Source organism: Podarcis tiliguerta (assembly GCF_965153285.1).
Source record: "Podarcis tiliguerta genome assembly, chromosome: 9".
NCBI classification, from domain to species: Eukaryota; Metazoa; Chordata; class Lepidosauria; order Squamata; family Lacertidae; genus Podarcis; species Podarcis tiliguerta.
The window spans coordinates 28,038,200-28,161,187 of NC_139542.1; the positions used below are offsets into that span (position 1 = coordinate 28,038,200).

Genomic DNA, 122,988 nt, shown 5'->3' on the forward strand with positions numbered 1-122,988 from the left:
GTTGACAAGCTTCTCTGCATTCCTTCTGAAGGATCGGGTTTATATTGGGGTGGGGTGTTGTTGGAGGACCAGAGAGCTGCATTGGCCAAGGGTGCCCATTGTTGTTGTTGTTGTTGTTGTTGTTGTTGTTGTTGTTGAGTCGTTTAGTCGTGTCTGACTCTTCATGACCCCATGGACCAGAGCACGCCAGGCACTTCTGTCTTCCACTGCCTCCCGCAGTTTGGTCAAACTCATGCTGGTAGCTTCGAGAACACTATCCAACCATCTCGTCCTCTGTCGTCCCCTTCTCCTTGTGCCCTCCATCTTTCTCAACATCAGGGTCTTTTCCAGGGAGTCTTCTCTTCTCATGAGGTGGCCAAAGTACTGGAGCCTCAGCTTCATGATCTGTCCTTCCAGTGAGCACTCAGGGTTAATTTCCTTAAGAATGGATCCTTCATGGATCATTGCCTTGCCATGGCGAAGGGGCTTGAATAACTCAGAGAAGCTATGAACTATGCCGAGCAGGGCACCCAAGATTAACAGATCATAGTGGAGAGTTTTGACCAAACGTGATCCACCTGGAGGAGGAACCGGCAAGCCACTCCAGTATCCCTGCCAAGAAAACTCCATGGACAAAGACAACAGGCATATAAGGGTGCCTATTAGCCTTTGCTTAATACCTTATGGCTGTTTCTGGACAGGGAGAGTCTGGCCATAGCACCCCCAGGCACTGGTGACCTTGAAACTGGACTACTGTAATGCACTCTATGTGGAGCTTCCTTTGAAGTTGGTCCAGAAATTTCAGCTGATGCAAAATTCAGTCACTACGTTGTTGAGTGGTGCAACTTATCACAAGCACGCCATCTCTTTGCTGAAACCGCTGCACTGACTGCCCATAGGATAAGAGACTGCATGTAGTATCTTATCAAGAGGTCCATTCTGCACAAGACAGGAATCAAGGTTTTCTTGTTGTAGCACCTACCCTTTGGAATTCCCTCCTGTTAAAATATCAGAAGGCAATGTCTCTGCTCCCTTTTCAGCACCTACTGAAGACCTTCCCCTTGCAGCAAGTTTTCTAAGTAGAGATTTTTCTTAATCTGCATCTGTAATAGAATTGTTTTTAGGTGTTTCAACTGTTTTATTGCTTGTGTGTTTGCCAGCCTCGGCTCCTTTGGGAGGAAGGATGGGGTATATAGTTAAATAATAATTTTTTAAAAAGGAATATGAACAAAACAACTTGGGATGAAGTTACCTGAGGGAGCACTTTCCCCCATACTAAGCTACCCACTCATTCAGATTTCAAAGAAGGCTGCCCTCATTTTCCCATAGCTTGCTGAAATTCATTTTGCAGAAACCAAGAAAAGGGCATTTTCTGTGCAGCAACCAGCCTTTGGAATCATCTCCCCTCTGAAACAAGGCAAGTGCCAAACTTGATGCGTTTTTTGCTCCCCTTTTCACCCAAGCATTTTTGCCAATTATTCTGACTTACTGTGGATGTTGCATTTACTGGTTTCAATGTATTAATTTTTATTTAGAATGCATTTATATTGTTGTGAACCAGCCAGGATTTTTATTATTATGATGTCAAAATGATGCTTGTATAGTTAATGATCTTGTAGAGTTGTTTGCTGAGATGCTTACATTGATTTGAATTGCTTTGAACGCTCTAGAATGCTGCACAAGTGGTCAATATCATTCTTGACATTTGATTCTACATACAGGTTGCAATCCTATACACACTTACTTGGGAGTAAGTCACAATAAACTCAGCTGGGCTGAGGACAGATGTGCACAGAATTGATTTGTTAGTCAAAGAGAGGCAATATATTACTTCAAATAATTTTGTGGGTGTGGAGTGTCATTTTCTTCACCACAACTCTCTTTCCACAACCCCTAAAGCTAGTGATAATATATTATTGCTTTTAATTTCATTGCAGTTCCTGCTTCCCAGTCACAGGCGTTGTCAAACACTTGTCACTTTGCACTAAGGCAGCAGAAAGCATTCAAAGCACATCTTGAATCCAATCAGCTTTCGCTGTTGAAAGGTTCTGCACACATGGACACAGGATATTTATACAGGTGCAAATTTTACAAATGTGCTGCTTCCTCACCCAGAAGGAAGCCATTAGGGTTCAGAAGGAGGAGGCCAGACTTACTCTTGCACACATAAGTGGGTTTTTTTAAAAAAAAAAAAAAAAGAGAGAGAGGGGGTGACATAATCCAGTCATAGCTGAGCACCTTGAAGATACAGTGATTTCAGTGGTAAAGTTAAGTGCATCAATGGGACAATGTTTAACTTTTGCTAGCTTCTTTAGGGATAGCTATGTAGTATTTTACAACAAAATTATAATCTGTAGCCTAGAAAAGTTGTTTTCTTGCTCTGTGGAATACAGAATAAATTTGGACCTTGTATTAGAACAGATGACACACACACACACACACACACACACTGCTTTTAATAGGAAAAGCAGAAATGCTATTTTCTGTCTCATTTCTTACTTCTTTTACAAAATACATGAGGTTTTTGTACTCAAATATTGCAAATGCATGACAAATTATGACTCCAGTAAAGTCAGCGGCTGATGTTCTATGAAGCTGAAGGTGTTGTCTGTTTACCTAACTATTCAATGTGTGGGTTCTTGCTAATAGTCTGTTTGTAGCCCCACCTCCCCCATCCCGGTCAAAACATATGTGGGCATTTCATACTTTTGGGATAGACATTCTTAAAGCTTTCAGACCGTCACTGTTTTCTCAGGGAAGACATTTATATTCAAGATCTATTTCTGCTTTACATATTTTTTTCTGTTTATCTAACCAAGTATGTCTGGATGTTTAAGTAAACAGAATGTTAGGGATTTGTCAGTTCTGGAAAATTAAAAAAAGACTTTATATTTTCAAGCAGGACATTTTGCTATGGAACAAACAGGTCTGGTAGGCCTCTGAAACACTTAAGCCCATTTAAATTTAATTCCATGATGTGAGATTAGCTGCTGCTTACAGCCACTGATCCAGTTATATCCTGCCTTTTTGGTGGTATTTGCATGTGTGTTAAATGCCACAAAAATATAGTGTGTCTATTCTATAAATGCAAAATTATTACATGAAACAGACTTTCAATGTTTATGAATGCATAGACTGGAAAAAGTTGCTCAGACACTTGATCTAATTTTCAGAAATGAAAATGATGTAATAATAATATTAGTTGTAAACACATTAAAAAAAAATAATAACCATAGAACCATTGCTAGTGAGTGATATTGGTTTGGGGGGGAAAGGAAAACATGTGCAGCATATAGATATGAAGCCATGGATGGTACGAAATCCCCTCCAGGAAGCTAGTGGAGCCAATATCCCAGGAATTCCTTTTGAAGCTAGGAATGTTCAATAATACCCTTTTGTCTGGGGGCTTATAGCTCTAAATATCTCAGATTTAACTTAAGCAAAGAATAAAGATCACCCCTGCTAAAGGAACTCTTTCCATGTGATTTGGAAAGTGATGTCTGCCGTTTTGCCCACTATCCCTCCACAAAGGATGGGTGGAACAATGATGGCAGCCAATATGTCTGAGATTGGAAGAGCTAATGAATATGTGGAATGTGTCGTTCCCCTTTTGTGCCATGTTAGATGGGCTCATCCAGTTGTTGTTGTTGTTATTTTATTATTACATTTTATTATTATTATTATTATTATTATTATTATTATTATCATTATTATTAATACTCCGCCCATAAGGCTGGGTTTGCCCAGCCACTCTGGGCGACTCCCAACAGATTAAAAACAGAATAAAACACCAGATAGTAAAAACTTCCCTAAGCAAAGGTTCTTCTCTCAGATAGTTGCATTCTGCAATAGGGCACAGTTTGAGCGGGCCTCCATGCTACTAGCATAAAGTTCATTTCAGTTCTGCATTTTGCTTTACCAACCCCCATTGATTCTTACCAAGTGAGCAGTGCTGTCACAATAGTCCCTTTTTACCCTTTAATATGGGTGCATCTGGACAAATGCTTAAGGGCTGTGACATTTGCACTCCACATATGGCCAAATATCTCAATGGAAAAGAGATCACAAGGCTGCAAAGGTCAGTAAGGTGCTTGCCAGTAAATACCTATCATGGTAACTCGCACTGTTATCCAACTGACTCCCAAATTGCTCTCCTTGACGCTCCCTCCAGTTCAGCCCATGGTAAAAATTCCCACAATTTGGCAGTAATGCAGCAAAGCAGTAACAAGGACAGCAGCCATTCCTCAACAGCGAGGCCAAGTGGGAGGGTCGTGTTGTCTGTACAGCCCAGGACCTCCATACACCCTGCCCAGGCTTGCACTCATTGCATTGCTGCTATTGCAGTGGCTAGTAGTGATGTATGGAAGTGAGAGCTGGACCATAAAGAAGGCTGATCGTCGAAGAATTGATGCTTTTGAATTATGGTGCTGGAGGAGACTCTTGAGAGTCCCATGGACTGCAAGAAGATCAAACCTATCCATTCTGAAGGAAATCAGCCCTGAGTGCTCACTGGAAGGACAGATCGTGAAGCTGAGGCTCCAATACTTTGGCCAGCTCATGAGAAGAGAAGACTCCTTGGAAAAGACCCTGTTGTTGGGAAAGGAGAAGGGGACGACAGAGGACGAGATGGTTGGATAGTGTTCTCGAAGCTACCAGCATGAGTTTGACTAAACTGCGGGAGGCAGTGGAAGACAGGAGTGCCTGGCGTGCTCTGGTCCATGGGGTCATGAAGAGTCGGACACGACTAAATGACTAAACAACAACAACAAAGACGTCACCCCCAGAAGTGCACTCCATTGCCACTCAAGGCCGATGGATGCCAACAGCAACAGACACCCATTTTAATTTTTCATACTTAACTCCTGCCATTCAATTCAGCTAAAGAATTCCCATTTCAGTTACTGTTTTCATGCTCTTCTGTTTATTTTACCGATAGCCCACCTTCTATTAATTGACACCTTGCGTACCCGGCATCACTTATACGAGTGATTCCATGAACTTGACCCGGTTATTCAGGAGTTCCAGAGGATTAGTAACATTTGCGTTACATTTCTTTGAACTTCCTTTGAATAAAGGATGGACTGCTAAACAGGAGTTAGTATTCTAGTAAAAGTAATGAAAAAGGTGGGCCAGGGATCTGCAAAAGTCATGTGAAACCAGATGGCAGCCTTCTGTTACAACAGGGAATTGCTGATGATAATGCCCAGGGCTCGGATCACTTTGGTATGCATTCATCTTGATTGTCTTATTCATTTCCAGTTGCTAAAGTGGCTTCGAATTCAATTATTGTTACCTCATTCTGACAGATCACAGAATAAAGCAGTTATGGTATTCTTCTGTATCAGCTTCTAAAACACACAGGAAGAGTCTGCATTTGAGTAACCATCTGATGGAATCATAGAATTGTATAGTTGGAAGAAACACCAAACTACAACTAATCCAGAATGCAGCAGCTAGACAGGTGACTGGGAGTGGCCGCCAGGACCACATAACACTGGTCCTGAAAGACCTGTACCAGTATATTTCCGAGCACAATTCAAAGTATTGGTGCTGACATTTAAAGCCCTTAATGGACTCGGCCCAGTAACCTGAAGGAGCGTCTCCACCCCCATCGTTCAGCCCGGACACTGAGGTGCTACTATGCTACTAGCATAAAGTTCATTTCAGTTCTGCATTTTGCTTTACCAACCCCCATTGATTCTTACCAGGTGAGCAGTGCTGTCGCAATAGTCCCTTCTTACCCTTTAATATGGGTGCATCTGGACAAATGCTTAAGGGCTGTGACATTTGCACTCCACATATGGCTAAATATCTCAATGGAAAAGAGATCACAAGGCTGCAAAGGTACAGAACCAGGCAGAGGGCCTTCTCAGTAGTTCCGCCCACCCTGTGGAACACCCAACCTTCAGATGTCAAGGAAATAAACAACTATCTGACATTTAGTAGACATCTGAAGGCAGCCCTGTTTAGGGAAGTTTTTAATATTTGATGTTTTATTGTGCTTTTAATATTCTGCTGGGAGCCACCCAGAGTGGCTGAGGAAACCCAACCAGATGGGCAGGGTATAAATAATAAGTGATTATTATTCCTGACAGTAAGAGCCAAGGAGTGTGGTGGAGTCTCCTTCTTTGGAGGTCTTTAAGCAGAGGCTTGACAACCAAATGTCAGGAGTGCTCTGATGGTGTTTCCTGCTTGGCAAGGGGTTGGACTCGATGGCCCTTGTGGTCTCTTCCAACTCTATGATTCTATGATTCTATGATTATGATTATGATTATACAAAGGTCATCTAAAGCACCCCACCTCCAAAGCTCTTGGACCTGACATGGTATGCCTGGGACAAAAAGGTGAATTATTCATTTCCAACAACAATTAGTTTGAGAAATATGCGTTTGAGAAATATGAGCTCTCTTCCCCTACTCTAAACAGATACAAATGACATTCAAGATTCATGCTGTATTTTAGGAGCCTACTGAATCAAAGAGAAGTATGGCCAAATTGCTTTGCACTATAAATGCACATTTTTTTTTTAAAAAAAAAGTATGCATAAATTGTGTGTTAACACAGAACACTTGAGTCTCATAAGGCTGTTTTTTTTCCTGCTGTTTCACAACATGATGGGCACTTGCAGACCAGCAAGTGCTGAGGTTTCATATCATGCAAATTATTGTCTGAATTGCATTTCAATCCAACATGATTGTTTTATTTAAAAAAAAATAAAAAAGAACCCCATTCACATACATTGTTCAAAGAGCCGCTGAGCGCATAGCTCATGTGAATTCTCATGAGCAAATAACACATCCAGTTCAGATAACGAACACAAAAAGATCCCTGCTGGATCACATCCACTGCACCCATCCAGTCCAGTGTCGTGTTTTCTGCAGTGGCCAATGAGATGCTTCTGAGAAGCCCACAGGCTCTTAATCCTTACTGTGGTTGCTCCCAGAAGCTGCTATCCATAGATATACTGCCTCTGAAACCAGGCCTAGTCACTGCATACCATTAAAAAGGGCCCTTTCAATGGACTGTTCAGCAGTTAGCATGACAAGGTGGTAGGATGGTACTTGCCAATTCCGCACAGTTAATTCAGCGGTATGTTTTTCACTGTCACTGCCCTCTAATATGGTACAGTTGGAAATCAATTAAGCAAGGCAGCTATTCGCCACTAACATGCCAACGGATAGATTTTCCTCGGATACAGGAGATCCAGATTGCATCTCAAGAGGCACATTCATTACTGTCACTTGTTTGTCAGCAGTCTCCTATGATAAATGGGCAAGATCCTCCACATTTGGATACATCTTACATCACACACAGCCCTGTTTCTTCCATCTGTTTTCATTGGTGCTGCAGACCAAACTGTTCCACTTCGTGTACCTTGTCAGGCGGCGGCGGGGGCTTTATTAACATGCTTCTGCATGAGCTCCAGTTAGAACAATACCGAAACCTTTCAGACTACCTAAGCGTGATGAAAATGAAGATGTAAAAAGAAGCAGCTGAAAGGATGATTGAGTGGAAATGCAATATGAGACACACAAGGAGGTAAGTGAAGTGAAGTGTGATGCAGTTACGGAAAAGACCCTTTGCTCTTATGACTCATCCATTGAGAAAGTCTGTCACACTGTCTTTCTGCACAGTGACCACATGCTTCGTCCTCAGTGGGCCAGGCAGTGAAAAGAGATTAAGGAAGCACTGGGAAACTCTAGGATTTTGACCTTCTGCAAGGCATTTTGAAGAACATGAATTTACCACAATTATGCCTAAATCATTGAGAAATGTGGAACATGAGCAGCATGCCCATTTCCTATCATATTTGAGGATAGGCTGACAACTGGGCAAAGGCCTTTGATAACCACCAAGCCACTACACTCCCTGCTGGCTACCACATCCTGGTTCCAAATGCCACCACGATTCATCTGCTGCTTGGTTTGGCTTCACATTTTGCAGCCTGAGACAAAGGACAAGATCATGGTCCCCGTCAGTATCATGTACAGAGGTGGACTGGACAGGCAGCAAGTCTTAGTTCAATGCTGGTGATGGGATAGCATCCTCCAGCACACCTGAAGCAGCAAGGCCAGATTAGGCGGCCCAAAAGAGGCCATGTGGCGGAATAGCCAGCTGTACCTGAATTATCAGTCTTTTGAAACAATTGCCTCACTTTTATAGGGCAGGCCCTGCGTGGCTATTGTGCAGATTTACACACTGCAGTGCTGGACAACAGGAAGCACATTATCCCAGGCACAATCTCAACCATCAATAGAATATAAACCAATTCTGGAAGCCTGGTTTATATTTTTCTGTAGTCAAGATTGAGAGAGCCTTCCAATGAACCATGTAGAAAATAGCAAGACAGAACAAAGTGTTCTATCAGGAATATACTACATCACCAAAACAATCACAGACTTATTTTCAGCAAAGACTTCTTGAATGATGAATTGGTAAGAGAACGTTTTCTAATTAGGAAAATGAAGAATGATTTAAGTACTTTTGTAAATCATCCTGGTAGATGAACATAAAACATAATGAAATCATTCCTTTTTCGCCCCAGATGGGTACCCTAAAAGATGCAGCCTCAGAAATAAAATGCATTCATGATGGGCAAGGGATCTATTCTTATGTATGTAAAAAAAGCCAAGGCTATGTAATGTGTATATATTTTCTAACTTCTTGAATGGAGCTTGAGCTGTGCTTATCAATTTAGTCACAAAATCAACAACAGCTGTGGATTCACCTACAGCAAATCAGAAAGAGAATATATAAACCGAAGGAGCCATCTGTGATGCATTTTTTTTTTTTTTTTTTTGCTTCAGGGGGAAAGTATATTTTTGTGGTTCTGGTTTTTCTCAAAATGTTATCAAGGAGGGATAGTGGGTGGAGAAAGATCAGCCAAGGCCAGCTGCATTATCTAGCTTTGCTTTTTTCAATAAGCAAAGTCTGTTACCACAACCATTTGGAGCAAACACAGGAGCTCCACAAGTCCAGCCTGGCCCTGTTCTGAACTGGTTTTGGAAAGACATGTCTGACTACAGAGGTTCCTCCTTCTTTTTCACAGAAAGCTTTTGAACCGCAACAGCCAATTTGATGGAGAACGAAATGGCGTCCTTGTAGTCCTAAAGGTAGACTTAATATATCCTCTCCTGCCTTAATGATCACCTAGTTCAAAACAACAAAAAAAGGAAGTAAATACATATTGCAGGCCTTGACTTGAGTGTCCATGGAAAAGACTGAAAGGAATAATGAAAGCTATTACACGAACTCACATATAAAAACAAAGGAGTTGAAAATGCATTATCAGGCCTTGTTGAAATCATCTCCATTTCCAGAGAGAGGAAAAAGAAGAGGAATGTGAACTCTCCTTTTTTCATTGCCGTGCAATGCAGGTGAGGTGCCGCTTCAAACACATCTTTGCCTTGGTCTCTCAGCTAACTTTCACACCTCAGGCCACCACAAGCTGGTTTTGCTTGACCCTTGACTCAGGCTTCACAATGAAATTCAGAAGGTCCTTTGAGGGCAATGTGCTTTCAAACTGCTGCCATATCCTGACTGAGGTGGTGCAGTAGATCCCTTTTTTAATTTCTTGCAGAGGAGGAGAATAATGTTGCTAGCCTCTGGTAGTCGTGACATTCACTAACATGAATCAGTTTTAAAGGAAAATGAGAAGAATGATCACAAGACCCAGTTTCCCTGCGGAGCTCTCCACTGGCCATTAAGCTCCAAGATATAAAAGGGCAGGAATTTTCATCACATTCCTTCCCACCACTGAAGGAGTTATTGACAGGAGAAAGAGTGCCTACACTGCACTCCTCCTTGGTTCCTCTTTCTAAAAACAGTCCATTTTAGAGCCAGCTACCTGTCAAATCTCCAGCCAGCCTCACTTAGATTCGCTTTCACTGAGCTGCATTTTCAAGCTATGCCTTTCGCCATCTTAGATGGGTACCATACAAAGACAGACTCTGTGTATGTGGGCAACTGCAAGTGGAAGACATCTTGCACTATTTGCTATATTGCCCACTATACATTGGACCCAGGAGGCAATTTCTCACCTGACCATCCGTACAGGAAATATGTCTCTCCCCGGCAGAGAAGGCCCTATGGCTTCTTAGTGATGTAAATGCTTCAGTGACTCATAAAGTCACCCTTTTTGCTTTGGCGGCCAAAAAGATCAGAAAGAAAACCCTGGACAATATAGCAGTGAACTGCAAGGGAGACACAGAGATCTAAATAGAGACCATTATTTGTGGCACTACACCCCTTTTGCTTCCATTTATTTTTGAGTCAGATTTGTCATGGCCAATGGCTAGTTCAATAAAGTTATTGGGATTGGATTAGACTGATTGGGGGAATCCAGGTTCAGTACAAGTGGTTGGAGAACAACCTGACCATGCATTCAGAGATATTAAAAGGGCAACACTCGTTGGACTATGCATGGTTCTGAACCCAAAGAAAGGTTCCAGGTTCAATCCCTGGAAATCTTGCTGAAACCATGGAGAGGTGGCTAATACTGAGCTAAATGGGACAGTGGTTTGACTTGGAATATTGGCAAATTCCTATGTTAAGATGCAGAAGGACTGCCAGAACAAGATGATTACTGGACATGAAAGATGATCCATTCCACAAAATCCCTGCTTCATATGTATATTGATATTATGATCACTAATGGATTGAGGCTTCTTTATTCTCATATGTTATATTTACAATTTGTGGCATGCATGAGACACAGAAAACAAAGGTAAAAACTCCCAACCCTGACACCTGAATGTATCACTCCACTTATGGTTACTGCAACTTTTAAATTATTCTGTTCCCAAACAGATATATTTCAGGCTGCAATATTTGTCTGTTCAGTTTATTGGAAAAATAGAACTGAGAGAGTTAAAAGTGATCAAGGTCCACAGTAACCTGTTAATCCTGACAGAATGCTGCTACAGTACCTGCTTCAAATTTTCCTCCAGTTGTGTTTGAACAGCTGTTTAAACTGGAAATGAGATTGTGGATTTGAAAACACACAGCCTCTTTCCTCAGAGAAGAAAAACAATCCCATTATTCAAGAACCTTCTTTGAGGAAAGTCCACAGTCTCTGCCTACTGATTTTTGATCTTTGGATTTTTGCAAATAGTGCAGACATATTTCCACTGTTCAGAATCCAAAGGGAATTTATAGCTCCCTTTCTCTCAGTATATAACTATAGTGTGGTATCCAATGTTAGTCAGACTCAGAGCAAACCCTGTGAAATCAATAGACTTAAATTACCTGTCTGTCAATTTCATTGGGGCTCCTGTATGACTAATTTGGAATATCACCCACAGATATGTCAATGTCACATGAACAAACTGAGCACCGTTTATTTAGTTAGTTCTTTCCACAGTGGACTCGTTTCTTAATTTTATTCAGTTCTTTCCTGAATGAACACTTTCCCTTTTGTACCACTCGAGTACTTGCGGGCAGCACGTAAGAAAGACAGCACTCCAAGCTGTAGCAGGGCCCTGCCACATAATAAAATACAGTTTTCTTTGAATAAAAATGTGAAGCCTCTGCACTTAAGCATTCATTGGTTTGCCTTATGAAGCAAGGCCTTCTCTCACACAGTGCTGCTCTTTCCAGCATCCATTTGACAGTTGTGATGCTTGCTTGGTGGCACCTACTCAAGTCTCTTCAGCATCAGGAAACAGTGTTATTTTCCCAGGCCCTAACTCAGTGGCAGAACCCATCCTTTTGCACACAGAAGAACTCAGGTTCATCTTCATGTAGGGTTGGGGAAAGAACCCTGTTTGAAATCCTGCTGATATTCTCCCAGCCAGTGCAGATAAAACCTGCATTAGATGGGCCAATAGTCTGTGACTTCTATAAGACACCTTCCTAAATGTTGGCTGGGGTGAGTTTTTATCTTGTGGTTTTAGCTTATCTGTTTCAAATCTTGCTGTTTCTAATCCTACTATTTACTGCTTTTGATTTTATGTTACTAATTGCTTTATCATGTGTTGTTGGCTGCCCTGAAAGCAATTCTTACTGGCAGGATATTTTTAAAAAGAAAAGAAATGAATGAAAGAATGCATAAAATATCATGTTACCAATTATCCCATTAACTGTGCTGGACCAATGCTCTTGTAAAGGAATCAATTAAAGTGGGAAGTTATCCCGTTGCTGCTACAAAATTGTTATATGGCAAGCCTTCATGTACCCAAGAGATTATATTCAGTGTTAAGTTTGTAAAGAAGCTGTAGTTGTGTTTAAAATTATGAAAGATTTGGAGTACAAAAGTACGCAGTCTCCCATGGATGCAGTCCTATGAAGGAAGGATTCTCATCAGCACGTCTGCCCACACTGACAGGTGCTGCTTTCGGGCATTGTTGGTGTGATCATGGCACATTTTTCAGCTGCCTTGTTTGCACGAAACATTGCAGAGGCACAGTGACTGTAAACATGATCACAGCTGGTGATGTACTTCTTCCTCGATCATGGTTATAACCACAGAGCTACTTAAAGCGTTTTGGAGAACTGGTCCTCAAAGGGACAAAAGAAACAGTGTGTCCTATGTTCCATAGATATGCCCCCCTTTAAAAATGCTTCATTTCAGTTCAGGCAAACCTAGTCTTTTGCCTGGCTTCTTTCAGCTGCAGTCTCTGGTGTGGCCTCAGAACTTCACACACTATAAATCTCTTTGAAAGGAAATATGCATCAAAGCAGTTCACTCAGTTGTCTCTCCATGTTAGCCATTTCCCCAAACATTAAATGCATCCAGGTTTTCACTTTGCCTCCTTCCTCTCCCCCATACTGTTGGTGCCTTGCTGATCTCAGGGTAGCTAATCTCATGCCAGAGCCAGATCACGAGGCACAGGAATGTAGTCTCACCTACTTCAGATAGAATCTGTGGTGGGAACTGGGAGTATCTGGGCTTCGCTCTATCTCTGTCATTCTAGGTGGCTGTTCCCTTTCTGTGTTCTTTTGTCGCTGAAGGGTGATGATAAGAGTTCATGTCATGCAAAGTCTCTGAGCTCACTTTTTTGTAACCTGAGACATAACCAAGGGTTAACCATCACCTCAGTTGCCTGAAAGATGAATGTCACATGAGCAGAACTAACAAGAAACAGGGAAAGTGACACTTAATGTGTCACTTAACACTCAATACTGCATTAACTACTGAGTTGTAAGACAGTGGGGGAGAAAGAGAGAAAAGTGCCCTTGTTTGCTTCTCCTACATTTGAAATTAAAAGACCAAGTAAAAAGGGAGCATTTTGATTTGCAATAAATTCTAATTCATGAAGGTGACCTTCTCATGGCAGAAAGTGGGAAAAACTTTGACTATGCCAAAGGCATCCTTGCCTTAAACCACATCTGGGAGCATACCTTCAACCTCCAGCATCATTTAATGAAATAGAGAGGACAATAAAGGAACATCAAACCAGACTCTGCCACAAATTCAATGATAACAGGTTAGAACTTAATGAGAGAGGCCCGGCCACCACCTAAGCCAAAATGTGTAAGTTGTCCTATGAGTATTTGCAGGGTTGTTAATTTATGGTAAACCAGAATTTCCCTTTGGAACTGGCCATCTCTAGGGTATTAGAAAGGTTCCTCCCGAATACTGCCTCTATGGAAGAGTGGCCAGCCTTGGAATAATCAGTGCAGGGGTAGTCAAGGGGTAGTGGTGTCCTTCTATCTGGCCCAGCCAACATGGCTAATGGTCATGGATGATAGGAGTTATAGTCCACAATATCTAGAGAGCATCACATTGGCTACCATTGGTTTAGTGAAAAATTATCAAAGAAAACCCCACTGAAGGACTTTGTGTTCTTTTTCTTTCAGAGTCTATGAGTTGTACTACCTCCAGTATCAAGAAGCTGCATGCCTCTGAGCACCAGTCAGAAGATTGCTATGGTCCTCAGGTCCTGCTGGTGGTCTTTCCCACCAGCATACGGTTGATCATTATGAGAATGTGATGCTGAACTAAATGGACATAGCATCTTTCTTATTTTCTTAAATAAACTTTTTTAAAGCATTTGTCAATTACACTTTCAATTAGTGATGCATCCTCTTTGTGGAATGTCAGGATTGTGTGTATGTGTTTGTTTCTTGTGATTTTTATTTCCACGTTTACAACACACACACGTTTTACTGTAAGAGCGACTTATGCAGTATACAATATACAATCTCTTCCTTTCTCTGGCTTTCTGTCTGAATAGTCCATTTGGTTGTGTTCATTGTACAGCCGCAGAACTGATACTTCAGGCTTCATGGAGCTCCATGGCTTTGCACTAGCAAAACTGATTGGACTATTCTTGACACAGCCATATGCTTGAGTGAGTGATAACTGCTAAATACAAATGACATGATTCAATAAAGTCAGTTACTATAAGCCTTTTAAACTAGAAATCCCATGTGTGCCTGTCAGTGCAATTGACAGCTGAAAGTTCGTTTATGAAGATCTCAAACTAGACTTGACAGAACAATGAATCTCAAATTACATCTACACAGAAGCAGCAACTTGTAAAATATGTCTGACCTACCTTACAGTAGTCTATATCACTTACAGAAGGGACACAAAAAATACCTCCTGATGGTGTCTGTGACAGCTCAAAAAATATTTTGTAGCCTATTTGTTGGTGAACAAGCAGCAAACTCCAAAGAGGATGCTGTAGTCTAGACAAAACTGTTGAAAAAATATCAACCTAGAACCAAATTTATTAAAAAACTTTTGTTTCCTACAAAGATGACACCTTGGTGCATTATTTGCTTCCTTGAACATTAACTGGCTTATCCAAGTAAGAGAATTTACAGGCTTTCCATTAATAATTATGACAAACTACTCGCTGAAAAAGTAATGTAGTTAGCAAATTATTCATAACCCAGTCTTGGTCTTTATAATAATAATATTAAAAAAAAGAATATGAATGACAGATTCATTGCACAAGCCTAACTCTAAACTCCACAGAATTCCATGGGGTAAAAATTCTTCCTAGCAATTTAATTACATGTTCCTTGACTTAATCAGATGTTGAATACCATTCTGAGATTTTGTTTCCTCTGGCACTGGCATTTACAAATATTGCATTAGTGCTAACGTAGCATTTCAACAAAAATTACTCACATTGCTTGCTTTTGATTTGCCTTCCACAATAGCAACCCAAAGTAATAAACCATGCTGAAGCAGTTGAGACAGCATGTCCCCAGATCTCATTCTCCACAGCACAGTGGCACTTGAAAAATATTCTAGTATTTCAATATCAGTTCTGAATTTAATCAAAACGTTATAAACTAGAATAAACTTTCCTTGCAAGAGCCATGCTGGTTTAACAGAATTGAAGTCAATTTACCGGGTTAATAAAAATCTAGCCACTATTATAATATTACTAAAGCGTAATAAAGTGCTGCACAGACTTAGCAATCTCTCAGTTACCAGTACAGGGACTTGCTTTATTGTCCTAGGGTGACATTTGCTGAGGTCCCAATGCTTTCTATGGAACCTAATCATGGGTATTTATGAGGTGGATGAAGGTAATTCAAAGCACCATCCTCAATATGTAAAATTTCAAACTAGACTGTGAGAATGTCTGAGGAATGAGATACAGTGAGTTTATACTATTATTTCAGAGAACTCACTGATTGTTTCCTTAGAGAAAGCAACTGTTTCCCCATATCCTGGCAACAAAACATTTACACCCTGTGCAGTGCAAAGCTAAGCATGTCTACTGGAACAGCAGACTGGAATTTACACCCAGTAAGTGTGCTTTGGATTGCAGTTTTAGTTAACTATCTACTTCACCACATGATAGAGCATTTAGAAAGAACTCTTACCTATAACAGAATGGCGATGGCTTTGGGTGACAATTTGCCCTTCTAAAATGGTCTTATAAATCCACCTGCAGTATGTAAACTTATGTTGATTCTAGCCTCATGTAGTTTAGGGTACCCTTTTTCTTTTTTGTCTGAACAGAAATACAAGACACCATGAAAAAAGTGATTATGTGAACACATTAGAGTTTTGTGTGTGTGTCTTGTGTTCACTAATCAGGTGAGAAGTCTGGAGTTTATACTCCTACAAAGGAAACACTAGACACTCTTTCGTGCAAGCCAAAATTAGCTGTCAGTTTCTCCATGGACATTTTCCATGTGTACTTTGAGGTAGTCGTTTCTTGTAAACTTTTTGTGGCATAGCTGGCATTCCGCCATGGGGCGATTGGGATTGTGAGTCAGTTTGTGCCGGATCAGCATTTTCTTCAGGCTGAACGACAAGTCACAAACCTAAAGCAATGATAAAAAGACAAAAAGGAAACCAGTGGATTGTTGATGATTCAGAAGAATATTTCATAAGTAGACATTTGGGCACCCAACATTATGCACAACCCAGATTAAGCAATAGGGTAACATTATCCCCCATTTCCGAACCAGGGATATGCTGGTTAATTAATCTTTTATCTAATCATATAAGAAGGCTTTAGTTGTATCTCTGGATTGCACCACTGTAGAGCTGCCTCCTTTTTTCCCTGGAGAACACAGCAAGGTTGTGTGGCTTTATGAGATCACACAGTTTGGATATAAAGAAGGTAACCACTCCTTCACTATTTTACTGCTCATCCTCTCTAACGTTAAGCAAGTGACTATCTCTCATCCTCAACTAGTGAGAAAACTAGTACAGTAATGCATGTCTCATCACTCCACAAGCCAGCAACCAAGGGTGGACCAATAGCAACCACAGAATAAGACCAAGCCAGCCATAGTTGTCTCTACTGTCTTTACTGAAACACTTAAAAACTTGGTAAGTTGCTCATCTGTGTTCACTAAGAGAAGAACAGGAAGTGGAAGTCACTTCCACTAGGCTTGACAACATTTGAACTAGCCCTGAAGTTGTCCTTTGAAAAGTATTTGATCTTCAGCATGAGCAGATGGTCATATTTACCTCCATGCTGCTGATTTCTGTATCTCAAACCTCGGATAAAGAGAGAGAACAAGGCTAGACTGTTATTTTTCTGGACAGTTGGTAGCAATATCTGTACTTCCTGCTCCCTCCCAAAGTAATTTTCTGGTCTAAGGGTTTAATTTAACAATAATATAACTACTTGTGCTAATGAACTGCATGAGAAGTAAAAGGCTGATGTTTGAACAGTGTCTCCCTACTAGGGAGTTAAGCAGTGTTCTATCTTCCCAAGGATATATAGTATTATTCATTGTGCAAGCAAAAACAATACAATGACATACTGAATGAGAAAACATACAAAGCATCCTGACTGCTGAGTCTTTCTCTGTAAGACCAATGATTAATGAACTGCTTTCCATAACCCTTTGGAAACAGTACCAGCATACTTCTGTCAAAGTATAAGAATGCTGCATCAGCATCATTTACAGGTATAATTTTAAGGAGTGCCATTTAAACCCTGGAAGAAAAGAGTATTTGCCCTAAAAGGAATTTGTCTCAGAAACTCTTATTCTTTCCTCACTATGTTCAATGACAGGCACTGTCCAATGATCAGTTCTGCTCCAAACGGGCCTTTTTTTAGGAGATTACGAGTTTGAATATGGAGGCTTAATGCATTCCTAGTTATCAGAAGACCTAAGGATAAGTGCAATGCAATCAGATGATCATTACCCACATCTAGGAAAAGCAGTTGTGTGCAACCTCTACAGTGCACCATTAAATTAAACAACCACAGACCCAAGTATTCCCTGTGACCAGAGTGGAATTTTCAAAATGGCTAGGGCTTTCTCTCTTTAATAGGTGTCAAGGGCTGGGGAAGAACAAGCAACGACACAAATCCTCTATCTCCTAATGCTTAACACACTACTGCAAAGGGCCGGAGAAGGCAAGGCACTATTGCAGCTCCATACTGTAATGGCTCCTTCTGCCATGCAAATGGCAGTAGCCATATTAGTCTTTTGCAGCAAAAACAAGACTTAAGACTTTCAGGTAAATTCATACTTTCAACTATGAATTTGGTAGCTCTGCTTGGAACAAACTAGTTTTAATGACGGCAAGGAGATGGAGGATCCAGTGCACTATGAATCGTCTCTATGGAAATGAGGGCGATCACCATAGAATCATGGAATTGGGACCCAGTGGTCACCCAGTCCAGTTGGCTGCAATGGGTGTGGATCTTGTGGCTCTCCAGGTGTTGCTGGACTACAGCTCCCATTATCTGTGATCCTTTGCCTTAACAGCTAATGGCAGTTAAAGGCCAACAACATCTGGAGGGACAGATGTTACCACCCTGGTTTATAGCATGCAGTAGACTTTATGGTCCCATACCCTTTAGCAAAATCAGTTCCTTTATATATATATATATATATATTGGATCCTATTTTTGTCTTTTGGTGGCGTCTTGTACAAATGTTGGTAGTGTGATATAATGTAATTCTCTTAAGTGTGCATGTGGGATGTTTGTGTGGATGCAGCTTGCCATTAATGTACAGGCATGTAAATAGATGTGCATGAATGCTAAGGCAGCATGCAGCGCACAGCCAAACATTTTACAGACTGCAGCAGCTGTACTGTATTTTGAACTGCTGATAAAGATATAATTAAAACAAAACACAAGTTAAACAAAAGGACAGGCACTGTCTTGGCTCCTAAATCAGTGAAGGGCAGGCAATTTCAGAGTAAACAAATACAGCTGGGTGACTAGAGCCTTCAGCAATGTGTGATAATAGGCTCAGGCAGTGATCCTTACTATGGAGTACACGGGAAATGACATGTCCCTATTTTCACCTGGGACATGTTGAAGGGCCTGCAATCTCTGCCTTCCCTGTGTTATTATAACATGGTCAAATGGAATCATGTGGACCACTGGACCACACTGATTAAATACTGACTGTGACTTTTGCACACTTAAATGGCAAGTATAAAATGCCTCTTTTACCAAAATCATGAAACCTCTAACAGATGTAGATGCTGCAAATAAACACATTTAACCCAGTAAGTACTACCGATGACCACATTTGCATGAATGTATATGTTTATGCAGCATCATAGACACATCGTTCATCTTTCTGGAAATAAATTCTAGGAATATCATCTTCAGCAGATGTGCTGTGTCAAATTCTGCTACCAGTAAGTAGTTCTTAATGAGTCTCAATCATACAAGTGATGACAGTTTAACAATGGCACATTATCTTTGCAAAATGAGAAGAATAAACTGCTTACAGATGCACACTTAATACCTATCCCTCGCTGAGCAGTAAATTCTTCTTGATATGCTATAACTGTAACATTTCAAAAGCCTGCAAATAAATAAAGAAGTGTGCACTGCCAAGGTTAAAACAAAACAAAGAAACAGTACAAAGAGTTTGCAAAGTGATAGCTGCAATGCATGAAGAAAATTATAAGATGGGTTGCCTCAAACAGGAAAGGTGAGTCATGCAAAATACAACTTTTCTGTGACATTCTGAAAAGCTGAAGTTTGAAAGCAGTTTTTTTATTAGCTGAGATGCTGTTCTAGATTCTAGAATCTAGCATCAAAAGCTGAAAGTAAAGGCTTTTGAAACACGCTGAGAAAGAATTTAATGTAGCTAATTTAATGTTAAATGTATTTAAATGTCTAGTGTGAGAATTTAAATGGGCAGTTTAAGTATATGTATGCTAAATGCTGGACAGAACAAGGAAGCATCTCAGTATGAGAAATGTACGCTTAGAGTTGAATTGCACATTCAGAAATATTACATGGTGTAGCCTTTCCTTGCACTGTACCAGTTCAGACAGCAAGCTGAGGATCATATGTTTGACTGATCATCCTCCCTATGCAAAAATCTTTTGTGAAGGGAAAGGCTTCTAGCCTTCTGCCAGGTGTGTCAGCTTCCCCCAGTTTTGAAATATGTCATACTTAGAAGTGGCTCATTGGCTGGAGCAGAGACGCCATACTACATTCCCAGTAGATAGACTGCTATTGCTATTGCTTCTCAGGAAGGAGGGGGCAAGGCAGCAGTGTAAATGCAACAGCAAAATCAAAGTTTGACCTCCCTGCCATCTCCTCTCTCTAAGTAAGCAACCCACCTGCCAGGAAGCTAGTGCAATGGCTCTGCCTAGGGCCGGCCCAAGACATTTTGTCACCTGAAGCAAACAGTTCCCCACGTCCACCAGGGAAGAAGGGTTAAGTTTAGATCTACATCAGGAACAAGGGGGTGGGATAAAGATCTACATTAGACACAAGGGTGGGGGGAGACCAGCAGGGCCCCCTACTCCCCAAGAGGCTGCTATAGAGGTGGCATTGGGGTTGAGGGGTACCAAGGAGACTGCAGATCCAGTCTCCAAGGAGCACGTCACAGCTGTCGCTGCTACCACAGCAGCGGCAGCAGGCAATGCATTCCTTGGAGGCTGGATCTGCTGCCCCTGTGGATCTCGCTGCCTGAAATTGTTGCTTCACCTTGCTTCATGGATGGGCCAGCCCTGTCTCCCTATATAGCATGGAAACTGGAAGAAGAAGAAGAAGAAGAAGAAGAAGAAGAGGAGTTTGGACTTGATATTCCACCTTTCACTCCCCTTAAGGAGTCTCAAAGCAGCTAACAATCTCCTTTCCCTTCCTCCCCCACAACAAACACTCTGTGAGGTGAGTGGGGCTGAGAGACTTCAGAGAAGTGTGACTGGCCCAAGGTCACCCAGCAGCTGCATGTGGAGGAGCGGAGATGCGAACCCGGTTCACCAGATTATGAGCCCACTGCTCTTAACCACTACACCACGCTGGCTCTACACCACGTTGGAAGGGTAAGAGGAGCAGAAAAAGATTTTTTTAATGCTTCTTGCTGTCCAAGAAGCATATTTAAAAATCTGGTGGAAGAAGGATACAGAGGCACCCCAATGGAGAGATGAAACACACATACACAATGTGGTGATGTCACCGAAAACAGCAACCCTGGGTGAATTCTACTGAAACACCTAACACGGAGTAATACCTAGAATTACCTCATAGATTGCTGCTATCGTATCTACATGCCCCATAGGACATTCTTGGCAGCTATGCCAAGATGTGGAAATGTTCCATGTGTGGCAGTAATAGATTATCCTGCCTCTAAGGCATGTTGTATGCTACAGCAGCTGGTGTAAGCAGAAAATTCATCACGGGAATGCCTTTTTCAGTGGCATCCCTGTGGGCAGTGCAAGGTCTGTTATATTACCAAAGGGGCTGGTGCACATTTTGATTCTTAAAGCACTATAAATGCAGCCTATGCATGTCGAGTCCTTTAAGAATCAAATATTTTCAAGCAAAAAGCTAGTATTTGCTCAGTCATACGCACAACCTTTATTTGAACAAACCTATTTTTATACCTGTTTGGTGTTTTTTTTAAAAAAAAACCTGCCAGTATTCAACAAAGTTTTGCTCAGAGTTGTCTCATTGAAATTAATGAACATGTCTAGGTTAGGTCTGTTAATTTCAATTGGTCTTCTCTGAGTAAAAAATTATGAAATACTATCCATCAGATGTCAGTTCTTACAGCCTGTTAAATACAACAGTGGTACTGTTCAGGCTTTTGAAAACTTATTGCAAACCGAACAAAATATGGAACAACTATTGAAATTTCAATGAGATCTTCATCCATGCCCCTGCCAACTTTTATTATGCATTTAGTTGGTGATATTTTTTATGATCTGCTTTGCAAATAGTCTAATAAAAACCTGCAATTCAGGTCCATGATCATAAAGCATATTACAGTTAAACATACAATATTTCTAGCTAACATTAGGGTTATACACACACAGGACACTTTTCTTGCTACTGCTGTTTTGTGCAATCTTATACATGTCTGCACAGAACTACGTCCTGCTAGGTTCAATGGCTTTTATTTGTAGATAAGTATGTACAGGACACAAACGTTGCAATGGCTCAAGTCAGCCTTCATGCCAAATCATGATCTTTGCAGACCATAGTTCAGAATCCACACCAGGAACTGAGCTTCCAGACCTAGGGTTGTATTCCAAATCAGTCATACTCAGAGCAGACCCACTGAAATTAAAGAACATGGCTACCTAAGGTTCATTAATTTGAATGTGTTTGAGTAAACTTTGGTGTTCCTCTGTTTCAGTTATGATCTATTCATAAATTCAGTACCATCTGCATGGTGCAACAACCTTTTAAGGCACAGCAATGGCCCTAGCAGTGGTTTGTCCATGATGAATTGAGGCTGTGGTTTGCAAACCAGCTTTGGTTCAAACATAATGCCAACGCCTGGTTTGGCTTTGCAAATCATGGTTTTGCATTATTCTGAACGCAAACAATATTTTAATCTGTGTAGACATTATAGAAGCTAGTATGAAAAGGGGAGAAAACAAAACAAAAAACAAAGCACACACAGTCTCCACACACTGCATTTGGATGAGAATGGAAAAAAGCAGAGTGGGAAAGAATTGCCCCTACATTTAATTCTCATTATAGAAGGAAAGGAATATTTACATTTTAAAAGGGTCTTTTTCCTAATGCACAGGAGTCTTGGTGCTTTGTTACTGCAGAATTCTCCTGAGGCACATAAAAGTGTTTTACTGCAATAAGCGAAACTTGAGCTCATTTAAATCTTTGTCACTAAAGGCATTTCTCAATGCTAATTGCTGAATTAATATTAACAACAGAAACGCCTCATGTTACCCATGGTGTCTGTTTCTCACAGAATTATGCTAGTTGCTAGAGTTCAGTGAACCTTTCAGATTCTCTTACAAATCAGTGGAAATAGAAAAAAGTTGTTAATAATCTCACTGGGCCTCCAAAAGTTAAATCTCTGAATGTGGAATGAGAACATGTCCAGATAATGGCAAAAAAGATGGTGAGGGACCTGGAGACTGTGAGGATAAGTTGAAGGAGGTAGGTGCGCCTTGCATGGAGAAGAGACAATTAAGAGGTCACCTGATAACTATCTTCAGGTATTTGGTTGACACTTAGCAGATGGAGCAAATTTGCTCACCCGAGGCTTGAGCTGCTTGTCAGTGAGGTCACCCAATGTCTTGGCCAGAAGCCAGTGGTCAGTATGTTGGCATGTGATCCAAAGTAGTAGGTCCAAGTCAGCATTGTTCAACCTTGGGTCCCCAGATGTTCCTAGTCTACAGCTCACATCATCCCCAACCAACTTAGCCAATGGTCAAGGGTGATGTGAGTTGTAGTCCAACAACATGTGGGGACTCAAAGTTGAAGACCACTGGTCCAAATAACAAGAAAGGGGATTTCAACTAAAGTTAGGAAGCACTTCTTGAAATTACAAGCTATTTGATGGTATGAGCTGGATCAGACTGCCTAGGAAGCTGGGGGACTCTCCTTTAGTGGCAGAGACTGATGGCCAACTATCAGAAATGCCTTAACAGCAGATTTCATACATCTACAAAGGGTTGAACTACGTGACTTTGAGGCCTTTCCCAACTCATATGATTCTGGGGATTGAGCAGATATATGATGTCCCTGGTGAGCATGCAAGTACACAAATACTTCAGTTTGTGAGGTCCGTATTGCTTACCCTGTGGATAGCAAGTTGTTGAAAGATAAATGATTGCACTATACAGTAGATGGAGAAGAGACTTCAGCAGTAATGTGTAATAGTAGGTGGGTAAATGATGCACTGGCCATGATCCTTACAGTGCAATACTATGCATTTTCACTCAGAAGTAAGTCCCATTATGTTCAATGAGATTTACTCCCAGCCAGTTGTGCATAGGATTTCAGCCACAATGTGAAAGTGGAGATGTCGGCAGTACACAAAAGCATGCCTACGAAATGCTTGAGAGTATGCAGTCTGTCCCTGTTCTAAGTTCTCCTTGCTCATCTGAGCATGAAATCCTTGTCAAGAAAGGTTGTTTTCTGCTGCTCCAGAGAAGCGGACACGGAGCAATGGATCCAAACTACAAGAAAGAAGATTCCACCTAAACATTAGGAAGAACTTCCTGACAGTAAGAGCTGTTCGACAGTGGAATTTGCTGCCAAGGAGTGTGGTGGAGTCTCCTTCTTTGGAGGTCTTTAAGCAGAGGCTTGACAACCATATGTCAGGAGTGCTCTGATGGTGTTTCCTGCTTGGCAGGGGGTTGGACTCGATGGCCCTTGTGGTCTCTTCCAACTCTACGATTCTGTGAAAGCATGTGATCAAATGATCTAGGCAGGATCTTGAATAAAACTGGCATGCAGGCAGATATCCTTTCTAGCCAAAATTCTAGATAAAACTCATATTAACACAAATGAAATTTATTACAGATAAAAAAGGAATGTCGTCTCCTTCTCAGACTGGTACAGGTACTGCTCCTTCCTATGTGTTTAGGCATCTTTTAAAAGTACCATCTTTTGTGACGCTAGATATCACCATTAGATTAAGAACCTAGTAGAATTAAACTCCAGAGAATGGTACTTTAACAATTCCTTATCCCTTTAGTCAATTACTCAAAGAGAAAAAAGGAATGACCAAAAATGTAAAGCCACTATCCTAATTTTTTGATGCTAACATTTCTAATGAACCCAAGCATTTTTACTAGATATTTTAAGAGCCATGAACTTGGCATTAATTTTCTCTAGCTGACATCACTTCCCTAACCAGAAGGAAACAGGGTCAAACAAAAAAAGATGTGGTCTCAGAAACATTTCCCTAAATAGACATTATAGATGTGTGCATGGAGTCCGCACATGTAATTATGGACACTAACATTAGGAAAAATTGCTATGGGGAAAATGACACAGACATTGCAAGCAGTTTGGAAACTAAAGCTTGCAATCCTACTTACTTAAAGGACCAAACTGGACATTATGAGAAATTCATGACTGTATTTCAGGTATTTGTGTGTTTTTAAATATAATTAAAGAGCAACGTCAACAAGAGGGAGATCAGACACCAATGTCAGCTTCTAATGGCAGTGGGAATACCAGCTTCAGGGGTGGCAATTTTCAATTTTCAACAGAGCCTTAGTGTGGGATGAAAGAGTTAGGATGCCAGGTTGAGAAGACCTCAAGGTTGGTACCACTGTGGTGGAAAGGTAAACTGTGTTTCTGTACGCTCTGGGTTTCCATCACAGTGTTTCATTGCATCAGAAGTGGTTTAGTTATGCTGGCCACATGACCCGGAAAGCTGTCTGTAGACAAACACCGGCTCCCTCGACCTGACAGCAAGATGAGTGCCACAACCCCATAATCCACCTGTGACGGGACTTAACCATCCAGGGGTCCTTTACCTTTACCTAGGTTGGTATTTAAATGTTTAAAAAGCCGTATGCATTTATGCATCTCATATATCATCTATTTTGTTATTTACTCGCGTGTAAGCTCTATACAACACAATGTTGCTTATTTTGCATACATTTGCCTAGGAGTAAGTCCCACAGAACTCAATGGAATTTCTTGTTAATGGATAGGGTTATGCTGTTAATATGTCTTGCAGTGCAATAAAATAAATTATAATCCTAGACCAGTTAACCACCAAGTCTAAACTGTCAAAAGAGCAGACACTCTAAACAAAACAGAGGAATTGCTATCGTGCAAAAACAATTCTTAAATGATGTCGGTAGAGCATGAGGGCTGTGAGTTGAAGCCCCACGATGGGCAAAAGATTCCTGCTTTGCCGAAATGATCCTTTTAGTCCCTTCCAACTCGATGATTCTATGGACACCATACAATCAGTAAACATACTAGGATGTCTTTAGCAAAGCAAACAACATAAAGCAAAAAAGCAACAATAATAACATTGTCTGAGTGAAATTTCACTAGTTACTCAATCTTTAATTAATCAAAGATTGAGAAAGACCGACAACCTTGTATGCAAATGTTTCTTGAACATACATTTACTCAGAAGTAAGTCCCATTCAGTTGGACTTACTCACAGGTAAGTGTGCAGCAGCAGTAGGTGGGAAGTACAGGCAGAAAAGTGTTGCTCACCTGGCTTCCCAACACTGAGCCTTACTGCCAATTACCGAGGAAAGAGGCATGAGGTGGGTGGGGTGGCAGGTGCCCTCAGCTCCCACACCTTGCCCCTTCCCCGATCTGAAGCTGGAAGTGGCCCTTGGCCTTGGGAAGCCAGGTGAGAAATGCCTCCCTACCTGGGCCACCCCACTGACCGCTGCTGTTGGCGTGGGTACAGTTGCACCCTTTGGGGTTCATCTTTGGATTAAACACAAATAGATCAAAAGGAAACCCAACTCACGTCACACTGGAAAGGCTTCTCCCCTGTGTGGGTTCTCATGTGCTCATCTAGGCCTCGTTTCTGACTGAAGGCTTTGTTGCACTCAGAGCACTGGTAAGGCTTTTCCTGTAGCACAGTGAGCAAGAGAAGGAATTAAAGTGACTCAGTGCAGAGAGCAGGCTGTTAACAGGACAGCATTCCATACTGGATGGCGAGGGCTTTGTATTAGTTTCACGGGACAAAGTTCAGTGAGTCTTTATAGCTGGTGGGAAAGCTCTAGACTTGTACTGCACCGGAAGCCTGGCCATGCCCTCTCTCAATATATCATTTGTTTATCAAACTACGAAATCTATACAATCCAGTGTAACTGTTCCTACAATTATTGTACATCATCATGATCGAGACAAAATTACAAATGCAAAATCACACCTAAAAACAATTCCATCCAGCTATTTAGCTATTGTAACAACTTCAAGGAAACCTGTTAAGTTCCATGTCTCCATCTTCAACTTTCCTCCTTGCCTAAATTTTAAATTATGTCCACTTCATACCATTTCAGTAAAATCCAACAGGTACAGTACAACGCTACACTAACTATAAATTGAGTTCAATGGAGCTTACTCTAGGATAAGTAGGTATATGATTGCAGCCCTTATCTCTCACTCCTTCCATTTGGTGGCTATCTACATTTTTGTAACGAAAATTTACTGAATACCCCCTCAAAATAATTCAGCAGCAATAGGAGCTGTCTTCCACTTTAACAATTAGGAATCTTTCTCTGTCTTTCATAACCAGTGTTTTTCATGGAAGTGGGTGTGTTTGTTTTTCCATAACTTTTAATATGAATAACTAAAAAGCACAATGTCTCAGAAAGCTTGATTTACAACCTATTTTCAAAAGAAACATTTTGATTGAAGCCATTTTTAATTCTGTCAACCATAATACCAATGACCACAAGTGCTAGGGTTTTCCAGAATCACACAATTAAAAGTAGTTATCTGTGCATACTATATGGAAAGAAATTGTGGGAAGTCTAGACACTGAAAGTTTGAGAGGCTGTGGACACGTTCTTCAGTTTAACTGATAATGCTGGGCAGAGATTCCTGTCAAGAACGCCTCCCATCCCCACACATCACCTATATAAATAATATTAATATTTCTACAGTACTTCAGTGTTAGTTTTAAACTTGCCAAATGCATGATGAAATTACCATTCTGAATAAGAACTCCTCAATGTAGTCTCAACATATTCCTGATGATGGAGCTCTTTTGTGTAAGATTTTCCTTTCAGAGAAATGTTTATCCACTTTTGTGGCTTCTTGATATTTATTTTACTTTGGGTAACCAGCATTTTAAAAAATACATCAGAATAGGTCTATTTCCTAGCAAACAAGATATTTAGAAAAGAATCTTGCGGGTCCTGTCTTCAGGCTTTTGCGTCAATAGGATTTTTTCCTCTCCCTGACTACAGATTGAGTAAATACTCCACAGACAGGCCCCTGTAATTTTTACAGAAGTATATGTCTCAGGCATATGAAAAACAGGCATCACCAACATAGCCTTAATTTGTTTTGTATTGTAGTTAATGCAAACCACATTTGGTGTAAGCCCTCTGAAAATCCATTTTATTATCTGCATGTGCTGCTCAGTAAAAAGCTCAAAATAAAGTGTAGCAAGCAGTTCCATATCTGAGATGCAAAGAAATGCAGATAGTATACAGAACAATCACAGCTATGGGATTACCGACCATGCCTCACAAATGTTTTGTTTATCATTTGCCTGCACTGTGATTTGAAGATGCTGTCTCGTCCACTCTGGGTGAATGGCTCACTCCAACTCTGAAAGTGACTCATAAGAAGAGGACATTTGAAGGAGGAAACCCTTATGAAAGAAAACCTCTGAGAAGAAAACACTCCATTCCAAGAAAACAATTATCTGGGCTGAGGCCATCGGGAGCAAGCATTTTCATTGTCTTGTTTTCTGAGTTTAATGTACTTAAACCTATTTCTGTCAGAGACGCTGCTTCAGCTGCAGTAGCTGGCAACTTCACTGCTAGCAGGGCAGACAGACAGAGTGGCCACAAAGGAAAAGGGACCTATCACAGTGTAATGAGATTTTTTTTTCTAGTGCCACTCAACTCATCCAGAAAGTTGAGAGGACCAAAAATCTACCTGGCTTCTCTCCAGATATCTTTCTAATGTAACCTCAGCCCAACCCATAGCTACGATTTATGAAATAAGGCTGCCCCCTAAGTCTTCCACAACCTAGTATGAAATAAGCTTGTCATTTCTTTACTCTTTCCTATATAGGGCTGGTTCACACATCTCTCAGTGAACGTAGCATTTTGTTGTTAGATAGGGATGGAATATGGATCAAGGAAATAGTGAAGAAAGAAAGACTGGTGGCAAGATAATTTTTGCAACCTAAAGTTTTAATATATGACCAAGAGATGTGTTTTCAATGTGTTGGTTCACATAAAAGAGACAGGTTATAGAGTTTCCTTTATTACATATGCTTTGATTTATGACTGGCATATTTTATATTTACTAAGCTACTTAGCGACAGCGACAATGATCCATACCCACAACCCATTTTTATATTCCTGTCATCAATAAACGCAAACACATGACATTCTTTTACTTTGGTGAGTGGAAGTAGTTGCTTCTATAATCTGATAGATGCTCCATAAACAGTTGGAATTTACAGTCCTAGCAGCCATTCAGTGCCTGTGAAATCCGTTTTTTATTATCTTCCAGATGACCTTCTGTTTGTTGACAGTTAAGCCATCCCTCCCTTTCTTTTTCTGTGCTTTTAGATCTTTTCATCTTTCTTTTAATGTCTTCAGTGTCCCCATTGTCCTTCCTAATGGCATTAATTCTCTTCCCAAATTGTTGCTATAGTTTTTATCTTTATGTTTTGTATAGATTTACTAGTGTGGAGAACGTGCCAGGCGACATCTTTTTCCACATTGTTAATGTTCTCTTGGTGCTTGAAGTATCAGTTACTTGTAATAGAAACTTTGAGGGTTGTTATTATTTACAGTCCTTGCTTTTGTTTAGTGGAACATTTTCTTTAGAAGAGGAAAGGTTTGCAGAAATAAAAGTTGCTTCTTTGGGCTTACTCCAATATGGCTAAAATGTTCACACAGGCATACAGTACCATCCTCTCAAGAGATCATACCAGCACCTCAGAATGCACAAGTTTGTTTGTAAGTATCCCCACATGAAAATCTTCCTGCATCCAGAAAAGTAAGGTAAAGTTTTCACAAACGAAGTGGTAAACCTCTATCTGGTCTGTACCAGTTCTGAATGTAGATTGCAGATGGCTGTTATGATTGAATATTATAAGATACCACATAGAAAATCAGGTGTCTAGCATAGCTTTAGCCTTTAAGGAATAAGTCCTCAATTGTGGTAGGCAATGGCACTGTCCAGACACAGGAAAATCAGAAGCCACTTTCCAATATGGATACCAACCCTAGAGTATAACATTTTGCAACCTAAACTCTCAAAGCCAGCACTTCTTATTAAATGAAGGAACAACTGGCTTATAATAATGCACACACACTCCAAACACAAATGCTTTCATACTTCTATGAAATTCTTACAACCCTCTTTGGTCTGGAAACCGACTATGGACTTCATGAAATGAGGCAGAGTAGGAAAAATCCTTCCCCTTAGATTGCAATTTAAAGAAATTATTTGTGAAACAGTTGTGGTAGCAGACTACTGTTCCAAAGCCATAATGTAGTCTTTAAAAAAAAGTAAAGAAAAATGGGGAAAAGTTATTTTATTGCTAGTCATGGTGAATCTCCCACTCCATAAACCACATAGCCCTTCAGAAATCCTGGTGATGTCAAGCTGTAGGCAAGGACCTTGAAGACTGCCAACCAGATCCATTGCTTTTCAGTTTTCCATAGAAGCATAACAGTAAACTGTAAATTTTTTGTGTGGAACTACAATAGATTTGTGAGAAAATAAACCTGAAATCTTAATGAACACTAGGATTTATTGGAAATTGGTTCAGACAGGAGGTGCCTAGAGATATTTTGTTCCAATCGCAGCAGCAAACTTTTAAAATTCATTTACCTCTACTGGAAAATCTGATGATTAGTCATCTTCAGTAGAGAGAAACCTCTAACCTATAAAGCTAGATTCCAAAAATATGTCAAATACAAACCCACAGCAGTAGTAAAAGCCATGGCTGCAGTCTAGTACACAGGTAAGCTTCTTAAATTCTACTGATTTCAAAGGAAGTATAGAATACATAATTATGCTGGATTGTGGCCAATGTCTTTAAGTCAACAAGGGACTGGAAGATTTTCTCTGAACATGCCAAAGGGTAACAGGAATTATGTATCTTTTATGTATTAATAAGCCTGTGATTACAAATGAATAAAAGTTTATTTTCAGACTAGCTCCCTTTGAAAGTAAAAAAGAGGAGTTCAGGAGCACTACTTTGCTTCTTTTCTTCAAATGCTGAGAATTTTAATCTGGAAAGCATGTCTCTAAGCATTAAAATAAAAGGCAGATTTAAAACTTTTCATTGGAGCAATAAAACGGATGTTCAATTAGTAATAAATCATAATCTTGTTTAAATCTCCAGACTTAAAAGCGGGGGAAATGAACACCCCAGTTCCTTAGACTTCATGTGCTCCAACTAAAACTGGTGTGGTATGCTAATATAGTGAACATTTCAAAATAATTTACAATTCTTTAGTGTGTCCATGTATGAAAAATGTGCATATATTTCTTGGGCTTTAAAAGGAAAAAAAAAAAAAAGATGCTCAGAATCCCGTCCTTTATAGGTCTCATGGTACAACAAACTATGGCTTGCTGGGACTGCACAAATATGGTAGCCCCAGAGAAGAGCTTGCCCTCACTTTGCTCTTCTCCAGTCACAGCAGCTAAAGCAAGGTTTGGCTTAGCATCTTATGCAAAGCCAGGATCAACTACGTATATCTTGTGCTAAAACATGTCAAACAGTCATCTTTTCACTCAGAAACTCAAAGAGCAGGCTCCATGTTGGGTTCTTGCTTGGTGTGAAGTGAAGCTGGTTTATTTGCCTCACTGAAAACTCTTTGCAAGCTCCTATTATTTTGCAGTGAAAGATCCATAAACTGGCAAGAAGTTACATAAAATCTCAGTGGATTATAAACAAGAAAGACTTTCAGATTTCAGAAAGAGAGTGTGTAAGCAACATGAGGGGACTAAACTTGGAGGGTTCAAACAGACTTTCTGTCTCCGCTTTCTGTATTTACAAATCACACTTAGCATGGCTGCAAGGATTTCCAATAGTGTTGTTTGTCACAGGCAATGAGGTACGTGACATTTCATCTTCTTATCTGACCATCAGTCATGATGTCTCAAACTTATTTCTGTTTTCTGTTTTAGAAACAAGGGTATTTGGATTAAATACGAAGGTTTGTTATGCAACAAAAAGTTTGCCACACCACCCTTTACCACGAAATACGTAATCATACAACGCAGATAGAAAAACGACTTTGCGATTCCACAAAATCTGATAAGGATTCTGACAGTCAAGTTGAAAAGTTTTATGAATATGTATGTTGCTGCAATGTTTCCTTTTGAAATTTGCCTTTTTATTGGAGAAAAGATTCCCTACTACACAATATATTTTTATTTCCATGGTCCACTTTAGGTTGTCAAACAAACAGCTATGACACAAGGTAACAGAGCCATACTTACCCTTGTGTGGGTGCGAATGTGCATTTTCAACCCATCATTCTTGCTGAAAGCTTTGTCACAGTAAGGACACTGGTATGGCCGCTCACCTGAAAATAAGGTAAACATCAGATTTTTAAAAGAATTATTACTATTACTTATATCACCCTTTTCTGATTCTGAGTTCAAAACAGCACAGACAGGATTTTCAGATGATATTCCTCAAGGCAGGGTTTACCAATGTTCTCCTATCCGGGCAATGGCCAGATCCAGACATGCTTCACATCAGAAATGGTGCTGTACTGTGTGCCTTCAAACCATGACCAGAGTCTAAAAAAAATGTGGCCCAGGAAAAAGAACGTACTGTCTTGGAAGATCAAAGAAGCACAGCATGTATGTCTGTCAAAGGCATATTTCTGTGGTCAAATGTTAATGTTCACTTCATACAAATGAGGGCCTCGTTCCCAGTAGGCTACAGATTGCATGGGAAAGATCCACACAATTGGCACAGTCCACATGGTTATAATAGACACACACACACAGCCCTGCAATGTGCAACTGTGCCACACTGAAACTATTCCCATGACACTGTCTCTGTGTGTGAAGGGGGCCAGAAAGGGCCGGGGCATTGATGCTTTAAAGTGACTGCGCACTTAAGAACAAAAGAACACTAAGTTCTGCATCAAGCAGGGCAACATCAAAGTACAGCTGTTTGATGTTGTCTTAACAAGATATGAATATGACAATCCACCCCCCACCCCCATATTGCTGGTGACAACAGTGCTGACTGCGGGGTGGGACATCTATAACGGTCACTTTATGGCTATTTTTATGGATAGTCATTAATTGTATTCAAAAGTACAGTATGTTTTCCTGACCTCACAGCTGTTCATCATTAGAGGCATCTGGGTGTCACCATCCAATTTAATTACCTCAACCCATTCTATTCATGTATCTTATTTAACTAAAAGCAGATCGGCTGGATTGCTCCTGCTGTGACTCTTGCTGCATAACTTCTAGTTAGATGCCTTCAGTGGGTCGTAGCCTACTGTATTCCCCCTCCTCGCAAAAATCAGGGCTATCATGCAAAACAAACAACGAAATGCAAAACATACAATATACCATTTCACTTTCATGCATGGCTGATAATATTACAGAACTTTCATCCCACGTTTTCAAAAGCAAAAGGAAGTTGTATAATGCTGTGATGCGACTGTTCTTTAAAAAGTTCATAAAAAGGAGTTACCCTGATTACACCACAACTGATCCCCTAGATTTTCAGCGCCACACATTTAACTGATTTTGGCAGCCACTGGGTTTCAGAAATAAAACTGTCTTGGCTGCCCTGCTGTATAATCCATGTTTGGCATATGGCAATGTTGAATCCTCTCTATTCACTGGAACGTTTGGGTGGATGTCAGTCCCTCTGATCATGGTATTCTTGTCTAGAATGACCATGCTTCATTATTTCCCCTCATACTATGGCAGCGTTACTAAACCTTTAGTCTGATTTCCAGAATCTTTGAACCAGGCCTCAGCCATTTTAAGATGTGAAGCCACATCACGAACACTTTACACCCACACCATACATTTGAAGCAGTGTGATACCACTTTATGGGTCTTAGTAGATTAGCCATGTATGCTTTAACACTGTTAGGAATAAAGTCACCAGAAGACCCAAGGGTGGGGGAACAGTAGTGTACTTGTAAAATGTGATTGCCTCTCTCTTTTCCTACTATCCCATCACCCTGCCTTAGCTCATTAACTCTGAATAAAAGGATTTGAGCAAAATTTTTTAAACAAAGCCTGAAAGCTGTCCCATGCGCTCCGATTTACCCATTTCACATCTGTTTGAAACGTGACACTATCTCTTGTGACCCTTGATGTCACTAATCCATGCTGTCATCCTTTGGACACTGCAGGAGCTGTTGGGACTCAAACATTTAATTAATCCAGTTGACATTTTAATGTTCTGAGGCTTTTTGCATTTCAAGGGGAAAGTTTGGAAAGATTCATAAGCAGATGACTGCTGACAGGCCAGTGCTGAGATTCCCCCCACCCCCTTCATTCTTTGTTTACAGAGAAGAGATTTGCTTTAATGGGGTGGCTTTAGGGCTGATAGGAACACTGTTCTCAATGTCCTTTGTAACCTTAGCATTTGTAGCTCTTGAAGAATATGCCTTGGATCTCGACTCACATGAGGGGGAACCATCTCAACCAACAACCCACTGCACTGCAGTCCCCTTACACAACATCCTCCCAACCCCCAAATTCTGAGGGGCTGCAGGGGAAAAATGAAGGTGAGAATTCCCCATTCAATGAATGCGCAAGTTAGGATTCAAGCAACTCAGTAGATGCTGGTAGAAGGCGACACTGGCATCTGATAACAAAACGTTATTCCTGCTTTGACCTGCCTTGGATCATCCATCATATAGATGTGTCCTCATTCTTTTGTTGCTTAGCTCAGGATCCCATACAACAGACAATTTTAGCTCTTACAGCTAAATCATAGCCCTCAGGATTAATTAGTGGATTAATGAAATGCTGCTATGACTAACGGAAGTGGTGTTTGTGTGTATGTATCAACTGCAAGTCTTTGTGGGGGTTTTTCTGGACACTGCTACATGTTGGTCAGCTTGGTAACAATCTTAATTCCTGCCGCAGCTGCGCTGAAATGAAATTCATCCTCCCAAGCAGCAATTAGCATTAGGGTCCCATTTTACACCAATGATAACTTCTTTTTTTTACTACACCAGGGAGCAAATTTTACAGAGACAGAAGTTGGGGAGAGGAGACTTAAACCTCCACTTTGCATGAGCTATGATATTTATAACCACCCCCGGCCCCCTGGTGACCAGTATTTAAGTTTAAAAAACAGGCAGACAATGTGATTGCTCAGTCATGCAATTTATGAAGTACACAGAGATGCTTCAGAATAAGAATCTGTTGTGGTAGCACAGGATACAACAACCGCAGCCATAGGAATGCACAATGCTGACAATAAGAGCTGGAGATTTTTGAAAAAAATGTTGGTTCCAGTTATTTTCAGTTTTCATAAGCAAAAGTTAACATTATTTCACAGTTGTTGAATATTTCTGCAGCTTACTTTGTTATGGTTTGACAAAGGAGCTTTACAAAGAGCTGAAAATATTCCCTCATATTTCAATCCCTATGTGTAAGTAAGTACCATTAATTTCAGTGCTTTCAAAGCACTTTGAAATTACATTCTTAGGCCCATTTAAAATATTACTTTCAAGGTGCATAAACAATTCATTTAATTTTTAAAAAACTGGATTTTTAAAATTCCAGTTGTAACAATGGTCTGTTGTTGGGGTTTTTAAACTAGGTTTTTAATTAAATCTCAGTACTAACAAATTAAAAATTACACTTATATTGGTTTATAAAAAATGAATCATCAGCACCCATCAGATTATCTTAAAATCTGTTTAACCATTTTATTTTATTTTTTTAAAAAATACACATCATGGGAATAAATATCTAACAGGGCAATCCTATTAGACCCACATCACACTGACCAATGGCCAGGGCCGATTCAAGCTGCAATTCAATAACACCAGGAGGGCACCATGTTGGCTAATCCAGACATACAGGATCAATCATTGATGTGTTTGTATTTTTCACAAACCAAAATACGTTGTGAAATAAGTAATAAACCAAAATTAACAAAAGTAGGTTTTGCAATGCCTATGAGCTGCCTCTAGTTAGCCATGGCTTTTCCACTTCTGTATATTTCTCAAAGCATTGTGTGTGAATGAACCCTTAGTGATCCTGAATGTACCTGTTTACATATAGGGAGTGGGAAAGAATTATGCAACTCCTGAACAGAGTGTGAAAATTCAAACTTTGTTGTATAGCCCGAAATGGAGATTTGGTCTAACTCAGTTTTATGCAGTTACATAAGAATAGGTTGTTTTCAACATGAAGCTGTTTTGCATGCAATGGTAAAGTTAGCCATGGCTTAGCATTATGACCACAAACTGCAGCAAGCTTTGGACTCATGTGTTCCCTGCCCATCCTTCAGCGCAGCCACAAGGTGTTCAGAAACATCCAATCCCACTTCAGATCAACCACAGTTTAGCATTATGTCCAGCCTCCCAATGGTGCCTAAGCTTAGCTATCTTAAAACTATTGTTTGAAGTTGGCTTGTTTCAACAAACTATAAGGAAGGTTCATCACAGTTTGCCGGGTTCAGATGGCACTCTAAAATGGAAACAAAGGCTTCTAGATCTTCATGGCTGTGCCAGAGAAAGAGAGGTGAGAAGGAAGCACGTGAACTCTTGTAAAACTGGTGGTGAGTCTGATATAGCGCATTGTGTTAAAACAGATTTTCTTTATCGGACTCAAACAGATTGGGTTTCAGCAGACTTCTTTTTATTTCATCACTCCCATACTACATCCTTGCTGATAAAAAGAGAAATCCAGAATATTCATCCTGAATTCTGACTGTTTTATTTAATTATATCCTAAATCAGATAACAGGAGAAAGAGAAGCATCAGCAATCCAGCACTACAATACCAAACCGGGACCACAGTCTATCTGCAAAATCAAGGTAATTCTCCTGGGCAGGAGGTCATGGGAGGTGAAGGAGACGGGGCCATCTGGATCACACATTCAACACCCCCTGCCAGGTGATCAATAGAGCAGTCCAGAAAGGAAGCTGTAAGAGAGCTTTTCTAATCAGAGATAGTGTGGGGTGACGACAGCAGGCAATAACAAGTATGAATGGACAAAAGGTTAAGGTAACGGGGAACAGCATAAGTTTGTTAGATACTTAGAGAATGCTGTACAAAAGTATTCGTTTACACTTTTAGCTAATTTAGAAAAATCTACTGCTCTTGCTGCAATCACTGAAAAATTTACTTTGTCTAATTGCATAGGATAGGTGTTTATTTTATTTTATTCTTGTCAGGAGAGAGAGAAAATAAACACTACACAAAGCTTTTCACTGAAGACAATAGCCGAGTTCTCAGTGGCAAGTAAACCAATAGAAATCTGTACCAGTAAACATACCAGCACTACACACGCACGACTCACTGGCCTGTGCTTTCAAGAAATTTATAATACAGTACAACCCAGCTATCCAAACAGACCAAGAAACATCAAAAATAGGGTGATGTTTTTCTAAGCACACATAGGATATGAGAGATGCACTTTGTTGACGGATAGCCAAGTGATTGAAATAAGTGAGGTTAGGAAAAGGGCTTTTGGGTTATTTCATTATGTAAACCTTTTGTTTATAAAATGTTCAGTGAGGAAACGAAACCAGAACATTCAAATAATGCTCAAATTTTGCAAACCAAATAGATATAAATAATCCAAATCAGGTCCAGCTCAATATTAAGCTTGAAATATATTCTGACTCAGAAAACTGGGTTTGGGGAGAGCTTTCATGAATTTGCGAAGTACTGGCAGTTAGATGTCTTAAAAAGAAACATCAGATGGTAGTATAACACTGAAATCTTGAATTATAGCAACAAACAAACATAATGAATTCAGCTGTGATACAATCCTGGTTCCATCTATGTATGGTTACTGTAATAGAAACAGCATTACATACTTAGGATGTCTTCAGGAAATAAATAAACTTGAAAAAGCCACTTAAGTATATTTATTTGGAAATAAATCACACTTGCTTTAGTAATACCTTCCCCCTTAGGACTCCAATTTATATTTTGAGGTACAATAAAAAAAAAAGTTTAAGTTACATTTGATCCAATTGATTTCAATGGAATTAAGCATGTTTTCTTTGTTGGATTTGATGGCCCTTGGGTTTTTAGTGGGATGGAATCAGTATTTCTGACCACCCCCTCTTAAAAAAAACACGAAGGAAGGAAGGAAGATTAAAATCTCTGACCTCTGTGAACCCAGTGCTGGTTCTTTTTCCAGCTCCTCACAATATTCAACCTATTGGGTGTTGTAATTCATTTGATCTAAAGAAGTCACTAGCAATCTAGCCAAGCATCCTTTGAAAGAATGTGACTCTCTCATCCACTAGTAGCAAACCAACAGGAGGCTGACATCTGCCTGAGACTTTACAGGTACTTTTGAAGATTTAACTGTCGCGGGGAGATAAAATAGACAATGATGTACAACCCCAAAGTGCTAGGAATGCAGAACTCTTTAACTTTGTGGCTTATTAGAATGAAAGTATTTTTATAGACAACAGATTCTTTCTTTTAAAAGGAAAGAAAAATCACCCAAGTGATTTGTTATAAAGAGAGGCTGCAGTAAGATCAAGGAAATTTACTATGTGGCAGTGTCCAAGATGAAGGATACTTTAGGGACTTTAGGGAAGCCAGAAAAAAAGAAGAAGAAATGAGAATATTTATTATTGCTATCATTATTTATTTATTAGATTTCTTGCCTGCCCATCACAGTGAAGTTCTAGGGCAGGTTACAATTTTAAAATACCATATTAAAATCAGTTTAGAACAAATTACAGTCAAATACCACAGTAAAGAAGTGCGCCTTAAGCATACTACAGAAACTGAATGATGACGGGGCCAGACAAACCTCTGTGGAAAGGCAAATCCACAGCTTAGGCGCTGCCAGAGACAACAACTTCTTCTGGAACACCAGTCCCCAAACTTCTGAAGGTGATGGCACATCAAGAGAGCCGACTCTGCTGGAACTCCAGCTACTAATCTGATTCCTGCATTTCAGAATAGTTTCTGAATCTTGTTCAAGGGCAGTTTCCATGTAGAGTGCATTGCAGTAATCTAGTCTGTGAGTTACTAGAGTTGCTAAGACATCTCTGCTCAAAAGAGGCCAAACCAGCCGGTGAAGGAAACAGGCACTCCTAGGCACTGAGACCATCTGAGTCCCCAATGGCAATGTTGCATCTCTTCTCCTGGGGTCGGTGTCAGAAAAATAAAACACGTTTTTATTTCAGTAGGATAATTTTACCCCTTCAAAATTTTGGTAAAGTCAATAAGGATTCAGGATGGGAAGGAAATTTACCACAGTATTGCCTATTCTGACAGGTGCTAGCTTTCCAAAAGTCTTGGGGACTGGCCTTTCCACCCCTTATTATACAATTCAGGACAGTCAGGAATCTGCTGCAGACTACAGTCACATGTATTGTGAGTGATAAGGCAAGAAATAACATACCAATGCTATGTGAACTTCACTGGCTGAGTATTTACTACTGGGCTCCATTGAACACATTAATTCTAAGGGCTCAAATACTTGACGGAGAACCTCTCCACTTATCTGCCCTGCAGTCCACAGGGGAAGCCCATCTCATGGTTCCTTCTGCCAACATTTCTTGTAAGATAGGGCCTTCTTGGTGGTGACCCCCTTGTCTGTGGAACTTGTTCACTATGGAGATAAGGATGCCACACTCACATATGCATGTCAGCTTATGATACATCTGCTGACACAAGTCTTTGGGCAAGGTTAGTGAATTAGCATGGCTATTTGCAGTGCTGCTACTTAATTGCTTTGTCCAGTGCTGCCCCAGTATGCTGATTGTATCAGTGGAATTTAAACATAGTTGTTAATTTGATATTTTCCTATGTTTGATGTTTTCCTTTGTTTTTATTGGGTAAAGCACTCTGGGATTTTTTGGTGAAGACTGGTATTTAAATTGAATTTATAAATAATAATCATAATTATCAGTGCAAGATACCAGTATATACTGTAAGGAGGTTAATTACTGTATTTTTTGCTCTATAAGACTCACTTTTTCCCTCCTAAAAAGTAAGGGGAAATGTGTGTGCGTCTTATGGGGTGAATGCAGGCTGCACACCTATCCCAGAAGCCAGAACAGCAAGAGGGATTGCTGCTTTCACTGCACAGCGATCCCTCTTGCTGTTCTGGCTTCTGAGATTCAGAATATTTTTTTCTTGTTTTCCTCCTCCAAAAACTAGGTGCGTCTTGTGGTCTGGTGCGTCTTATAGAGCGAAAAATACGGTAGCCAATATGCAAAGTACATATCTAAGGTAGCAAAGGTAGCTGAGTTTTGAAGAGTCCAATCTCAAGTTTGTTCATCAGAAAAAGAGGAGATTTCAGACTTCTTCAGTCATAACCCCTTGCAGATTATCTTGGGTCATTCACAATTCACTTTGTTTCTCTATGAGAAACAATCTCTACCTAACCAGGATAACAACTCTGTTATTGTTTACACAACTACTTATCAGAAAGGTGAGTCAAGGGTTCTTTCTGGGGGGGGGGTTGCTTTCTTCACTTTGAACTCAATTAACTTGCCTCTGGGATAGACCCTGAATTGTGCAAACAACTCTAGGATTAAAGTGTGTTGGGGAGTAACTGCTTATAAGAACCCCCTCTTGTAAAAAAGACCTATGCTAGAAATAATAAAATATTAAATTTCACTTTCCTTACTAAAGCACATTAAACATAAGGATTGTTTGGAAATATATGAATTAAGGTCTTCCTAATACATCAGTGTTCCTTCATTTCTACTGCTGAATCCAGCTCAAGCCTCTTCAAAGCTATCCATGACCTTGTCCTCCCTTATATCTATGCTCTTATATCTCAGTGCATCACTGTTCATTAAAGGTAAAGGGACCCCTGACCATTAGGTCCAGTCGTGACCGACTCTGGGGTTGCGGCGCTCAACTCGCTTTATTGGCTGAGGGAGCCGGCGTACAGCTTCCGGGTCATGTGGCCAGCATGACTAAGCCGCTTCTGGCGAACCAGAGCAGCGCACGGAAACGCCGTTTACCTTCCCACTGGAGCGTTACCTATTTATCTACTTGCACTTTGACGTGCTTTTGAACTGCTAGGTTGGCAGGAGCAGGGACCGAGCAACGGGAGCTCACCCCGTCATGGGGATTCGAACCGCCGATCTTCTGATTGGCAAGTCCTAGGCTCTGTAGTTTAACCCACAGCGCCACCTGCATCTCAAGACATGGTTATTACTCTAATAATAATAATAATAATAATAATTTTATTTATACTCCACCCGTCTGGCTGGGTTTCCCCAGCCACTCTGGGTGGCTCACAGCATATATTGAAACATAATCAAACATTGAAAACTTCCCTAAACAGGGCTGCCTTCAGATGTCTTCCAAAAGTAAGATAGTTGTTTATTTCCTTGACATCTGAAGGGAGGGCACCACTACCAAGAAGGCCCTCTGCCTGGTTCTCTAGCTCCACTGCTGAAAGATTCAGGCCATTTGCCACATGCTGAAACATTTAGGCTGGTTCATTGGAGTTATGCCTTTGACAGGAATCCTAAGGAACAGTTACAATATCTAGGAAGCCAATCTGCTGTTCACGGTAACAAAGAGAGGTGATACAGAATGTAATATTCTGCAACCATTTTGATGGCAATTAGTTTACTGATGTGTTCCTTTAAGCCAGGCCTGCTTTAGTTGGGACCCATGAAGTGGAACACAATATGCCACCTCTGTCCTGCTGTGGGCTTGACAGCCCTCATTTTTGCAATCCCAAGGAAAAAAATACATTTAACTGAGCTGCAGTTGGGTTGACATATGTGAATGGAGGGATCTGTTTGGCTTAATGGGTCACACGTTGTGTATGTCTGCTTTAAGGTCACAGCCTTCTCCTACTCTGCAAATTAATACTGGGCCAAACCAAATCCAAATCCAAACTCTAAACCACTCTATAATGAGCAAACCTGAAGATAGCTGTGTGGTGGCCTGGGGACAAAATGGATGTTAGCCCCTTTTACAAAACCACAACTTAATCCTTCATGTGTTTACCGAGAATTAAGTTCAAGTGTGTTCAGTGGAGCTTACTCTCTGGTAAACAAGCATAGGATTGCAGCCTCAGCTGCATATGGATCTCATCAGGATATGTTTGCAAAAGTCATGGTGCAGTGAGAGATGTATTCTATGTGAATTCCCTAATGTAAAAAATGCTCTGCCCACGGAAAATTACAATGCCAGAGTAAAGGATCCTAACCAAACCTTCTCCCTAATGTTTCAATTTTATGTGTGCAGATTCTATGATAAGCATGCAAACATGCAATCGTCTACCTTTATTCTGAATATAAACAGAATACATTTTCTAAAAGCTTCTACTAGATTTTATGTCCTTGCACAAGGCTTGCCCCTTTAGCAACGACCAAGGGTGTAGGACCAAGCCTGTTGATCAGACCAAAGGCCCTCATAGTCCAGCATTCTTTTTGCACAGTGGTCAATCACAGATTTACTTTCAAACCTGAAAGTTTAATAAAAAGCTAAACGTATAAGCAGATCACATTGCTGCACATCGAGCAAGGAAGAGCCTTCCAGAGAACCGAAACTGTAGACAAATTAGAATTCCAAGTGAAATGGTGGAGGAGGATGGGAGAAACAGAGATATTTGTGGAATGCCATCTAACCACACATCAAATAATAGAGGTTGAGGAAAATGTGAACATGCTTAGTTTTCCTGCCTTGCAGAGAGTGTGTGCTAATCTCTGAGAAGAACATGGTTGTCATTAGTAACAAGATTTACTAGACCAGTACATGCTGACAAATGACCATGAATTCTTGGGGCTATGTTATGGACATTTCCCAATCACACTCAGATCTAGTGTCTGTCCCCCAATATGGATGGGCAGAATTTGCTTGTCTATTGTCCTCCAAGATCAAATTTTCTTAAATTTCTTTACGGTGACGGCTTTCAAGGGTTATATTGTAAATGTTGCACAGGCAGACACCCAGTTGTTGACAGGATGGTGCAGACTGCAAAGCATTGCTAGCCGGCTTCCTACCACAAAGCATCATCAAGAGGAGAGGAACATCAGATTGGCTCCACTGCTGTGCCCACTTTGAGCTTCCCACAACTGAACCCTCCCCCCTCTCAATAATTGGCAGCAATGTTTGGCTCTGGGAAAGCAGGTGAGAAACACTGCTCTGCCCCATCCCTCACTGCACACAAGTAGAAAAGGTTAACAACAGGAGGACAAGATTAAAGCACAACACCCATATGTTTGGTGCAATGCTCAAGTCTTGGGACTGTCAACAAATAATTCGCTGCACTTTATTCTGGAGATATGAAACTTAATCCTACATCAGTCATGGCATTTTTAAAGGTCTAAATTAGGTATTAAGAAATAGGAAGATGCTACTGCCCTGATGGATCATACGGGGGTCCACCATATAGTACAATGTTACTAGCTTCCTATACCGCAAATGTGTTAATGTGCAGCTACATACAGAGGGTCAGATAATATCCTCTTCCAAAACTCTTGTCCCAGGATTATTCGCCTGCATCACAGTGACCAGCAAACAAGGATTCTGTGACCATCTGCTGAGTCCTTACCCTCTAGTTAGGAACTACAATTTCAGCCCTTTCCAAGAAGTAGATTCTGTTTCAGCTACACAATCTAAATTTTCATTGGAATAATCAGTATTCAGCCCTGGTTACAGTCAGAATTACAAACAGGACCAAACAAGTAAACAGCTTTAATCTTAACAGGTGGCCGTGAGAGATGGAAGTGATTAAGACTTATCAAACATATTAGGAAGCCAAGTGATTAAGTGCACATGTTCTGTCATCTTCCTGCAAGCCAAATTTGTTTATGCAAAACCGAACAGAATGTCATAAGAAGACTATTTGTTAACAAGCGCTTTGCATGTCAAACACCAATCCTCACCCTTTTAAGTTGGAAACCAAACATCACAAAAACACTCAGCAGCTTGCCAATTACTCGAATACGTAGTCTGTGGTAAACAGAATGCTCTAGGGCATCCACTTTGTTTTCAAAATTTGTGTCTTCGATGTACTGTCAGATCTATAGATAAGTAGAACTACTTCATATTAGGTGACAAAGACACGTACAGCCAGTTGTAAGAACATGATGGCACTGAGGGATTGCCAGCAAAATCTACAAGTAGGGAACTGGAGCTGGGACCAGTCCAGTGTGTGGCAGCAGTGAAAAAGGCAAATTTCATGTTAGGGATCGTTAGGAAGGGAGCTGAAAGGCAAACTGCAAATATCAAAATGCCACCATACAAATCTATTGTGCAATCACATTTGGAATACTATATACAGTTCTGGTCACCTCACCTAAAGAAAAGGATATTGTGGAGTTGGAGAAAGATCAGAAAAGGACAACCAAAATGTTCAAGGGTATGAAGCAACTCCCTTATGAGAAAAAGTTACAACAATTGGGGCATTTTAGTTTAGAGAAAAGACAAATAAGAGGAGGCCCATATAAAATGATGCACAGTATGGAGAAAGTGGACAGATAAAAGTTTTTATCCCTCATGTTATTTTTTGTGACTAAATTTTTTTTTTACAATACTGTATTTTAATGTTGTATTTTAATTGTTGTAAACCCCCCCCCCCCCCGGGACCTTAGGAGGAAGGGCAAGTAAATAATAATAATAATAATAATAATAATAATAATAATGACCTTGAGGAACTATTTTTACTGATCATTTTAATATTTCTTGTAAACCACTTAGAAGTATTGTAAGAATCAAGCAGTATATAACGGTTGTTAAACAAATACATTCTTTTGTATGCCACGAATCTTCCAACTTTTAGCTACATTGGATGTCCACTCAGTAATTCATCATTTCCTTGAAGAGTTACAAATTCAACCAGGCAGTGGGACTTCTCGGTAGTGGCGCCCACCCTGTGGAATGCCTTCCCATCAGAGGTCAAGGAAATAAACAACTATCTGACTTTTAGAAGACATCTGAAGGCAGCCCTGTTCAGGGAAGTATTTAAAGTCTGATGTTTTATCACTTTATCATCATCATCAGTTCTGTTTGGAGCCACATAATAACAACAACAGCAGCAGAAGCAGCAGCACAGACTAGGACAGAAGTTCTCCAGAATTTTGAGATTTTAAAGTATCTATGAATGTTAGTGCAACATCAACGTGCATCAGTATGTGTAATATGGTGTTGTTTTCCAACCACACGTGTCACAGTGTCATGCATCACAACATGTACCTTGCTTACTACAGCTGAGTGACATAAAGTCACTGCAGGCTGCAACACAAGCAGAAGAAGAGGCAGCAGCATCAACATGCATAATGCAGGTCTAAAACAGAAAGGCCCATGTAGCTGTTCCTTGCGAAGAACTTTTACACAGGAAAAAAAAGCTTTTGCCTGACATTCAAGAGAAACAGTGGCCAAAAGTCAACTAGCTAAATCAGAAATGAGCACCCAACCATGAGTGAGACAGATACGTTGAACAAGGGAATAAACGACATAGATGTTTCTTAAAGCAAGGTTGGTGTTCAAATGTGAACTTTTAAACTGATTGGTTCCTTTGGCAAAGAGTAACTAAAGGGTTAAAGTAAAATTCTAGGAGCACATGCACTGCAAACTGTATTGTGAAAATATTAAAGTATGGTGAGTAGAAGTTAGGGTTCTCTATAACGATTATCCTATTAGATTTCATTTTTTAAGCAACTAATTCCAAATTTCAGCACCAGTGATTTTTACAGGGGAGTTATGGCAACTGTCCTTCAATACAAATAGGCAAATCTACACTATGAAATGGTGCAATTCAAGTGCCTAGGAAATCTTATTCGTTTCTTACAAAGTAATATTGTACCTGTATGACTTCGAATATGTACTCTCAGTGTTCCATTGCTTGCAAACTTCTGTCCACAGTATGGACAGATTTTCTCTTTTTCGCCCGTGTGAGTCTACCGGGAAGAAGAGGGAAGGAGGGAAAAGAGAAAGAGTTAACATAGCTGTGAAAGAAAACGTAAATTAATAATGTTTATTATTCTTATTGCTCCAAGAGTCTAATTTCTTCAGCTTCCATTACATATCACACTATAATATCAAACTCACGTTTTAAGAGTTTAATAATGGTTACACTTTAAGATTACAATTACTCTTTAGGACAACACCACAAAATGCCTGAATGAATACTGCTACTCATTGCAAAACAAACCAGGTTATCTAACTTAACTACAGGCCAAATTTGTTTTTTATTTCTCAAATGGTTTGGCTCATAAAAATTCAATTAATCTTTATTGGTTCTTGAAACTGCTTGCGGCTGAAGAAAAAGGTCCTTGTTACTTCCCTATTTGCACTACAGCTTTTATAGCAAAGACTGGCTTGATTTCTTAATGATAACCTTAAGTTCACTTAAAACTTCTGTTTGTGTCCAGTTCCACTAATGCTATTGTTCAATAAAATTGTTAAAGAGACTTTGGCCCACAAAACACTTTTACTATAGCTGGAAAAGAAGATTTTGAGCATTACAAAAACTATTGTGAGAAAGATGAGTACTTGAAAGATTCATTGCGACTAGATAGTAATGAGAAAGTACATTTTTTACACAACTTTGACTGTAGTTTATGTTCATTGCAAAGGGACTTAATCCAGCAGTCTTGTTTAAAAGAACATTTTGGAATTTTAGTGAATATGAGATGGAATGCTGGACCTAGCCACAGTAAAATACAATGGGAATAATTCTGGCAAGGACATTTAAGTTGATTGATTTAAATAGGAAACTTAAGGTTTTTGGATGACACCAAAATATAGCTTGCCCAGGTGACACCATAGAATCATAGAATTGTATAGCTGGAAGGCACTGTGAGGGTCATCTAATCCAACTCTCTGCAATTCAGGAATCTTTTTGCCCAATGTGAGGCTTGAACCCACGACCCTGAGATTAAAAGTCTCATGTTCTACCAACTCAGTTATATATTTAAGACTCCAACAGCCACTGCCAGTGAAATAAAGTGGTGAGAAGTAAAAGAGGCCACCACTGCTGGGTGACAACTGTGAGGGGAGGAGAGCAACACCACACTTTCGGGATCCCTTTAAAACTCAAAACAGCTTAGGTCCAATCTACTGTATGAATTGCCTCCTCCCTTACTACCCTGCCCACTCCTATAGATCAGAAGGACATCGCAACCTAGGGTGGAAACTCAGCTGTCTGGAACAAGAGCAAAGGCCTTCTCAGTGACTGCACTCAGATTATGGCACACTCCTGCCCCACAAACTAGATTTGGCACCTTTTTATTTGGATAGAGTCTGAAGGGCTGATTATAAAAGCTCTAATAAATAGAAATCAAAGCCAAGGACATCACAGTGCAGACAGTGGGTGCTTCTGGCCACTCAAATGGGTGCTGTCTTGCAAAGTTCAGGCAGACTGCGTTTGTTCGAATGCAGAATTTTCCAGTTCAGTCACTTCCAGTTCTTTCCACGGTAAGGACCAATGAAGAAGAATGAGAGGGCAAAAACTCAACATATATTCCTGATCTCTCCATGGATACAACTGTAAGAAGAAATATCCTCTGAACGAAGGTTTAGGCTTCTGCCTACTAGTTCAGGATTTTATTTTATTTTAAAAATCAATATAGTTAACTTTTTTCCATTACAAAACTGTTAAGAGTTTAATCAAAACCATAAGTCTACCTGCCAGTTAGGTAAGGTTACAGAGGATATGACCTTCTAGAGACTTCTTTTAATCCGAATAAATCCTGCCACTAACTCCTGCATCCCTAGTGGATAAACAATGTCAATATTTACTCTGTTCATCGAAAGTCAGGATTTACAGAGTGAGGTGGAGAGAGTGTTGACTTAGCTCATCTTATCAAATGCAACAGCACAAAACAATAATGAAATCAAAGTGAAGGCAAATACAAACCCGTCAATACTTCAAACTCAAGACCACAGCCTTGGCCTTAAGAGGGCATACAACGTGCAATGGCTTAACAAAGAAGGGAAGAGTTTAGCATTTTCCCCAAGAAGCTATGTACTTTGAGTCATTGGGCTTTTTCAATAGCTGTCAGCAGGTATACAAAGGCAATGGAAGAAGAAATGTTGAAAGAATGATTTATTCCAGCCTTTCATACCCTTCTGGGTATTTGTCTACATCCACATTTGCAATGTTTCCCAAACCAATCAATTAAAATAATACAAGTTCTTGCATAGATTTCTCTCTGAAGCTAATGAACAATCCTATTGTTATCAGAATAAGGAATGAGAGTGAGATATGAGAAAAAAATTGTAGTAAGTCGCAGTCAAAGGAATAAAGATTATTGGGGAGTCTTAAAACAGCTCCACTGATTCATAAATAAGATTGGATCACACCAATAAGCTTGGAGGTCTTCATTGCTTGCTTTTGAAAACTGTGTTTACAGCTACCTTGATTCTAATATTTGCATATGCTATCACTTTTCATAAGTATTTATTACTCTGTTGGTATGGACAATCCGCAGCTGAAAATATTTACCTTAAAATAAATTCCATTATCTGTATATTCAAAGGTAAGCATAGTACACACTGAATGAATTTAACCTATTACAATGACCTCAGTTTTTACAAGCTACGGGTTATACTTACTTTTTTATGACTCTTAAGCACAGACGGTGTCACAAAGGCTTTGTCACACAAATCACATTTGTATTTCTTATGGCCATCATGAACTACTTGTATGTGAACGTTCAATGTGTCCTTCCTTTTGAAGGTTGCATCACAGTGATCACACTTAAAGGTTCTTTCACCTTGCAGAGGGAGAAAAGGAATAAAGCTATGTTAGTAGTAGACTTAGCTTAACTTCCACTATCATACTAAGGGGTGCTTATAAAACTACTGTTTTTAAAAGTATCCTAACTTCATGTGGCATACAGTCATAGCTTGGTTTTTGAACACCTTGTGACTAAACGTTTTGGCTCCCGAGCATCACAAACCCAGAAGTGAGTGTTTCGATTTATGAACTTTTTTTGGAAGCCGAATGTCCAATGTGCCTTCCGCAGCTTCCGGTTGAGTGCAGGAAACTCCTGCAGCCAATCAGAAGTTGAACCTTGGTTTTTGAATGTTTTCAGAAGTCAAACAGACTTCCTGAATGGATTCCATTTGAGAACCAAGTTACTACTGTATAATCCTCCTGCTACAGTTCCTTGAGAGATGTCCAAAAAAGCACATTTTTCAGGCATCCATTTTAGAAATCTACACTCAGTGTGCATTCCAGGTGTATCTTGGAGGTATTTTCCTATTCTACAAATTACTCAAGTGAAGACAAATTTGCACATTTCTCAGCAATGAAAAAGTTAAGGTGGCTTGCAGCTAAAATAGAAACAGCTAAAAACATAGAGAGGAAGTGTTGGTCATCGCTATTTATATATTTGGGCCTGCTTGACCATTCTGAAACCACTGAAAAATGTAAACTCACAAAAACTAATGCAAGCTGCAGACAGCCACATACTATTGTGAATACAACAAAACATAAAATGCAAGCAGATATACTAATTTTATTGTATTGCATGGTATTTTAAAAATATATTGTTATTAAAGATTTCTTAGTTTACAAAAATACGTGCATTGTCTCTTTTTTCAAGTTGTGTTTTCTACAGATCAGTTTATTGTACTGAATAATATTGTGTTGGTTTTGTTTTATTGACAGTTGGGCATTAGACATTTCATTTTTTTAATAGAGAAACGAAGGCTATAAAATGTTGAAGTGAATGAATATTGGACCGGGGTAGTGTTTGGCATTTTACAGGATTTTGCTTACTCTATACAAGGTCAGCCTAGTAAACAAGAATCATTCAATACCTTCAGAAACTTGTTACAAGCACAATTATGCTGTACAAACATGGCACATTTTCTTCATTTCTGTACACGTCACCTTTGAGTCTCAAAGGATTATCTAAGAATCTCAGGTCTTCTATGAGTCATACAAAAGATACACAAACAAAATCTCAACTGGCATGCATGGGCACCAGAGGAACAACGATCAAGATGATCAGGCATCAAGGAGATTTAAAAAATGCCTAATGGATTTCAAGGTGGGGAAACAGATTTTGAAGTCTATAGGGAATTCTTTGACTTTCGCAGCCACAAATTTAGTTTCCTTTGAATTGCTTCCTAGTAGTAGCAGTGAGGAAAGGTACTGAAATGTTTTTGTTTGTTGAACAGACCCCCAAATTCACATGGGATACTGCAGTACTCTAGTTGTTTTTATATATGCTGTAAGCCTCCCAGAGTGGCTGGGGAAACCCAGCCAGATGGGCAGGGTATGAATTATTATTATTATTATTATTATTATTATTATTATTATTACTATTATTAGCTAAAGCTTGCCGTGTAACACAGGCATGTGGAGAGCAGCATCACATACAAAATGTATCAGGTTACAATAATACTACTTATCATTTATATAATGTGTTTAAGTGTTCACAATGCTTTATGTATCAGGTTCTAATCCTTCCCGCAATTCTTTAAGGCAGATCATCTGAGGCTACCATTCCTGAAGACCTAACTTGTGACTAAGGCAACCAAGTTCAGGACACAGATAATATTTGAATCATGAGGTAAATTTCTGCATAAGGACTTTAATTCTTCCGCAATGACTTCACCTTATATATCACCCTCAAATATCCACAAATACAATTATATTCCCCTTCATGTGTGCTAACATAGGAGCACAGGAAGCTGCCTTATCCCAAGCCATACCATTTGTTAAGTTGTGGGTGAACATATCAGACGACACAGCGATTCTTCAAACAGCTCTTGTTTATTCAGAGGCCAGAACAGAACTGAACTGAAGGGTTCAGTCAGCCTGTTTATATAGAGCTCCAGTACAACGTTACTGTAACAACTTTCTAAAACCATCCAATCACTGAACGTCACTTTCGATCCCTTATTTGCATAACTATCTACAGTATCCCCCTGCTGGCCCAGGGTGAGAACTTCAGTACATAACACCATTGGTCCATCTAGCTCAGTATTTTCCACTCTGACTGCCAGCAGCTCTCTGGGGTTTCAGACAGGAGCTTTTCTTGCCCTACCTGGAGATTCCAGGGATCAAACCATCTGACCTATGCCCCTTCCCTATGCTAATCACAGGCAGCACAGAATTGGAATATACATCACACTCTCTGTAGAGATCCACATTCCTAGGGTGAATGTCCTAGGCTGCATGTGTATCATTTACCACCATTCACCACACAAATGATGGTCATTAGGAGTTTACCGACCATTGCCTGCCAATGACATATCTTGAAAAAAAGGGAAGCTCATTACAAAATGGGCAGGATTTACTGGTGAATGGTACTAAGCGGTAAGGTCAGGAGGGGAAGGATACTCACCACGGGAGTTTTATACTAGAGAGACAAAGTGTGCTGTACAAATTTGGCTATTCCTGGGTAAGGAGTAGATGGAAGAGCTGAGAAAACAGGCACGTCAATTTTGAGCACTGAATCAGGATTAGATCTTCTGAAGAACTCATTCGTATTGCTCACATTGACAGAAGGACTCACCACCCAGGGATGTTTGTTAAATAATAAACACATTTGTCTTTCTGTAGCTCTCAGCCTAATGGTATATTAAAGATCGTTTTTCTATTGAATCAAACAGACAAAGACTCCGTTCCCTGCCAAAGATACAATGCATCACTAGTTTATTGATAAACTACATGCCACTTTGCTAGTCATGGTTAGAGTTTTAAAATCAGCTATCTAATTTTCCCTCACCATTCCTCCCCCCTCTGTGTGTGTGCATTTAGTGAAAAGACTCTGATACTAACCTACACCAGACAGTCTTCTAAACTAACAGTGCACTTACTTTCACAGATTACAAGACAGCAGTGATATGTGGGAACTTCTTGATCTTCTATATTAGCACTTACTGTTATGTATTAGAAGGTGTCTCTGCAGAGAGAATGGCGTTCGGAACAGTGCTTTGCATTCCTCACATTGAAATGGTCTCTCCTCAGAATGGGTCTGTAGATGAAAGACAACATATTTAAAGGGGAAAGGCTCAGAGAGATCAATTGGAAGTCATTACAATAATTGTGGCTAACCTTGCTGGCTGAGTTCAGAAGAGATATTGCCTCGGTTCACCAAAAAAGCAACAAAGGCTTAAAACCACATGCTCCTGTGACGGAGAAGCTTATGTTTGGGTGGTGTCAAGCAGATGAGCACCAAACAGAGAAATGTACATATAAACGTGGCCATAGAGATAAAAACCGCACTCAAGATTTTTGTGTGTGGTTCAGATGCCCAACATAAAAGAATGACATTTCTCCGCTTAATTGCAACCTACTTTTCTGCCAGCTGCTTAGCTCTATTTTCTGAAGCTTAAGAATGAAGTTAGAACTCAAATCCCGTCTCTCAGTTCAACCTTGTTTATTATTTTGAAACTGAGATCAGTAGTATCGAAATTTTGGTGAGTAGATTTTGTTGTGGCCGCATTTGAAGTGCTTTGTGGCTGAAATAAGCTTCAAATCATAAATAAAACATAAAGCCTGAAAGGACACCCCCACCCCCCTCATACATCTTGGATTTCTTCCTGCAAAATGTATAATACACTGGAATAATCAGGTTGTTAAGATATTTCTGTGTTTTTAATTTTCTCTCATTTACAGATACATGAAAGAGGTTTGTTGTTGTTTAATGCCCTTGGGTAGATCTAGAACTGTACAGTACTTACTTTAACCAAAAGTCACTAGATTTCTGTTAACTGGGAGGACAGTGAAAATTGTTTCATTATAGTTCAGAGTGCATTGCTACTACACAAATTTATATTCAAAAGCAGTATTTTGCTTAAGGTAAAAATGAACACGCAACACAAATTCTATGTATCCACACAGAGGGCAGGGTGGGAGAGATGCAAAATTCCATTAAATGTAAAATGCAAAATTATTTAAAGGCATTGCTCGTGACTTAGACCTGTACCAGAACCTGTAAGGACTGCATTACACCAAAGTTTTGTAGTCAGCTTTCACCGATATCCTCCCAGGGATTTCTGAAGTTGACCAAGGTTAACATACAGCTCAAGCAAGAACTTCTTGCCCTACTAGAATAAGCTGCTTTCCCTCATGTTTGCCTCACTTACACATTTACCCAATCAACAAGCTTTTCCAGACATAATTTATTATAAAAAATATGAAGCCAAAACACCACCTGCAGTTCTGAAATTCTTCGAAAAATGAAGTAGTTTTGTAGTATCACAGAGTTCCTTCAGAAAAATTCAGCTACATAAAAATGAATGGGTTGTATCTATTGGATAGGGACACGGGTGGCGCTGTGGGTAAAACCTCAGCGCCTAGGACTTGCAGATCGCATGGTCGGCGGTTCGAATCCCTGTGGCGGCGTGCGCTCCTGTCATTCGGTCCCAGCATCTGCCAACCTAGCAGTTCGAAAGCACCTCCGGGTGCAAGTAGATAAATTGGGACCGCTTACCAGCGGGAAGGTAAACGGAGTTCCGTGTGCTGCGCTGGCTCGCCAGATGCAGCTTGTCACACTGGCCACGTGACCCGGAAGTGTCTGCAGACAGCGCTGGCCCTTGGCCTCTTTGAGTGAGATGGGCACACAACCCTAGAGTCTGGCAAGACTGGCCCGAACGGGCAGGGGTACCTTTACCTTTTACCTATCTATTGGATAGAAGGGGTCTTTCAATTTCTGAAAGTGAAGGCCTAATAATGGAATGGGGATAGACAATTTTCACCTATTTCCTCTTCCCCTGCTGCACCCTGCAATACTTCTTACACTGGCTAGAGAGTCCCCAATCCTCCAGAACAGAATTTAAGGGAACTTGGGAGCTGCAGGATGAAGAGATAAGTGGTGAAAATTGCCTCCCTTGCTTTCTGCTCCGTAACTGGAAGAGGCCCATTGGATACAACCCAATGAAAAGGCCACCAGTGAATTGAATAAGCATGAGTTGTGCCCTGGGTTTGTTGCTGTTATTATGTTTACACTTGTGTATCTGGATATATCTACTTTATTTATTTATTAAAAATATATATACCTGGCTTTTATTTATAAAATAAACTCAAATCAGCTCACAAAAAACAGCAGTTCAAAATTAATAAATTCAGTTCCATACAATAACACCAAGAGAAATATAAAACAATTCAGCGCTGAAACAGGGAGACAAAGCTCTAAGCCACATTAAAAGCTTGATAATTTTCTTTAAGTCTTAGGAAGGCACCTAAAGCTTAAGAGAGAGGAAGCCAACTGAACTTCCTCTCTAGGAAGAGGAGGCCCGCAATGCAGATGCTGCAACAAAAAAAGGCACTGCTTGGCTGTCTTTTATGCTTCTGAAACTGGTGAGACACAGGGCCTCCAGTACGGAGCACAGTCGACAGACAGCATTACATGGGACAAGACAGCCCTTCAAATATCCTGCCCCCAAACCATTTAAGTCTTTGTAGGTTAGGACCGGGACTTTGCATTGTGTTCAGAAACCAACTGGAAACAATTGCAAATGAATCCAAAGTAGTTTTGCACCCCAGGAAGATTTTCCAGGCTCTGCAGAGCAAGGCACACATAGAGCACATCACTGTAATCTGGATTGTATATGACTATAGTGGTACCTCGGATTACAAACACCTCAGGTTACAAACACTTCGGGTTACAGACTCCACTAACCCAGGTTAAGAACTTTGGTCCAGGATGAGAACAGAAATTGCGTGTCAGCGGCACGGCATCAGCGGGAGGCCCCATTAGTTAAACTGGTACCTCAGGTTAAGAACAGTTTCAGGTTAAGAACTGACCTCTGGAATGAATTAAGTTTGTAACCAGAGGTAATACAGATTAAAACATGGAGCTAAACTATCCCAATAAGTATCTCTTAAATAAAAGAAGTTTAACATTGCTTCTGGACTTTGACAAACTTTAAGGAGGAGGATATTTCATAGCTAGAGAACAGCCACTAGAAACATTATGTGCCTTGCTGCTCTCACTTAATGCACTAAGAACACCTTCAAAGAGAAGCCCCTGGCAGATCATAGGAATTGTGATCGATAATAGATTGCTACTGTAGAACAAGGCATGGAAACAGAGAACAGAGCATCTTTCACATATAATGCACCATCTGCCCATAGGTTTTGCTGCCTTTCCCCCATTACAGATATGCATTCTAGACTAGCTGCAGAAGGACAGAAAGGAAAGGCAGAGTGGGATTTTCTGCTCAAGTGCATCTGGAACTACTTCCCACACCATTTTCCCACCCTGAGCTCCTTTGGGAGGAAGGTCAGGATATAAATTTTAAAAATAAAACAAGTTAAAAACCACAACATTGTTCTTCACTTTGCATTCACCCCCACCCTCTGCAAACAGTTCTGGAAAATGCTCAGGGGGGAAGGGGGACTTGAGCTGCTTTAGGTTTTCCCAAGAGAGCTCAGGCAAATGAGTGAAGCGTGGCCTCAACAGTCTTCCATCTCCTTCTCAAGCTTTCATTGTGAACGGGAACGTTGAAACCAGCAGTGGGAGACAGAAGAAACCTTTCCTTTCCCCCTTTTAACCAAAAACAGCATGCCTTCTGCATGTACAGCAGCATAATTTCCTGCTGAGAAGCATAGGATTTGTTTTCTCAGCCTCTTCACAATAATCAGGAGGCAGAAGAAACTAAAATGACCATGCTCCCCTGTTGTCGTTTTCTGATAATCTATGGCAGGTGATGTGAAAATTCTTCATCCGGAAAAATCATTGAGCCATATTTTCAAAGTTGTTCCTCCATTGCATAGAACAAAATATTGTGTTATCAGTTAACACCACTTTTTTTAAATGGATGTGGCCTACACAAAAGGCTGGATGCTTTTCTCCAAAGTCCACATCCTTGTTAGGGCTATTGGTGTGGCTCTTTAACAGCAGTTGCTACAGAAAAGCCAAATCAAGTCTGGACATAAAGAGACTGAACTACCTTCTCACCTCAACAGGTGGTTCCTCCAGAACAGGGTTGAGACATTTGGTTGATACTTTGCTGTGGGAAAGCTTGCATGGCTGCTGACTGTGCTGTACCTGTTCTGTGGATAAATAGAAGGCTTCAGTCTCTAGGGCTGTTAATCTGGCACCATGCATGAGTGAAAAATCCCCCGCCCTCATTTAAAAACACACTTGGGGCTTGCTTAGGTGATCAGCTATCTGGCTTTTTGAACATCTTAAATAGATTTACCTTCTGATTTCTTTTAATCTGATCAGAGGCTAAATCAAACTGAGAGCATAGAAAGTACCCCCAGATAATCAGAAGTATTTGGACTTGCCTTGCCTCTTGTGCAAAGAATAAAGTGGGGAAACTGTAGACCTTGAACCTGAAAGTATGACTATATCACTCTGGGATTTATTTCCTGCATGAAGAATGGTTAATTCAGCTGTATCAACTCTGCTTTCCTTGTATGGTATCCAGATGCAAAAGAGGGCAGGACTCCTACACCTTTGGAAAAATGAATTTCAGCATGTGTAGTTTGCACTCTAGACCTGCTGAAATTCCCTCTCCTATGCCACTATTAAAAGGTGCAGGAATCTTGTCTTCATTGGCATCTGGTCGCACTATTCCTAGATCATGTAAACAAGCCCTTAGGTTTCATTCAGAAGAGCTGCAGAGTTTCTCTTGCTTTGCCACTTAACAGCCCTTTATCGGCTTTTCTAAACCACTATCCTGAACACCAAAACCACTGTCACTCCCTTACAAGAATTATCAGGCCAATTTTAAATGTTACAGACTCCCAAAAGCATTGTGAGTAGCATTTAAAAGCTTGTCATTCCTTCCATTTACCAAAATGTGCAGTGTTTTCACACCAGTAGCAGCAATGCACACCCCAAGCAATTGCTGGCCCTTGTACAAATCTGAGCCAATATATAGTGTAAGAGGCTTTTAAATGTTATGCCTAGCATACAAAGCATGAGGATAAACACTTTTTAATCAGCCTTCGCATGGGAGCTATAATGTTTCAATTGGCTCTCAGATAACTACATGCAGAACTTTGTTGACTGTGCTCACACTTGAAGGAACTATATTTATCAAGAGTTTTGACTAATTTTTCTTCCTAACACAAGCCCACATGAGTGAAATCATGTAGAATTTCCAAAGCCCTTTGCAGTGCTGATCAACTGCTGTTTGAAGACACATATTTTCTAGGTTATAAGTGAAGCAGCTTGTTCTACAACAGTGGAAGACCGAACAGTTCCTCATAGTAGAGTAGACCAGTAGACAGAGTACATAGTAATAAATGTAAAGATGGTTGAACTGCATACATTTGGTCACTCTTTTGGAAGCTATGCAGAGTTTGGAACATCAATAGAATTAGAGGCTCAGTACAGCAATTCATTTAGTAGGAAATGGTTTTATTAATTTACATTTCTAAGTGGTGTTTATTTTCTTTCAGATTTTATCAGCTTCATGTAATTTCTATTCTATTTTTGCTCCTTTTCAATTACTTTCAACATTATAAATATGCAATAACAAGGGATGTAAAAAAAATGCACCCAGTATTACAAATGCAAATGATTCTCATTCTGTACCTCCTTCTTGATTGCTGTTAATGACAATATTGATCCTGCCAGCTCTTGGGCAGATCAAGGGGAGATCTCCAGACTATGACCTCTTTCTAGCTCTTCTTGCCCAGAGTGAAGATGCCATATCAGAGGATGGGAAATCATCAGAGGTCTCTTATACAGCCCAACCATGCTTCCACAATTCTTAGGGAATCAAATATGCAAACTATCCTGAAGTATTCTAGTCATATTCTGTACTAAACCAATTCAACATACATAGTGATATAAAGCAGCTCTCAAAGAAATAAAAAGAATTTATTATGCCCAAGCACACACATAGTCCTCCTCCTCTTCCTCCACTACCCAAATATTACAAATGAGTAGCATGTTACATGTGAGGAAACATGATCCATGAAACCATTGTGAAGATCTCAAACATCTTCTAAAGCCTATCTGTAATGTGAAGCTGTGGCCTGATATATTAGAAAACCCTGAAAGGTATATACAGGTAGCCTTTAGATCCAGTTTCTTAAAGAGATTCTCCTCTCCCTCATCAGGTAGAGGCACCCAGTCTCATTAGGGGTGTCTCAGATAACTGACCTCTCTGCATGCAGCAGGGTTTTTAAGTTGTTTTGATTGGGAGTAGTTGCCAAGAATGCATATGTTTTTATTAGACACTCTGCTTATGCATGTGGAGCGCTCAATAAAGCACTTCTTTTTATGGCAAATCTGTAGGGACACTGTGCTTTCCTCTCCGCCTTGCATCCCCATGCCCCCTTTACCCAGGGTCTGCTAATGTCTCCACAGTTACTAGTTAAACATAAAAGGCATCAGCCAGGGTGGTGGGGCAATGGATCAGGAAAGCAGAGCTGGAAACATTTATTGTACAAACCTAGCTTGTTATCCTACGCCACAAAACAGTGCAACGCACATGCCTCCCCGCCTGTTATTGTCGCAAAAACCCTGTGGGGTAGGATTAGGCTGAGAGAGTGTGGCTGACCGAGTCACTTATAAAGCAATCCAAATGATAGGAAGCCAGGGCAATTTTTTCCCCAAACTTGGTTCAGGAGTGGGGCTACTACCAGCTGTGTCAGCTTAAACCACCCTTGACTTACACCAACCCTTCTGCTCAAGTAAATTCTATTGGCTTAATAGGTCACATGACTGAGCTAAACTAAGTTTGGAGTGGGGTAAGTCACTCCCCAGAATCCTCCTTTTATGGGATTTACCCAGGATTGGATGAGCCCTGAGCCCAGGATGTAAACAAAAGAACATAGTCAGCCAAATATAAATGTTCGGGAAACCATTTTTAATGTGACTGGTTTGTGTAATTTTCTGGTTTTGTGCAAATCTGAAGGAGCAAAATTAAGAAATGTCTTAAGGCTACACTTCGTTCAGGAGCGTGCCAGAAATAGCTACAAGAATGTACATAAAAGGAAATGAAAGCACGAGGGAAGTAGTGGTCATGCAAAGGGGAAGAGAAGAAAGTGGTGATTCACCTCTCCGAAAGAACTGCAACACATAGTCTGTGACCCGAGTGAAGCGGTTTGAGGGCAAATTTCCCCCAGTTCATTAGATTATCCCTGTATGGCTAAAACCACATTTACAAGGGGAGAGCATCAGGGTTGGTGTTGTTGGAAGGTAGTGTCATGTAGATTGTGCAAATTAAATAGGAATGTTAACCGCTGCAGACACACAGTAAACTTCATTGTAGACAAGCCCTGCACTATACAAAGTGAAATAATGAAAGTGTGTACAACCAAGGTGCTATTGTTAGCCATTTTATAATCTGAGGTGATAAGAACCATTGCAGTGCAAGTGTTTTATATGCTACACATGGATAACTGGGCCACCTCAAAATGAAATCAACTCCTTGTTGCGAAAAGACTATGTTAAACCACATCAGTTACAGCACTGGGTAAACTTGGAAAATAGTCAAACACACACTTCGAGTCAGCCAAGTTTGTTCTGATGCTCCAGCACACCACCAGATTATGTATCCATAAAAAAATTATCCATAGGCGTCAAGGCAACCTCTGCCCAAAGCATATAATAAAACCCTCCCAGAGGGCACAATCCCCATGTCCTGTTTTTCATTAAATATTCTTAAGAGAAATGGTTCTAATACCAATTCAGTGCAAAGACCACAAGATTATCATGGATTTATATTTGACGGTATCAAATTTGAAAAACATGTTTTTTGTTATAGGAGTTGGATTTTGCTCTTCTGACCAAGCCATGCCTGTTGCAGACGAATAATAAAGCACCAAAGTTGGTGCTTTGATATGATTTGTTAGATGTGTTTTGGAATTTTTGGTAACTACTGGATCAAATCAGGCTTGCGGATCAGGAGATGTCTGCTACTAAGCAGGCCTTTGATATGGTTCATCTAGCCCAGTATTCTGCATATTCTGAATGGCACTGCTTCTCCAAAGTCACCAAAGGAGCTCTTTCCCAATTCAGCTAACCTGAGCACAGGAGCTGAACTGTGTATGCTCTATCACTAAGCTATGGCTTTCCCTTCTTAAAACCACACAGAAACAGAGCTTCATTTGACTAGGTCTTATCTCTAATACACAGTTCTGTTAACTATACAAATATTTTTATTTGTAGAACTCACTAACAAGGTCCAAAACATGTTGGCCACTAAACTACACTTTTGCTTCCTGCATTTCCCTCCCATTTATCCCCCCAAAGCAGGTGCCCTCCAAATGTGAAAGGACTGCAGTTCCCATCATCCCTGACTATTGGGAGTAGTGGTCTAAAACATCTAAAGGTTGGAGAAGGCTGCTATAATATAACCTGTTTCCTGGGAGAAGCACAGGAACAGGCAGCATATGTTTGAACAGGTTCAACAGATTTTTATAATGTCTTTACTGTATTCCCATTTCTGTTTTGTAACATTTTATGACACCTTGTAAGCCACTCTATAGAGACTTTGCTAAAAATGGTCAGTAGTGTATACATTTCCTAAATCAGATAAATAAAACAAATGTGCACAATTACTCCAGTTAAATCCATAAATTAAAGAGAAGATTTCCAGATAAACTTGTTTATATGACTCAGAACCAGTCCCTGATATTTTACAAATGAAGCACTACTCAGAGTAGCACAAAATGCATACAAAAAGAGATTACAAGTGGGTACCTCAGATGTAGATTTCCCTGAGGTAGTGTCAACCCTTCACCTAGACAGTACCATTTCAAATGGCAGGTGGGGGTTCACATGACAGAATGCTCTTCCATAACCCCCCCCCCAAACAAAACCTGCATAGAGAAAGCTAGAGAAAGCTAGACATGAGGGGGGGGGGAGGAGTATTGTTGCCCAGCCCTTGAAATGCTATTTCTCTATACTTAGTGATTTGTTATTGTTATGAAGGAAGGTTCAAACATGGGAGCCTCCACATATAGACTGAAATACAAGAGCCCAGGGACCGGTTTACTACACTCTGTGAAGTAGACTTGAGAGCAAAAATAGAATTACAGTACTGGCGTCCATTCATATTCCTTTAACCACACAGAGAGACATAGGCTAATACTTCATTCATCTTTAAAGGGAGGGGTGGGGTCTGCTTTTTGCAACAAAAGTTGTACATAGGTGAGATGAGATAAACTTGTCTGCTTCCCAGCTGACCTAGTTGCAATATGTTGCTTCAGAAACTTTTCTCCACAACTCAGCTCACTTTTGGTGGTGGAGCCAGACTGTGAGAAAAGTGTATGAAGTCAGTCTGTTTTGGACCACAGTCACAAACAGCTCATGAACCGCATGAACCCTAACTGCTACAGCTCACTGGTATATTTAATTGTACATAGCCATAGCCAATATAATTAGCAGGTATTTTCATATCAGTTGCTGTGTCTCAGGCACTAGCGTGGATAGCTTCTTACTACAGAATTATTATCGCCAAATGCTAAAAATTTGAAAACTTGTAATCTTTCAGTTCTGAGCTTAAAACTAAGAACTTTAGTAAACTTAGAGAAAATGAATGAATTACAGTTCCTTTTCACTTGCCATCTGGTTTCTGAGCTTCCAGCCCAAATTGCTATCATGTTTCCCAGTCTTATCTTTGAAACCATAAGGGTTTAAAAGAGAAAAAAGAAAGCTGAGATTCACGAGCTTCTGTAACAGCCACTGTAGCTCATTTAGTGTAGTTTATGCCAATTTTTACTTGCTGTTTTAATGACGTGGAACAATTGAAGGGTTTTGAGGGAGCACTGCTTGCTCTTTTAAAGCTTCACCCCTTAAAACTGTACAAATAGGGCTGAAAACTCTCTGAGCCTGTCTATAGCTCAGAGGAAGAATTTCCAGTTCTTGGAGGCAACTTAGCTTTCCACCTTTTACCCTAAACTACAGCTGCAGAATTAACTATGCAGAATATACACATTTGCTTAATCTGTATAATTCATGCAAATTGAGTCAACTATTCTTATTGGTAACCATGATTCAGGTCTTTATCTTTTTTAGCACTGAATAGTCTCAGACTTGTTCATTCAGACCGATGGTCTGCCATAGGAATGGGCAGGAAGGGGGTCTCAATCCCTTGGTGAACCACAAGCCAATGTGCCAGGGGCCATCTTGTGTCTTCTGTTTGCAGCAGTGCTTGCAAACATAGAAGCCAGCTCCTAGGAGACGAGGGGGCTTTTGCCCCCCAGTAAAATATCTGAGGTGTGGTGTGTGCGCACCGCATCATGTGATCGATTGTGCAGGGTGGGGCTTATCTTGGCCCCCTCAATATCTTATTCACATTGACACCCCTGCTTGCAAATGTAGGACTTGATTTATCTTGCTTTGAATCAAGCTAGGCACTTCTTAAGCAAACATGCATATTCTTGATCACACCACGAAGACCAGTGATACCCAGCTTTGAAAAAAGCACACTGTGGGGCCAGGAGTATTCAAGCAAGATAGAAAGAAAAGCATACCATGCAAACTGAAGCAAGTCCATCCCTGATCTACTAGGTCCAATATTGTTAATGAGCTTCAAATCCAGGGGTTCAGAGACTGAGGCTGGGGCCCATCCCAGCTCTGCTGCTTGAGCTTTCCAAAATGGAAATGCCATAATTCAATCTTCACATCTCATACATAAAAATACACCAATGTGGACATATTTCCATGACTCTCAAAGCAATTTCAAGGGCAAGGTCCACACTAGGTTTTCAATATTTATTGAATGAATAATGCTTCAGGGCACAGAGATTACTGGGGGGGGGGCATGTTTTCCCCCTCCTTTCTCTCTCCCTCTCTTTTTAATTTAAAGTTGACTACTCAGAATAGCTTTCAGTCACTTTGCTCTCAATGGGAGCCAGTTTGTAAGTTGTATTTTTAAAAGGTCATTACATATGTAAGCTATGGTCCTGATATGCAAGCTCTTGTGTCTTTCAACGGGCTCATGCATCCTGTCTGCCTTAGAAAGAACAGTCATCGTTGTTTCACCCTGTTAGAAGCATTCTGGTTATTATTATTACTTTCATATGATTTATGGCTGAAAACACAAAAGATGGTGCAAAGATCCGGTGCCAGATTCCCAGATGGCATATAACATGAGCCAAACTGTGAAAAATGTGTAAGTATTGGTATATCTATTTCATCAAAGTGTTGGCGCAAGGGGCGGGTGGAGGGAAGGAGCAGTAGGGTTTCAAAGACTAAGCAGGAAACCAGCCAGATAATTTTTTACAGTCTTGCAATTCTGAAGCAGCAGCAGCAGTCAAGGGTGCAGCCGTGCCATTGAAAACGTAACCCAGGGTCAAAAGTAATGACAGGCATTATCAAAATTAGGGCAGGCAGATTGGAGCTTAAATCACACAGCCAGGAGTCGTTTAGTGGAGCCTGAATGTGAGGTCCCTCTGTACTTTGGGGGCAGAGTTTTCTTCTGTTGCTGAAATCATGTCTAACTGAAATGTCGTCAGTGCAAACTTTAATGGCTCTCCTGATAATGTCTGCCACAAAAAGAAAAAATGACTGCAACATCACGATAGATAGATACAGTTAAGAAGTTACTCTTTTAAAAAATAAATTCCTAAAGGAACAAAATCAAAACAAGTATGCAATCAGTTGAACTAGTTTGGACTGATTAGAAAGAAAGAAACAATCACAAAGGACCCGTATATGATCTAGATATCTAGGCTATCGCAAAGGAACGCTAGCTAATATATTTTGCAAGATTTGAAGCTCATGTTTCTAAGCATGCCAAAGCGCACTGATCCATCACTAAAATGAGCAACAGCTGCAAATCTAAGCCTGGCAGAGCTGTAAACAACAACAGCAGAGTGTTTTTTTGTTTTTGTTTTTGTTTTTACCTTCTTGTGATTCTTGTAAACATTTCTGTGGGCAAATCCCTTTCCACAAAGCTTGCATTTATAGGGTTTATCTTCACTGTGTATTATTTTGTGTGCAGTCACTTGATCAAGTCGTTTGAAGGACTTATTGCAAACCTCGCAGGTGTAGGGGCGTTTTTCTGCAGAAAATGAGTGGGGGGGACATTTAATCTCCTGTTTATATAGGGGTAGAAGATGAAAGGCAGAGACAGCCATCTCGTTGGAGAGATTTCTGCAATGAAGTCAACCCAATTAAGATTAAACCAATTAGAAAGACATCTAATGCCCTTTATGTTACACAGTTAAGTCGCTTCGTAAAAGATGAGCCATGGCGCATCTCGAGAAATTGGCACGTTCTTTGCAACAATCATGGCTAAAACTAAACTCTGATTAATTAGCTTAAATCAAAAGAGAATGACTTCAAAGAGGCAAAGCCTGTTGCCAGACTACAAATGTGAAAGAGGGCATGACAGTTTAAATGTTTTAAAACTTAATTAACAATATACATAGCAGATTCGTTTTTAAAACAACCAGAGTTGGTGTGTATATGCTTTTGTGTTTCAGTTGCTATATGAAGCCTAGCACTACAATGTAGAATATTCTAATCCAGAATCTCAAAACTCAGCTAAATGCCCCTGAGATACAGTCCTTTTTGTTTGCTTGTTTAAACAAATGCACTTCAAGCATGCAATGAAATGGAGATAGCAGCTAAACATCAACCCTTTTAGCAATGTTGAAACCCTGTTTTAAAGCATTTAGGAAGGGAACAAAAATTCAGGTTTTGATTGCACCTTTTTCCAATTATTGAGTGAAAGATGTGGAAATGCCAGAGCTTAATGAACAGAAATAAGTGGCAGAGTCCAATCAGACAAAACAGTGTTTCTTGCAAATTCTACATGGCTTCTCCTCTGCCAGTTCCATCATTGATAAAGGGTGCCTGCTCAGGCTATTGCCTAAAGGTTTATATGGTCTGCTTTAGAAACAATGGAAGAATCTTGTTGATACCTAGAGACCAATAGATAATTTAAATACCTCCCCATTTATTTCAGCCCAAGGAAACGTCCCGGAAAAAAGCCATTTCCTCAAGCCATCTCTGCATCGCTTACATTATTTCTACCATACAATGAGCCTACTAAATATTTTTTTTAATAACTATTCAATCAAGTTTCAAGGCAAATATCATGATGCAAGTGTGTCCAAGAAGAAGAAAAAAGATATGTGGAAGCAGGAGCCTATATAATAAACTTGGGGTTTTCTAAAAGGAAATGCTCAACCTATTAATTGTAAAGTATTAGTATTATATGCGTTAGCTGAAACCCTCAAACCAATTAAATCAGTCCTTTTAGCTAAATCATTTTTAGGCTGCCAAAACTCCAAACACACTTACAATAGAAGCAAGTGTAACAAGCAAGTGTTCAGAGCTGCAGTATATACCTTATTCATGTGATCAGCCATCTAAAATCAGGGATGAATAAACTGAACCTCTCCAGATGTTGGGGCCACAAATCCCATTATTCCTGACCTGAAGGGCAGTGGAATCCAACAACATCTGAAGGGCCACAGACTTCCCTCCACTTAAATTGACAAAACTAGGTTATGGAACCAACTACCAAAGAGCCTCATTATTAGGTCTTACCTGTTTGTTAATGCAAAGCCCAATACAACAACAAAAATCTATACAATAGCAATTCAAGGTATTATGTGAAGCTTGATTTAATAAAAAAGGAAAAAGGTTTTTACCTGAGTGAGTAATCATATGGCGTTTTAGCTGGTTAGCTGAAATAAATTTCTTGTCACATTCCTGACACTCAAAGATCTCATGAACCTGCAATATGAGTATTTAATGATAATTAAGTATGTGTCTTACACAAGATCACACATCTTAAGCTAATAAAAGAACATCTCAAATAGACTGTAATTATTCCTTAGCTCGGAGCTATGCTAATGCTCATGGATGTACTTCCTTCCTTAACTCCTTCGCTTAACAACCACATTTCCAAAATTAAAAAGTTCATTGCAGTGAACAAAAATTACCTCACAGTCCACAATCATAACCCACTCTTAAAAAAATTAAAAATCAACATTTCTAGGACTACTGTAGAATATGTGTTCACCCCCCCCCCCCAAAAAAAAATAATTCTCTCAGAATAGGCAATTTTTATACATAACCTTTTTTCTTCTAGCATAAAGCCTGAAAATACAGAGAACATTTCAATAATGTGCACTGACTTCTAAGAAGAATATAATTATAGTCTAACGTACTTATAAACACTAGTCATACATACCAGAGAGTAAGCCCTATTGAATACAGTGGCAGTCATTTATTAGTAAACTTGCATAAGAAATGCACTGGAAATCATTCTCTTGGCTACTATCATAGTTTCCAAAGTAGCAATGATTTTAAAATTGTAAATATAACTCTATATTACCGTCCTTTGAGTACCAAGCTTCTGGACAAAGATGTCTGGGGAGAAAAAACACTAATTGTCCGAATTGCTTGAGCCTAACCAAGGTCTGAAATGAACATATTTCTTCATTTTTTAAAAGTGACAGTTTCAGAAATCTTCATTTGTCTTATTAAAAAGGACAAAAAATAATTTGCCAAACTTTCCAAAGGTGAACTTGACATAGATTAACTTTGCATGATAACCAACTAGGCGGTAACCACAGTATGGATTTAGCACCTTAGTTCCAATCATTTCAGTGGGGGTACTATAAGTATGACTAAATTCAAAACTAGATGATATATTTGACCTCTTTCTCTACATTTGCTTTTGTTCTCTGCTTTCCAAGAAACCTGTAATTCCAAATGTTGCTGCAGAAATAATTTTTATGTGGCTTTGATACTTCTATGAAAAGCTTTTTTTCCATTTAATTATTTGTTCCAGATAGACCTTTGTGGAACTTGAAACCCATCAAATGCCCAATGTTTATATAATCAAGAGTCTGCTCCAAATTCCCACCTCCGTGTTAGGACTGGGATCAGAAGGAAAGTTACAGCACCATAAATTTTGCATGGTGTCATAATCTGGGTACAGCATCATGCCTAGATAGAGGATTCTCTTTAATTTCTCAAAATTGTAGGCCTGTACATTATGAGAATGAGCTACAGCAAAATCCAGATGTGCATTGTCCCCCTCCTCCTCTGGGTGCAGCTACAGTGATAAATTCAGATATTTTTGCTTCCATTTTAGATTAACCAATACTTGTTGTAATATCCAAACCCAAACTGGTTAATCTTAACTATGTTATCCAGAGTTAGGATTTGGACATAATAGGAAACTGAGGGTTATCTAAAGTGGATGTGGAAATTTCTAATCTCCTCAAAGAGGAAAATAGAACACAAAACATTAATTATGTTTAAATATTTTGCTGTTTACTGACCTGGGCTCTGTTGGGAGGAATAATGGGGTACAAATTTAACCAGGGAACTGCAAAAGGTGCCCAGAGCATCAGGGTTCAGGTCCTCTTTCCTATGTACTTTTTTATTGTTGAGGTAAACTTCCCCCTTGCTCTTTAGGCAAAGGAGGCAGACACATTAAAAGCTGCTGCCATCACACCTGGTTTGTCCTTTAATCTACTGGTTTGGTGAGTAGAAAGGTGTCTTTTGCCCTTCAAAAAACCCCAAACCAAAAAAACCTTATGTGTGCAGCAGCAACCAAAGAACAGTTGGAAGAAAATCAAGAGGAAAGAATAATTACAGAACAAGTAACACTCTCTGAAATACTTGCATAGCAATGTTTAGGGATACCCCTCAGATTGGGTAATTCCTGACAGACTTTGACTTACAGTCCATAAATCTGCCTGATTGTTTTTCCTTAGAACTCAACTAATACTATAAGCCCCTAAAGAGATTCACTAATCCAAGCAATGTGATCTGACCTTTCAAACTTTTAAGACAATTCGAAATAGCTGGCTAGTTCTAGGCTTTATGCAGGAATTAACTTCACAAATATATGTCTGTGAAAGAGATTTCTCATTCTGTATCACTACCCTCCCAAAACTGTTCCTGTATTTGGATCAGTTTTTTGCCTTTGAAGGTAGCTATTAAACAAACTGCTTAGAGATAATATTAAAAAATGTGAAGGGCAGGTAAATTAGTATACAGGTAAACTAGAATCTGCGCGGGAAACAAAAGAATCCTCATAGGTCTGAATTTTAAGGGATGTTTTCAGTTGGCATTTTGTTTTCAAGTCACAGGAACCCATTAATACAGTGGTACCTTGGGTTACATACGCTTCAGGTTACATACGCTTCAGGTTACATACGCTTCAGGTTACACACACCGCTAACCCAGAAATAGTGCTTCAGGTTAAGAACTTTGCTTCAGGATAAGAACAGAAATCGGGCTCTGGCGGCGCAGTGGCAGCAGGAGGCCCCATTAGCTAAAGTGGTGCTTCAGGTTAAGAATAGTTTCAGGCTAAGAACGGACCTCCGGAACGAATTAAGTACTTAACCCAAGGTACCACTGTAGGGCACATGCTTGGTATAACCAAAGTCCTAAACCAATTAAAAGGATCCTGGTCAGGAGGGCTGGCACAACTGTGCCTGAGACCTTGCTAGTCTAAGTAGATCATATTGCAGGGCTGGGGAACCTTTGGAGCTTCAGATATTGTTGGACTCTCAATTCCCATCAGTCCCAGCCAATACCAGGGATAATGTGTGCTGTAGTCCAACAACATTTGGAGAGTTAAAGGTTACCCAAGACTGTAGCATTGGCTAGATCAGACTACAACTCCCATCATCTCCAGCCAGTTTAGCCAATGGTTAGGCAAAATGTGAGTTGTAATCTAACATCAGGGATCCAAGGTTGAAAAAGACTGGGCTAGATGGTCCAATGATAAGGCCGATCTTTGTTTCATATGCCTAAGATCACTAAATTTTATAATAACTTAGAGTATTGACCCTTGTTTGCCACTATGTCGTACTTGATCTTCAGCCAGTCAGATCAACAGGCCTAAAGGCCTATCCAGACTGCCACACCTTTCACAGGTACATCTGAATTAGCATGAACCAAATGTGGTTAAACTGTAACGGATACCACCACCCCAAATAACAAGCTGGTTGTCAAAGGCAGCTGCCACAAAATAAAGTGGAATTTCTGTATGCTGATGCAGACCTGCATTTAGGTAATAATAATAATAATAATAATAGTAATAGTAATAATAGTAATAGTAATAATAATTTATTTATACCCGGCCCATCTGGCTGGGAGGGCATCTGGTGGGAGGGTGTTCCACAGGGCGGGTGCCACTACCGAAAAGGCCCTCTGTCTGGTTCCTTGTAACTTGGCTTCTCGCAGTGAGGGAACCGCCAGAAGGCCCTCGGGCAGAACGATGGAGGTGGAGACGCTTCTTCAGATATACTGGACCGAGGCCATTTAGGGCTTTAAAGGTCAGCACCAACACTTTGAATTGTGCTCGGAAACATACTGGGTGCCAACGTAGGTCTTTCAAGACCGGTGTTATGTGGTCTCGGTGGCCGCTCCCAGTCACCAGTCTAGCTGCCACATTCTGGATTAGCTGTAGTTTCCGAGTCACCTTCAAATGTAGCCCCACATAGAGCGCATTGCAGTAGTCCAAGCAGGAGATAACTAGAGCATGCACCACTCTGGTGAGGCAGTCCACAGGCAGATAGGGTCTCAGCCTGCATATCAGATGGAGCTGGTAGACAGCCGCCCTGGACACAGAATTAACCTGTGCCTCCATGGACAGCTGTGAGTCCAAAATGACTCCCAGGCTGTCCACCTGGTCCTTCAGGGCACAGTTACCCCATTCAGGACCAGGGAGTCCTCCACACCCGCCTGCCTCCTGTCCCCCCAAAACAGTACTTCTGTCTTGTCAGGATTCAACCTCAACCTCAAAGGTGAACTTGTTCAGACATACAGTCTGTATTTGGCATGATTCTCCCAGCAACAAATGCTTACAGTGATGGAACCCTATGTGGCCATCAGTGCAGCTGGTTCACCACATAATCTCAATGCCATAGCTTTAAGTAGAACTTAATTGTACATCTCAAAGGAATGATTTTCCAGTTTATGGCTTTTTGTACAGCTTTCTGGGATATTTGTAAAATAAAGAGGGAAACACAACCAGCTTTCTTCTTATAAGACCAATCTTAAACCAGGTTTTACGAGCAATGAGCTCCTACTCCCGATGTGATACTTAGCTAGACACAAAGTAAAAAATCTTCAACATTTCTTTCTGAAGACTGTCTGCAGCTAAAAGGTCAGAAGAAGATTAATGCAAACAATATATTTTTAAAGAGTTTTTAAAAGAAAATCTACAGAAGATTTTCATCTCCCTTTCCAGTATCGCACTATAATAAATGCAGCCTAAATAATAGAATCTGTCTTCCCAGCTGTGCCTTATTTGCCACATAAACCTCAAAACTCTCACTAAAGCTATTTTTACGTAAATAAAAGATACCCAAAATCTCCCCTGCCCCCCCCCAAAACCCTTTATATGGTACTAGCATACAGTGGCATGGAGGCAACATTGCTGAGTTGTAGAGAGACTGGTTATTTATGCTGCTGCTGGGATTCTTATAAGAGGTCCTATAACTTGGTGTTGCTGCAAAACAAGATATAAAGTCTGGCAATCAATAACACTGGCAAAGAATAAGGGCAGGCAGCAGTAGAAACCTGACAAAAACCCGAGCAAACTGAAGTGAAATTCAGGCAGGTTTATTAATGCAGTTAAAGGGTGCTTATTAATGCAATTAAAATGCCCTATGAATTCTCAGCAAATGTCTTTGTGTCTTCAGTGTCCTGAAGTTGCAACAACTGCAAGTTCTTCTACACATAAAAGGATGCCCCCCAAAATGTGATTTAGTTTAAGTCAACTGAAAATAGTGTAGATGCACTTTTCGAATAGAAAATAATTATACAGTATAAGTGCAGAATTTGGTATTAGACAGAAAAGTTGGGAACGTCACTTTTCATTTTAAAAATCTGTTTCTAACAATTAAGAGTACCTGATTAGCTTGCAAATGTGTGGCTGATACCTAGAAAAATCTCAAAATGCCAGAGGTATTTTGAACAAGATTTGCAGGATCAGGGCTATTGTGTCCCCTCAATCTGTCACAAGCAGAAGCAAAGTGCATTTTGCATACCAGGCAAACAGATATCTATTTGCAGAGATACCTCTTTGCTTTGTTTCCATAATTTGTAAAGGTTAGAACAGTAAGCTTTTATTTTATTTTATTTTATTTTAAATCCTGATTATTTTTGTTGCATGCTACTTGCTGCTTTGACTCTTAGCATTAATAGCCTTTAGCAGTACGAACAATATGCAGTGGGCTTCTGTTAAAAGAAATTAATTCCTTATGTGGATTTGCCAGTTATCCAATTATTCTTTTAGGGTGTTTTAAGTTTAATGGATTCAGAATATATTCAGTGTTCTACATGGAATTTGACTGAAAAGTGAAAACATAACAGAAAGATAAAGTCCTGATCACAGCAAACGAAAGAAAAGAAGAGAAACAAAAGATCATTTTCTTTTCATTTACTGTGTGGTTGTGAAAATAAAAATCTCAGGATCTAAGCAGACTACTGTCTTTGTGAACATGAGAAAAACGATAGTCTGAATTTCAGCAGCTCTCTAGCGACCCTACTCTATGGCCTTCTACCTCGGCAGAGTCACAACCTGCTGGGGGTCAGCCTTCATTTTACTGACCTTTCGATGCTCTTGAAGATTTGTTGCTGAAGAACACCTCTTATTGCACACTGAGCACATCAGCCTCTTCCTAGAGTTTCCTAAGCCAGAAACAAAAATACCACCAACAGCTTTAATAAAGAAGTACAAAGGAAGAGGCCAAATGTTTTCACTGCCTGTGCCATTTTTCACAGGCCATTTGATGGACACAAGAATTTTACACTTTTACCCCACCTCAAATGTATTACGTTACAGGACAGCTCTGTGGGTGCCCTACAGAAGTTTTTGCCTGTGGAATGTAGCTCCAAGAAAGTTTTGGCTGCTTAAAAAATAAATAAATAAATAAAGCAATCCAATTATATTATATCACCTAATATAATCAATGAGAACATATCCATTTATTAGCCTCCAGTTCAGAATGCAACAAGAGTTTAGTTATCAGTTACTGATTATTTTATAAAAATGCTGTGTTTACAATAAGCAATTATGAGGAATAAATCCATAGTTTAGCTTTCACCAATCTTGTGCCCTCCAAATGTTTTAGAGTAGACTACATCTCCCAAGGCATCCATAGTCCATAGTTTACAATGATTTTGTCCCATAGGCTTAAATGAGTCTCAGTGAATTCAGGCAAAGCTGTGGAAGAGTTGAAACAGCGTCCAGAGTCAGTAATACACTGGGTGAGGGACAATAAACTGAAGATCGTTTCAGACTTCAGACAGTGGTACTGTGGTTCTTGCAGGCATTTCCACAGAAGAGGAATAAAAATGTACTGTGCTTTCTCTACCCCTGCTCCCAATAATGTTTATTTTAAAGTTATGTTTTTATTATAACTTTTTTTGTATTGGATCATATTGTTATTAGGTGTGTGATCTTTGCTGTCTATTTCGTTGTTTCTTCAGCTTGCAAACTGCCTTGTTTATAGTAATATGGAAAGGAGGCATACATACTAAGAGTGAAATGAAATGGAAAATGTTTCCTTGCCAACCTCTTTCCAGAAACTCCCTCAGCTCTCGGCATCGTACCTTTGCCACCAGAGGTGGCAGAAGACATACCAGCTTGACCTAAGTTCAGTCAAGAAAAAGAGGTGACCTCTTTAATCAAAGTTACACCCTGGAACAGATGTGTCCTACAGGGGTATTTCAGCTTTCAACAAGTTTCAGACCAGCACTGGAGCAACACTCTGGATTATCCGCTTCATTTATGGTAGGCAGCCATATCATATATATTTTTTGCCACATTTACACCATTTAAATAAGTGTCATACCACTTGAAACAGTCATGGCTTCCCATAGAATCCTGTTAATTGTAGTTAGTTAGGGATGCTGAGAGTTGTTAGGAGACCCCTGTTTCCTTCTGAAAGCTATAACAACAACAACTACTACAACAGCAACAGCAACAAATAATAATAATAATAATAATAATAATAATAATAATAATAATAATAATAATAATAATAATATATTATTTCTACCCCGCCCATCTGGGTGGCTTTCAACAGAACATTAAAAACAAAATAAAACTTCGAACATTAAAAACTTCCCTAAACAGGGCTGCCTTCAGATGTCTTCTAAAAGTCAGATAGTTGTTTATTTCCTTGACATCTTATGGAAGGGCATTCCACAGGGCTGGTGCCACTACCAAGAAGGCCCTCTGCAATTACCAGAGTCCCCTGGGATGAGGGTCTAACTATTAAGCCACTCTGAGAACTGTATGTCTGTCAGGGAGGTAGGTAGGTGTCTCTTAACAACTCTCAGCACCCTTGATGAACTGCTGTTCTTTGGATTTTTTGGGAGAAGCCATGAATGTTTAAAGTGGTATGATACCCCTTTAAACATGTAGAGCAGATGGGGTCTCAGTCTTGCCTCCAGCTCCAACAGTGCTACTGTCTCAGGTTCTGGTGCTAAACTACCATTTGTGACATTGTTGTATTTTCTCCCTGCCAAGTTCTACAAGCCAAGTAAGGGCTAGTGGCTTCTTTTGGAGGTTCAGACATGCGCAGGAAACAAGGTTTCCAATTCCATTAGTTTCTGGAAGTTTACACGTATCTCTTAGATTTTCCTGTCAGAAATAAATTGAAAGCACACGAAAGCCTCTTCTGATTTGAATCTGTAATACATGTTTTCCTCTGCCCTTTAACATAATTAACTAATACCAAGAAAAGTTTCCACTCATCCCAATTATGCTTCAGGCTAATCTGTGAGCCACTGCCAACATTACATGTCTGTTCTATGTCTTAAAAGCAAAACGGTGGCCAAAATTGTGCATCTTTACAATGCTGGAAAAGTCAAATGTGCAAGTTTCCTTATGAAACTTTTTTAAAACTCCCTCAAAAATCCACAGTAAGAAGAAAACCAATTAATTGTTTGTGTTACCCTTAGCACAACTTGAGCTAAGATCCAGTAGGAGGAGTGCTAAGACTTGATTAGTCTTCAAGGGTTGTTTAGAAATAATAATAGAAACAACTGTGAAAACATTGATCTAGAATTTTTGAACAATAATGCGCTTCCCTCATACATGCATATAATACCCAGGCTTCCAACACCCTTTCAGGTACAGAAGGAAAGACAGCCTGTGGTTTATTTTAGCTAGTCTTACTGGTGTCCAATACCAGTGGAAGATGATTTTGAGGGAGGCTTCCTCTAGGCATGCAGATACCGTATTTAAAGAGTGACTTTGCCAGACAGTGTCCCACCTGTGAGCCTCTTATTTTTAGTCTTAATTCTGCCTGCCACATCTGCTTTAAACTTCCATAATTTCCCATACTATGGTCCAATATTACACTACAGATTAGGGAGGCTGCCCCTTTCAAGTCATAGTTTGATTTAAAGCATGGAGACTCAAATGTAGTGAAGGATCATTAGCCCTCCCCTGTGCACTCCAGGTAGCGTGCAAAAGTGTAACCTTGTAATGCTCTGAACCATGTCTGTCCAACAATTTCAAAACAGAAGCACTTAAGGATATCCAGTTTCACCTAGTCCAGCACTCTGTCTTCAACAATAACTAACCAGTTGTTCTTAGGAAGCCCACAATGATTGTCAGAGGGGTTTTGGGGGGGGGAGGTGAATGGTCATCTGTGAACCTGGCCAGTCAGTGACTCACAGGCTACAGGCTCACCTGGCAGCAGTGGCTGGATCTGTGAAAACTGCCCATCATGTTAAAATTCCCACACCCAGTCACTGCCACTCAGGTAAGCCCAGCACACAACCAGGGGAATAGCAGGAAGAACCAAACTGGCATGGACATCAGTTCTGGTCATCCTGCGATGATGCAGCTACCCAAGAACATGAGAAGAGCCCTGCTAGATCAGGCCAAAGGTCCATCTTTGGCCAACAGCCTGTTCTCACAGTGGCCAATCAGATGCCCATGGAAAGCCCACAAACAGGATCTAAATGCAACAGCGCACTCCCCAATTGAAAATCATAGCCTACTGCCTTTGAGAAGGGTACTCTGGGCTGACACCAGCCCAGATGATAGCGATAAAACATGTGCTTCTCTTTCTTTCCACAAACTGGTACTCAAGTGTCCTCCTTCTGAACATGGAGCTCTCATTCTCTTCCTCTGAACACTTTGGTTTTCCCAGTTAATAGCCACAGATAGGCCGACATTTTCTGGAATCCAGATTCAGCTCAGGAAACTTCAACACTGGAAAGTGATTCCCTAAACACTGGCGATTTCAACTTTTTATGCTTACCAGTGTGCACATTTTCCTTGTGTTTTTTCAGAGCATCCTTGCTCTTGAACCTCTTCCCGCAGCTGTCAGCCTTGCATACGAACCTGGCATCACCTCGGCATGCTTCTTTGTGTTGCTCGTAGCTGATGTTGGAGAGTTGGGAGAGTGGGGAAAAAATAATACATCAAGAAATAAGATACTTCCCCCCTCTCCAAAAAGAATCAGCCTCTCAGCAGGCATTTTGAGTGCGCTTAACACATGCTGCGCAGAAGACTTCTGGGGTCACTTCATGCATAACCTACTGCAGGTAGGCATGAAAGCATTTCTCGTCTTGCACAGTTAGGGTTCAGAAAACAACTAAGGAACTTGAAAAGCAAGCAAGCATGCAAAAGGGAGGTCAGCAGCAGGATGAGAGCAGTCCAGTAATTCTGACATGGAACCTCAATTCTGAGCTGAAGGATGTGTTGCAAACAGAACACTGAAAACTTCTCGAACGATCTCCCGGGTTGACATTCTCTGTGCACTGGAGAACACTGTCAGGAAAGACAAAAGGAAATACATGCATTTGCTTAAATTGTGTGGGCATTTGATGCCATCCACATTTATGCTATGTTGGTTTGTTTTCCAAAATAAAACAGAAGGCAAACATTCCAAGGTCAATTAGATTTCAGGGATTGACTGGCTTCCCACACATCCTGGGATATTTGTTCAAGGGGGAGTCTGTTCTTAAACCGAATCCATTCTTAAACCGAAGCGCGCTTTCCTTAATGAGGTCTCCCACCGCCGGTGCCCTTCCAACATTCAGTTTCATTTGTAGACCAAGGTAAAGTTCGCAAACCAGAACGCTACTTCCGGTTTTGCAGAGTTTATAAACTGAACTGTTTATAAACAGGACTGTTCTTAAACCGAGGTACCACTGTATATGAATTATTGAAGGAAATTAAGAGTATTATGACAAGTCACTTAATTTGTGGTTTAGCCATCTTAATACAACAATGTATGCTATTTAAATTGAGTACATTGGTACCCCGGGTTACAGACGCTTCAGGTTACAGACTCTGCTAACCCAGAAATAGTACCTTGGGTTAAGAACTTTGCTCCAGGATGAGAACAGAAATTGCGCGGCGGTGGCAGCAGTGGCAGTGGGCGGCCCCATTAGCTAAAGTGGTACCTCAGGTTATGCACAGTTTCAGGTTAGGAACGGACCTCCAGAACGAATAAAGTTCTTAACCCAAGGTACCACTGTAATTTTATTTAGAAAGTTTATAGTTAAATTATATATATACTTTTTGTTATTGTTTTTAACTTACTAGGTGTCTTGAAGGGGAGACCACGATCACAACACAAATCAACAATCAAGTTTTAATCTAGTCTCAGCAAAATCTATTTTGGACTACAACTCCCATCAGCCCAGTCAAAACAAAAATAAAGTTTTTTGGGTGGCTTCCATATTTTCAAGGCTGCAGAACGCAGTAGTATTTTTCTGTGGTATTCTGACAAAATAAAATGCCTGTGAAGAAGGAAAACTATTTCTGAAACATGTTGGGATTAACAGCTACAACATAAACCTTTGAAAACCCTTCAGTCTTTTACTCTTCAACAAATGTTAACGCATCCAGAACAACTGATTCACAATGGATCTCTATAGATCCACTGCATTCCAGTGATCTACTTACATATACATTGTTTATAATACACACCAATATACAGAAAACTTCTAAAATTCCTGCTTTGGTGGGTAACCATGCCCATTTTATTTAAACGGTTGCCTTTTACAAAGATTGTGTCTCAGAATGCAAATAAATGGGGGAGAAAATGTTCCATTTCTGCTGGAAAGAGGAACTGTGTGTTGTACGCCCTGTATAATTTCCAGAGGTCTGCTGCTGCTCCAATGTACAATATTTACTTAAGAAATTTTCCTCTGCACTTCAAACACATTCCCAGGGTTGCTTTTTCAAAAACAAAATACACAATTAAAATATGGAATATTTTCACATGCTGAATCCCCTGAAGAGAAACAAAATGTATCTCTCTCTACATATATTGATGTCAAACTTAATAACCTCTCACAAATTGTCTACCTATAGCTGCTTCATGTATACCTTTAAAACATAATATCTTTTCTCATTTTAATATGTTACAAATAGGCTGCAAGTTTGATCTTCTGGTTATGTGGTTTTATTTGCTATTAATTCAATTTTAAATGTTCTCTTCTGTTTTCATAGAATTGGAGGGACTGTGAAGGTCATCTAGTCCAACCCCCTGCAATGCAGGAATCCTTTGTTCAATGTGAGACTCGAACCCACAACTTTGATATTAAGAGTCTCATCCTCTACCAACTGAGCTATCAAGCTTTGGTCATATGCGATTTCTAGGTACAATAAATATTATGTGACATCATGGGGTTAGTTTCCTTTTTTTCATTTTGGGGAGAAATAATTACAGCTGAAACTTATCTGAGGTGCCAATTCTTACGAGTCCTTATGAGTGTTCATAACTTATTTGGGCTTATAAAATTTAGCACAATCAATGTGCTGTGCTTTCAGTGGAGTTGTCTTGATTCCACGCTGCATTCAAAGAAGTTGTGGAGCTAAGTCTACAGCACCCACAATATTAGAGAACATTGGAAGGAAAGGTGAAGGTGAACTAGCAGTGGAGTTTGTGGTGGGACACAGATGCTCTCCCAAAACTTGGACTGAACCGTACAGGGGTCCTTTACCTTTACTGGCTTTACTGTTCTTACCTGGACCAGGTCTTCAAGAGTCAAGGTGGTGGCAAGGTTGGGACTGTATAGAGACACCGGCGGGGCCACCACTCTCTAGTTGGTGAACCCAACTTTGCAGTCTCTCTGTCCCATCCCATCTGCCTCCAGGTAAGCAGCAGTGATGTCATCGTCAGGAAGATGGCTCCACCCAACCCATACAGAACCCATACATTCATAGCTATGATGATGTTCCCCAAGCTTGTTGCATTATCCAAAATCAGGCATAGGCAAACTCCGGCCCTCCAGATGTTTGGGACTACAATTCCCATCATCCCTGACCCTGGTCCTGTTAGCTAGGGGTGATGGGAATTGTAGTCCCAAACATCTGGAGGGCCGGAGTTTGCCTATGACTGTCCAAGATGTTCAGCGAAAACAGCCAACATGAGCTGTGGTACTTGGAAGGAATGCTTGGAGACTAACATGAAAGCCTACCCAGAAGAAAACCTCTCCTGCAAACCTTCTGTTTCATAGACAACACAGGACAAACCCAGGTTTCTCCCTGAGGAAACCTTCAGCAGGAGGTCAAAGCCAATCCTGACTTCTCTGAGAAGTGTACCTGCTGCAGTGCATCTGTCTGCACACAACTTCAGTCATATTCCAGGTATAAGATGTTTTCAGTGTGCGTTCAAAAATGTACATTTTAAAGTAGTCTAAAAATGTTTGCTAACTTTGCAATTCACCCATCCCTAAAGAAGAGAAATTCAAGTTAATGATCTGAGTGACACGGAATCATAGTTTATGATGTTTTAGACTTACTGCCTCTGCAGAGCTTGCTTAACTGGGAATTTCTTCCCACAATTCCTGCATTTGAATTCCTTTTCCTCACTGGGTTTTTGATGCAACGTCTGAAGGTGTTCAGCTAGGATTTCCTGGCTGGCAAAACTGGATTCACAGTTAGGGCAGGCATGGTCCTCTTTGCAACTAAAAGAATCTGCACGGCAAAGAAGAAAAATTCAGAAAAATCATTTCCTGCGTATAACATGTTTGGAAGATTATATTCTAAGAAAATGCTCTAATAAAGGAGGATCCACAATATTTTCTAAGCTGTGGTGAGTTCACATTAACGCAGAAAGAAACATGATTAATTCAGCTGACATCTGAAAACAGCAAAGAAATCTAATTACCATATTTTTCGCCCTATAGGACGCACGTTTTCCCCTCCAAAAATGAAGGGGAAATGTGTGTGCGTCCTATGGGGCGAATGCAGGCTTCGCGGACCTCTCCGCAAGCAGCGGGAGAGTTGCCTGCATGCTGAAGCCTGCGCGCGCTGAGCTCAGCGTGTCCAGGCTTCGCGGACCTCTCCGCAAGCAGTGGGAGCGCTCCCGCTGCTGGCGGAGAGTTGCCTGCATGCTGAAGCCTGCGCGCGCTGAGCTCAGCGTGTCCAGGCTTCGCGGACCTCTCCGTAAGCAGCGGGAGCGCTCCCGCTGCTGGCGGAGAGTTGCCTGCATGCTGAAGCCTGCGCGCGCTGAGCTCAGCGTGTCCAGGCTTCGCGGACCTCTCCGCCAGCAGCGGGAGCGCTCCCGCTGCTGGGGGAGAGTTGCCTGCATGCTGAAGCCTGCGCGCGCTGAGCTCAGCGTGTCCAGGCTTCGCGGACCTCTCTGTAAGCAGCAGGAGCGCTCCCGCTGCTGGCGGAGAGTTGCCTGCATGCTGAAGCCTGCGCGCGCTGAGCTCAGCGTGTCCAGGCTTCGCGGACCTCTCAGCAAGCAGCGGGAGCCAGCACTGGGCTCCCACGGCTTACAGAGAGCTGCCTGTTTGGGGGCTGGGGTCGGGGGAAGCTCGGGCTTCCCCAACCCCGCGCCTGGGGGGGGGGGAAATAATTTTTTCCCTTTATTTCCCCCCCAAAAAACTAGGTGCGCCTTATGGGACGGTGCGTCCTATAGGGCGAAAAATACGGTATGTTTGTTCATTTCTGTGCAACTTCTTTTTCTGCATCGCTTTGTCTTGGTGTAACCCTCTAGCATACATTGCTATAATAATTCTGCAGACAGTTGGAAAGAGAACTGGTGCTCTTTATATTATAAAGGGCTGTAAGTTTCCATTTCCTAAGTGGCAACTCTTTTGAGAAGACTGCTGTGTTGCTGAGGTGACTGAGATGAGGCAATGTTCCTTCCAGCCAACAGAAAGATCAACTTTCAAGGAAGAGTTTTGTGGTGACACCACCTAGAAGAAAGAACTTGGGGGGGAGGGATGGTGCTCTGTTTTATTATAACATTTATGTAAATTCTATGCCTTCTGTAAGGTCCTTATTTATGTACTGCTTTTTGATTTTTTTTAGAGTTTTATGTTATTTCATTGAACAAAGATAAGTCTTTTGCTGTGAGTGCCTTCTAAGAAGCTTAAGAAAGCACCTTAAATATATATATTTTAAAACTGAAATAATCTTATAAAAGAGTCACATAGAGAGGTGTAATTTTTTTCAGTAATGTTTAAGAATAGAATCCTGTTTCGTAGTTACTGAGGCAGAAAGGTATGAAGTCTGAAGTAGTCTTGAAAGCTTGCAAAGGTTGCAATTTGTAAACTGTTCAGAAAACTGAAATCACCAAAATCCTCAACTATACAGAAAAGGTGCCTCTCATTTTCTTAAATTAAGAAAAGACTGTGTGCTTTTAAACAAATGTGCATCATTTCCATTCAGCTTAGTTTCATCCATACCTTTCTCACTAGTTTGTTGCAATTCCTTATGGCTGCTGTTACCATTGTTGCTGATGATGCTGTCATCTTCTTCCTGGTTAGTAATGACTTCCTCCTCTTCTTCCTCTACTTCTTCCATGTCGCTGTCAAGGTAACCAATCAGCAACTCTGTATCTGTTTCAATATCCTCAACAGCTAAGTAGAAAATATTTTCTCCTTCCTATTGGGGAAAGCAAGCGATTGGACAGTCCCTTTAGGAAAGCACACAGCTAAATTAATTTTTAAAAAGCATCAAGAAATACAAGTTAAGTTTCTGAGTGGATACAATAACAAGTAATTTTTGTCAGATACAAGGTGGAATTCATAGTAGTGTTAAGCAGGGTATGCATGAGCTGAACAAGGTGCTCTCGTGCAATAGGACTTTCTCCCTTCTCCTTCCTCTGTGCACCCCCCAGTGGCGTAGCGTGGGTTGTCAGCACCCGGGGCAAGGCAAGTAATTTGCCCCCCCCCCCCCGCTGCACTGTCCCTCCCCCCAGATAGTCCCTCGCTCTCTCTCCGCACCGCACCGCACCGCACGCCTGGCACCCCCCCCCCCCACAGTGGGCGGCGACCCGGCGGCTCGGATCGGATTCGCACAGCCAGCACTGCAGTGAGAGAGAATGAGTGAGCCAGGTAGGGGCAGAGAGCTGCAAGTGCGAGTGTGGCCCCCCCAGATGGTGCGCCTGGTGCGGCCGGCATCCCCTGCACCCCCCACGCTACGTCACTGGCACCCCCACAAGCCCTAAACCCATTCTGGGGGTTTCCCCAGCGCCCTACAGCAGATTTGGGGGGCATACAGGTGGAAGAGAGAGGGGGAAATCCCACTGCACGACTAGAGCTCATTCTGATCAGCCAGCTTACTTGAATCTCATCCATTGTTTTGAAAATAATATATTGCTCTAAAGTTCCAGCAGGAACAACATAGTCTTGTTGCACTTTTTAAAAAGTTTATGCCATTGTAAACCTGTTAGTCTTTAAGGTACCACAAGGCTGACTTTTCCTGTCAGACACAATTGAGCTTGTTATTTATTTATTTACTATTTGCAAACTTATAAACCAATTCACAATCAAAGGTTCCAGAGCAGTGTATGATAGAAGGAAAAGGAAGATAAAATACCAAAAAAACAACAACCCTGTAGACTGAATGAACTAGCAGCAATAAAACCATTTCTGCAATTCAATTGTACAATTAATAGTCCATAAAATGTCTGAGTCATATTTTAGGAAAAGCCTTCTTAAACAAAAATGCCTTCAACTGCTGCCTAAATATCAGAATACTAGTTGCGTGCCTAATTTCAGTTGGTAACTGATTTCCAGACGGCTGGAATCATGTATCCTGCAGAAGTCCACCTACTAATTTTGCATGCTTTTGAAGACATAAAGATGTTTGTTTTGCAGTATATCAAGCTCAGCACCAGCACCCTAGGCAGCTAGCAGGTCCCTTGGGATGTCAGGACACAGTCTGCAAGCCACCCACGGACATTTTCCAGGATGCCATGGAGTTGTACTATGGAACTCTGAGAGCTTACAATGCCAGTTCCCAGTCTTCCATGGACTACTCCTGCTGCTTCCAACACTGTGGTCAGGTATTCCCAATAGGACCTATATCTACATAAGAGGAAGTCCATGAGAGGACACTTTGCCCAGGGTCCTCTCAAAACATGGAGCCAGTGCTCCGTCTCTATAGCTTTATTGGAATTTGCAAGCCTCTTGCTTCTGCCCACCTCTCATTTCCATGGGCCTGCTTTCATATGGTTCAGTCAGTGGTTTTATGGTAATGCAGACTTGGGCAACAGTTATCAGATGAGCAAAGTGCTTTGGGTTCTTCCAAAGGAAACAAAAGGAGAATCACATTTACCTAGCAAATGCTGCCAAGTGCTGTCGTAAATCATAATTCTTATCTGATCAACATCCAGTAAAGTTAATTGAGCCTTGCTTATGGTGTACATAGCCGTATATTTTATGACAAGCTTTGCGAGGCTACAGCAAGATAATGATTTTTAATTTGCAATATGCTAAGATTCATTGAAACTGCCAACAGGGGCTATCTTACTTCTAAAGCTTAGATAGGTCTGTAATGGATTAAAATGACTTATTTATGAAATGGAAAAGTCAATTTAATTTGAAAAACTTGTCAAAAGCAACAGTGTTCAAGGACCAGACACATTTTTTGCTCTTACATCAGTGATGGAATGGGGAGAAGAAAATTAATTACATATTTTCTTCAAGATGTGTATTTCACAGTGGAGTTCAGATAGCTATCAGGATATCTTGCCTTCATCAAAGAGTTACTTTTTCCTCTTATAGCACTGTTGCATGTTCCAGGGAATTTTAATTTACCACAATAAAAACTTAAAATAAATCAAGTTATAAGACATTCCCCCCCCCTCCTAATGTAAAAAGATTTGGCTCTTACTTTTTCTTGTTTCAAGGAAACATATGTCCAGGCACACAAAGGCCCTGATACACAAAGGCTAAGTCATGATTTGTTTTAACAAATCGTTAGTTAACCACAAGTTGTCCCATAGACAATCATACAAACCATGGCTAGTTTCTGCAAAGCTGGACTTGTTTTCCAGCTGCTCTTGAGTCAAAACATTTGCAGTTTGTTGAGTATTTGCGGTTGGGAGCTCAAGCAAACCATGGTTAAGGAAGCAGGCTAGAGTGTATGGTAACACCAAACCACACTCAAACCAAACCAAGGCTCCTAAGACTATGACTTCATTTATAAAACCAAACACTGCTTCAGTTACAATCTTTGTATCAAATCCATACCTCTGTTGTTAGAAGCATGAGGGGAAGGACAGAAGGCAACAAAAATCCAGAAGGGGGACATGAGTTGATAAAAGTTTGAGAGAGAGTCATTTCTAAGATTACCAAGATTACCAAGACAGTGGCGTCGCAAGGGGGCCGGGGGGCGGTTCACCCCGGGTGCCATGACTAGAGGGGTGACAAGAAGGCACCCCATGGGGTTCTCACCCCGCCGAAGCCGCATTCGTGGCTGCAGCTGCAAGCAGAGGATTCTGCCACTGCCCATACAGCATTCGAGCAGTGCTGGCAGCAAACCGCTACGTACAAGGCATGTGCTGTGTCACATGCATGCGCTGTTCATAGCAACGCTGCACCTGTGCTGTACATAGCGGTTTGCTGCCAGCACTGCTCGAATGCTGTATGGGCAGTGGCAGAATCCTGTACATAGCGGTACAGCCTGAGCGCCATACGGACGGTGGTGTGATTCCACTCCACCGTCTGTATGGCACTGGGGCGGCTCCAGCAACAAACCACTATGTACAACACATGTGCGGTGTCACACACATGCACTGTACGTAGTGATGCCACACACGCGCTGTCAGGGATGTGTCTGCTGCCTAGCTAGTTAGGAGATAACCTTCCAGGCATCTAGCCACTTCTGTCTGGTAGATTTATGACTGCAAAATCCGAGCCCTTGCAGCACCTCCGTGTTGCTCAGTCAGTTGACGCTTCTAAATTTTTCTGACGTGACTTTCTGGACCAGCATGCCCAGTGAGACAGGGAACACCTCTTATCATCTCTCTTCCGGGAATAGCTAGTTCCAGGAACAGACTGGCCACTCCCAATTTCCGTCTCCGATTCAGAGGACTGGCTGGAAAAGTGCTGTTTGGGCTCTCGGTAAGTGTTTCCATGCTCCCCCCCCCCCCGTCTCTGTCTGCTTCCCTTTCCCTGACACGCGCCCTACGTAGTGACACCATGCATGCGTCATACGTAGTGGCACAACGTATGCACAGCCGGTGGTTTGCCCCGCCCCGGGTGTCGGTTTTAGCCTTCGTTCACCCCATACCAAGATTCTAAGACTGCTGCTGAAGGTTTATGCTCAAATACGTGTGCTCAGCTACCATTTTAATTTCCCATAATGACCCTACATTATTAGAAATTTAAATGGTGGCTCAGAGCAATGTGTCCAACATTACTACTGCCAGGACTGCCATGTCAACAAACAACTTGGAACCAGGATATCTATGGGACCATCTCTCCTACTGTATCTCTGTCCAGCAGATGGGTGTGCTTAGCTTGTAGTATAAATTGGGCTTTTACTCCTGTAGCTCCAGTTCTCAGACTAGCCACTCAAAATCAGACAGATGCCTGGCAAAATGATGTTTAGGTGCCCACTGAAGGTTTATGGTGGTTCAAATTTTACAACCGATGAAATTGTTTTGCTTTTTAGATTTAGATGAGTGGTTTTATCATTTTTTGAGTTTGTTGAACTTATTGTTTTTGGAACCTGTGCTTGTTTGTTTTAGTCTTCTTTGATGGTTTTATACTTTGATGTGGTCTGTATATTTGAATGATGGTGGTGATATAGGACAACCACTGATATAGGAAGTGCAGTCTGCCGTGGGTCCCCTAAAACAAGGAGATGGTCCTGCTTTCTTACAAAAGTCAAACACTATGTATTTGGGTATTAACTTTTTGTTAACATAATTGCTTATGGGCAGCACAAGAAATGAACAGAAAACCTCAAACTTGCCTTATGATAAGTAAATATTGCAATACGTAAATATATAAAATCACAAGCAGGATCATAAGCAGAAGAGGACTATTATGCTCATGTCCCACTTATGGGCTTGCCATAGTCATGTGTTTGGCCAATGTGAGAACAGAATCCTGGACCAGATAGGGCTTTGGTTTGAGCCAGCAAGACTCTCCTTGTCTTCTTATAATAAGATGCATTTGTCTTGGATTTCTTTGTGGCTTACCTCCTCTCCCAAATTCCCGCCTGCCTTTTAGGCTGAGAGGCAGACCAGTTGTGCCATATTTATTACAGTGTTGACTGATTCTCAAATACTAATCTTCCATTATTACATTTGTTAAGTATGACTTTAAACCACTCTACTGCATCACAGTAAATACCTCTTTTCCCATTAACCTTTGCCATTTCATTATTCCAGTTTGCTGAGCTTGTCCAGACCACCAGAATGTCTGGTGGCTAATGAACAGAGTGCTTGAATAGAAAGGGTTGGCTGTGATCCTGTTTATAAAGAGTTTTGACATTAACAGCTAAGGGGCCTTCGCCATACAGTAGTCACCAGCAGACACCATTGTTAAAAAAAAGTATAAAAATGTAATTGGCAAACACAGGAGCAAATGCAGGCCTTTTTATTCAACCAGGTTACTCAAAATGGGATTAAGGTACAGGAAAGCAAGCAGAAAACACATTTAGCTTTGAGAGGCATTGTGAATTTTATATGTTCATTGATCAGTTGAATGACAGGAGAAAAGACTGAAGGTTTATTGTTGCTGTCACACTGATTACAACTTCCAACAAAAGGCCAATGACTTCATAGCTATATGTCATACATGGCCTTACAAGTCCTCATTCAATCTGGCAGTATTCCAAAAAGTTTGATTAACCATTTCCTTCCACTGGGGGAGGCGTCAAAAAGTATATCATGCATCTGAAAACAGGGTGGGAGTGGGGAGATAGTTGATGCTCCCTACAACTCTTAGCATTCTCATCTGCTTAACAAAGCATACTCACTCAACTGACTTCAGATTCTAAATAGTTTTTACAGTTCTTTAGAATTTCCATAGCTCAGGCACAGCATACAAAGCTAATCTGCTTGAATATGGATGTATGATTAGCCACTATTTTTAATTTCTTATATCCAGTGCTTTTTTTCTTAAAAAATGATTAGAGGTGCTCTCATTTTGACTCAAGAAAATCACCATTTTATAGTTGAAATCGGGAAGAATAAATACAGTAAATGGACAAAAGTACAAAGATTCACAAAATGTTTAGGGGTATGTGTACCCCTGCATACCCCCAGAAAAAAGCACTGCTTGTATCTATAAGGCATGATTTTGGGATATTTGTAAAATTATTCTTGCCTAGCTTTTACTCTAATTTCATAGACTCCAATCTAAAGGCAGAATCAAGTCAAAGCTAAAGCTTTATTTAAATAAATAAATGAGCACTCCTTTACGGAGATTAAGGATAATGAGCGGTTACCAAATTTACCTGGATAGCAGCCAGGTTCTTCTGTTCCTGGGATGGTGCTTCATGTACAAAGCGGAGCCAGTTGGAATGCCTTGGACTGCTGGCATCCAGCACATAAAGCACCTCACCTTTGTTCCCACGCACCTGCAATGGCAAGAACCGTTGAGCAAAACTAAAACTTTGCAGAACAATTAAAATATTCCACTGTAAATCACCAGGGTTCACCCTCCTAGCCTATCTTACTCTGCCTGGCAGAAGAAGCAAATCGGTCACTTTCCCAGGAATCCACCATGTCTCACATCCTTGGCCCATGTACCTCCATCAGCAAGTGGCCCTTCTCTTTTGCTAACTCTCTTCAAATTGACAGCCTTCTTTTCTCAGGGCTCATATTCATTAATGAGTAAGCTCCATCCTATGTCAAATAGCCCCACTGGATAACCAACAACCTTCACTAATTCAGACAGCACAAAAGGTTAACTATAGAATTCAAGCATCTTATACAGTCCACACGAGGAAAAAACACAGGTGAAAACGTGTGCTATAAGTTACCTACGGAAGGGCTTGCTTCCCACACTTCTGGTTTTGTCAAAAGCACAAAACTAAATAGTTTCCAAATCCCACTTCCGAACCCATACCTGCTCCCATTTTATCTTGGTCTACAGCAGGCATAGGGAAACCTGACCACCCCCTGGTGTCAGACTACAACTCCCACAGGCACAAGTCTGATTATTGTCAGTTTCTAGTGAGGTGGAGATGGGCTTTTTTTTCACTGGTAGCACCAGTACAGTATTATGGAATGAACTGCTCTGGGCTGGCATTATGCTGGTTGCAACTGATGGGAGCTGGCTTCCCATAACATCTAGAGGGCCTCTGGTTCCCCATCTGTGGTCTACTTTAATAAATGACTTCTTTAGCTGAGCTGCCAAGTCCAATAAAAATATATAAACTAGTGACTCTCACTGCTGGATTATTTATTTATATTTGTCACCTCATAATAAAGGCTATGTGATAATAAGCTAAATACGAACAACTCTGGAGTAGAAGAATAATACAAATTCACACCAAAACCTGAACAAAAGAGTAAAACAAGGCCAGGAGCTACAACTGCATTGAAAAGATTAAAAACCAACCAACCACTGTCAAACAGTAGAAAAAATACTAAAAATTATGATCAACAATATTCAAAGAATTTTTAAAAATGTTATTAAAAGGCCTTCAAAAAATAATGGATTCACTGGAGATAATAATTGCAATGGGCTACCCGAAGAAATGTTCTGGACAAAATTATTTAAGATATTCTAAAGCCCCTGGCAATCTGCCCAGATACAGCTATAGGTTGGGAAAAGGTAAACACATCTGTGCTCTCCTTAGCACTTTCAACTCCAACCATTCTTCCTCATTTGCCTTTCAAAACCCACATTTGTACTGCTCCTCATCACATGTGGTTGCAGCATTTTCCCAATTCCTTTAAGAAAATGTTTTCATATTACGAAACAGTAATGGACCCTCTTCCAGGGTCTCTGAAGAGGGAAGGTCGTGCTTTAATAATATTAACCAAAGCAGTCTATTCAATACTTCATATATATTTTCCTTTTCCTTCTTTTAACTTGAGCCTCTAAGACCTTGGACCTGGAAAATAAAAGAACAAACTAGCAAAATGTTCACCGTTGTGCCAAAAGGGACTGTAACTGACCATTGTTCCTGAGTGATATTATAATATACTTCTTTAGCATTGTGTACTCACATTGGACAGAAACAGGAAAATGCTGGGGAGAAAATATTATTCCGTTGAAACCACACTTTTCAAAAGGTTAGGTGGATCTCTTCCAAAAGGAATGAGAAACTATTAGGAAAAGCACTGGTTCCAGATTTCAAGGGCAAGATTCAACCCATCACCCAAAATTCTTATGCACTTAATTGCTAACATGAGAGGTCTGATCTACTCATGCTAGCAACACAATGGAGGTCACATTCTCCATCCCCATAAAGCAACAGGTTGAATCTTAAGGTGATATAGTAGTTTAACATCCTGGTAATATGTGGCTTAATTTTCTACAACACCTGGGTACCCACAGCTTCTGGAAGTAATACATTAAAAACCATTGGTTCATGTAAGCCATCATGACTAGTAGCCATTGAGGGTCTTGTTTTCAAATACATATGGTTATCTACCTCTTCCACAATATTACCGTATTTTTCACTCCATAAGGCGCACCGAACCATAAGGCACACCTAGTTTTTAGAGGGGGAAATCAAGAAAAAAAATCTTTCCACAAGGAGGGAGAAGGGACTGACTGGCTGCGTCAGTCCCTTCTCCCTCCTGAGGAAAAGCCCCCAAGAGCTGTGCGGAGCTTGTGTGCGGCTCTTGGGGGCTTTTCCTGCCTGCCTCCCCCCTGCATTCGCTCCATAAGACGCACACACATTTCCCCTTACTTTTTAGGAGGGGAAAAGTGTGTCTTATGGAGCGAAAAATACAGTATTCTCACAACAATCCTGAGAGGTTTGTCAGACTAAGAGTGTGACAGTCCCAGGGTCATCCAGTAAGCTTCATTGCTGGATGAGGATTTTAACCTGAGTGTCTCAGGTCCTAGTCTGACACGATACCCACTGCACCATACAAGCTTTTTTGTCTTAGTTACCCTCGGGAAGGGACATCCTACTTCCTCACTGACAGACACAGGTAGCCTTATTATGACAAAGCTTAGCAAAAGCCACATGAGAGTGCGTATTCTTCACACTGTTCTTATTTTCTTTATTTAACAGCTCCCGAGGTTCTGCAAAACAATATAAAAGTCTCTGCAATTTACTACTCTTTTTCCAAGGAGAGATTTTGTTCCCCAAAGAGACAGAGATGTGAATATAAGTTGTTTTTGAAGATAACAGGATTTGTATGTGCCTCTGAAAAAACAAAATCTGCTCCAAAAAGTTATATTTATATGCATTTGACTTTGTTTGGGACAGACAAGCAAGGCCAGTGTTAATTCTCGCATGAATATGGATGAAATTAAAGCTATCGTGTTTCAAACAGCCTGACATTTCCACAATAGCACAAGTTTATGCTGTGTTTTCAACATGAAAGGGTTGAAAGCCTGAATGGACCACTGCCGTACACAAAACCGTACATTAAAATAAGCAGACAAGTAATGCTGTCAGGAAAATTGGAGCTTTCCTTTTGGACAATACTATGGCTGCAATCATGTACACAGTTAGATTGTTTAAAAGTATATTGACCTCAGTGGAATTTAGAAAACCTAACTATGTGAGTTTTGTGCAATTGGGCTTACTCCAAGGTAAATGGGTATAGGATTGAAGCCTTTAATCACTTATACAGTGGTGGGGAAAAACACCAAAATCAGTCATGATTTCTAGCCATTTGCAGTTGATATGAACATTATTTCTATTCTTAGCTAAAGGGAGTTTTGCTATTTTGTCTGTTGATTCCCATTAAACAGACAGAAGTCACATCCACACTTTACATTTCAAGCACCATTATACCACTTTAAACAGTCATGGTTTCCCCACAGTGAATTCTGGAAACTGTAATTTGTTAAGGGCACTCACAGATAGTTGTTAGGAGACCCAGAGTTAGTTCACTGGAAAGAGGACCAGTTCTGAAACCACTCTGAAAACTGTAACTCTGTGAGGTGCAACAGATTGTTTAATTTGGAAAAAGACAGTAATTGGGGAACTAACAACTCCTTTGAACCCACTTTACCATAAACTGGGAGTCAAGAGATTACAACTTTCAAGAACTGGGGGCCATTGGTTTGTATACAGCAGTGAAATGCAGATTCAAAGACCTTCAGTGAATACTACCCACCAATGTGAAATGGTAGCCTTGATACAAGCCAATAATGCAAGCTGGTTAAGAAACCAAAACCAAAAAAAAGCACTCTGGGGAAGGCTATTGGTGAATGGCAAAAAAAAAAAAAAAAAAAAGTAGAAAGCTCATGTTGGCAAATGTGGCTCAGGCAACTTGCTAAATGACTCTCTCAAGTTTGAAATGAAATCATGTTGTGTTTGGCCAAAAGGATTAAGCAGCGGGATGTATTCTGCTGCACTACATGAGCATGGCTGTGAGCTGAAGTCAAATACTTTACAGCCAGTGAGGGGAAAATGTCAGCACAGCAATGATAACAAACAGATGGCTTCTGCTACAGCACTCAGTAAACACATTGCTTGCAATTTTGGAGGCCATTTGGTGGATTGTTATTAAATAAGAAAGGCAAGAAACTACATTCCCATATAAACAGCAAGGGCGGGGGGATATTCCGTGACTCCTCTAATTTAATTTTGAAACAGAACACATGAGACCTGGTATGGGATGCTCTTAGAAGCTAAATGTTAGCCTTGCATTGATCTTGAAGCTGCTGGGTTAGAGCAATTTGCCGTTCAGGACTCTATCTAATGGAGTGCAGCCCTTCTAAGGGCAAGTTGCATCTATCTTTTTGAAATCTGCCAATGCCATTCCCTCAAAAGGGGCACTGATGCCTGCAATTTGCTTCCAATTCTGGCAGAAAATTTAAAAGATGAAGACTTTTCTACAGTCGATTGAACTAACAAACTATAGTTTGGTTTTATAAAGTTTGGCTTGCTTTCCAGCTGCTCTTGCCTTGTAACTTTGCAACTTGATGTGCATCTGGAGTGCAATGGCCAAACAAACCATGGTTAAGAGTACTGGGTTTACGTGTAACATCAGGCCATAGTTAAAACAAATCAAGGTTCATAAACCAACAACAAACCATGGCTTCAAATTGTGGTTTGCTGGCAATAAACAAACCCTAATTAAGTTGATTCAGATGAGCAAACAAACTATGGTTTAATAAAACATGGTTTAGCGTTAGGTGCGAACCAGGCCAGTGCTTTGGATACTTTATCCATAGACTATAGAAAGGAATATATAGAGATTACCAGTAATTGCTGTTTATTATTCATGGACCTTCAGTCCTCTGCAGAATATTGTAGGTGATGGCAAATATTTTTAATGGTATTTTAGGAACCTTATCCAGAGAGGTAAAGCCCAATAAATGTTCTGCCAAGCCCAGTGTTGGTTTGCATTAGTCATGTGGTCTTTAGTGAAGTGACTTCAATGAGATAACTTCAGAGCAAGTGGTCTGTGGCTTACAGATAAAATGTTTGCATACCCTACTACTTCATGCCATGGTTCTTAATTTGGCAACTGAATTGAGGATACTGTTATTTGTTTCAACCCTCAGAAGCCCATCAGCTGAGGGTGTACTGATGCCTAATTTCATCAAAAGCAGACAGCTGCAAGAGCATTGCAGGCAGAGCAATGATGTCACTTGATTACAAATACTGCCACTCTATGAGCACAAAATATTTCATTTAGGAACTGTTTTTACAAAGCAAAACAGCAAACCACCCAGCAGGGCTCCCTTAAGACGCCCTCCAAGAATACTAGTCTCATCGGAGATCAAGCAATAGCTCTGTCATATATAAGACCACACATCCACAGGATATGGGCCGCAATCCCAAATGCACTGAGCATCCCCAAAGCCTTAATGAAATCAACAGAGCTTTGAAGGTCCAAGCATACTAAGAGCTATAGTCAGCCTCAACAAAGGCTCAGAAGGGCTCAGTCTAAGATCTGAACTGCGTGTTTATAAAAAGCACTTGATGCAGCCCTCCTAGCACTGTATGATTTCATAATATGAAGAGGGGAAAGACATGCTGGAATGCTGCAGCACATCCAGATCTCCCTGCTTACCAAAGTGTCAAGGAGAAAAATCCCAGCCTAGCCTTCTACCTGATATCCTATTTTTCAATGAGCAGAATTTTATTTGTTTACATGAATGAGTATGCACTTTTGATGCCTGACAGTGCTAGGCATGGATACTAGGGGTGTGCGTAGGGTACTTGTAGCCAAAAATGGAAGTCATCGGAGATCCCAACAGTTATGGTTTGGCAGGCTAAACTTTTTGAATATACAGAATTAGCGAAAATGACATATAAAATTCGACACCAAAAAGGGGCAAAGTTTGTAGAAGAATGGGGTAAATTTGTAACATATATAGGAATCAACTGTAGAAGTTTAAGAACTACAGCAGGGTTAACATAACTCTTGTGACGTGTATAGAAAAGTAGAAGGAACTGTAAGAGAAGATGTATATTAAGAAAACCGCAACTGGGAAGGAAGGAAGTCGAGGCGTGATTCTACGCAATGTAAATAAGATGACAGTAAGAATGATTGTAAAGATTGTTTTATTTTGGGGTTTTTTTTTGGAAAAAGTCAATAAAAAGCATTAAAATAAAATAAAAAGATACTAGGGGTGTGTGTAGCCCAAATTGTGAGGCAAATCATAGTGATTTGAGGAGTCTTTCACGTTACCACATTGCGCCATTAACAGGTAATGCCAAGGGAGATCAGGCAGCGCCCAGTCCTCGGAATAGTTTAGTTTCCTCAGTTTTTCCATAGCGTGAAATATATTACCCCCCCCCCATCCCGCCACCCCACACAGACTGGCTTTTTGAGAAATGAAACACAGGGCTCTTCCACACTTCTGCTTTTCTGGTGCCTCCAAAGCACAGGTCTGAGCGGTTTTCTGCTTGTCCCCTGTTTTCTAGAGCAGTTTTGTCTTTCCCCTGTTGTTTTCCCCTGGAAAACCCATTTTTAAAAAATGTTTGATATTTTACTATGTTTTTATATATGCTGTAAGCCACCCAGAGTGACTGGAGGAACCCAGACATGGGGTGGGGTAATAATAATAATAATAATAATTTTATTATTTATTTTATAAACTGAAACAAATGTTAATCCAGAGAAAACCTGACTGATACTTGCTCAGATTCAGCAGTAAACAGCAGGATTTCCCAGGGGAAAGTGGCAGGGCCAGTGGAAGTTTGGAAGATCCCTGAGTTGATAGAAAAAACACCCAGAATTCAACTGGAAAGAGGTGGAAAGGAGAGTGGAGAGGTGGGATGATCTTTTGATTTGACTGAGAGGTCTAGCATTTAAATTGGTCACTTATTTTCCAGCTGCACTCCAATCACAGTGATTTGGGGGGCACAATAACCCTCCTCCCAATGGATCGTCCTTGTCCTCCAGGTCTGGTTATCACCCACTAACAATTACAAAACATAGGGCTTTCTCATTTCCTCATGGAGGGTACTTACAGGAAGGGGGCCTGGTGACAAATATTTTCCATATTTTTTAAATAACAAAAGTAAAAATAATCTGTCTGAATGTGGGCAGGTTTCTTACAATTGCCCCCTGCCCAAAAAAGCCACCCCACTAAATGATGGGTGGGAACTATATTAGGAGTCTTTCAGATTCTATGTAACCTACGAAGAATATTTCCTCATAAACTGGAATGATCTTAACTCTGTTTTGAGGGTGCAGCAATGTGGTTAATACTGCTACTACTAATAATAGACAATATATGAGCTCCAGCAAAACAGTCACTAACTTGAAGCGGCCTTCCTAATTTCTTGAATGGCTATCTATGTAAACCTGGACAGCTGCTTTTTACTTTACGTGTCCCTAGCCACAGGCGTGCAACTCAAGGCCACTTCACAGCATGATTCATAATGCACAACAACACTTGTATTCAGATCAGCGTCTGTAAATGTAAACTGCTTGGGTTCAAACATTCAGGAAGTCATAAAATGTGGTATGCAGGAATCTGTGCAAGGTTCCAAAAATAGGTCAAAGAGGGGGAAAGCTAAGAAAAAGTGTCAAAGAACCATATAAAACCTGATTTTATGGTTTGCTGTTAGAACATCTACGTGTCACTGAAACACTGTCACACTCTCAAACAAAATAATATTAAACCATTTACAGCATTTAGAAGATTATTGTGCTTCTAGGTCACTTTAATTAGACAAAAAGAATCTTTGTTCTTCATAATGAACAGGGGAGCCAACTTGGGTCCCAGGTGCCCAGTGCACATGACATCATGATGTCACGTTGCAGCATGATGTCATGGCGTCACATTGCGGTGTGATGTCATGATGTCTCTCACCCTCCCCAGCCTCGGAACCTGACTTCCAGTGGTAATGGAAGTCAGGATCCAATACCTTACAAGACCTCAGAAGTTGCACTGGGCAGCACCCACAACAATTTTTTGTGGATGCTCAGGCACCCAGATCCCTCTATAGTTGGTGCCCCTAGTAATGAATATATTTAAACAAGCACCACTGCTAAAATGGCATTTATTAAAGGAAAACTACACCCAAAGTGGATCGCTTCTTATAAGAGCACGCTTAAAATTTAAAAGCAGCCATGCCACCATTATTTAAAATACAGGCATTTATAAACTAGATAAAACAGCAGAAATGCTATCCATTCAAGAATAGACCTGTAATATATGGCCCTAACTAAGAAAAAGTAGTCTGGGTTGGTTTTAAATTGGAAGAGTTGTGACCATTCATGCCTTTGTAGAGGTCTATAATTCCCTAGGTTTCTCTATGTATCTCTCTCCCTCTCTCTCCCTCCCTCTCAACTACATTTTGTCAGTCTTGGTTTTGTCACAAGTAGTAGTGCCCTTTGCGTGCTCACTGGAACGACAGATCCTGAAGCTGAGACTCCAATACTTTGGCCGCCTCATGAGAAGAGAAGACTCCCTGGAAAAGACCCTGATGTTGGGAAAGATGGAGGGCACAAGGAGAAGGGGACGACAGAGGACAAGATGGTTGGATAGTGTTCTCGAAGCTACCAGCATGAGTTTGACTAAACTGCGGGAGGCAGTGGAAGACAGGAGTGCCTGGCGTGCTCTGGTCCATGGGGTCATGAAGAGTCGGACACGACTAAACAACAACAAGTAGTGCCCTTGTAGCGCCTTTGTAGCTGCTACTGCTGCTCTGCATCTTTCCACCCTGGTTGAACACAGTGTATTGTATAGCATCCGCACCAATGAGTTGCCCTACTCCCAACCTCACATCACTGGCAATAGGTGGTGGGGCAGAAGGGCACATGGTGTGGAGACCTCATACACTGAATGCAAGTAAATGTGATTGGGAACAGGAGGAAGAGATACAAAGATGATACAAAGAAGAAACAGTTTTGTATCCCATCACATCTAGTTAGACTAACAAACAATAGTAATTCTAGCCCTGGGTCACATCCACACAGTACATTTAAAGCACATCGCTTCCTTCATAGAATCATGGGAACTGTATTCCCATGCAAGGAATTGTATTCTGCATGCTAGGTATTGTATCTACATTTGGCTCCCAGTACGTTTCCGAGTACTGAGCCTTGGTCCAGTATACCTGAAGGAGTGTCTCCACCCCCATTGTTCAGCCCGGACACTGAGGTCCAGTTCCAAGGGCCTTCTGGTGGTTCCCTCACTGCGAGAAGTGAAGCTACAGGCAGAGGGCCTTCTCGGTAGTGGCGCCGCCCTGTGGAACGCCCTCCCATCAGATGTCAAGGAAACAAACAACTATCTGACTTTTAGAAGACATCTGAAGGCAGCCCAGTTTAGGGAAGTTTTTAATGTCTGGTGTTTTATCATGTTTTTAATATTCTGTTGGAAGCCACCCAGAGAGGCTGGGGAAACCCAGACAGATGGGCAGGGTATAAACAAACAAACAAACAAACAAACAAACAAACTACAGTTCCCAAGATTCTTGGGGCAGGGGAACCATGTGCTTCAAATGTACCATGTGGATGTGACTTCTTTGTTTTTGCAAAACAATGTACCAACTGAGTCCCTAGAGCCCCAGGAGCCAAGCCATTCCTGCAGTCCTCACCTCCCACATCAGTCTGCAGTCTGTGTCTTCATCCAGCTCCTGAGGCATTCGCTTCTCTCCTGCAAAGGGTCCAAATTTTTCGCCCTAAGGAGTGGAAACACAAGCAAAGCAAAGCCATCAGACCCTTCCTCCTGTTCTAGGAAAATGTATTGCTATGTTCAGTTTCACAACTTCATTGGGGTCAGCTACATATTATTACAGAAATGTGTGACTGCACCACTGTTTCTTTAAATTACTTACATGGGGTTCAGGTTTAGAGGATTCATGTCTGAACAAAGATGTGGGGAAAGGGGTTTATACCCTTCCCCCAGCACCCATCCCCAATGGAAATGAATCCTAGCACCCCACCAAAAAGCTGCTTTATTCCCCAGTGGTAAAAGCCTTCCAGCACAAATGGTATGTCCAGATGTTTTTTGAATCAGAAAATCAGAACTGGCGAGAAAGGTTAACTTCCCATACCCTATTTGAAAAAAATAAAACAAGATATGGGGGACAGGTACCCTGAATCTCTGAAGAGGGCTAATGGTTTTATCCAACTAAGGTTTACTTAAATTAATGAACATGACTACGTCTGGTCCATTACTCTGAGTAAAACTTCTTGAATATCATGCAAACTCCTTTTAACAACTGTATTTTTTTAACTGCTTAATGATACAAATTAGCAGCCTAATAAGGATATGAGAAGGGACACGGATGGCTCTGTGGGTTAAACCACAGAGCCCAGGACTTGCCGATCAGAAGGTTGGGGGTTCGAATCCCCGCGACAGGGTGAGCTCCCGTTGCGCGGTCCCTGCTCCTGCCAACCTAGCAGTTCGAAAGCACATCAAAGTGCAAGTAGATAAATAGGTACCACTCCAGCGGGAAGGTAAACGGCGTTTCCGTGCGCTGCTCTGGTTCACCAGAAGCGGCTTAGTCAATCTGGCCACATGACCCGGAAGCTGTACGCCGGCTCCCTTGGCCAATAAAGTGAGATGAGCGCCGCAACCCCAGAGTTGGTCACGACTGGACCTAATGGGCAGGGGTCCCTTTACCTTTAAGGATATAAGAAGAGTTGGATCAGACCAAAAGTCAATCTAGTCCAAACTTCTCTGTTCACAGTGACCAAACAGATGCCTTTGGGTAGCCTGCACGCAGGACATGAGCACAGCAGCACTCTCTCCCACTCATGATCTCCAACAACTGGTATTCAGTGGCAAACTGTCTCTCATTCCAAAGGTTCTATATCACTATCATGACTAGTAGCCATTGATAGACTTATCATCATTGGTGAATGTGCCTAATCCCCATTTTAAAAAGTCCAGGTGGGTGGCTATCACCACATCTTGAGGGATCAAACTCCACGGCTTCAGAAGTTAATTGTGTGAAGAAGTGTTTCCTTTATCTGTCTCGAATCTTCCACCTTTTAGGTTTATTTTATTTTTATTTACTTTTTTATATAGCAATCGATTGTAAAATACCGTATTTTTCGCTCTATAAGACGTACCTTTCCCCTCCTAAAAAGTAAGGGGAAATGTGTGTGCATCTTATGGAGCGAATGCAGGCTGCACAGCTTTCGCTGAAGCCAGAAGAGCAAGAGGGATCGGTGCGCATCGATCCCTCTTGCTCTCCTGGCTTCGCTTCGCTGGAGAGCCACAGCGCAGCTTTCCCTCTCTGCGCTGCACCCCTTCAGCGAAGCGGGAGGAGAAATGGAAGGGGCTCCATTTCTCCTCCCGCTTTGCTGGAGAGGCGCTGAGCAGAGAGGGAGAGAATTTTTTTTTTCTTGTTCTCCTCCTCTAAAACTAGGTGTGTCTTGTGGTCAGGTGTGTCTTATAGAGCGAAAAATACGGTAACAACAGCAACAACCTCAAAGCAGTTTACAAAAGGATAAAACAAGAAAATCAAGGGAGAGGGGGAATTACAAAACTTTAAAACATCCAAAAATTTAAAATACTAAAATTAATTGAAATCCACATCCGCTTTATTGGATATTCCCTGGTTCTAGTATTATGAGAAGGATAAAAACCTCTCACCCCCCCCCCAAAAAAAATTACTTGCCTTTTTTCTAAAACTTAAAATGCCCCAGATTTTGTAACATTTCCTCATGGGGGAATTGCTCCAACCCCTGGATCCTAGTGGTTACTCTCCCCCACCCCCTAAATGTGGAGAATTGGCTCATAAAGGTCACACATGTGATACTCTGCCATGGCAATAGGAATGCTGTCAAAGACAGTAGACTTTACCCACCCGGGAAGAATGGCAGATGAAGTTGATGGATTATATGGAACTGGCGGAAATGACTGGCAGAATCCGAGACCAGGGAGAAGAGTTGGTGGAAGAAAACTGGAAAAAGTTTAAAGATTATTTACAGAAATGCTGTAAAGTTAAAGAATGTTAGAAAAATGTTGGAATGAAGTTATATGGCTTTAGTAGAAATGTTATAAGGAATTAAGTATAGATAGATTAATAGAATATTAAAGGGGGGGAATAAGGATAGAATGTGTTAAGATAATTATAGGATAGAAAATAGAGGAAGATGGAAAGGAATTGCTGAAACAGTTAACAGAAGTGGAATACAAAAAGGGAGGTGTGAGGAGGTCGTTGAAATAAGTGAATGAAAGAAAGGATATTGAAATTGTTTGAGGTGTTTTAAATTGTTTTTGTTTGGTTTTGTTGGGTTAATGTGTTAGTGTTGTGTGATGTCTTTGTATTGTATTGTATTCTTTTTTTATCTTGTTTTCTGCTGTGGTTTTTTTTTCTTTTTTTGTGTAGTGTTTGAATTACTGGAAAAGTAATAAATATTATTTTTTTTTAAAAAAGGAATGCTGTCAAAGAGACCCAACCTTCAGGAAAGTAGCCTGTCAGTTTTGTTCAGTGTAAGGTAAAGTAAAGGTAAAGGTACCCCTGCCCGTTCGGGCCAGTCTTGCCAGACTCTAGGGTTGTGTGCTCATCTCACTCTAGAGGCCAGGAGCCAGCGCTGTCCACAGACACTTCCGGGTCACGTGGTGAGCATGACTAAGCGGCATCTGGCGAGCCAGCGCAGCACACGGAAAGCCGTTTACCTTCCCGCTAGTAAGCGGTCCCTATTTATCTACTTGCACTTAAGGGTGCTTTCGAACTGCTAGGTTGGCAGGTGCTGGGACTGAACGACGGGAGCACACCCCACCGCGGGGATTCGAACCACCGACCATGCGATCGGCAAGTCCTAGGCGCTGAGGTTTTACCCACAGCGCCACCCGCGTCCCTGCTTTGTTCAGTGTACATTCTGTCAATTACAGGGGTCCGGGGGTGGGGAGAAAAGACGATGTCGTCTGCTGTGCTACCTGATAAACTGCAAATATGGTACTCACACATGACCCACTAAGTCAATCATCTATCCTATTATTTACCATAATGTGGACGTGGGTGATGCTGTGGGTTAAACCACAGAGCCTAGGACTTGCTGATCAGAAGGTTGGCAGTTCGAATCCCCGCAACAGGGGATTGTTTGGTCCCAGCTCCTGCCAACCTAGCAGTTCGAAAGCACAAAGTGCAAGTAGATAAATAAGTACCGCTCCAGTGGGAGGGTAAACGACGTTTCTGTGCGCTGCTCTTGTTCGCCAGAAGTGGCTTAGTCATACTGGCCACATGACCTGGAAGCTGTACGCCAGCTCCCTCGGCCAATAAAGCGAGATGAGCGCCGCAACCCCAGAGTCGGCCATGACTGGACCAAACGGTCAGGGATCCCTTTACCTTTAAACTGCTTAGCTGCTTATTTGTTTGTTTATAGGAACAAGGGAAGTTGTTTTATACGAAGTCCATTGGTGAATCTTATTTCGCATTCTCCACACTGACTGGCAGCATCTTTCTGGCTCTACTTGGACATACCTACAACTGAACCTGGGTCCACGCAAAGCAGGTGATCTATACGGAGCTACAGCCCAGAAAGCATAAACCAGGAACCAGAGGAGCAATTACAGTAAGAAAGGACAATAACAGTTTGCTACAATTTGGCAAGCTTTGGCTACCTAAGCTACCTCAAGAGAGCGGCTTTTGTTTATTATCCTTCCCTTTGCCACTGAGGTGAAGGACTGAAATACACAGGCTCTTCCTTTGAAACCGAAGACTGTCACGGATTTGCAAGATGCAAATTGAATCCCTGCCCCCAGGCAAATCTATTTTGGATGCGAATCGGATTTGAGCTCACAGTTCCTTCTTTTATGTGGCTGTTGTCGAACTGATGAGGATTCTGACTGCGCCGAGGAGAGCTCAGTCGAACAACAATGGGCGCAGGAGGCGCTGCGAAAAGGATAGATTAAAAAGCAAAAGTTTTGAGGCCATTTATGTAATAATTTCCACAAGTTGCCAGACGGAAGTGAACTAAAGAGTGTCACAAGAGGAAGAGGGGGTTGGGATTAAATGGGGAAGTTTGAAGCCTGGGGATTTGAGAGAGAGAGAGAGAGAGAGAGAGAGAGAGAGAGAAATACGTGGCAAGCTCTCTGGGGAGGGTGGAAGGTTAAAGAAGGGAGGAAGAGCTTGCAGGAAAAGCCTGGCGGATCTCTCCCCCCCCCCACCCGTCCTGCCGATCCCTCACCTTAATGGTGCAACAGCAAGGATCACCCACCTTTTTTACTCTCCGGGCCGTAAAGAGCCCCATCCCGTCTTGAATGTTAGATGACTTCAGGGCAAACCTGTCCGGCACGTACATGCCCAGCATTTTGTACTATTATGGGCTGGGAGTTACTAATGTAGCCTCTTAAACGGGGGAAAGGGATCCAGAGGGGCTTTCATTGCAAAGGGAAGCGGGTTGGGTAGGTGGGGTGTGGGGAGAGAGAAGGGATCGGGCGGGGAAGCCTTGCTGCTCGATCTCCTCCCCTGCTCTCCCCCCGGGCCGGGCCTGCTTCTTCCCCCCGCCCCGATTCCTCGCTCGCGAAGTCTCCGCCGCTGGGCCGGCGCTTCTGCCGAGGCTCGAGAAAGGCGGCGCTCCGATTGGCTGGAAGTTTTGCCGAGAGCGAGCGAGGAAAGGCAGAGCGCGCGACTCCTGCGAGGCGAGCGAAGGACCCCGGGAATCTTGGGCAGGGAGAAAGCAAGCAGCTCCTCTTTTCGGGACAGGACAAGAGCCCTGCATTCCTACTGCAGAGCGTGGGCTCCAGGGCTTTTAAAAAATGCTTTGAAAATTTGGGTCTAGCAGACCCAATTTGAGTGGCGCGACTTAAATCATTCTATGATGCATCCTCGAAGCATCAAACATGAGTCTGACCAAACTGCGGGAGGCAGTGGAAGACAGAAGTGCCTGGCGTGCTCTGGTCCATGGGGTCACGAAGAGTCGGACAAGACTAAACGACTAAACAACAACATGATGTATCCTGTATAGCACATTTCCCTGATTTTCATTCCCCCCTCTCATAACTCAAAAACTATATGGCATAGGAATTCTTTGTTCACGTTAGTGACTTTGACATGTGAAATAATCCAGTGCAGAACAGCAATTTCATTCAAAATCGGATATTGTAGCAGTTGATCTTTGTGAAAACATTGTGGTGATCTGTCATGGAACGACTCCATTGCCGAAGATAATACTGGTTACCCAGACCTTGTTGCTGGTTGGGAAGGGGCCCCAATAACAGTTCAAGCTTCAGGGCTCCAAAAATGTGGGTCTGCCACTGGTGGTGTCATGGTTAGGGCCTTTGAGGTCAAGGTTCCAATTCCCACTCAGCCTAATGTCTGCCTCACAGGGTTGTTGTGAGGATAAACTTTGGAGGGAGAGAACTGGATATGTTGCCTGGAGGAGCTCTTAAAAGGCTACTAACCTGAATAAAGAGTGTGTTGTAGGAGTTAGGATGCCTGATTCATGATCCCTCTGCTGTGAAGTTCACTGAGTGATGTTGGACAAATCACAATTTCTCAACCCTATCCTACCTCACAAGGCTGTTGTGAATTTTTTTAAAGGATAATAAAAATAATACTGTACACGCAGTACAGTAGGAGTAAATGTCATTGAAAACAGTGGGACTAACTCCTGAGTAAATTTACAGGGGATTGCTCTGTTACCCTTGCCATAAATGCGAACTTGGATGGCACCAGAACAATACAATGTTTTTAGACACAAACTGGTTCCCTCCCCCAAAGGCAACAGCCTACTTCATTAGGTGCATTTAAGTAAGCAGATTGAGCTGTAATGGCAAAATAAATATAAGTACTGTATGTATGGAAGCTGGTATATAAAGCCAACAGATGAACGGTCTAAACTGAACAGCCCAAAGCCAACTTCACATCTGAGCAGGGATTTTGAACATGGGACGACTATCTGTGATCTCCAGGGTTGTTGCTTTTTTGTTACATTTGTATCCCATATATGGTTGTGTTTTTTCTGTTACATTTTTATCCCCATTTGTTGCATTTATATCTCAGTTGTTACATTTGCAACCCTGTATGGTACATTTGTTTTTTTGTTGCATTTGTATCCCACCAATTGTAGCTGGATCTAAATGCTGTAAAGGCAGCAAAGGATTGACGTGCAAGGAACTCAAAGCAATGGTTTTGCCTCACAGTAATCCTCAGTCAATATTGTTTGGGGCCAAGAGACAATTGCATGTGCAGGTCCACACTGCAAGCTTTCTGTAATAAGTCTTGAAGAATTTGAATCTGGATTTCCCATCTACAAAACCGTGAAATAATAATAATAATAATAATAATAATAATAATAATAATAATAATAATTTATTATTTCTACCCCGCCCATCTGGCTGGGTTTCCCCAACCACTCTGGGTGGCTCCCAACCGAATATTAAAAGCACAATACAGTGGTACCTCTGGTTACATACTTAATTCGTTCCGGAGGTCCGTTCTTAACCTGAAACTGTTCTTAACCTGAAGCACCACTTTAGCTAATGGGGCCTCCTGCTGCTGCCGTGCTGCCACCGTGTGATTTCTGTTCTCATCCTGAAGCAAAGTTCTTCATCCGAGGTAATATTTCTGGGTTAGCGGAGTTTGTAACCTGAAGCGTATGTAACCTGAAGCATATGTAACCCGAGGTACCACTGTACAGCATTAAACATTAAAAATTTCCTTCAACAGGGCTGCCTTCAGGTGTCTTTTAAAAGTAAGATAGTTGCTTATTGCCTTGACATCTGATGGGAGGGTGTTCCACAGGCAGGTGCCACTACCGAGAAGGCCCTCTGCCTGGTTCCCTGGAAAAAGTTAGAAAGGGCACTAATCACTGTCTCTTTTTCTCTACATTGGCTGTACAGTGTAGTTATCACATCAGCCCCCAAACCTACCTTAGCTTTTGCATCTTTGTAGACAATATGGCATCTTAAAGTAGACACATTTCAGCAGGTGTAAGGCAACAGAAAAGATACACAGACATGTTTGCCAGGCAGATGCCTGAGCTTTTTAGCTTCTGTTCCTACAATATCCAGTATTCCAGATTCTTCTCTACATAGTTAGTGCATTCAGTTTCAGTGATGATAAAGTCTGCATATAATCGCTGTTGCCTGAAATAGCCCTGTGCATGGAGATCTCCCAAGTCAACATGTTAGAGCAAGCATTCCAATAAGTTGTCTATGGTTTTAAGAGTGAGATGGCACAATCTCTACAAAGAAGTGTGTAGTGCCTTTAAAAAATAAAAAATAAGACCTGTCACTTAAGTTTATTTATTGTTAATTACCCAGGGACCTTAGATAAATGGGCCCTTTTGTTGTTATTTAAATAGAAAAGCAGGCTATTAATGAATACAAGGGAAGTTAGTGCCAAGTCCTTATGGGGAATGGTGGCAGCACAGGGCTCTTAACCCCGGGAGCCTTGGCCAGGGCCCCATCTGACCAACCACTGGTGCCAGGATTGTAATCTACTAATGAATCTTGAACATGTTTATCTAAGCTATTTTTGATGAATATTTCATATTCCCAAATTTGGGAAGGAAACATATTGACAATTGTTTCCCCTCTAGTAACAATTTAAACAGATGCATTAAATTGTCAGTAGTTTGCAAGCTCTTTCCTTACAGGATCCTCACCAAAGGCCCTTCAATGGTGCCTTGGAACATGTACATTTTATTTCACAGAATCGAAGAACTGTAGAGTTAGATGGGACCCTAAGGGTCATCTAGTCCAACCCCCTGCAATGCAGGGATGTCTAGTAAAGCATCCATGACAGATGGCCATCCAACCTCTGCTTAAAATAAAGGGTTTTTTTTAAAGGGTCACATCAAACCAAGTTTTACAAGAAAGAAGAAGATGACTTGGTAAAGGTGAGCTGCATTTTTGCTCTTTGGTTGCTGAATTGCTAAGGTTCCATTTTCCAGAAGGCATAACAGATAATCCCAGGCTTCAGTGGTGTCAGAAAACATACGAGGAGGAGGAGGAGACCCAAAGAAAACCTTTTTGCCAAATACTCCTCTACGTAGTAAAACTAAATACATCATTAAAGACAAAGTGCACCCAGTTGGAACATTACATTTTGAATAATGCTATACCTTGTCCCAGTTTGAACACCAAGCTGTAAATCACTTTTGGTTATTTTGCTAATATTGTATAGTATCCACTTGCAGTTTTCTGAATGACAGGGGGACCTGAAAGTGAACTCACTCTATTAAACAGATTAATTTAAGATGGGAATTCAATCCAGAGTGCTCGTATTATTCCTGGGTTCGTTTATACACAGTTTATCAAAGTGCAGATTGGAGCTGGCCAAAGATTGTTCTTTTCCCAGCAGGGAGATGTATTTGTTTAAATCTGATTATAAAGCTGAAAGAAAAACAATGCATTTGGGGGAAGGCAGAGAGAGAGAGAGAGAGAGAGAAAGTGGGGGAAGGGAGGTGAGGAGAAACTGACAAACCTGTAGTATTTAAAATTCTAAATTTAACGCTGTGGGCTTACATCTCATAATTTTAATTACTAGGCTGCTCCGGATTTGTTCTTTTGCCTTATGCTTTGTTACATACGCCCTCCTTTGACATGGCTACCCTTTCAAGCACACCAAAGGGTGCAATTACTTCATTCTCTTTGCTGTCATTTTGAGACAACCGCAGATAAAGTTACGCCTGGTACAACTGGGGGGCTTGAAGAGCCTTGTAACTCCTTCTGAAGTCAAAAGATAAGGAAAAGGGCATAGAAGTTGGCCTTAAAATGCAAACCCTTTCAGGCTTAACCAGATATACAGACTGTGGTATCCAGGTGTGTTTAAAAATGGCATGTTTAGGTGGATGTAGATAGATAATCTAAGGTGCATATGGTGGCTAAGTTTGGACTTCCAGGCTGCTCTGTCAGGCCTTTGGGACTCTCCCCATGGCAAACTCTTCAATGACCTGGGTGTTTCTGTCTGGCTGAGATGAGTCCTTTAACTCTCATAATGCGTCTTGCTTGCCTGGATGAAAGACAGAGAGTGAGCTGTGACTGCATTTAGGAATTAACCAACAGTATAAAGTATGGTTTTCCCAGTAGTGATGTATGGAAGTGAGAGCTGGACCATAAAGAAGGCTGATCGCCGAAGAATTGATACTTTTGAATTATGGTGCTGGAGGAGACTCTTGAGAGCCCCATGGACTGCAAGAAGATCAAACCTATCCATTCTGAAGGAAATCAGCCCTGAGTGCTCACTGGAAGGACAGATCCTGAAGCTGAGGCTCCAATACTTTGGCCACCTCATGAGAAGAGAAGACTCACTGGAAAAGACCCTGATGTTGGGAAAGATGGAGGGCACAAGGAGAAGGACGCGACAGAGGACGAGATGGTTGAACAGTGTTCTCGAAGCTACCAGCATGAGTTTGACCAAACTGCGGGAGGCAGCAGAAGACAGGAGTGCCTGGTGTGCTCTGATCCATGGGGTCACGAAGAGTCGGACACGACTAAACAACAACAACAATAAAAGTAAAATTTGCATTCATTGCTTTGCCCTCTTTTGCCACTGGCACAGTCTGCTGTCGACATGTTTGGGCCCAGAAGAAATGCGTGTCACACTTGCCAGTGTGATTGTTCCTGCCCAAAGACAGCACCACAAGGCAAAAGGCAAGCAGAGTTTTATTGGGGTCAGTAAGCAGCTATAAGGGTGGTAAATGGGACACTTGGAGAGCCTTCCACTACAACAGTTGTTCCAGGACCAAAGCTCAGGACTGGCTGCCCACTGGACTGCCGAGCAAAGCAACTGCAAAGGAGCCTTTGGGGATCTGCTTGCAATTGGCGTAATGAGAAGGATGCTTGCCAAACCGACCGACTGCTTTGAGCTTTCTAATTGCCTCTTCTGATATGCAGCCCTGCATCTATCCTGATGAACAATGTTTGGCTTGGCCAGGAGCAGCAGACACAATGCATCCTTTTCCAACTTACTTTTTTAGAGAGGAGGAAGAATGAATCTCGATAGTATTCAGGTCATCCATTATAGCCAATATGCCTGACAGTATTTAATATTGCAGGAGTGTTCCTGATAACTCTCTACATAATAGCTCTGTAAATGTGAAAATAATCCTTGTGTGTCGAGTTGTATTGTCCCCCAAGAAGAAGAAGAAAAACCTAACACCCCCTCTCTCTGTGTTATGCATATGCACACAATTTTACTGAACTGTTAGGGAAACACGGTGAAAGTGAAATCCATTTTAGATCACTTGGCCATCTGACAAAGAGGAGGAAATGGAGAGGGGAAGAAGGGAATACACTTGTTGGAGAGCAAGGCTAAATTGTAGCATGCCAAGGACAAAAGCTATGATTACTTTGGCTGAGGACAGCTCTCTCTCTCTCTCTCTCTCACACACACACACACATCTCATTCCCTCAACATTTTTAGATCACCTCTCTTTGAGGTTAGCTGTTTCATCTTCTTCTCCTACCTACAACATGAAGATATGAGATCATTTCCTGTTACTTGAAACCACCAATGCCCTTGTGCTGCCATTCATTCGTTTTCCTGACAGTTTCAGGCTCCCTTTTTGTGTAACATGCAAATGGGAAACGTTTCAGGAAAGTGTTTTTTTAGGAGACTAAGAGTTGGTGTTTAGGGTATAGCATAGAACCTGGGCACCTACTCCATTGCTCAATTTGCCACATCTCTCAGCAGGTCTGATTCCTCAGGAACAGTTCTATTAAAGAAAAAAGCATATGAAAATTAGTATTTCAGAGTTCCTGCAAGGAGCAAAGAAGTCCACGTCATGTTCCTCCAAATTGCTTCATGCACTTTAAAATGCGCCTTCTGTAGCCATTCCTAAAACATTTTTCTTGTGCCAGCATTGATGGAGCTCAGGACAATTGGAAGCAAATTTTGTTAAAATCAGCAAAATACAAAGCACATGCTGTGCTACTGATTTTGAACTTAAATCCTTAACCAGAAACCGAAGACTTGCCTAAACAATTAAGCAGCCCCTTTGGCATATTAAATGCCAAATTAAGCAGCCCATCCAAAAAAGAACTGAGTTCTGTTCTTCCACCACCCCTCCTATCATGTTATTTGCTTTATCCTCAGTTCTGGTGATTTTGGAAACATGTGTTACTCATCCTTTAATATACTTTGACTTGCTGGAAGCAAATTTCTTCTACAGCTTTGAAAATGGTTGGCATTTGTTAGATAAAAGTAGCTTTCCCCAAACCTTTTGGCATTAATTAGCATTTCCATTTAGGTTGCAGCTCTAAAAAAATATTTCCCCTGCCATCCTTCAATTGCTTTGTTATGGAGAATTAACAAGCAATTAAATATGTAATTGTTTACCTCAGAGGAATTTTGTGACAGATTGATTGTTTGCTTTTCAGTTCATACAGCTCAATGCATATCTTTATTATTATTTTTTATTTTTTTAAAATGGATAATGTAAAATTGTACAGCTCATTCTGATCAGCCACTACACCAGAAAATCAAAGTGTAGAATCACAAATGACATTCCAAACTGACACAAAATGTTTGGTACAGCAGAGTGGATCAGTTTTAGTTGGTTGACAGCAGTCTCTATTGCCAAATCCAAAGCAATAAGATTGCACAAAGGCAGAATACAGTGGAGAAACAGATACCCAAAAGGGCTTGTGAGGACTATACTCCATGGGCAGCAGCCAATCTTGCATCTCACCTATGCCTTGCATGTGATGGGTACCACTCGCACCACCCTCAATCAACTGACTACATCCATCAATAAAGAGTGCTTGCTTGCAGTTAAGCAGACATATACCATACACTAAGACCTATTCATTTAGAAATAAATTCCACCAATGCTGATGGAATTTACTTCCAGTCCCAAATGAGCATGTTAAGGATTCCAGCTTTAGGCTGAGTTCAATTAAACTTATTCCCATCTGTTGAATTCAGAACAAACTGAAATGAAAGCAGTAGATTAAATAAGAATATCCTGTTTTAATTGAACAATACTTTGTTGCCAATGGCTTGGAATTTTAAGCAGCTTTCTCGAGTGACATTAAGTGACTTTTTGTCTGGGATACATTACTTTTGAACACTGTTAATGCTCCACATAAAACTGAAGGAAGCTGTTTTGAAGCTGAAAGTACTCTCTGATCAATGATGTTCTTCCAGATTATTTACAGACATATGCAATTCAAAAACTAATTTCAGAGTCCCCTGTGGAAATTCCATCAACCCAAGAAAGAAAATAGTTTAGGTACTGTCATCTACGAGTAACAGATTTTTTCTCTTAAAAGTTTGTTTTGAAAAGTGCATCAACATTAAACTCATGAGATTTAATTATGACTTTTGTATGGTACTTATACAGTGCGAACATTTGTTCCAATTTTTGTTTATCATATTGTTTCAGATTGTTGGCACATTCTTGGTCTAACTGTGGATTGACTGGTTAAATGAAAATCAGATTAAAATGGTTTGTGGAAAATCGAGTTATATTGCTCTTTGGCTGGAACCAATGCCCAGCAAAACTCTAGTCAGTCTGAAGCTACAGAAGCTTGCTCGCTTCCACCAACAGAAAACTTTTAAAATAAAACATGGTGCAAAAAGCTTGTTCAAAAGCAAAAACACAAGGCACACTTCATAGTTGTCTTCTGTCAGTTTCTGCAAAGCAATGGCTCTCATGGTGTGGAAATAATACTTCCCTGGGCACTGTATTAATGGTGTCATAGCCATAATGGAAAATGGTGCTGCAGCGGTGCTGACACTTTTCCAGGGCTTGGAATGAAGACCAGTGGAGACTGTGGGATCTTGAAGATATATGGTTTTATTTACACATATATACAACCTGAGCATGGTTGGAGGATCGAAGGACTCCCAGCATTAACACTCCCTTAGATATTGCTTCCCCATTAGGTTTTCATGGGAGTATCAAAGTCCAGCATAGAACAAGCCATACTTCTGTCTCCACAACTCACAGCATCCATCCTCCGGCAACTCTGGCTATTGTTCTTCTATCTAGGATCACAGGACATCCAGCCTGGTAAGGGGAGTGAGGGAAAGAGCCACCCATTTGTTTCCATGGCAGAGAGCAACTTCGTTGGATATGTTAAATTGCAGTAGCTAACTAGCTCATCAAAGGCATTACCTGGCAAAGGAAGTGGTTTGGCCAGCCTCCTCTGATACATTCTACCCTCACAGATGCAGGATCTCACATCTGGAAGGGCGCCCAGGGTTTCATCCAGATTGACCTCCCACAACTCAGAACAATATATTTATTTTCATGGTGTTTTAATATAAGCACATGTGTTAAGTGGCATCAAGGAGCATATTAAACAGCAAGCCCTCATGCTGGTGTCCTGTATTCATAATTTACTTCTTGGCATTGCTATTGGCTCTTCAAAGGGTCTGAAATGGATGTGGGAGTCAGGCTGGAATATTTTTATTTAGGACAATTGTTAAAATTCCATGTGGTTCTCATTTAAATTGGGATAATCTAGCATGAGTGGACAAGCATTTGAAAATGAGCAAAAATGGCATATGACACCGATGAAATTGTTTCAAATGAAGATATCTAATTTTTACGATATGATACAATATCTTTATTGTCATTGTCCCTTGTGGAACAATGAAATTGAAAAACTACATAAAACTACATAAAAACTACATAAAACTACATAAAAACTACACAAAACTACTACAAAACTACATAAAACATTCAAAAACCCCTAAAAACTCTAAAACCCCATTTTAAAATACACTATACTACAGAGACCCCTTATGCTGCATTTAGAACCAGAATTGCATTAGCGTAGAAACTGTTTCTCAGGCTGCTAGTCCTGGCCTTTATAACCCTATACCTTCTTCCAGAAGGCAGAAGCTGAAAGAGATCATTTCCGGGGTGCGTACTCTCATGTGCTATCTCTGCCACTTTCTTATGGCACCTGGCAGCATAGATTTGATCTAAGGTGGGAAGAGTGCACCCAATAATTCTCTCTGCAGTCTTTACAACCCTGGATAGCATTGTTTTTTCCCTGGCCATGCAGCTCCCAAACCACACACACAGACCATAAGTTAGTACGCTCTCCACAGTGCAATGGTAAAATGCCATCAACAGGTCCTTTGAGAGATTGTTTTTCTGGAGGATTCTCAGAAAATATAACCTCTGCTGTGCTCTCTTCACCAGGTCTTTGCTGTTCTCTCCCCAGGTTAGGTCGTCTCTCAACTCCATTCCCAGAAATCGAAACACCGAGACCTGTTCCACGCACTTCCCCTCAATAATAAGTGGCTGAATATTCAATTTACATTTCCTAAAGTCCACAATGATCTCTTTTGTTTTCTTTAAGTTAAGGAGTAAGTTGTTTTTCCTGCACCACTCCCCCAACTGCTCAACTCCCCCTCTCCAGCACCGTTGTATCATCTGCGAACTTAATGATCTTATTACTGGGGTATTTGGGGGGCACAGTCAGCTGTATAGAGCGTATATAAAAGTGGGCTCAACACGCACCCCTGCGGCGTCCCCGTATTTGTGATGAGATCCGCAGAGACATGGGAACCCAACCTGACCCTTTGGGAACGGTTTGATAGAAAGTCTAATATCCACCTGCACAAACATGGTGGAAGTCCCAGGTCTAATAATTTGGGCACCAATCTATGCGGAAGAATAGTATTAAATGCAGAACTAAAGTCTACAAATAACAGTCTCGCGTATTTCCCTTGCTTCTCCAAATGAGTCAAGACAGCATGTAAAGCCATTGCCACAGCATCCTCTGTGGATCTCTTTGCCTTGTACGCAAACTGGTAAGGGTCAAGTCCCACTGGCAGACAAGATAAGATGCGCTTCCTCACCGGTTTTTCGAAACATTTCATTATAATGGGTGTCAACGCCACAGGGCAAAAATCATTCAGACTGTCTATCTTTGATGTTTTTGGCAGGGGTATAATGGTAGCCCATTTCAGACAGGGTGGAACAGTGGCTTGGGCCAGAGACTGGTTAAAAATCTTCGTAAAGATTCCTGCCAGTTGGTCCGAACAATCTCTTAGCACTCTGCCTGCCACCCCATCCAGGCCCATAGCCTTCCTCATGTTTACCTCCTTTAATATTCGCCTCACTTCTCCCTCTTCCACCCTGGCAGCATTTCCTGTAGGTAGTGACGCCAATAGCTCTGGCATCCCTGTTGGAGTCACTGTTGGTGTCACCTCAAATCGAGCAAAGAAGGTATTCAACTCTCCCACCAAGGAAGCAGTACTCTCTACCACTGATGAATTCCTTGATTTATAACCAGTCAGATGTTGGACTCCCTGCCACATTTGTCTAGTATCATGATTTCTCAGATGGTCCTCAATTTTTCCTCTGTACTCCGCTTTTGCTTTCCTGATACCCCTCTTCAAGTTCGCTCTTTCTATGCCATACAATACCAAGTCCCCAGTTCTAAAAGCAGAATTTCTGGCCTTCAATAATCTCCTAACCTCTCCTGTCATCCAGGGCTTCCTATTCGGATACAACTTAACATACTTTTCCCTGGTGACATTTGCTGTGCAGAATCTAATATAATCCAGGACCGTTGATGTATAAGTTTCTAATTTGAGACTATTGTGGAGCAAATGTTAGGAACCAGGGTCGTTCCAGCGTATGTACTGGGCTTGTGGAAAATGTGTTGCAGTTTTGGTCTTTGGAGAAATTGCTAAAATGACTGGACAGCAAGCACTGAAATCTCTGGAGCTGCCCCCGTTAAGCATTTTTCAAAACAACAATGGGTTACCTTCTTGCAGTTGCCCAGCTAGCTGTTGCTCAATATTGGAAGGATCTAAAGAGCACCACTTTAGCTAATTGGTATAAGATGGTTTGGTGAGTCAGTTTGGTGGAAAAATTAAAAAATAATCTATGGCTGGCTTAAAGAAGGAAATATAAAGATTCTTTTGTGGCAGATTGGCACTCTTTTACTGTTTATGCAAACAAAGATGAAATACAAAGACCTCTCCTAGTAGCATACAACACTTTCTGGCTGCTATGAATATTGTGGACTTAATTCTGATACTTCCTGGTGGGTTGTACTGACAGATTAATGGTTTGGGTTCCTTTTTTTTAACTTTCGACTTTCCTTGCCTCATCTACAAGATGAGGAGAGGGTTGTTCTGTACTGTGAAACGTGTGTTAATAGAAATAAAATCTTTTAAAAATAAAAAAACATAACCAAAAGGCAACAATGGGACTGGAAAAAAGAAAGAGAGAATGAATTGATTGAATATATAGGAGGAAAAGCCAAGAGAGGTTGGGGGGAAGAGAAGAGGGGGCCAATTGTGAGAAAAAGAAGTACCAGAAAGAAAGAAAGAAAGAAAGAAAGAAAGAAAGAAAGAAAGAAAGAGAAGTTGGTTCCAGTAAATGGATCCTTTTGAAATTACATAGTTTCCCCCAGGATTACCCTTTACCCTCAAAAACCTAGAGCAAGACTACATCTGTCTCCATTGACTGAACCATAAAAATCAGAAATCCAGTAGCACAAAAACATGAATGGGGGACATGAATCCTTTTGGATCCTCAGTCCCCACCCTGAAGAGATCTCCTCAAAATCACCAACAACACATAAGTCAGCTCTGTGACTACAGATGTCTCCTGGGACTTGTTGGTGGCTTTGTTGTCAACTTATGTAAAAATTATGAAGGTCTGTGCCTTGGATCAATGTTTTTGTGGTTTGGGAGCCCAGCCGGCCTGGCCAAAGGTCAAGGATGAAGGGAGCTGTTGTCCAAACCATCTGGTTGGCACTAGATTGGGAAAGGGGCCGAGGAGTAGCAGCTTGAACAAAACATATCACTTATCAAGTCTAAAATGATGCAATTATGTTAGATCTAAATTTAAAACATGCCTATTTGCAATGCTTCTTGAGGAAATGTTGGCTTCAGGAAGAGAATGTGGACTGATGCACTGGGAAATCTGGCAGAGTCTTCTTTAGAAGGGGAAATGTAATTGTGCCAAATGCAACTGTCTGCTAGAGTTATTAATATTTCACTCCTCCTATTAGCATGAGTGCTACATCCAGGTGTGTGCCATGAATTAAACATTTACCTTTAGGAGCAATTGGCCTCATCTTTATTGTTAATAGCTCATGCAGACATATGGCTTATAGCTTGAGCAAAAACACTCAAGACATGGCGTTCAAAATCTACCCCAAAGCGAAAGTCTGCTTTGGCAACTTTCACAGCAGCTACATCACGTTTGTTGAGACCTTTATGAAAATCACTGTTCCTGCTCTGATTTATGAAAACTCATCATTTCACCTCACCAAGGCCAAATGAAGGGAAGTGTTAGCCTGTCGGCCGAATGATCCATTTAACCCATTGCTGGCTTCCCGTTCTTATTAATAGACAAATTCCTTAACTGTTCTTAAATTCCTTCGCAGCAGTGCAGACCACATGGACACAGCTACTTGCAAAGTTTTTGGCTGAGGGCTTCTCTTGGTCACTGTGCAATGCTGAGGAGTAACAACGAATGCCAAATAGGATCAATTTCATGAAGAAGATTATTTCAGAATGGCAAGCTTTTGAAGCAAAGTTTATAGGCTTCAAACTCCAAAGAAGATGAGTTGCATAGTCAAAAATTAATCTGCGTACTAATAAAACACACACATACACACCCTTTCAGACATATGTACTGTTACAGGATTTAATAGGGTTGTAGGCAGATGCCTGTGGCCTCTTTGAAAGGGGAGTTTCTGCTTATTTCATTTGCAGGAGAAGAAACAGTTTTTGGCATCGAGGTTTCTTTTCAAACAGTTAAAGAGAACACTTGAAGAACGTAACCATCAAAGCAGCCACAACACTGCAAAGAAAGGAACATTGCATGTGCTGCCCATGCCCTGTTCAATGCTATGAAAGACTCCAGCAGCAGTGATTCCAAGACGGAGAGTCTACATGTTACATTTAATATGTAGCCTGTATGTGAGGTTTTTTTTAACTCAAAAGAAAGCAGTGGGGTCCCCCACTCTGGATCATAAGAATATAAGGAGATGGGTTGTATCAGAACCCAAGCCCATCAAGCCCATTCTTACAGTGGCCAAACAGAGGCTCATAGGAAGTCCAAAAGCAGGATATGACCACAAAAGTACACAGCCACCCCACCCCACATTGGTGGTGGATTGTAGGAGGCTGGCCAGTGACTGTGCTAAGGAGCCCATTTTGAGACATGGCTGGGGCATCCCATTTTGCCGCTTGATGTGAAACAGGAAGTGAAGCCTTGCTCTGCCGCTGTCACCACTTCTACCACCACCTATCTGCTGCCGCTGCATGCCCTGCCACATCCACTGCTGGCAGAGAAGCACCACCACCACTGGCACCAATTATGGGCAAGATTATGCCGATTTAGGGTGAGATCTCACACAAAATGGACACCGTCTTGCACAAAATTGGTGCTGATGGCAGAGGTGCTTCTCTGCTGATGGTGGAGGCAGCAGGTCAGGCAGGGTACCTGGGGACGTGCTACCTGCGGCAACAGCCTCACCTTGCCTACCGGCTGGGAGGGATCTGATCTGAGGCTCTTTTGAGGGTTTGTGAACATTTGCCAGCATAGTAAGTTTCTGGGTCAAACTCTGTTGTGATCAACCATCACCATTCTTTTTAAATATTTTTGTAATTACAAAATTACACAAAACCCCTTAAAATATGCAAATAGTGAATGAGCACCTTTGACACATGTCAAATCAGTATATATTAGTTGAATTAATATTACTACACAGAAAAGGCTTAATTTCGTCTTGAAATGTGTTATTATTAACAACAATAATAAATATTATTAATAATAATGTCTTGCCATTGAGAGGTATTTCAAACATTACTTAGATGCAGTAGAAAAATCTCCATTTTAAAAAATGAATTAAAGGGGATTTTCTAACGTCAATCTTTAAGTGACTCTTACCATTTTTAGAAATACAATGTATGGTTCTTGAACATTCAAGCTTGGGGATTTCAACTCAATTGCATAACTTAATGCCCTGCTAAGTAGCGACTCCTTAAAAGAAGCATGACTGAATGTTTAAGACCCAGAAATAACATCTCCCCAGACTCATTACAATGCAGTTGAGAGAGGCTGGAAACAGATGGTATTTGTGTTTATTCTATTGTTTTCTCAATTGCCCATTACAAGCTTCTAAAAAGCAGAAGAAAAGTGAAATTCAGTCATTTTGTTTCACAAGAAGGGGTGCGGAGAGAGGCTGAATGACACACTCATTGGCCTATAACACATAATATATGACCCAAAGGAGAAAGAGGTGTGGCTTATAATAACAGCGTCTTAATTCCCAAATAGCCATAGGTATAAATCTTTCCCATATCTATTTATTATTTTTTGTCATGGAAAGGAAAAGAGCACTCATGTGAATGAATAGCAATAGCAGAAGAAATAGGAATGTATCCCTATCATCACCAGGGCTAACCCAAAATAATTTTGCTGCCTTAGGAGTAGCAGAACATTGTTCCTCCCTTTCCTCATCTCAAGGTGCCCAGTTACCAAAGCCTGTCAAGTTATTTTGGCACTTGGGGCAGAAAATCTTCCAAGCACCTCTTCCCCTGCAGACAAAAACACACTAATCATAAATCAAATAGTTAGCAATTTTCTCTATTCTTGTGATACAATCAGATGCCTGAGGAGGTTGCCTTGCTCTGTCCCAGGGCCTGTCCAAGACATTTTGCGGCCTGAGGCAAAGGAGGACGGCCATTCCTATTCCATGAATCAAAGCTGACTCACACAACTAGCAGTTGAATTTTATTCAACACTGGTGATGCAATCAGAGGTGTATGAAGTGGGGGGTGGAGGGGGCGGGCTGCCCCGGATGCCACTCTGGGGTGTGTGTGACAAGATGGCCCCCGCCTCCCCCCAGCTGTGCAGTCAGTATGGGCGCCTCTTGCACGGCGACCGTACAGGCTGCCTCTCGCACGAGACCATACAGGCTGCCACACATGCGCACTCCGTACGGGATGCCGCACCTGCGTCACTGGGTGGTTAACCCCCCCCCTCGGCATCCCGCCCCAGGTTCTGGAGAGGGTTCCTCCATCACTGGATGCAATAACATCTTCTATCATACCTAAGGCAGCAAGTTGGTTTGTGGCCTTGGCCCAGTATACCTGAAGGAGCGTCTCTACCCCCATTGCTCAGCCAGGACACTGAGGTCTTTCTCTGAGGGTCGTCTGCTGGTTTTCTCACTGTGAGAAGCAAAGTTACAGGGAACCAGGCAGAGGGTATTTTCGGTAGTGGCGCCCACCTTGTGGAATACTCTCCCTTCAGATGCCAAGGAGATAAAGAATTACACAACTTTTAGATGACACCTGAAGGCAGCTCTGTATCAGGAGGTTTTTAATGCTTGATGTTTCTATTATGTTTTTAGATATGCTGTAAGCCACCCAGAGTGGCTGGGAATTATTATTATTATTAGGCCAGTAATGCCATGTGGCTTACATAGCTGCACCTTCCAACAGAGGGAAATGGCCAGGGGACCTTAGGAAGAGCAGCCAGGGGGTGGCAGCTGTTGATCCCCCCCCCCCCCAGCATTTGCCAGTCCATCTGGGCAGTGTCACCTCACTTTGCCTCAAGGAAAAGCCTGCTCTGTCCAGTCAAAGGGAAGCCCTGCCCTCCATGAGTGGTGATTATAGCCATCAGGGATATTGGGGGGAATTGTTCATTACTTAATATCAACAAGCCACTATATTTAGTGGCAGTCCCATAGCTGAGTAACACATGCTGTAGCTCTAATACATGCTAGAATTCCACTTCCTTTCTTGCAGCACGTAAGTGGTTTATAGTTATCTATAAAGTCCCACAAAGTTTGGCTATCTCCTTCCTCCTCTGTCTTTTTCCATTGGTGAGTCCTTAAGCAGATTACAAAAGTGCTTCATGGACTTACACAGTTTCTTAAATCCATCTATTTCTCTCATTCGAGTTCTTTGTATGACTATCAGTCCTTTGCACCAGATGCATTAAAGTCAAGTCTTCAGAATTTGTTTGACATTATTGGAGTTTTATAAAAGCAATGATTTTTTTCTCGAATCCTGGACGTCAAAAGGACGTCAATACAAGTTGCTTGCGCAACTCTGGGCTAAATGCAGCCATACACATAACCGTGGATAGATGATGCATACTTGAAATGTGGAATGACAATCTGGGACCAAAATATTTTATTATTTCATGCAAAGCATGAATTTGCAACACAAGCTGGACTGACACTGGATGTTTATAAACCACTTTAAAGACTGCTTTGTGGAGGAAGCTGAATAGTTTCCAAGTTGTCCCACTTGTTAACCGAAGCAGACATTTGCTTTTGTCCCAAGCTATTAAATGTCCTGTAAAATCTGTGTTGTAGCCAAAGAAGAGTAATGAAAGGCTTTTCGCAAGAACAATAATAAACATTAGAATACTGGGGGGGGGGGGGAATTGTAGGAATAGGAGGGAAAATAGTAAGAATCACTAGAATTAAAATACATAGCCAAAATTGGTTGATGGTGTTGTTTGCATACTAGAGGACAGAATGAAACAATAGCTAGAGAGAACAAGTAAACAGAATGAAATGTTATAGAAACAAACTTTTTTTAAAAAAAATATCTAAGCACTTTCTATCTATTTTTTCCTATGTTCAAATGCTGACAAACTTTTGTTCTGTATGCATGCATTCAAATGATCTAAAATAACCCCAAGCTCAATAGCCAGTTATCCGGGGGAAACCATCCCTGCCATTGACCTCTACTCTTTTGCTGCTGCTGTTCTTATGCCTTGAAAGGTCTAGGAGATGCAGCAAGTGTAAAATGTAGTGGCTTGACTGCTCAATGGGGCAGAATTGCCATCACTTGCACTGGCTGCTGTTGAGCTGCAAGATGAAGTTAAAGGTACTCAAGTATTGTTTCAACTTTTATATACCCAACTGAATAAGATTGGAAAAGTGAGAAAACTGAAAGAAACAGGAACTGACAAATTCATCCATCCCTACTTGGGACTTGGGATTTCATTTTATACTCAGGAATCATATTCATTTTAAACAAAGGTATTGGAATTCTAGTCAAATTGCTCAAATCGCATGCTAACCGCAAAGAGATTTCACATTCCCCAGCCCTATTTCAATATTAGCCAAAGCCTAGAAACAATATTTGAAGCAATAGCAAACATTGTGAAATTGAAGAAGTTATAAAAGAAGTTAATCCCTCAGAGGTACTCTTGTCCTTCTTAACTTTCCATAGTGGTAGATGAACCTTCTGTAAACAGCAGCACCCTGAGGCTTATCAAATATTTTCTTTGCAAGCCCCGGGAATTTCTGTATGCATTTTAACTGCGACCTCCAAGAATGCTTCCACTGTAAAACTTGGAAGAAGAAGGAAATTGAGAAGACAAATGGTGTTCACTGGTTGTTTTGGTCACCCAGAAAGCAAATGATGGCTAGAAATAATATTTAAGAATTCAGCGCATTCTTAGAAAATGCAATGTAACTTTCACAGAGATCTGCTGCTGTTGTTAAAAGCCGTGCATCTGAATATGATGAGTAAAATATAAAAAAGGTAAAGGTACCCCTGCCCGTACGGGCCAGTCTTGACAGACTCTAGGGTTGTGCGCCCATCTCACTCAAAGAGGCCGGGGGCCAGCGCTGTCCGAAGACACTTCCGGGTCACGTGGCCAGCGTGACATCGCTGCTCTGGCGAGCCAGAGCCGCACACGGAAACGCCGTTTACCTTCCCGCTAGTAAGCGGTCCCTATTTATCTACTTGCACCCAGGGGTGCTTTCGAACTGCTAGGTTGGCAGGCGCTGGGACCAAACAGCGGGAGCGCACCCCGCCGCGGGGATTCGAACCGCCAACCTTTCGATCGGCAAGCCCTAGGCACTGAGGCTTTAACCCACAGCGCCACCCGTGTCCCATGAGTAAAATATACTCATACACAATTTCGAAAGCTTTCAATGTTCTTATATAAATCTGGTTATTGGAATTGAATTCCTAGATGAAATATGAGCAAATTGTGACTCACAGATCTTTTGTGACTCCCCTGCAAGCCCCACAAATGTCCCCCCACTATGGCCACAGGCCAAGCAGTGGGCCCATTGACAATGCCAACATCCCCTGATGCTGCTCCACCTCCTTATGGGTCTCACTCTTGCTAACTTTCCAAGTGAGTAAGCAGTGGCAGGAGGAGAAGCAGCAGTCTCTAGTCACCTTTCCCTCGCCTTCTGGGTGGAGCTGCATATTGGGCACCAAACAGCAGGGCAAGTGAATGGAGAGCAGCAACAGTGAGGAGAAGGAGGTGGAGATACTTGGAGAGGGAGACCTGAAGAGCATTATCTTAAGGACACACCAATACCTACTGGGATTTGACACTTAACCATGTCCTGCACATTTACGCAGTCACAACACGCTTGGTAATAACATCTGAATTCTTGGTAACATTATTTGGTAGAGAAATGGCATTGTTTTAGGGTGGACCTTGGCAAAAACGCATACTTTCATTGCCAAATGTTGCTATTAGCATATTTTGATGTAAAAGAAGTGCTGTTTGGGATTACTCTTATTAAATAGTGATGAATTATACACAGATGAAATATATTGACTCCTGCTGTTTGTGATGCTTACTGTATAAGGATGCTTAAGATATATTAATTATGGAATTGCTTTCAGTTTTTTCTGTGATGACTCATTGTGACAGGATTACTTATTGATTGATGTTCATGGAGATGTTACTTACAATAAAGTAACTAAAAAAATGGGGGCAAATAAATTAATGGGTGATCAGTTGCCTTAGTATGTTAAGAATGATTCCAATATATTTGATTTACAGGTTAATTTGAACTATACATTTTCAAACAGGGTACTGAATCACACCTGAATTTCATTTTTCCATATTAATAGTCCCCCCTTTTAATGATTGCCTTTCATTTTACCAAATAAAATATTAATTGACAGATTTTCCCAGAAATGAAATATTGTGCTGGAAAATCAGGGCTGGAAAAATGTGATTGCTCAACAGTAGAAACTGGATTAAGATTATTGCCTTGTTCTCCCTTAACAAATTAAAGTTACCATGATATTGAGGCTAAAGTGTTGGGTGTAGATCAAGGAAGTGGGTCTAGATTTTTGTTTAACCATGAAGTTTACCATGTAGCTTTGGGTCAGTAATTCTTTATCAGCTTAACGTACGTAATAAGAGTACTATGAGGATTAAATGAAATGAACTTTTAAGGACTTGTCCAGGCAACCTGTTCATTCAGCATTTACAGTATCTGGATTTGCTTGCACAAAGCTTACACAATAGTTAGACTATGCCCAGTCTTTATTGAGCATTCATTCTGATTTGTTTGCTGGGAGGCTGGGAGACAATTAGCATTCATCTTGCTTGGGTTGTGGGATGTTTATAAGTCTTCCATTAATCATTTGCTTATCCCACACTTTTAAATGCATTTCCCTGTCACTTTCTAAGCTGCAAAAATTCTACACTTTTTTTTTTAAAGTGGATTTCTTGTGCTAGGACAACAAAACACTTCAATTGACTTTCTGCAAATTTAAAGTTCTGGTATGCACGTGAGCCCTTCCCACAAAATAGTAAGTCTAGAGGCAACCTCAGGCAAAGATTGCAACATAAATGAGATTGAGTGCAACCCCATGCATGTCTGCTCAGACATATGTCCTATTGACACACACACACACACACACACACACACACACGATAGCAACCTAAATATGCACACAAAAGGGAACTGCCTTGAAAGACCCTTTTTATTGCCAAAAAGGTGCATACTTCACCACTGCTAGTTCCATCAGAGCCAAGCATTAGTGATTCTTGGTCAATTGTCCAACCTTCACACTATCTCATCACTAAATAACTACAGATATGAAGAAAAAGCAGACATTTGCACTACTGCGCTATGGTCAGCTATAAATATTAGAAGTTCTGCCAAGTTATATAAAAGGAAACTCAGAGAAAACTTGGAGGATCTCCCATCACATGTGCTGGATTCAGTACAAATATTTGCTGTGGGGAAAACAATCTATTGATCTATGGTAATGATTTTTGAACTACAACAAATGAAGTAATGATGCCATTATTAATCTATATATGATCAAAATTGCTTTCATAACCATCCTTATGCTTTTCTAATTCATGGGCCGTTTTCTCTTATGCACATAGAACTTGAAAATGTAAGGCTGCAGATAAGCTTTTCTCAACCCAGTGCCCTCAGTGTTTTGGCAATAGCAGATTCAAGGTTGGGTGTTCTGGCACTCACCTGAACTTAGAATCATAGAATCATAGAGTTGGAAGAGACCACAAGGGCCATCGAGTCCAAGTTGGTCATGTCACTGCTGCTTACGGGGAGGTGGCAAGGTCAGTGCGGACCACTGCGTTGGTTCTGCCAGGTTGTTTGCACTGTACCAACCTTGCCAACTGAAGCTGCTCATAGTCTCTATTCTTTTCATTTGCAGTAATTGCTACTGGTTTCATTTCATTTGCAGCAATTGATATTAGCTGGGGAGGGCAATGTTTTTCACTCATGCCTTGGAAGCTGGAATGTGCATATGAATAGGTGCATGTAGGCCCCTCCATTAGTCATAACACCACCAAGACATGGGCACTAAGCCGTGAACAAGGTGGAGTGGTGGAGAGGACATTGGTTGAACCATACTGTACCTGAGGAACAGATTCAAGCAACTAACAGACAGGAACTAACGGTGTAGACCTATATTTGTCAATGGAAACCACTGTGACTTCTGAATTCATCTAAGTTTGTGGCTATCATTGCATCTTGCGCTAGGGAAGTCCATCATTTGATTATGTGTGTTTGTCAAGTCAAAGGTAACCAAATGTGAAACCGACCTGTTCCTGCCTTATGTGCTGTGGATTGTAGAAACTGATTCATTTTAACCACACCAGTCCGAACCCCACAGCACATGTTGTACGCCATGTGAAACCATCCTCCCAACAAAATTGTAGTGCCTTGAAACCCTCAGCAGCAAGATTGCTTAATAAAAACTGTTTAAACGTCACAGTCATTTCCCTTTTATTTGAGAAGTGCCCTATTGACCATTATAAGCTTTATAGAAACAGCATGTCACATCCTGGCTGCAATGTGTATGTTCGAACGCTGAACTCATTCCCGAAGACGAACTGGAGCATGTTCAGATACTGAGCTCATTCCCAGTGATGAAATCCATGGGTAAGACTTTGGCGCTATTAAAGTTAATGGGAAATTTGCCACCGACTTCAAGGGACTGGAATTCCATTTACATGATTCTAGTATTTACACCAGATGTCACACATGATAACCACAGCAGTCAGATATGATATCAACGTGATAAAGTGAAGCGCTTGCTACTTTGGCAGCAAGGGGAGATTCTAAAAACCAATATATCCTTTCTTCCCAGCAATTCATAACTGCAGCTGGAATCTAAGTTATAAGAAGGAGGCCAGCAAGGAGAAAACTCCATGCCTACTACACTTTTGAGATGTACAGTTTCAGATGACTGAAGACCACTTGTAATGGCTTGACATAACCTAGCTAGACAAGGTTTATGGTTCCCAGTGACTACTAAGTATTTATTTATTTATTTTGTATAACACCCTTCATCCACAGATCTCAGGACGGTTCAAGAATTGCACCTTTACTTAAGTTTAGAAAGGACATGAACTATTAGGAAAAATGGTAGCTGCTCACCTTAGTCAAGATTTCTAAATTTATTTATTTCATATAATTTATACACTGCTTGATTGTGGGTGGGTGGAGGGAGGAACCCTCAGAATGGTTTACAAAGATTTTGCTTTTTGCAATTTGGTATATGGGGATGTGTTCAAGTTGCTTTGATATTTTTCTTGACTTTATGAATTTGTACCTACTCTTCTTTCCAGAACTACTTTTTGAACCCCACAATACTCAATAAAATCCCCACACTAAACCCTCCTGGATCCAAATCATAATTCATGTTAAATGTCGATAAGAAACGGCGTATTTCAGCCACAGTGGAGTGCATTTAAACCAATGGAAAATAATATATAAGGTGAGCTTAATCGTCTCACTGAAATAAATGGGATTTAAAAGTGCCCAACTTTGGAACATCAAGCTCAAGTTAATTATGAAATTGTAAC

At 41.0% G+C, this 122,988-nt stretch overlaps 1 protein-coding gene and 1 long non-coding RNA gene across 5 annotated transcripts; one reads left to right on the top strand and one right to left on the bottom strand.

The window, feature by feature from the left end:
- The first annotated feature begins 952 nt into the window (after positions 1–952).
- Positions 953–13,985, top strand: LOC310685425. 2 transcript variants are annotated; one of them, XR_014515239.1, is made up of 3 exons: positions 953–1,396; positions 7,330–7,518; positions 13,780–13,985. It is a non-coding gene; the product is annotated as an uncharacterized lncRNA (long non-coding RNA). The 2 variants fall into 2 exon arrangements; XR_014515240.1 differs by lacking the exons at positions 953–1,396; positions 7,330–7,518 and adding an exon at positions 7,525–11,848.
- Positions 13,986–14,637: 652 nt separating this feature from the next.
- On the bottom strand, positions 14,638–100,507 carry PRDM5 (PR/SET domain 5). 3 transcript variants are annotated; one of them, XM_083457329.1, is made up of 17 exons: positions 100,192–100,459; positions 95,613–95,696; positions 85,923–86,045; positions 79,910–80,108; positions 78,014–78,188; positions 74,934–75,026; positions 74,515–74,636; positions 70,842–70,921; positions 64,906–64,990; positions 63,148–63,305; positions 55,289–55,378; positions 51,265–51,358; positions 47,979–48,139; positions 45,226–45,319; positions 31,737–31,822; positions 26,050–26,154; positions 14,638–16,215 (listed from the first exon to the last, which is right to left on the bottom strand). In XM_083457329.1, the coding sequence occupies exons 1-17, from the start codon at positions 100,282–100,284 to the stop codon at positions 16,051–16,053; spliced, it is 2,007 nt and encodes a 668-aa protein (XP_083313455.1). In that variant the 5' UTR covers positions 100,285–100,459; the 3' UTR covers positions 14,638–16,050. The 3 variants fall into 3 exon arrangements, with proteins under 3 accessions (XP_083313455.1, XP_083313456.1, XP_083313457.1); XM_083457330.1 differs by lacking the exon at positions 55,289–55,378 and having other exon boundaries at positions 100,192–100,507; XM_083457331.1 differs by lacking the exon at positions 63,148–63,305 and having other exon boundaries at positions 55,289–55,383.
- Positions 100,508–122,988: the final 22,481 nt, after the last annotated feature.

What these genes read in the sequence shown, in the direction of transcription:
- PRDM5 (XM_083457329.1), bottom strand. Translation starts at nt 100,284, where the DNA reads ATGCTGGGCATGTACGTGCCGGACAGGTTTGCCCTGAAGTCATCTAAC. An exon ending in CGGCCCGGAGAGTAAAAAAG is followed by an intron (nt 95,697 to 100,191) that starts GTGGGTGATCCT and finishes TCCACTCCTTAG; the next exon opens with GGCGAAAAATTTGGACCCTT. An exon ending in CAAGGAAAATGTGCACACTG is followed by an intron (nt 70,922 to 74,514) that starts GTAAGCATAAAA and finishes TTTCTGGCTTAG; the next exon opens with GAAACTCTAGGAAGAGGCTG.